The sequence below is a fragment of the Thermobia domestica genome, chromosome 8 (assembly GCF_964235325.1).
Source record: "Thermobia domestica chromosome 8, izTheDome1.hap1.1, whole genome shotgun sequence".
NCBI classification, from domain to species: domain Eukaryota; kingdom Metazoa; phylum Arthropoda; class Insecta; order Zygentoma; family Lepismatidae; genus Thermobia; species Thermobia domestica.
The window spans coordinates 241,005,955-241,150,133 of record NC_137461.1 but is presented as its reverse complement, the minus strand read 5'-3'; positions in this window follow the sequence as shown (position 1 = coordinate 241,150,133).

Below are 144,179 nucleotides of genomic sequence, written 5' to 3'. Positions count from 1 at the left end.
ATGTTCTAGATCTAGCATGTATTAATGCTTGGATTGTGTACAAGGATGCGTCCAAAAAGAAAATCAGCAAATGACGATTCTTGAAGGAACTTGCCCCGAAATTACGAGAGAGTTCTGTGAGACACCTTTGCACATGGTGAGTCTCAAGAAAGGAGGAAAGGAGGGAAAGCAATGTGAAGTTCAATTATGCAACAAGAATATAATTATTGATTACTGTCACAAATGCAAGAAGGCTGTGTGCGGAAAATGTGTTGGACAGGAGGGGAAACATCTGATATGTAAAAAGTAAACAAAGGAATAAATGCGTATGGTGTTCTTTTAAAATATGTTGTGATTCTAATATATTTTTTGGCTTAAAAGCAATTAAAATACAAATAATAGCATTAAAGGTAAGACAAACAATTGAATTAAAAAATTATCGTTAATATATAATGTAAAACTATAATATTTGCAATGCATATTTCGACAAGTTAAAAAAATAATTAATTTTCATGTAATAAAAAGTTTCAAGCAAAAATAATTAATTTAGGTATATTAGACAAAAAATAGCTCAGCCAATGTTTACAGGGGGGTAGCGTGACAATGTAACCCATAGAAAAAGGATTACATACCAAGTCATGTACATATTTCTCCTTTACTTTAATTTTCCATGTCACGGTTCTGTGCGTGTACATTTACATTTTCGGAGTTACATTTTCGTGGACTACTCTGCACTATATAAGAAGAACAATTAACATGAAACATAAACTAGTCAATGAAACATATTACATTAAAGCTAAAAGAACAAAAATATAAAGAAAAATATGTATCTCTTGCAAATAACAATCCCTCAAAATTACGGCTCGGTGCTCCTGAGGAGCTAATAATTCTGGTTATCCTAGTGTTAATAGTTTGAACATAACGTTCACAATATTGTTTCCATCTACTAATATTATAATCTGACGATAAGTAGAAGAAATTGTTATTTTGTAGACAATGTGAAATGGTGCTCCGGAATTGCTCTTATGACGGAGTTCCTTTTGATTGCTGTAGAGTTTTTGAGGCATCGACATATGGAGATTTTACATGTCATACAGCGAGATTTGGTCCTGGATGGTAAGTATAACTGTAGTCTTAACATGCTCGTTATTCTTAATACTCATGTTCTATAAAAGTGAATCAATCAGTTTGGCATATGAATAATATGTACTAAAGGGCCTAGCGGAATAAGCATGTGAAAACTGCTCCCAAGCATATCTGTACCAAATTTGCAGTATCGATTAACATTTATGAGAAACTCAATTTCCAAAAGTTTCAGCTCCCCAAGCGCTTTTGGAGGGGAGTTAGGAGGGGAAGGTAAATTGAAATTATTTGTTTTCTCATGAATGGCTCAACTGATTTGAGTGAAAAAAAAAAACATGTTAGGTGTTCTCAACAAGAGAAAAGTCGGAAAGTGTTTTTTTAATTTTTTATGGTTGAAAATTGAAGAAAAAAATCAAATTTTCAAAAAACATTTAGTGGAAGGCTAACTAGGACACCCACAATTTTTTGCCAGTTTTGTCTTGAGAAGGTCCCTCAACATATATTGTTTTCATTTTGTTTGCAAGTGCACCTCGTAATGAAGAAAAGGCAAATATACATAGGTCAGCATCTACGATACACACTGTACACCACTAGGATAACCAATACCTTTGAATGAGGGGATGAAGTTGTTATATCATTGCAATCTTATGATAACAAGTACTTTTTGTCTTAATGGTAATTGGTCTCTGAGGTTGAAGGGAGTTCTCGACCCTGTTCGCACCTCCCTTGGCTACGCCACTGCTGTACATCAACTGAAATTATACATTCCCGCATTTTGTGTTAATTTTGCAAATAATCAATGATCTGTGATATATGTCTCTTTTATATAAAACATAAAAGGTCATCATATCAACAGAGAATATCGTATAAAACCGTTTCAACGGAATTTTATTATGATAGCTTGTGTGATAGGAGGGAATTAATTGATCAAATGTTCTTGTACAAAATAGTTAATGGTTTTTTGTCGATAGTCAGTAACTAGTACATACATTAAATTTTAATATTAGGAAGCACAGTCTACGTGTTCGATTACCTTTTCACTGCTGTAAATCTAATAAACTCGTACATCAGAACTCGCCAATAGCAAGGATAACTAGGATGAGTATTGTATGATCATGAAAGAATACTATTTGTTCTATTACGGGAGATGCTGCAAATCTATTAGTGAAAAAATGTTGTGATGTCGACTTTTCAATGAATATTGAATATTATATTAGCATAATAAAAGAATACATTAATAAGTAAAACAGTACGTTTGTAGCTAATGAGGACCTACTGATTTGCAATGCGATTTGGACCATGTATATTTAGAAACTACAAAACAAATATCAAATGCATATGAAATTATATATAGGAATGTCTACGGTTTGCACTTCGTTCATGTATTCATTTATTACACATTTATAACAAAACAATGTATTTACTCTTTTGCTATGTAATGTATTGAATGTATGTATTATTTTCTTTCATTATTCTGTATGCGTATGTTACTTTTCTTTTCACTTTCTTTATTCTTTGCTTTTCTCTTCTTTATTTTTGTAATGTCCGTCTTTATTAGTTTTACTGTGTAATTTTATAAGAAAAATACCTGTAATACCTATTGTAAAGGGAGCAATAGCTCTGTAATAGGTAATAACGATAAATAAATAAATAAATATATAGATCGTTGTTTAGGAATTGTTATCATTTTGTAACAGTTGGTTTAATAATATGCCTGGTGTTAATAGGTATTTATGTATTTAGTTTGTTTCGATGGTATTAAAGTATATTTGTGTTTAATATGATCAAATCAGGAACGAATTAAAAGAAATTAATCCTCGTCACTGTTTTCGTCCACCACTGGAACAATTCCGGTTTTCGTGAACATTTTACTGAGTATTTCAGCTGGTCGAATGATTATCTCGCATATGATAAATAATACACAATAACAGAATTGTGAGAACAGCAGCCAACAGTCCTGTTCACGAAAACCGAAATTGTTCCAGTAGTGGACGAAAATAGTGACGAGGATTAATTTCTTTTAATTCATTCCTTATTTGATCATATTAAACACAAATATACAGTAATACCATCGAAACAAACTAAATACATAAATACCTATTAACAACAGGCATATTATTAACCAACTGTTAGAAAACAATAACAATTCCTAAACAACGATCTATATATATATCACAGATCATTGATTATTTTCAAGATTAACGCAAAATGCGGGAATGTATAATTTCAGTTGATGTACAGCAGTGCCGTAGCCAAGGGTTGTGCGAAAAGGGGTTGAGAACCCCCTTCATCCTCAGAGACCAATTACGATTAAGACAAAAAATACTTATCATAAGATTCCAATGTTATAACAACTTCTTTCCCCCATTCAAAGGTATTGGTTATTCTAGTGCTGTACAGTGTGTATCTTACATATACCACATAGATGCTGACCTATGTACATTTGCTTTTTTTTCATTATGAGGTACACTTGCAAACAAAATGAAAATAATATATGTTGTTAGGGACCCTCTCAAGACGAAACTGGCAAAAAATTGTGGGTGTCCTAGTTAATCTTCCACTAAATGTTTTTTTGAAAATTTGAAAAAACAATTGTCTTCAATTTCAACCCCAAAAATTTCAAAAAAAATATTTTCCGACTTTTCTCTTGTTGAGAACACCTAACATCTTTTTTTCGTGCAAATCGGTTGAGCCGTTCAGGAGGTAAAAAATAATTTCAATTTTCCTTCCCCTCCTAACACCCCTTCAAAAGCGCTTGAGGGGCTGAAACTTTTGGAAATTGAGTTTCTCATAAATGTTAATCGATACAGTAAATTTGGTGCAGATATGCTTGGGGACAGTTTTCACAAGCTTATTCCGCTAGGATTTTTGCAAAAAATTTAAGGATTGAAAACGTTTCTATTAATGAAATGTACAAACCTACAGAAATACTATTTGAGCGATAAATCTAAATATTTATCAAAGAGTGTGTGTCACATTACATTCGTAAATTGGATACAAGAAATTATGAGCGGAAGCTAATACCGAACTTCTGTTTGACGAACAAACTTCAATTAAACAGTTATATGTTGCATTGCCTGTATTGATTTAAAATAATTGATATTGTTAACTTTATATTCTGTACATAAAATTTATCTGATATTTTAAATTTAACATTGTTTCCTCTGGTACATATTAAACATCCCAAAGCATTACCTATTAAATACTTCAAAGTATTATCTTGAAAGGAAAAGGAAAAAAACAAAATAAAACGGTTTTAGCCTGTCAACTGAAAAAATAGTTTATCATATGGCTTGATGGTAGTTTGTTAATAGGGTTAACACTTTTTCTAGCGAGGTATTTTACTTTACCTTCAATATCCTAGAAATCCATGTTTGCAAGCTGCGTAAATTGTAACTTTATATAGAGAGTTTGTGGAAATATAACCCATCCAAAACAACGATACACACCAAAACCTAACCACGTTTTATTTTACCCCTATTTTGTTTTTTCATTTTATATTACATGAAGGATTTATATCCCAAAATACATAATTTAGTTTGTTTTGTTTCTATGCGGCTCCATTTATCATATTCTATTATGGGCATTGTTTCATTGCTTCTTAAAATGCTAATGCTCTCAAATGTATATCATTATTTATTTTTTTTATTTTTCACTTATTTCTCCCATATATATATATATATATATATATATATATATATATATATATATATATATATATACTAGTATATAGTAATATTACTAAATTCTCAATTGGATCTAATTATTGCTCTTAAACATTATCATCGGTTTATAGTATTTCTTCAGTATTTTTAGTAATTGTGTTCCTTTCTTGCTTTTAGTTCATATATTAAAACATTTTCTTGATATTTAAATATGAATCGACCCCTTTTATGAACATATATGTGGTAGTTTGGAGAGAATTGTTGTAATGTTGTTTTATACTTCTATTAACATGATTATCTGTACCCTTGCTATTGATTCTCTCAATTCAATATTGAGAAACCAATCTGTGATAAAATTTACTTTCACAATATTGTAGGATAATCATTAAGATTGACAAAAAACTTTTTCTTGGGTCAGAATATGTTTGGGCTATTTCCTGCATTATTGGAATATCTTATCTTTTTTTTAGGATCTATTATGTATTTCTAATAGATCCTAAAAAAAGATAAGATATTCCAATAATGCAGGAACTTGTTTGTCAGTCCAAAGTCCTGAATACTTAAACCAATTTACAATTTCATTTTTTGTGTTTTTAATTTTATTATAACGTGCCTTTTCAGTAATTTCTCACATCCTGCAATTTTTGTCTTATCCGCAGGTAGTATAAATTTGTGTTTTTCTCATATTGATTTTCAAAGTTAGAAAGTACATTCTTTCTATTTCTTTCGACATTGTTCCTTAGCTTTAGTAATAATACTATTGATACTTAATCACCACTTCCCAGTATTCCTATAGATTCTTGTATATTGTTTAAATATATAAAGTACGTTATATAGTTAAACCCAAGTTACATAGTTATATTTACTAATGTTGTACTATCCCAAAGACAGTCACAACATTTGTCTTTCATTTCAATTGTTGACCACTATTGTACAGAGTTTTCTGATTTTAATCTTTTAATTTCCTTAAGAATTAGGGACAGTACAAGATATCTCCGTGCATTACAACTCAGTTTTATGTTTCTATATTAAATTAGTTGCTTTTTATCGCTAAATCTTTGACTGTCCTTTCATGAAATATAACTGTCATTTAAAAAAAAAAGACACCTCCCATTTCATTCTTTCAAACAATTTTTCTATTATATTTATCAGACATATTTGTTTATACTATTCTAGATTGGCATTCATTTTGTCTTCTGTTCCCTTAAAGATTAAAAAATTATATTTGTCCTTTCTTCATCTTCCTTATTGCGATTTAATCATTCTTAAAAAAGTAAATTAAATTTCCGGAAAACGTGTTTATGTTCATTTTTAAGATCTTTGGTTTTATGCATCAGATCATGGGAATATATTTTTATAAAGATATATATAGTTTATTATCACTGACTATCAATAGCTTTATGTTCATCTGGAGTTTGATGGGATTTTTTTGTCAGAATCTTTCTTGTGCTTAATTATGTAATTGTGGATGAACCTGTGGTAGCAAAATGTCCATTATGCGTTATATTGTTTCTTGATATTTTGGTGTAATCTTCGGCGTAAAATGATACTTTGGCGTAAAATTTACACACGAATTATGGGACAGTCTGTATATTAAAACCATAATGTCGATTCGCTTCTTTTGTCTTCACTGGTAAAGGGTAAACAATTTCTCTCATCTGGAGAACAGGAATGCTATAATATTTTACTAGTATACCTGTAATGAAGTAAGTCTTTTCCAGTCTAAAAATAACAAACATAATAATAGTCAATAATAATAGTCGTCACGTAAGGCTACATTAAAAGAACAAACAAAGGTGAGTGAACATTACAAATTCGTTTGAAGTCGTATATTTATATACACGTATATCAGACTGTGTTCTAGAAGAAGCTTTTACAAGCCTTTCCATATAATAAAAGACTGCTGAGAAGAGAATTAATATTTTTTTTGTAATTAATAAAATATTTTGAAATTATGAGGATATCTTTTGCTTTTAAAACTGTTTATTATATGTCTACATAGCATTAGTTTAATCGTCCTATAGTATGAGGACTTCTTATGAGACTAAACCTCCTCAAATGTTAAATACATATTGAATATGTCTTGATATTTACACACAGATGTTAATTAATAAGCTCAACTGTGCCAAACGAAATAGAAACAATTCTTCTAGAGTATTATTCTATAAGAAATTATAAAGGTCTATTTACTAATGGGGATTTGCTGTTTTCGTGCAACAAGGAAGCATACTAATTTCTTTGATGTCCTTTTAAGATTAATGTTGTGTTCTAAATTTAATGCAGAATAGCGAATTTTGTTCTCATGTTTGAGAAAAGCACCAACTAAGTGATAGTTAAATAAATAATAACGCATTACTTTTATAGCAGGATATATGAGTCAGCCATGTACAGACTCAGACAAAAGTAATTTATACTCCATAAAATACGACTTTTCAAGACGCAGACAATTTATAATGGTGTAATAACAAATGTGGTTCAATATTTAGGTTTATTAATAAACAATAATTTATTACTTATATATTTTTTCATTTAAAAGGGAACATTATGTGAAATTGACGCCCTCGTTTGAGAATGAATTAAAAGTTTTCGCAAAATGGCTTTCTTTACGTAGTGGGGTATGTACAATCTGTTTTTACTACTTGATTTCATTTGTTAGTTTCCTTACTATTTATCACTCCTGTAACAGCTTTTGATATTTTTCAAATTATTAGCATATTGTGTTGTTCCGTACATGGTTCTATTTACAGCCAATTAATACGTGCTTGCATTTATAAACAACACAACATGCGTTTCTACTACAGCTACTGTAGAGGCAAAGGACAGGAAGATTAGCCACACCACTCACCAAGTGATATGGAGGAACGACAGTGTCACCGCTACACAAGACCATCTATAAAACCAAAAGATTTAAAGCAAATTGTATTGGTTATTATTTGTCTGGTCGAGTGCATGTCTTTAAGTTTCATTGGAGCTCTGGGAAAACCTAAAGTAACCAAAGCCTTGTAGCTTTCAGTGTAGTTGTAAGCATCCTTTCCCACTTTGCTTGCAACGGAGCTCTTTTGAGACTTCTAACCTCTCTCTCAGCTTGCAGCAGAGCTTTAAGAGGTTCCTTAGAACCACCCAGTTAGCATTAGAACTTCGTGCTTCTTCTTTCGCGCTTAGATTTTAGCCTAGGTCTGTCGAGATTCTAACTTCTCTCGCCTTGCAGTGGGTTATTGAGATCCATACTTAATGAGCTTGAAGCGATTGAACTGAACACTCCCCTACCGGACGCTATTTTTGTTAATAGGAAAGTGAATTCTGAATGTTTTAGGTACGTGAAATAAACTGTGCTATATTTTTGTTTCCTTCAAATATTAGCACGTATATGCCTCAAAATAAATCAGGCAAAACACTTACAAATAGAATAACAAATATCTAGAATCAAAGTTATATACCACCTTTTAAGATCCACACATAACTAGATACTCTGAATGTGTTGCTGAGAACCCCAATCGTTTTTGATGTTCGACTACTTAACTCTACTTGAGTTTGATCAGTAAAAAAAAGAAGGAGACTTAACTCTACTTCCTATAGATTGGCAGAATGTCACTTTAAACAGGGTATTCTAATGAAAGGCACAATATCTATTAGCTGCTGTTACAATTGAATATTTGCAGTGTAAATTAGTATATCCTAATCATCGTAGGCTAGCAGCTTGCAGGACGGAGTTAGAAAATGTTCAGATATAACAAGGAGAAAATGAAGTCATTCAAAGAGAGTTTTGAGGAAAATTGAAAGTAATCCGACAGTCAACACCCTAGGAATGTATCGCTAGAAACTTCACTACTTATGGCTATGACTAAAGTTAAATTTCATTAGAAATAAACAATAACATTAGAAACTTTCGAAAATTTGAACACTTACAAAAAAAACATATTTATGCATTGGAGACCTCAAAGATCTCATGAAGGAAGTATCTACATATAGTAATCTCAGGCTATTTATGACTTTGTATACATTCTCACAGCTCTTCAACAAAACCTATTCGTTATCCCCAAACACATAATGCGTCTAGTTCCACTTTACGTACATGTAGAGAGCAACCGAGCTATACCGCATATAATCAACCCCCAAATTGGCAAAAAATACCAACAAACACAATTTAAGCAAATACCTCCTTCCGCATAGAAGCTACACCATGTTCTTTAAACCCAAACACGCACCTGCCTCTTAACAAGAACATTCGTGCCACGGTTTTACGTGCCACGCTTATGCCGGTTAGACTAAAGGAGACGGTGATGATGAGTGAAATGGTGGAATGAAGAAAGTGGGAGAAAATGGGAGAACCCCGAGAAAACCCACGACCACGGTGTTTGTCCACCACAAAGTCCACACGGCGCAAGCTGGGATCAAACCAGGGACCCCAAGCAACGGAGGTGAACACTCTACCACTGAGCCACCGCGCCCCCACATGCTAACTAAGTGGCAGAAGTTTGCTAATTATTGGTACAAAATACTATGAAATGATATCGATTTAAAATAAACAGAGGAGGCTGAAGTAGTGGCTAACAAAGAAGAGAAAACAAAACTAGAAATAATAGAAATGGGAGGAACAATAACAATAATAGCAATTCAAAAATGACAATAGCAACAAAATTGTACACAAGAAATATATCTGTTAAATGGCCAGGATCTAGTACTTTTTGTTGAAATAGTAACCAGGGAAATATGTTATAAGTTCTCTAGACATATCTAATGTTCCTCGGACCAAGGCACAGAAAACCGATGAAAAATAATTAATCTAAGGCAGTAACCTTAGATACTAATAGAAGATTCTCAGTTGTTCACAAGTTACTTCTCACTGATGTACCTTTAAATGGCCTAACAAATGCGTAAATTTAAACACGCGGGAGCGTAATTTACCTGTTAACTTATCAATCACTGCAGACAATTTTTCAGTAATTATTGACGCACGCTCGTATCTTTCTAATAGGCCAAAATCACAATTTACAGCCAATTACTAAATTGATACCTTGTTATATTAATGTCATTGGAAGTGAGAATTCAATTGTAGAGATCACATATATAACCGTAAATTTGAATTGGGAATACAACCTTTCTGAATATTTCCAAATTTTGGAACATAGAGACTTCGTACTGTTAACAGGGGAGGATATCCTCAAACGTTTTCTTTCCACAAATGACTTAGAAACTTACAAACTATGTTTATATTGGAAATCTCGGAAACCAGTCATTTCTATCGAAGAGGCTAAACTAGACGAATTACCGGGAAAAGCTATGCATTTAATACATCAACATAGCCCGGAAAGCGTATTTACGACTCATGAAATCAACATTTCAGCAAGAACACATTTTTCTTCCTGTCAGTGTCAAGAAGGAAAATAAAGACCATCATCATTACAAAATTTGTGGACAGATATGTTTCCGAGGTCTTGACTATGAACATTCCGAAAACTAATCTCAATGTAATGGATTCAAATGCATCAACATTTCTTATAACATTAGCTGAAAGCACACCAGTAGTTTATGCAAAGAAAGATCTACAAGAAGTTAACGACCAACAGTTACAGTAACAAGAGAGAAAACGACAGCGCAAAGTAATTTATGACATACCAAAAAATCCATGATAGACTACAAAGACAGCCACGCTATTTGATATAAAGTTTTTTGTTATTAATTTGGATTCACCAGAATATCAGAAAACGGATGTACTAAAATTATTGTATAATATCGATAAGTATATATCTTTTCACTTAAGGACCTCGGATATTTTAGAAACCACACTCGTAAAATAAGTATTGATAAAGCGGCTAACTTTCATCCAACTTTACCGCCTATTTCACTCGTTCTCCTCCCGTAAATAGACATATCAAATAATTAATAAATGCTTCAGGAGACGAGTGACAGTTCACTTTCATCTTTTCATCTTATTCATTACAGGCCAAATAGATCAGAGCTTCTTTAGTTTTAAACCGTCAAATGAACAAATTTTTAACGAAATATCTTATCATTTTGCAGTCAACTGTAGAGTTTTGCACATGTTAAAGGGGTCATATTTTATCAGTTCTATATAAAACTAAGTTGTTTCCAAATTTTACTTGATCCTGAGATCCACAAATTCATTACATTTTAGGTAAATGATTCACAAATGTAATATTAATTTTTACGTTGTGTTACGGGCCATAAAATGTTGGCGTAATCCCGATCCATCGCGATTTTCATAATTCTAAAATGATTACTAGCACATTTCACTTAATTCACGGAGGAAATAATAACCAGAGTCAACAAATGGGAAGCAAGATCTCTCAGATTTGGAATTACTCTTAAGGAAACTAAGAAAATATGATTTGTTTGCGAGCCCAAAGAAAATGCACTAATATAGATCGAATTAGACACAGTCGTACTCAACGTTTCATTTAAAGATATAAAGCTTTCCCAAAGATGGCTAAGAAGACTAGACACTACATTTAACCTACTAGAATGCATAATCTGAAAAGCGTTCTGGGTTTATCTTAATATTTAAGATCCCATATAAAAAATTTCACAAACACTACAAAACCGTTTCAATTCCTTTCAGAAAAAAAAAATGCTAAATAGTTTTCAATACATAACGAACTCTTCGTGAAGCTCAAACTAGAGATTGATAACTCTCTCTTTTTACATAATTTCGAACCTACATCAGAAAATTCGAGTTTACAGTGATGTTTCGAGCATAGATGTGGCGGGAAGTTTATCTTTTTACAATTGTAAATTAAGTAAAAATAGTTTCCTGTTGCAGCAGTAGGCTACTTGGCAACGTGTGCTATATATATATATATATATATATATATATATATATATATATATATATATATTCCAAGTGCTAACAAAATTTGGCTGCCCTACTAAATTGGAAATATGTTCTTTATGGACGCAAAATGCCTTACATCATTAAATAACCTACCCAATAGGGTAGGAAAATTTACATGCTACACAGTACTCATAACCGATTATTATTTCAAAGTTTATCACATTAAAACCAAAATAATCCAGGTTATATTTTCTGTCGCCTTGAACAAAAGGAAGACACCAAGAAACATGAAAAACAGGAAGGTGATAGTTTCCACAAGAATTTTTTCTTTAAACACTTAAGAAATAATATCTTCTAATAGAGCAATTTGCTGCACTCAACAATGTGGCAGAGGAGCAGAGAAAGGCGAATTCTTTCAGATATTATTTTCGCCTTGGATGAGAAGGAATTCAAAAGTCATCTACATTATGTCAAGTGAAACGTTTCTGTTTTGAAAACAAATTACTGCATCGTATATACGACACTGAGAATTATGAGCACATATAAATAAAAAAAATACAGGACATCTCATTTGCGCGACCTAAATCATATCACGCAATATAAAATAAGAACGAAAAAAGAAAACAGCGGGCATAAATCAAAACTACTTCAACAAAAAACATCACATTTTGTTCCGACAAGTATACCCGCTCCAATCGATAACATCTCGGAAAAAGAAGAAAGACAGACAAACAAGAGAAAAAGTCGATACTAAATTTTGCCACTATATAAACAAGAAACCTGCATTTAAAAGTATTTTAAGATGAAATATTTTTTTCGAAAACAACAACTAAAAAAATGGAAGAACAGTAAGATTGAAGTTACTCAAACTACTACTTATGAACGCTTTATGAAATACAACATTTTTTACTATCTTCATCGTAAATATTGAAATTCTATAAATGCCAGGACTTAACATTATGAAAATGCAACACATTCAATGGAATAATTCACTTTATATAAACGCTTTCTTTCAAAATACAGTATTAGTGCGTTTATTTATAATGAAAATTTGCAATTCATTCACTGTATGAAATCGCAATCTTGAGTTTTTCATTTCCGCATAATGAGGTCCCCAACGACAAGTCTGCGCCTATGTCATTAGGTACTTTTCGCAACGACAGCGAAATTGATGTGCAAACTACACCGAAGATAACTTCACAACATCAGTGAATTAGTGTACTTATATTGATTAATACGCAAAAAGATGAAAAGAATCGTTATGTTGAGGGAAATGGGTTGCAAACCACGGATAATGTTCGGTTATATATATATATATATATATATATATATATATATATATATATATATATATATATATATATATATGTATATATATATATGTATATATATATATATATATATATATATATATATATATATATATATATATATATATATATATATATATATATATATATATATATATATATAAGCGTCGTTCTTATGTTCAAAAATAAAAATACTGTAAGTATTATGTTTAAAAACAGTTTATTAAAGATATTCTTAAAAAACTCGTAAAAATGTAACATCTTCAATATTTTGGCAAATTTTAGGCCCTATGTGCGACCGGAAGATATCAACTGATCTAAGCCAAATTAAAATACAATGCTTTTAGGCTCTATTTGAAGACGTTAAAAACTATTACATTACGAAAACATTTAATTCAAAAAATTTAAAAAAATAATCGCAAAAATGATTTTTTTTCATATTTTGTCAAACTTTAGGGTCTATGCGCGACGGGAAGATGTCTACCGATTTTCATAATTTCTTTTATTTTTCTTTGTCTATATAATTCGCAACTTTTCCGCGCTTATTACAACTTCGAAATAAAAAAATGAGTTTTTTCGGCCCACCCTATTATGCAAGTATGATACAAGATTCTCACTTGCACGTTTCGAAAAATTCAGACATGTTATTTAAGTAGCAAGACATCATGAGTAACGACGTCAAATGCCTTGCTAAAATCAATAAAAAACAGCATCTAATTGACCGCCTGTATCTAATTCTGTTGCTATAAGATTTGTTAAAATCGATATGTTGGTCGAAGTAGATCTATTACGTAAGAAACCGTGTTGATGAGTTGAAGGAACAGGTCTTACATGATTTAAAAGTCACGCATATAATACACTTTCAAGAAATTTGGCAAAAAGCGACAGAATAACTATTCGCCTGAAGTTTTCTATTTCGTTCTTGTTTCCAAATTTTAGCAATGGTCAAACTAAACTTTCTTTTATTTATTTGGGGAAGTGTTTGCCCTGGTATAAATATTAAATATAGTGCGAAGTGGGTATTTAAATGGATCACTGCGCACCTTTCACAACGTAAGGAGGGATGCTATCATGACCACAAGATTCTTCGATTTAGAATTTTCTATTTCTTTAAGTTTTATTTCATCTAATTGAAAGTTGTCTAATATATTACATTTGGTCTGATAAGCAAGCAAAGAGTCAACATTGAATATGGCGGGTACATTGTTGTAAACTGAATGAAAATAATGTCTTCATGCCTGTGCTATTTCATTGGCATGTTGGATATCACGGCCATTGTAAGTAATAGAGTATGATGACAAATGCGGAGTTTTGCGTTTAATTAAGCTCCAGATCTGGCTTGGGTTCTTCTCGATAGAGAAATCTGAATTTAAATTAAAGTTTTGTAGGCCAATTTTATATCAGAATTTTTTTCTTTACACAATCCCTTATAGTGATCGCGATGATAAAGTTAATTATTCCACTTTTGATTCATTATTGTTGATTTATTATTCCACTTTTTATAGAGGTATGTCTTTGATTTTATTTCCTTAATTATAAGTAAACCAAACGGAATAACTTTCGCTGATATGTCTTTAAAGTTGTTAATATGTTAGAATTCGCTGATATGTTGTTAATCATTTGTAAGAAGATTTTTAGGGGAACATTTACTTTTGTGAGTTGTATGTACATCTTTTGGAAGTCTGCTTTTTTAAAATTAAAACTGGATTTCTGGACTTCTTTTCTTTACGTTTCTGCAGATGTTCAAATGGGAAAGACATAACTAAAGCCGGGTGATGCCCGTCTTCATTAATAACAAGAGAACGCTAATTTATTACAGAAACGTCATTAAGATTTAAAAGTACTAACTCTAAAGGTCGACCATTACTATTTTGAATGTTATCTTTGGGACATTAAGGCATACAAGAACATGAAGTTAATTAAGTATTTACATGTATTTGTTAAGAAAAAGAAGATCAAAACATAACATTAGAACATGTTACTTGAAGTATATTAAAGTCCCCTATGCATTTCTACATAATATGTTAATGTCTGTGCCATTGAATAATAGAAATCCTTTTAGTGTGTTAGCTTGCATAAAATAATATCTCGTCTAGGCATTGATGAGAGACAAATTTCATAGTTGACGGAAATTTTCGAGCTAATGCTGATGCAGTAGCACCTTAACATCTTATGATATTTATTAATTCAAGATAGAATCCTTTCGTTGTACTGCGACACATAAAAAGTTTAAAACTGATTCTCCTTGAATTTGTTTTCTTTTGGAATGTTGTACGTAATAATACACCACATTAGAGCCACTTTCAAGTCTATCCTTACATCTCACATCTCGTTGACTTTTCTCAACTTCAAGTATACTACAATTCGGCCACTGGTATGTTACCTAGATTTGTCCTTTGCAATATACTGTACTTCTGGTGTAATTTCTTTGTGTCTAACCTATGATGTTTCTAACAATTTATTAGAAAGTTGGCCGTCCATATACCGTCCGTAAATGATTACTCATGCTTGTAGGCGACACAAGTGTCATTCACCTGTTTTGAAGTTGCGTTATGTTATTCGAAGGGAGAAATATGTATCCATTATTTTTGGATTTATTATGCCACAATATCTTAAGGTTCTAAAATTATATTCCCTAACTTCTGTATATGAGTGTAACCATGACTGATAATATATACTGATATTAGAATGTGTATATATATGGTCAGGTTGCTGTCCACGGACTATTTGACTTTCCATTGAGAGGAATGGAACAATCTACTGCGTACAGCCCTGTTTTTGCAGAAAACTTGACTATAACCAATTCTGCCATAATGGAGATATCAGATGAAGATGTCCGCTCTATTCCACTTGGATCAAGAAAATGTAAATTTCCTGATGAGAATGATGGTATCTGGATTTCTGATCATTATAGTTACTCTGCGTGCTTGTGGCAGTGCTTTGTGGAACGAAGTATGAATCTATGTAACTGCACTTCAATCATAGTAGGAAACAACAAAGGTAATAATGTATGTTAAAATATTCAAATAGTGTCAAGTGCCATATATTATTAAATTGAATTGCGAGTCTCTTTGATTTATTTCCATTTTCCAGAGTTTCTTAAGAGAATTATGGAATAATTAACTTTGCAAGTTTTTATATGTCCATCACTAACCCTTTTTAACCTGAATTATGTTTAGGAAATGGAGATTCTTTTATTTCAATGGATTATATGTTGATTTCTAAAGATGTAAGAAAATCCACTTTTCCTAAAAAAAATATCCTGTATATTGCCAGAGCGCTATACCCACAACGTATGAGACAACTTGCAATTATTCGGCACGATATTTACGCTATGAAAGCCAAGGAAGCTTGTGATTGCAAAGGGAATCACGTGGTCAGAAAGTTCTAATAAAAATCATGTTTCAATCATTGTCTACAGTGTAAAACTTCTATCTGCGATATTAAGTATAATATTAGGTAAGTGAAAGGTTGTCGATTTTGAAGTCCCATTAAAATGCGCTCAAAGAGAGTAAACGAAAATATGCACGTACCTGACAATCAGGATTGGAAGCCAGTATGACCATCGACTTTCACTAATACAATCACTTTGTGTGGATACAACACAGATACGCACAGTAACTCGCCCAGTGTCAAAGAGAATTAAAGGCATCTAAGCATCTTCTCTGCATGTGTATATTTTATGGCTTTATAATGGGTGTGTCAGCTGCAGCATAAAATCGCCGCATATACCAAGCATTAAGGGCGAATTCCGTGAACAAACTCACTGTCAGACATTGATTCAAGAATAAAGAACGTTTAGGAGGTATCAGCATTTGGACGAACCTAGCACTGGATGACCACATGCATTAAATGACGAAATCCTCAAAAATACGAAATCCTCAAAACAGCTATAGAAGAGGACCGTGATCTAACCTGTGATGAACGTGCAAAAAGGTAGCATCTTTCAGCTAAAACAGTCACATCGGACCTGTATGGAACAGAAAGGTCACACAAGTTACGCAAGTGGGTACATCACACATTGTCGCCAGCCAACAAGGTCCAACGATCATGCCCTGTTTGTCTCTGCTCACTCGGCAGCTGAAAACAACTAATTTTTTGACCGCTTGCTCACTGGTGACGAAAAGTGTACCCTCTATGACACTCCTGTAATACGCGTGACTTATTGCTACGTGACTTTGTTCCTCACCCTCAAGACCACATCGGCAACCACGAAACGTTATGTTTTTTTAATGGTGGAATTATCTGCAAGTTGTGAATTACGGACTCCTTTCATTTGATCAGAACATCACTGCTGACTTATACTCTGAGCAGTTACAAACAGTGCATCGTGCCTAGCCAGCATTGGTGAATGGCAAGGATGCGCTAGTTTTGCACGTCAATGCTACGTTACATGTGCTAAAGGGGGACCCGGATGACACTTTAGTAACTTGTCCATGCGCCATTTTTGACTGGCCTTGCGCCAATACATTATCACCTATTTCGTTTCCTGGACAACCACCTTGCAAATTAGGGAGAACTGCGGAACGCCTTTATGAACTTATTTGTATCTACGGCCGCCAAGTTTTAGCAGGGTATTGCGCAGCTGCAGGAGCGTTGGCAATAGAAATTGAACTCTGATGAAAATTACTTCGGGATCGTAAGGTACGTAGCATCGGCTGTATTACTCTTTCCTTATCTCTGCTCATCAACGGCACGAACTTTTATATTTTGTAGTTCAGTATCTATACTGTTTTCTAAATTATATATCAATTTTGTGTAGTTGAATTAAATAGTTAAAACATGCTAAAGTCCTAGTCATATATCCTAAATAGAATACTCTTATAGGTTTACGATAAAAAACTATTGATAAAATATAAAATTTGTATTTTTATACAGAAGCTTGTTCGCAGCATATCCGACCACTTTCGATCCGGTACTACCACCTGACGTATTACTTCCGAACTACTGGTTTGTTGGTGGGAACAGTGTTGAGACTTACCTTGTAGGTGTGTGGGTGTTGGTAGTGATTGTTATCAAATGGCTCCAAAAAACGGTAGGGGTGGGTTACTTATTGGCCATTTTCTATGTTGTTTTCGCACATATTCATTGCTAAACTGTGTCGAGACAGTGGGTTAGCACTCGGAATGAATACTGTGAAAACTATGTTTGCCTGTTACAAAAAACAGGCTACACTTTCAAACCATTAACCGACGAAAAAAATAGAAGGAGCGCTGTAAGCAAAGTGAAACCCGTTATGCTAAGGTAGATTTCTCCATTTGCGTGAAAAGAAAATCTCCGACGCAAAGTGATATGGGCCACAGTTTCCACCTCGCACTGTCAACTATGAACAAAACACTTTGCAAACGGCTCAGGTTGAAGTAGGTGCGAAACGTTCTTGTACACATGTACAACACCTGCTACCGCGTCACGTTCATGAACTTAAGACGAACTGCTGAAAACTGTTGAAGAAGTAGTTGACGAATTCCAAATGGAATAAAGTTGCCACAACGGATGAATCATATGTCTATCACACTGCTGGTGGCCACATACAGGCGATCACTTACTGGAACAAAGACGCAACTTTGTCGTCAGTTCAGGGAAAGTTTCTCTCGTGACTTTATGGTTGCTACAAGATACGGAAATGAGACAAATTTGTTGTAACGTAAAGTGGACAAAAACGCGAATGTGATTACATAATACATCCAAGAATCCATTCTGACACCTGTCTATCGGAGAGATATCTCACAATCGTATGGATTCGATGGAAACCATTCCATCATCCGTATGGACATGACTTCGAGTATTACCGCCAGAACACCAATAAACTTCATTAGGAAATATCAGAGGAGTTGGGTATTCTTGTCATTCCGTTCGAACATTTCTCCAAAAATTCAGGTGCCAGTCCAATGAATTTTTGTTCATTTGTACTGATGAAACCACGTCTTCAACATCGCCTCTCGCGCACATGGATGAGCACTGGAAAGCTTATAGGATACAGTAGAACACTGTTTCCATACCTATCGTGCGACGGAGCTTGCTGCAATGTAAACTGCTATTCCGTGCGATAGTCCAATATCATGACCAATTTGAACATGATCGGAGGTGGTGGAGGGAGATCTATGAAGCCGGCAAAATGGACAGATGTTAAGCTAACGTCATTATGTATATGAGTAGTACGATTTTCTTAATTTTTGAAAAATGGAGTAGTTCAATCTCATCCTTTACTAAATATGCTGAACAAAAATCTTACTATTTCTTCTATTTCTTTATGACTATATTTTATTTTCTTTCTCTCTGAGTTTTTAATATTTGTATTTTATTACTTTAATTCATTTTCTACATTTTATGCAGAGAGATAGTACGGAACAATTACTTAACATTGATAGTAAGACACAGATATTAACAAACCCACTGTTAAACAAATTTAGTTTAATTTAGATTTATTTCACATGCGCCTACAACACACACACACACACACAATTAACTCTATTTAACACAAGCAAAGTTAAGTGAGTAATAAACAATAAGGGTAATGAATGTATTTCTTTGCAGAACGGCAGACATTATGTGACAAGGAGGGAATGGCATGCTTAGAAAATTTCAAAGGTAAGCATAATTTTCAATATTTACTTCGTCTCATTTTAGAAATATCGAATATATTTGAAATTTTACATATAGATTGTTCACAAAAATGAAAGTCCCAAGAAGGTCTGAGACGTTGTTGCGGATGTCGAAATAATACCAAAAATATGTAATAGTCGTTTGTTTCAACGGTTTTAATAGCCGAAAAGTTTGTATAAATTCTGAAAATAGACTCAATGGAGAACAAAATTTCGAGCGACCATCGGGTGAGACATCTAGTTCGTTATCGTTTGTCATAAATGTCGTTAATTTATTGTGTATGATGCATATGTAACACCGTGTTAGCCTGAAAGAAAATGAGAAATTTCTTTTATATTCTACCAGAAGTCAAGGTAGCTATTGTGAGCTCGAATTGATGAATGTATAGAAATCTTGTAGCCTATAAGAATTAGGCACACACAGAAGAGGGTGTAATCAACATTCATCACCTATTACCTTTATCTCCTCATTTTCCCAGGTCCGCATTTTATAGATTCGTATAATCTCTGAGCCATATTGAAACAAGGGCAATAAGGAGAGGAGAATTCCTTCTTCCACTGGAGATGTAACCCGGGTAAGCAAACTCTGCAATCGTTGACGCAACTTCTGCAGCTAAAGAAGAATTTAAGTAAAGTGCTCCTGGCAACTTTGATTTCTTCTTTAGAATAAAATATTTCACGTACGTTAACGGTGAGGATTTTTCTAGTTCCACTCAAAAGTACTTCTCTGATACTATTCAATTGTATGCTTCACAGTTGGGTCCTATGTATTTTCATTAAAGAAGAGTTTAAAACATTTTTTCTCTGAGAAACGCCTTTAATATAGACAGTAAGTCCAGAATTTGAAGATAATATTAGATAATACTACATTTTGTCATCACAGATTGTTCGGCACACTACGCGCGATTGTTCTAGCGCAAGAAAAGATCACCTTCAGTGTCACTGACGTGCTTGGATATGTATTTGGAGAAATCCCTTTTGTCAGACTATTCACTTTTCCTTTTTATAGTCTTCATCGGTGTTACTATCTGCACGAAAATTCACGTTTTCGTCTTCTTGCTGGTTAATAATTACCTACGCTATAATTGAAATAATTTCCTTCATCAAACGTTCGTTTATTTGGTCATTAGTCATTGTCTTGTATTATTTTTAACTACCCAGTAGATAGCGATTATAATCCACACACACCGGCTCTCAGCACACACTGATTTGTGGCGCTAAATAAAGATAGAATAGCAATATTTACTATATATTTGGTACGTAAATAGACAACCGGTTCCATTATCGACCCCATTCGTTTTAAAGGTATTTTCGCTTAAAAAATATTACTTTTGTTTCTTCTATTTTTAGCTCCATCTGGTGTTACATTCATGTAGCCATACCTGGAATATGAAATTTTACGAATTTACGATTGAGAAACGCTATAGGAAAAATGCAATTGGGATCCGAAATTTATTCCGCTTGATAATCCAACAGTTAACCCATTTCAACTTTAAGATTAATGTATCACAAAATATTCCACTTTCGAATTTACATTCCAACCTCTAAACATTACACGATGGGAATTAAACTACACATAAATAAACTTTATGATAGTACCGAATAATGAAATACATTATATTGAAATGAAAATATAAATTTCATCCTCCATTCGAATAGATCATAGAAGTTCATGAGCGTAATGCGGGTTAAGGCATCACACATTGAGTATTTTCATACATGAAGGAAATGCTGAAATTAGCATCATAAATCTTTGCACAGTCCCGATACCTAACCATTTTGGATAATGTGAGTGAACGACTACTTCGTATCAGAACAATGTTAGGATGAGAAAATGTTAAAATTATCTGGGATAGATATCTGATTACCTAGTTGCTAAGTAGTTGCCTTAACGAATGTTCTACTGCTGACTTATGATTAGCATTTAGCTACAAGTTAGTTCAAAGTACCCGCATATATTTATATTATTTTTCATTTGAAAAAGTGTCTCTGCCGCAATTAATATCTGACTTTTGTTGGTATAATTGGAGTTTCGCGTTCCGTTTGGCATGAAGGTTATACAAGGAATTGATTGGAAGCTAAATATGTAGTAGAGGCAAACTAGTCTTTTCAGATTTTAATGCTCTTCCGCTAAAAATCTAACTCTGTGCGCAAATCTAGCAAATCTAGCTATTATAAGAGCACGGAGAGCTCTCAAGATTTGTTTATTCTGCTATATATAGTTAAATAATATTCTTCATTTTTCAGATGAGCTCAAACATAGCAAACCTACAGTGAAGAATGACAAGAGCCTAAAATGTAATTGTCCTCGAAATTGCCTGGAGATGAGCTACAACGTAATTGCTTCGTCAAGGTGAGTCTTAAAATAAAGATTGTTGAACATAATATCCAATTCTATTCATCAGAGAATATATCAAAGTAAAAGTGATGGAGAAACTAAATACATGACATAAATAAATTTATACGTTACGTTTGAAAGATAAGAATTTTCATGGAAAGCGCTGCAGAAAATTATGGAACTAAATCCAATAATGTTTGAGGCCATTACGTGCATGATAAAATCGAGAAAATCGTTTCAGAACAATGGCTTAGGAAGACATAGAATTCAATGTCCGACTTGAACACTTCCCAAATTAAGTTAGAGGAGTAGCATGATATTCTCACTTTAAGCGCATCCTCCCTTCCTCCCCATCACCGACCAACATTATTTACTACAATACTTTGACCAATACTATTTAGTACAGAAGGGTAGCGTAAAGTATTTACACAATTACAATAGTAGGTGGACGTCACTTGACGCCCGGTAGCTGAAAAATCGCCTTTTATCCATGGCCTACTGATAACCAGGACTCAATTTTCCAGTGTCGCACGATACGTGATAGTCCCCACCATCCAGTTATGCAAACGTTGAACACCCCGAAAACTCGTTCTCTTTTACGACCATTTTTAGAGGGTGTTCCCGATCCCTTTTACGAGCACTTTTTCAACCCTTATATAACATAGCAAAAATTACATAAGACTATGAACACAGAGACTACGAAAACATATTTTAACAGCACTCCTATGTAACAGAGCAAAGACGTTTAAGACAACAGAGAATAATGTGGGTGTATATCGTTCCCTTTTATGAGCACTTTTTAAGGGTGTACTCGTTCCCTTTTATGAGAACTTTTATTAACCCTTATATAACATAGCAGAAGTTACATAAGTGACTACGAACATCTATTTTTGCAATCCCTAAATAAGAAAGGTTACGACCATCTTTTTAACCCTTATGAAACATAGCGTAGGGATGTACTCGTTTTCTTTTACGACCACATCTTTCACCCTATATTTAACACAGCAGGTGTGTAGACGTTCCCTTTTATGAGCACATTTTCAAACCCCTAATTAACATAGCAGAGATTACATAAGACTATGGGCATACATTACAACCTTCATTTAACACAGCATAGAAAGAACCATTAGCAGGGGCGTATTTGTTTTATTTTCAACCCCCATTTTCACATAGCAAAACTACTTAAGACTACGAATACATAGCAGAGCTACTAAAAGAACATGGCACCTTTTTTAACTTTATGTAACATAGCAAAGGTACTAACATAATAGGGGTACACTCGCTCCCTTTTCACAGCCCTTACGTAACTTAGCAGAAATTACAGCAGTATTCATCAATTATTACATGTCCCAAAAGTACTGACCATCGAGGTCAAAAGTCAAATATTTAAACCCGAAAAACTCGCAAACGGAGCAACGTATTGATGTTGTGTTTCCACAGTTAGTAACAGGTCCTCAAGTACTACATGATAAAAAGTAATGACCATTGAGGTCAAAGGTCAAATATTTAAACACAAATAACTCGGAAACGGAAAAACATATTGGGGTTCTGATTCCACACTTAGTAACAGGAAATGTTTAAGCGCAAGTAACTCGTAAACAGAACCACATATTGAGGTACTGTTTACACATTTAGTAATAGACCATCTAGTACTATATATCCTGAATGTACTGACCATCGAAGTCAAAGGTCGAATATTTAAATCCTAACAACTCGTGAACCAAGCCACAAAATTAGGTGCTGTTTCCACATTTAGTAATAGGTCATCTAGTACTGCATTTCCTAAAAGTGCTGATTATCGAGGTCAAAGGTCAAATATTTAAACCCCAATAACTCGTAAACGGAGTCACATATTGAGGTGTTGTTTATACATTGGTAATAGCTCATCAACTACTACATGTCCTATACGGTAGAGATTGATTCGTAGCCCAGCAGTAGAGGTTATTGGCATCTAGGTACATAATGAAAGAGTCTGCTTTATTCTCATTGTAATCTTCCATATATTTACTGTTTGCTTTTACATATCTTCTTGAGCATATAATAATACCACTTCCTATACCTTTCTCTATCATCAAGACCATATTGTAATCTCTTAGTAACTCTACGTTTATAACTGTCATCTTAAACATTGCATCCCAAGCTAACCCTAGCGCTGTCATATACCAAGCTGGATCGAGACAATAAGCTTCAAAACATATCTGTCTAATCTTCTTAAACACATCTGCTAGTAATAACACATCAGTTTTAGATTAGATCATGTCCGAGATTATTAACCAAATGTTTCCCATACTTTCTTTGCATTCTCATAATGCCCATCACTTATATGTGAGTTGGTAAGCTTGTTGAAGAATGCTTCCTTTGGTGGTAATTGTCTCTGTCCAAACTTATCTAATTTATCAAAATAATCATACGGGTATACACATTTTCTTATTACAAATTTGAATTCTTTTTATCCAAAATTGAAGTGTTGTGTGTGAGTCATTTGTTCTCTCGTTAGGTTTGATGATAATTTGTCTAAACTATATGCCATAAATCTAAATGAATCTATAAACTTTAATTTGATAGTTCCAATCTTTTTACTGAGTGATATGTGTCGTTGTTCGTTATAAGGTATTAATTCTATTTGCTCTTTGTTACATTCTAACTCTTTTATAAACAAGCGGAAGTCATTTCCTAAGTTATGTATAATCACTGGTACAAACTTTGGTACTCTAACGTTTGGATTACAATTGTTATATAATGCAGCTAAAAATTCTGCAGTTATATGGTCGTGATGATTAAATTTATTGTTTTCTGGAGTATATTCTACTTTATAGTAAGAGCAGGATTCAGATTTGTTGAACTCTTCTATCTGTTTATGTGTTAAAGGTAACTCGTTATTTTCTCTATATAGGTTTTTGATATTTGTTTGGCTTCTTTCCTTAACATTCTTATGAACTTCTTAGCTGCATCTTTACCTCTATACACAACAGGATCTATCTTACTTCCATCACATTTTACAATATAGTAACATAACCGAGATGGGTTATGCTGTTGATATTTTTTGGTGTATCTTCTGGATAGCATTCTTTACAACCTATAACCTTATGCAATAGACATTCGAAATCACTGTAAATCAAAAATGGCATATTACTCGTATTTTGGTAGTTCTGAAATTCAAGTACGAATCTTCTGGTGGCATTTCTATCTTAACAGCTTCGTGAGTAGAACAATCTCTCTCGTGTTTATCTTGTATTTGCTTTTGGTACTTTTTCACTCTTTTTAGTTATTTTCTTATCATATACCACCCATAGTATTTCTTGTTCATTCTTTTTCCTATTCCGTAACCTCTGTAAATTTATGTGGTTATTTTTGTTTTGATAATTTTAAAGATTTTCTGATTTTAACATAACTCGTTTGAAGTAGTTGTTTAAATTTTGTAATGTACGTTTCCTCCACCGGTCTTTTGGTAATAGGAAATATCTTTAGTTTTATCGCAACCTTAAACAGTAAAAATATTTCAGTCAAGAACGAAAGAAAATAATACAATTATATATAAATGATCTGAAGTTAACACACTAAGTGGGAGAATGTTATCGTTAGGAGTTCAACAAAGTTCAGGATGTATAGGAACATTGATGGGATAGCACAATTGGAAGTTTGCACTACGGGAGATGCTTGTTGTGTGAAGATGTAGAAGTTAGCTGAGGATTATGGTGTCACAAAATTCTAAATATAAATGAAGTGTTAGTAATATGAACAGTGTCGTACTTTGAATTTTATTAATGGATGTACAAACACTCAAGTTAGTATGCTTTTTAACACGTGTACTTTCTGTACAGGTATGTTAACATGTTATGTGTTTCGTTTCCCTAAATATTTTGCTTAATTGAAAGTCAAAATTGCATATCCCACATATAATAAAATTACAATTATGACGGTCATTACATTTCATGATAGTTCAGGAGGATATTGTATAATAACGAAACAGATAAAAGTAAATCTAATATTACGAACATTACCTACAATAGAATACGAACCTACAATAGAAATATTTTTTGAATATAAACATTATTAAATGGAATCATCTCAGTTGCAATGTCCCATTTGAGTTTTAAAAGATTTTTATGTCCTGCAAACATTTCATTTTATATATTCATTTATCATCGGATCTCCACAATTTGATATCCTCTTTCTTACGATAATAGAACCATTTCATAAAGAAAAGAGAAGTTATGAAGTTAAACGTTCAAACATTTGACAATTGTTAAAATCCTACAAAAGTGGACAAGTCTTGAATGTGTGTGGTAGTCAAGTAATGAAAAAACGTCTCTATGATTCGTATTTCACATATAGAACTATTTTCATAGATAAGAACACACCTGCTTCAAATATAAAGAAAGGAGAAAGTGATAGGCTAACTAAATAGGATTACAAATAAAAAATGATTATTCTTGGTTTATAACAATGCGACTAAGAGTACGATTTTGGTCAATATTTCATATTAAACTCCATATATAGTTAACTACTGATAATTATTTAACTCACTGAAGCATTATTTACCAACTAAATCAATCACGACGCAATACGTGTCGCAGTAATCTAATTATTTTACAACGATGGAATATACGTCTGTATAACACGATGTCTACGCATATTATATCTTGTTAACCAACAGTAAACAAGTCAATTGACATGACAATCAATCAAGAAATCCGTTTGCATGACTACGATCAAACAATCAATTCTAATCTACATTTTCCATACATTCCATAGATTACGTTTGAAACCAAGGGACTTCATTAATTGTTGGCAATTAATTAAAGATCTACTGGCCCGTCATTTAATATACATATTGTATCCATGATGACTTTACTTTTTGAATTGTCAACATATATTAAAATTAAAAATCATTAATACAATATATTATATGTTTATATCTTATCTGAATATCATATTTTTATATTTCATTTCGTAATAATCAATTACATTTAATTAGTCATCGAAGAAAAGGAAAATTCAAAATGTAACAATTAATTACTTAATGAAGCCCAAATTTACATTATTTTTTATTAATAAATTATAGTTGTTATTGTCACAGCCAAAATAACTTAAAATATAACGTAATGTGCTATTCCATTTGAGCGCAATTAACATAAAATTTTAAATATTACATAAAATGTAATTTGTAATAACATAATACAGAAGAAAGACCATATTAAACTATAACAGTAACTAAAAGACAAGGAACAAACAATAATTAACATAAAATACATAACGAATATATTTCTCTTTTAAATATTATGGAGATAAATCAGTGGTATTTAGCTGGGAATAATACTTCTTAAGTAACTAAAGTATCAACAACTCATAACCATTTACTTTCGTATGCTGCAAAGGTCACCATTTACTTAGTTCTTTTATATTAAGCAGACCTAGAAGTTTATCAGTTCGTGTCATTAAATATACAAAATATGTCAGGTTATATTTCGAATAATTACTAATAAATATAAGAGTTTATTAATTGTCTTTAATTTCTACGCTTATAACTTTATAATTTTGTTTTTCTTTTGCTAACGTAATTTTAATCTGTCGCCATCAGTGGGCTTTACATGTAGTTTAAAGAATTTTTACATGTCCTATTAATATACTGAATGCAAAATCTTGTGTGAAAGAATTACGAGCATTTAATCCATACCTTGTCTCCTCTTGTAAAAAAAAAAAAAATCTGCCACCTATTTGATTTGGATTGTTACGGAATATACTGGTGTCAGTTAGATTACCTATGTTTTCTAATAGCTGTTACCATTAGAATTAGGTTCTGTTACATTACCGGTAAATATAGAATTACGCTTTTCATTCCCACGATCTCGTCTTATATTTATGTTACGTACATGTACTACATTGTTAACACTATTACGTACATTCGTATTTCAGCTGTATTGCATAGCCATTTGGAATTCAAAATTGTGTTCTATTAAGAAGAAATGATTAAAATCAATACAATTTGATGAGATTGGTGTTGCTTTTACTATAAGCGAAATATATATTGTCTTAAAAAAAATAAGTTGGAGATTCTGACTTGATGTCAAGTTTTAATCGTCATTTTAATAAAGTAAGTTCGTGGAAATAAAATATTACGTCAATTGGGACTGTGAAATGTTAGTGCTATAACGACAGTGGCCCTGCGCACAAGAATTTATAAACGAACTACAGTGGAGATTATGGCCTGAAGTGAGGCTAAAATCGATACTTATTCTAAATAACTTTGAGGAACTCAAAAATGCGTCAGCTGAAAGTATTATGTTACTGTTAGAGCACAACATCAAAGCTTAGAAAAACAGAAAAAGTATTAGCAAATAAAAGTGGTCATTGGTTTTATGGCAGACATGGAATCGCTGTTTTTACAAAATTAATTGCTGGATAACAACGAAAGTGTTAGTCGATATCATGTTAGTCACGGTAAGTACTAAAAATACATGGTTCATTCCACGTTTGTTACTTACAGAAAGCTATTAGTAACTTGATTATAACTCAAGCTTGCACTGAAGTTAGGATCACCACTTTCACAAAATAACTTTGTGAAGAACATGAGATTAGTCACTATTATTATGTTCTTGCTGGTTATTAACATGTTATATATATATCTACGTTAGTTCTTTTCTTATGGTAATTATTAACAAATTAAATTTGCAAATATGACTTGGTGTCAAACTAGAACCTTCATTTTCTTCAAAATAATTTTAGGAGAACAAGAGTGATATAAATCGTTAATGTTACGTTAGTATTGGTTAGTGGGAATAGCATAATGCTAATATTGCTATAAGGAAATTAAAATTATAATTCTAACGCGATGTCATGCTATATACCAACTTTCAAAAAATAACTTTCTAGACAACTAAGATAGTATTGATTGTTAGTGATGGTTTGTGATACAACCAAACATTAGTGTTTTTCCGTGGGAAGTATTAATATATTAAATTGATATTTATTTGCTATTTATGTAACAAATATTGATATTTATATAACTAAATACTGACATTTTGCTTTCTGTTATACCCTGCACTACAATAGCAATAAAGATTTACACATTGTATGATCTGCGACATTTATTTCATAAAAGAGTAAATTCTAACTTCACATCATAATCGTCACGAGAACATGTGAATAACTTCCCATACTTAGGAGAACTAACATGGTGAATCAGGCAGTATCATCTCATTGAGTTTGTTTTTATACTCCTAAAGTAGCGCTAGCAGTCAGCACCATTTTTTATTGTAAATGTAATCTTCTACAGTTGGCGGTTCTGTCTTGATGTCAAATCATAAACACCACTTTATATTTTTCATATCTCTCCATATATAAATTCCTGACGTGTGTACGTAGCACACGAAATAAACATGTATATTGTAAGCTTCAAGTTATTGTTTAGATAAAGGTGGTTGTTGCTTGACTTCAAGGCGAAATTGGTGGTAGAATTTATTAATAACTCTCCGTACATAGGGACAATAATGGCTCCTTGCAGTGCTAATCAGCAGTAATATAGCACGTACAAAAAACACTCATGTTGTTGTTATATCCAAACGTTGTCGTATCAATAATTATCACTGATGTAACACTATTGATTAATTAAATGTTATTTTGATTGTCAGATGTGACAATTTTCACAAATAAGAGAGAACATAAAGGTAGGAAATTCATTTGCATTATAGCATTGTCAAGAATAGGAAACGGCTTCTTGATTGTTATTACAGAAATATGATATAACGTGCGTAACTGGAATTAGCGAAAACCATACATATATTGCTCCTTAGAAATCAGAACACATTTATTATTATAGGCTGTATTTTGCATACTTTCTGTACTTTACATTGTACATTTTAATTACCTATCTCATGGAGAACGTAGTCAGATATTTTTTAGAACTACCAAAAATTAAAATCACAATTTCATGGCTTTTGTCATGTAATGGACACTTCACTATCTTTAGAGCATATACATAACTATATACAGAATTCTAATGCTCCCTATTGGTAGAAATATTATCATGCAAGATTATATAAACTTATATATGTATCAACAATAGAATTGTAATAATCTGTCTACATTATTATCTTACACGAATTGCTCATGACTAGCTCAAGTTTGTTTCCTTAGGAAGATACGAAAAATATCAGAAGTTTCAACCATGAGAGCAAACAAACCTAATTTTAAATTCTGGAGTAAAAAACCTTATTTTTCTACGAATATTTGACATTTCTAATGTACTGCTCCATGTGTACAAAACTATACCCGAAATATGTCTCACTTATATTTCTCTGTGGCTGATTCTTATCAGAAACAATATTGGCTTGCAGTGACTATTTGTAGCGTCACAATATCCTACCAAGTATACATTATTATTGATGATAAAAGTATAACCAATACAACCACATATCCAATATGTACATTTACAAGCGTCGCTGATAACGGACTAATTCAATAGATATATTGTCCAGGGTTGAAGTGTATTTTGTATGCTTTATCCGTTTACTAAAGTTGATCTCATGTGACATCATATATCATAATTCTTGTTTTTAACAAGGGTTGTGTGAAATAGTAATTATGTCCAGATATTCTTCTGTGTTATATTATACTTAATTGTCACTCTGATTTTGCGATATTTTTGTATATTTGACTATTACACTTCTAGATATACTTTACATTACTACAGAATAAATATTTTCGTTTCTCAAATGACAACTTTTTTTGTTACGGTTCCAGTGAAGAATAAATTAGCGAATGGACAGAAGTAATATAGAAACAACAAGATGACAGATACTTTACTTTTCGAATTCTGCTTCCATATTTCTTGTGGTTACTCAGCGCTCTCTCTAGAGAAGATAAATGTCATAAATGGACATATAATGAGTGGTTTAAAAGGAGAAGAAAGAGCTGACGAGTTACGTTTGGGGAAGATCAATATGAATCTGATGTTGCCCGTTGGGAGAACACGAACGTTCTTGGTTTCTAATTCATCTACCACCAACTGTGAGAAATAAACTGACGAAGACATTCCTGTTTCTATTTGCCTTGCAATCTATAAGCAAATCTCAATAGGGAAATGTTAAATTACCGTTAGCACATTTCCAAGGATAGTACTTAATGGTAGATGTATCGATTTAGGTGTCACTAGACGCGTGGCTATAATATTGTGAGAAATATTGTTGGCTCTGCTTTTAGTATTTCTTGTGACTACAGCGGAAAAAGTATTTGACATTGTCATTATCTGTGATCTATTTTTAACAAATTCGTTCTTGTATGTTCTTAAAGGAAGCGTATTGAATCAGATCAACAAATAGCTTCAAACGAAGTCGATGCGAACTTCAAGATCAGTTTCTTAACACTTTCGATACTGAGCCCGAGTCAGACTCGTTTTGTATGTTTGTAGAACGAGTCCAACTCGTTTTTGACCTAATAGCCTCTATGTAACTTTTTATTGTTTCCCGTCGGTTGCCGACCATAATAAATACTTACTAAGAATCAGTTCATGTAGAAATGCCATTCATATGACGTACAGCGAAGAGTAAACGAACATTTGCAGGTTGATTTTTGTGATCAAATTTCTGCGTTTGACTGCAGCACGTTCGATAATATAGTGGAATATTTTGTTTCGAGAAGTATAAAATTTTACAGAAGTTGTTTCGTTTGAAGTAAGTAAAATGCATATAGAAAAAACAGCAAAGATTTGAGAAGAGTACAGTTTAGATCTCGTTCGGAAGATGAAATTTATTATTCAGATTTAGAGCCTGATTTCGAAATTTTAAGAAAAGATGAGTGCATAAATAAATCTGTGCCGTGGAAAATCAGGGCCTGAGAGAAGAGTGTAAGACAGCTCCCTCCCCCTGTACATATGAGTCCCCCTTGCCCCCTCACTGACGGTAGTGTACATGAGAACACTTATATACAAATATTTGTATGAGGCCCATTCAGAAAGTAACTTTCCCAGGCGTCCCGTACCTAGGAAACCGGATGTGGCGCGGAGCGACTGCATTGACGTGAGAGAGGAAGGTCCTAGCTTGGCGCATGCCCCAGCGGAACTTTCCAAGTGCTCTCAGAAGCGTCGTGGCAGTGGTTTCCTGTTCCAACTCTCGCGGCGTGTGAAGTGCGAGGAGTTATATATATTTTTTTAAATGCACAGGGCATAGCGCCGATTGCAATTTATAGTCAGTTGTGACAGATTTATTTATTTATTTATTTATGCCTTCAACAGAGTAAATAACTCCACTTAAAGAATGCTTAAGATTACAAATACTGTTTAAACAAATTATATATATACCAGTAAGCAATACAATAAAATAATGTACATGTTAAATACACACATATATTAACCTCTTAACTGGGTGAACCGCGTTTAAGCGTCACGGAGCATCTAACCTTTGTTGGGGCAACCGCTTTTTGGCGTCTCGAAAAGATCTAATATTTTTCTAGCTGTTTGTGCCGCGTATGAGCGTTGCATTTTGGTGAAACTTCTTCCCATGCGTTGACCATATTCTCCTCTCGGTTTTCCTGTCATTTATTGAGCATATTTTCAGTGGGCAACTTGTTAGTCATTTATCGAGAACAATGGCTGCCTCTACAAGTTCTGCTACTGGTTCCTCTCGTAGAAAATGAGTTCGTGATGATGATATTGCACCTCTTCTAGACGAATTATCAATCACAAGTGAAAGTTCAAGTGATTCCGATAATATCAGTCTACTGACGAAGAGAGTAAAACAGAATTCAACAATGATGTGCCGGATAGTTATGAGCATGTACCAACACAGTGGTAGACTTCGGTAGTGCGAGGCCACCGTTTGTTTGCAACGATCGAGGACTTGTGGAAACCCGTTTTGATGAGAATATTTCACCTAAAATAGTTTTTGAGCACTTGTTTAGTGAAGAGCTTGCAGAAAGGATAGCAAGCGGTAAAACTGCTCGTTGGGCTCCTGATATTGCAAGTTATCATTCAAAAGCCAACTTCAGCAATGTTTTCTTTAGCAAGAAGAAAATATTAAGAACTTCTTTTTTCAATGATGTAATGACAGAGCAGTGTTTCCATCTTTTGTTGAAGTATTTGCATTTCACAAACAATGAAGCATATGATCCCGAGACGGAACCAAATCCTAAACTGTACAAGATAAGGCCAGTTCTTGCTGAGCTCATATCAAAATAGAAGAATACATATATACCTGAAAAAATGTCTGCGGAGATTAGAGTTTAGTTCTCTGGAAAGGAAGATTAGTTTGGAAGGTATATTCCCAAGAAGAGATCCCAATTTGCCATGAAAGCGCTTCAGTTATGTGAGTCTTCGACTGGTTACGTATATGATATGCTCGTATACACAGGTAAAGCAACAAATATACGTGACACAGTGCTTGGTTTCCAATGGAGGGTATTTGCCATCCATCTCAAGCGGTTCCTCCGCTAATGGAAGGTCTTCTAAAGAAGGGTTATATGGTATTCATGGATAACTACTACTCTTCGCCCAAGCTCTTCAATCTCTTGATCCAACACAGAACAGATGCAGCTGGAACTCTTCGCGTAAACAGGTGCGACTTACCAAAAGACATGGCATAGAAGAAGTTAGAAAAGGATGAATTCTGCACATGGGTTTTCGGTAAATTGATGGCTCTAAAGTGGCGAGATAAGAAGAATGTATTCATGCATTCGACAGTGCATGACAATGATGTCACTGATGTGAAGAAACGAGGTAATGAGAAGTGTAAACCTACGGTAGTTGTCGATTATGATAAAGGTATGGAAGGAATAGACCTTGCTGGTCAGTGTATTGCTACATACTCCATGGCACGAAAACGTCTGAAAAAGTACCACATGAAAATGTTTCGGCATTTGCTCAATATTTTGGTATTCAATTCGTATATCATTTTCAAGAAGAGTGGTAAAGACATGTCTCACCTGAACTTCAGATTGTGTCTTGTTAGTGCCCTCACAGAAAAATATGCAGGTAGTACTGTAGCCGGAAGAAAAGTTGGAGGTCCAAACTCTGAAACTCCTCTTCGACTTACAGCCAGACATTTCATTGAATACAAAACAGCAACAAACAAACAGTCACATTCCAGAATGCGTTGTGTAGTGTGCTCAAGCAGAACAGTGCGGAAAGAAACTGTGTATAGTTGCAAGGACTGTGATGTTCCTTTGTGTGCAATCCCGTGTTTCAAGATATATCACATGCAAATCAACTACTGGAAATTGGCAAACTGACATGTTTCTGATGATGATGATGGTGGTGGTGGTTATAACTGTGAAATCTCTATTGGTTCATGTGGTTGTATTAGAGTAAGTTATATTAAAATAATATATAGTTAAAATTTAGTACTATTATTTGTTTCAAAGACTTTAAAAAGCAATATTATAATGTAAATCTTCTATCTTAAATTAAGCTTAAAAAATTCCCCAACAGGCTATTGGACTCAGCTGACAAATTACTCGCTTAAGAGGTTAATTATACGTATAGTAAAAATATAAACAAAGAATACAAAAATTATACCAGGCAATGAAAAGAAGTATTCTAAATAAATCGCTACGTACATACAAAACTCTAAATTCCAGTATAAAAATAATGTAATGCTTAGAACTCCTATTTTGTTAATAACATATTAATAATGACGAGTGTCTAATAATGCTAAAATTGAAATTATATAAAGATACTTATATAATATTCATACTTAGCTATTTGAAATTTTAATTATACGAGTTTACAGTTTAGAATTTTTATAAATGTTACCAACGGAACTCATAATTCCAAAACTGGGTTTTTTGCTGATAGGTTATATTCTTTACACGAACGTACTAAAAGAATGTCCTTGAATTTTTCGGTTCTAGGAATATCATATTTAAATAAATTTATATTCCTGTTTCCAATTCCATCAACATTAAATGAGATGTTTTCCAAACATTTTGAAATATCTATCTTGTAATTTACAATTTTATACAACAAAATTTGCTAGTGTATTACACTTCTAAGCTCAAGGCTAGCATATTGAATTTCAGAAAATAAATTGGAGTACGAAATCCTTAATCTTAGTGCAGACATATGACAATTCTTAAAGTAAAGAAATTTTTTAAAAAAATTCTTTGAATCATTCCTAATCTACTTCAATTTAACTTACAAGATGTAAACCTTACAGATAAACCATGCTCCAAGTTACTTATAACTAATGTATTATACAGTAATTTGAAGCTTTTAATGTCATTTAAATCAAAAGCATTCCTAATTATGAAACCAAGCTTTCAATAAGCTTGATTTTTTACTTCATTTATATCAGCCTTGAAGGTCAAACAATCATCCATTACCACATCCAAATCATTACATATATTCACTCTATTTAGCTGTTGTCTGTTTATTGTGTAGCACGTATTATATGAGTGCCTTGTTGTTGAAAATAGTGTTGTATATACAAACGCGCTTCAATATTAAACCATAAATAATTTTCAACTGACCATGTATAAAGCGAATCTACGTCATTTTGCATAGTAATAATATCATCGTTACCTTTAATTTATCCAGATAATTTTATATCATCTGCATACATACTGCATTTCGCAAATTTGACACTCATGGTAAATCACTAACATAAATCAAAAACAATAATGGGCTTAGATTTGAACCTTGCGGTACTCCGGATGTTGCGACAAATTCAACAGATTCAAAATTATTGTAAACTAAGTATTGAGTACGATTTATTAAATAAGATTTTAATAGAGAGAGGAACTGATTTAGAAAGCCAATATTAGATAACTTCAAAAAAAAAAAATCGAATGACTGACTTTATGGAATGCTTTAGAAACATTAAAATATATGGAGTGTACAATTGATCTTGTATGTAATTCAGATAATATATATTGCGTATACGTCTTTAAGTTGGAAATAGTTGATCTTCTTGGGAAGACGCCATGCTGTTAATTATCAATACAAGATTTTAAATGATCAAGAATACGATTTTATAAAATATGTTCCAATAATTTAGATAGAGCACATAAAATTGCATCTGGTCCAAAATTTTCAATCTTACTAAATTCTCCTGATTTATAGAGAGGTGAAATACGAATTTTTTTTCCATCTGATTGGATAGATCATAGCCTTTATGATTAAATTGTAAATAATACATAGTGGTTACTCTAATATTTCGGCACAAGCTTTCAGTATGTAAGGTGGAAAACCATGCGGGTCATTAGCTTTTTTCGTTTTGAGTTTATTAACTGCTTTTCTAAACTCTTCAACAGTAATGAAATTCAATGCTAACGTGTGTGAAAGTAAGTTGTTTAACTGATTTAGATCATTAATTTTACAAAAAATCTGAATTTTCATAAACTGACTTAAAGAAGCCAGAAAAAGCCATTCGCAATTGAATTATTTGTGTCTAATACATTTTCCCCATATGTTATTATTCTATTATTATTATTTTTAGTAATTACGTTTTTACTACTTAACAAATTCCAAAAGCATTTTATATTTGATTTCAACCCTTGCTTTATATGATTTATGTATTTCTCATGTGCTTTATTCATCATTTTCTTGGATTGTTTTCTAAGTTATTTTATTATTATTATTATTTAGCAATGTGTTATAAGTTTTCTAAAAACTCGTAAAAACTACAGGATACTGGAATAAACAAGATCAGATTAGCACAGGGTTGAGAGTGTTAAATAAACGTTTACTTGCTGGCGTTCAAAAAATTTAAAGAACTAATTTCAGATGCTTGATCAAAAACCAGTATTTGGGTCCCGAAGTTTAAAAAACCATGCTCTGGAAATTAAATAATAAATTATTTTTTTATTTATTATTTTTAAGAAATTCAAAGCAATAAGATAGTAAATTCAGTTTCAGATTCTATCGTCTTTATAAGCAGTAAGTCTTGTACGCATGTAATTTGATCTATACATTATATGGTTAATACTATAAAATAATTTTTAGTAAATAATAATATATTAAAATAATATTTCATGCGCATTTCTATTAACCTTTACAAGGGTAATAAGTAACATGTTAATCATAGGCGTTAATCAGTTTTTTTCGGATCAGAGTATGTTTTTTTTGTTTATGAAATGCAACTTGTTTGATTTAAATATCCTTGCTACCAAAGGAGTTACAAACAATTGAAAAAACATTGCAATTGCAGCTTAAAGGGCTCCGACACGGAGAATTTAAAGCTCTCCGAGCCCGTTTTTAAAGGTTAATAAGATTATAATGATATAATATTATCGTTGGAATATTTTTTTACGTTTTTCAAAAGGAGATCTTATAAACCTGGTTTGAATTATATTGCATGCAGTTGTAATTTTACACTATACATTTCACCGAGTTAAAGTGATTCATAGTTTAGTTTGCGATTTAGATATTTCTATCTCCAATGGGAATCGAAACCGCTACTATTGAATATGCCAGAAGAACTAGCAGAATGTTATCACAAGTTCATTACAGAAGTCATTCCAAAAATTGCTGCTCACGCGCATATTTCCTAATTAAATATATGTTGTTCAAAATAACCCTAGGAGTGTTATAACAAGCGTTATAACTTCTGAACACTACTTGTTTAGACTAGTAAATGCTAAAAAGGATGAAGCATAAAAAGTTCCCTTGCTTCTGCATAGTCTCTTCTTCCAAGGGTGCTGACATCCAAACGAGATTGCAAGAAAACAATAGATGCAGGCATATCGAAGTCGGTCGCTGTATGCTGCTGCTGGGGCGGAGGTTGCTGCTGCTGCTGCTGCAAGCGGGCGACTGCTTCTGCCAAAGCCTTGACACCATTGACCAGCTTGACAGCAAGATCGAGGTCCTTGTGTGGATCATCCTCGCTATCACACATGGGCGCCGGAGCAATGATGGGCACGGAAAGTCCCGGAAAATGCGAGCGTCGCGCTATGGGAGGCGTTGATTGAACTGGACGCCGTAAGACGGAGAGTGCAGTTGCAGCTTCTAGAGTAGAAGGCGATGCTTGCACCGGAGTGGCCAACGGGCAAGTAGGACGATGGTCCTCTGAGCCACAGATACAACAGGCTGGTCCGTCACGGGCAGACGGAGTACCAGGACGACTATTCGGCTCCAGGACGAACGTTCTCGAGCGAAGAAATCAACAGATGCCGCGCGCAGGGTACCCGCTCTCCTCGAGTCCACACTACCAATGATCGGCCTAACCTCCGTCATCCAGTTTTAAGGGCTCTACATCCAGGTAGTGGCCGCTGATTGGCAGTGATCTATGCTATGTTTAGATCTAATACTATGTTTAGACTAGTAAATACTATTTGTTAATATTCAGTATGTCATACGGAAGTTTGTCATAAGCCATAAATTCAATGCGGTAAAGAAAGTATAAGTTATTGACGAAGATTGGTGAAGTTTTATAAGACACCTTTATATGAATATAAACTATGTACTCTAGAAGTAATATTGTAGAAGGAATAAATATTATTAATAACACCTGATATAATATTGCAGCCTTGGCACTGTAAATGAAGGAGACTACTGCCGATTTACAGGAAGGGTAATAGTTATCAAGGAAAGGCGCCGATTGAAAGTGATTCATGGGGCACTAGATATTGCAGGTAAGAAAGTAATTATAATAAAAGGACTAAGTGTTTTATCTATAATTTAAGATAATTATCAATCCTCCGTCCATCTCGGAATAATATAGTGTTATACTTGGGAATCCAATATTATTTTTATAGGTCAGTCCAAGCAGGTCTCTAGTTAAATACAATTTGGCCAGGACGTGCCTTCGAAACCCAATTAAATTGTGAAGAAATGTATAATGTCTAGAGATTTAAATATTGAACGTCTCATCCAAATCATTAATATGACAACAATGCTCCTCAAGTCAACGTGTTTGACTGCTTACTGAGGGAACTGAAATCAAATCCTTGTATTTACCACTGAATTATGCCGCCTCTCCGTGTTTAGTGAACAAGGATGGCAGGTAACTGATTTTACTTTTGAGAAGTGCTTAGTTTGAAGCATGTGGGTCCTTCAACAGAAGCTCACCAACTAAAATATGAAGGAATTCATAGATATGCTTTATGAACTATTTGGTAAGGAACCATTAAGTCCTCCAACTTTGATCACGAGGCAGAAAAAAACACTTTTTGCCTGGGATTTTTTGGATGTTCTCGTTCTAGTCGTCTATCAACGCGAAAGAAAACGCGAGCGGAAGTTATTACGTGAATGGTGATTTCATTGTGCAAGTTGACCAGAAATTATTCGGTAGAGTTTGGAATTGCAAGTGACACAATGCAGCTAGAGATGAAAATTGACAGAGATGGAAATTGATAATTATGATGCCTGCAGACATTCCGTTCAATGACCATGTAGCGCTCCCGCTATGTATAAACAAATATTAGAACTATGTATTTCTGAAAAGTATATTTGTTTATGTATTTTGAATATGTAATAGCCTCCAAGTTATTTCCCTGAACCTCATTATTACTGCTTACACAATTATTTTCAAATCTTTCAAAACAACACTGATCTTGAGGCAAAGACCTGCTAGTCCAGAACATGCCTACAGGCGTTCAAGATAGGCGCTGATAATTGTTTGCTCTGGCAATAGTTGGCAACCCTGAACTACCATCAGTAATTCGAAATCCAACTTGTCGGGGTGTAGTAGGACTAACATTATTATTCTTATTAATACCTGTAGTTATTCTGAACTATCTCCAGTAAACTGAGCGGTACCTATACGAATTAGGGTCGGAGATTGAGCAATGCAACTAAAGTTTCCAAAAGGTTCTTCCAAACTATATTGTCTAAAATTCTCAGCTGGCATCTCAAACTGCCTAAAATTATCTTCTTCAACTTGTTCTCCTGCATAAAACATTTACTTTGGGAAGGTGTCAAGATCATTGAAATCCTATCAAAACTATTATTAGCCAACTGCAAGTCTGATTAATCGTAACAAACTGTAAATCATCATCATGTTCTGAAAAGTTAATTCGAACAGTTTAATCGCCTGAATCCATTATCAATTCAATTTCAATACAGTAATTCAATTTGTTTAGTCACATTAACTTAGGAAAATGTAATAAACAATTTAAATTTAATAAATACAGAAGTCAAATAGCAAACATCTATAACATTTAAATAGCATTAAATTTAATAAATCTAATTATTAAATACTACACTAAATGGTTTGGGTACAAAACCTCGAGGCCAGAACCTCGGGGCGACAACATCGCGGACCAAAACCTCGCCTGGGCAAAACCTCGCCTCCCAAAACCTCGCGGCCCAAAATCTCGCCCTGCCAAAACCTCGCGCCCCAAAATATCGCCATACCCAAAATCTCGCCTGACCAAAACCTCGTTGTAATGATGTCGCGACACAGAATCCCGCCTGGTCTAAATTAAGCGAGACGTAGTGTCGCCTGGGAAGAAATGTCATCACGATTTCTTCAATGTAGAATGTTCTATCGCCATATTTACAAAACATATTAGGTTTTGAAACTTGACATTTTGTATAAATCGTCTTGCTCCACAAGGCCACAAGCTCCAGATAAGACAATATTTTGCGAAATGCATGCACTAAGGAGGAATGGAATCGAAGGCCTTGAATGAATTTTGCCCTTCTTCAGATCTAAAAAAAACTACTAAGCATAGAACCTTTACGTCTTGGTACAAATCTTCTCCTTGTACCATAAGAAGGTATGTTACAAAATGCTCCTCGTAAGGGAGTGTTGAAGTTTGGATAATTCTTGAGCGTTGGCTTGATCTCAGGACCCACGAGGTTTTGGCGGCGAGGTTTTGGCCACGCGATGTTTTGGGTTGGCGAGGTATTTGCCCGGCGAGATTTTGTCCCGCGAGATTTTGGGAGGCGAGTTTTTGGCCCCGCGAGGTTTTGGGCGGCGAGGTTTTGGCCACGCAAAGTTTTGGGCGTCGAGGTTTCGGCCGCGATATTTTGTCCGTATCCCACACTAACTACACTACGCTACTAATGAAAAAGAGAAAAGACCGACCCTCAAAGATAACTGCAATCGAGACTACACCCACTACTATATGTTCAAACTTTTGTTTAATCACAAAGTATGTTTAATATTTTTTAAAACCGACCTTTTAGCTTCTCTGTTATTATTATTGGTCTAAATTTAGTTACAACAATGTACAATAATTAATGACAGTGTGGACGGAATGACCAATACAAATCAATATCAGACTCCAAGTCTAAACAAGAATATTTAACAAAGCCAATTAAATATCAAATTACAATACATCCAATAGTTATTTTTAAGCCAATTACGACAGTGAGCTGTATAGGCAAGACGACAGTTATGACACGATGCCAACAATGGCAGCGAAGTTAAACTAAATAAAGATAGCTGAAATACAGTCAATAAAGACAAATCAGATACACCTAAAGAATTTGTAGCTCTCCCGCGCTTAACAGAGGATAACTGTCTCTTGACATTCAACTAAACCCCTCAAAAAATGCTAGGTATAGGATTGAATGGTTTGGTTAAACTCAATATAGTGGGGGGCTAGAAGCATTGATAGGAATCCAAAATCTCCTCAACCCAAATTCAGTGACCCACACCTGAACTTAATTACTAACGTCAAAAAATATATATATAAATACTTAAATACTCCAAAAATATGTTCAAAATTGCCTTAAATAGGACAGTAAGAATTTCCGTTTAAAGCTAAAGGCGTAAAACACAATTAACAAACTTTTATTTTGTTTTCAGCGATAAATATAACAATTGCAATTAATACTGAAAAATTATTTTAATTTAAAAAAAAACTACACTGAATAACCTTGTTTATTTTATTGTGAATATTCAGTTTTAATGTCTAACTACCAATCACTGAATTACTATATTCACAATGAAAGTTAAATCAAATCTCCTTCAAAAATTTTAAATTGTCTCAAAATAAAAATTATGTAATTTCTGACTGCTCTTATATTTCAATAATTAGTTAAAAATGTTTAATCAGAATTTAACTTAAATCTCTTTTCTCATCAATCAAACACTACTGATAAACAATTACCCACTTTTAATTTTTTTAAATAAAAGCTAAGTAGCTATTAGCTCCTATGGATGAATCCTCTCAAAACAACGCCAAATGTAAAATAACAAACTTCTGAGTACGAAAATGAATTGAATAGTAAATACCTATAGCAAAATTGTAGAAACAACTTCAAATAGCGGAAAAAATCTAAACTGAAAAAGTTAATTAATCAATAGATCAAATAACAAATAATTACCCAGAAGTTAAATGTCTACTAATCTTCAGTTTGATTAAAAAAACAAGGCTAGAAATAGAACTTCCACTCCCACCAAAAAATGCTGAGGAAAAATTAAAACAAAACTAAAAATAATTAGAATAGCCAAGTGAAACTCAACAACCACCAGTAGCAGAAATCAACAGCAAACCACGAAATATATTATCCTTGACTTACCGCAATATTACAAACAGCTGGGCCTAGCTCCAAATCAAACTCCATTCCACAATTTTCTCCAGGTTCAAGTAGCAAAATGGAATCGGCTTGAATCAGACAAATATCGAGCTGAATTCCAACTATTATTCATAAATTTTCCTTCCAAGCTTTAATGCGATTCAGTTTCAGGTACAAAACTAGGTCAACCAAAGAACTAAAGAAATCATTCATTCGAATTTTGCTGGTTAAACACAACCCTCCAATCAGATAGTCCAATTGTATCAGTTACTGCGATCACTGGTTCCTTCGCGTAAGGCAAACAGTTGGTTGCCACGTGAAAACACCAAAAAGTCATCGTCGTTCCTTTCGTGTATCTGATGAGAGAAGTGCTTCAAAACCAGTTACACAGAAACGCAAAAAAAAAAAAAAAAAAAAAAAAAGTTGGCTGTTGGCGTAATCACAAAAAAGAAAGTTCTGTGAAAAACACAATATTCTTATTGTATTTTTATTTACACAGTCTTTCAAGTTCGCAGTCTTTCATTTTTCTTCCTACTTTATTTAAAAAAAATAATTCAAATACAATTTTATTTAATATTTCAAAAAGAAATAATGATAAAAATAGTCCAACACATGCCAACAACTACGAATCTTAAACTTTTCCAATCAAAATTCGTTTTAGTAAAAAGGAAACAGCAGGATACCACCAAATACTGGTCACAATTTAAAAGAAATGTACAAATCCATATTAAATCACGGTTTCAACATTCGGACATCACAGCCATCAATTAACTAACTAAAAATGGAGGCGTGTCAAGTTTTGCAGCGATAGTAGAGATGCGTATACGATGGTTTCGGACAAGTAATTACAAATGTTATTGAGTATTATTAATTTAGGGATGAAATAATTGCAATCGTAACGAGATGTTCCTGCCACCCTGCATACGAAATTTATTTTAAATTTTTTTAGACAACAAACATATAATTACTATTATACACAGAACAATCAATTAAATTTGTTCTAATTTTTCCCAAGATAGTTCCCTCAGATAAAGTATTCTATATTCTTAATTGCAGTATATACGAACCAATTTTTATTTATCGTTATGGCAAATTGTATAAATAAACAAAATTAGCAAATAGTTGAAGAGAAGCATCTTGCATATAACATTTTTTATAAAAAGCGAAAGCTATCTTTTGGGTTTGAGAAGCCACTTCCTCAATTTTGGAGTTGTTAATAAAACTTCCCATTGAGTGCAAACTTACTTGACTTCATGAACAGTAGGAGAGGTAGTATGAATCACAGACTGGTTGCCATTGCCCATGAGGTTTCGTTAGATAATCACTTTAGAATGCAACAATATAAGAGTTTATCAATGGAAACATTTGTATTCACGTCGCATCAAATGGCACTGGATTCGGGAAGGGGGTAAAGTTCTAATTTTTCCTTACGTTTACACTATAATTACACACCATTTGCTCTAATTACGCATTATATGCATTACCTGCATTTACCACGTTCTACATTTTCCTCTTTATACTTATGTTTTGTTTGAAACGAATGAAAATTAAATGGTGTGGCATTTGTTCTTACTTCTTTAAATACAGTTAAATATATCTGTTTTGTAAAGAAAATAACTTTAATTATTTATAAAATTAACGCTATTTAAAATTAAAGTGGGATATTACGCACTAAACATAAATGCATTAAATTTACGTTTTCCGAACAAACAATATTTTAAAATGATTTTAACAAGAATTTGTTAAATTCAACTATTGAGACCTTATTTTATTGAAGAAAACCTGAAAATGAAGAAAGAAAGAGAATAGTTTTGTTTTCATATTAATCATAGAAAGAAAGTTAGTCCTAGTATTGAACGCTTTAAAATTTCACATTTCATGATGACTATTCACAATCATAAATAGTTGTTATATATATAAAATGACATCCTAAGATTGCTATATATACACAATGAAAGATCGTTTTACTAGAAATAGTAATACTGGCTTTTCAGTTTTATTTCATACAGCAAGAAGTTAAAATATTCAAAAAGTAGTTTGAGAAGATAAAATGATATTTTCAAATTTGGAAGATCCTCTACATTACTGGAACATCAAATACTTTCGATTAGTTCTTTTCGTGTAAGTAAAGAGTTACTTCGATGTTTCAAAGAGGAAGTTTAATCTTCAGCTTTAAATATAACATGAAGAATACTGCGTGATCAATGTCAAATAACATGTTCCCGTTTGCAGGCTCGTAGCTAGAATATGACTAAGAAATCCAGGATTGACAGCGACAATTTACATGTTATTATATGTCGTTCCATTAGGTAAATATATGTTAAGAATAGCAGAAATTCTTACATTTTCTAACGTCATTGCTGGAAGGAAGAAGAAACATTTCAAATTAGTTATGGAGCGGAAAAGGGTATCCAGATTAAAACTTTAATATTTCCACTACATACTTGCTCTGAGAGAAGCAGGAAGGGTTTTCTTTTTTCTTTAATTTTTCAATCTGTATCGTTTAAGTTTCTGTGTTTTCTTACTTGACAACTTTTCTTTCTACCGCTAAAGGACATGTGATATACTTATTAGTTCTTTTTTATATTTTGATTTCGCCCTCTTCAGCTTCAAATTTATTTTGATTATAGAGCTACCTGCGTGTTCTCTTTTTTCAATGGAATTTTCAGATAATTTTTCCTTCTTCATGTAGGCAGTATTTATGTATATGTCCCTTACATAAGGTAATTTCGTGTGACGTTACGCATACCGCGAAATGTACTCTATGTGAATGTAAACACGCATTCATGAACTAGCAAGTCCCCATGAGAACGTTAAACCGTGATGATGTGACGACAATGTCCTGAAATGACGTTTTTACACTATACTTTAACTTAGAAAGTCCAACTGTGATATAAGAGAAACAGCAAGAGACAGAGAAACGAAACTTTGCACGAAGTAACTAGAGGAAGGGGGACAGCTGCCACTGTATTGACAAACATAACTGGTTGACCAGTGTTGACAACTCAAGGGAAACTTATGTTTTTCTAAATCGAATGATTTATATTGGATATCATCATTGGAAGCAACAATAAAAAGAAAGGCAAATAATTGTAAACTCATATCAGTGCAGCAAACGTTTCAAGAAATAACTTGAAACATGTGTTAAATGAAAACCCCATTGGTGCACACAGAGAGTGGGGTACTAACGTTTCCTACACGTTAAATTAAATATTGAAAATAACTGTTTACGATGACTCCAAGTCTAGAAGGGTGCGTTCAACAAGGTTGCAAGCAACAGACAAGAAAGTTGAGTTTTGAAATAGTACAATAAGTCGAGAAATGTCACTAGTACAGTATGGTTTAAACCCTATAATTGAAGGCGGTAGGGCGAAGCAGTACCGTGGTTATGTGAGATCGATAAGTCAAGTACTCACCAAGATCTTTGGTATCTTGTTAAACCTGAGAATCATGGTTTGTAAACGATAGCATCGCTGTAAAGTGGGCTGGAATCCACACAACCTGGTCAAAATATGAAAACAGCGTGCAATTTGAATTTGTTTATGCAATTGTGGGTTAACATCACAGACAATACTTGGCGATTTGAAAATGAAATGAAATATTTGAATTTTATGTCCCACAGTTATGCCGGCTAGGCTAAATGAGACAGTGATGACGAAAAATGAAAAAAATATGGAATGAAGAAAGTGGGAGGAACAGGAGCACCCCGAGGAAACCCACGCACATGGTTTTTGTCCACCACAAAGCTTAATTGGCGAGAGCTGGGATCGAACCAGGAACCCCATGCACCAGAGGTGAACGCTCTACCGCTGATCCAACACGGCCCTTTTGATTTGATAGCAACTTGAAACCATATATTTGATGTTTTGCTTCACCCACTAGAAACACCTCTTTACACCGCTATGCTGCGAGCGTGATATGCTAAATCATTGCTAATACCGTACGTCACACAGCTGGGAACCACAAACATAAGTGCGCTGCTTGCAAACAAGATGAAAATGCCTCTAGTTGTAGCACCTTTAAACGACGAACTTGATACAAATTTGATTTCGGAAAATCACTGGCAGGTCGGCAGGTGTTAACTTTGCCGTAGGAAGCTGCTATTTTACTAATACGTGTTTACGCTCATATGGACTACATTCCGCTGGTATGCGAATAGTAACAAGAAATTATCTTATATAAGAGACTCCCTAGTACATACCTTATATAATTATGTACCGATTTTGTAAACAAATTTTAAACTTTCAGGACCTGTTAACATCACATTATACTATGTTCCTTGTTCCATAAGTTTTAAATACTTTTGTTTACTATCAAGCGCATTAGTCAAAATCCTAACAATATATCTTACGCTCTAAGGAACTATGGTGTAATATGAACTCAAATTAGCTTCTCCCTAAGAAATACCCCGCCTCCCCTTTGTTTGTATTCTCAGTGTGGATATACCTATTACGTGTATACAAGTTTTTCTTAACACTTTAAGCGCCAAGGGTCAATATCAGAATTTTCCTCTTGGGACCTACTACGTATTTTTATTTTCCTTTATTTGACCTTGTGCATAAATTGTATACACATTTTTTTTTTGCCTGTGGGCCATAGGCATATATTTTTTTTCTGCTTTGGAATACTGATTATAGCCCTGTGTAGAGAATTTCAATAGAATTATGGTTGAGAGAAATGTACAAATATTCAGTACTGGCCCTGGAAATAGCATACACCGATATTCTGTAGTTACTCAAAAGTTAATACCACTGCATTCAGTCAAATTGAATTTTTGTTAAAAGCTAAACTGTAGTGAATTTCAGTTAACATCATGCTCTTGTAAGAAATATCTGATGTTTGTAATTCTTTTTTTATCACCACAATGTGGCAAATCAGGAAGCAATAGAGGATATTTTACAAGGAACTGAAAGTGATATGAGTGATTTGAGCGATGATTTACTTAGAAACACTACTAATTCTAACGATCCTCCTTTTTCACCACCCAAGACTGTGAGTGATTCAACTACCAGTATGAACATGGAAACAAATATGAAGATACTCTTAAGCCATGTCGCAAAAGAAAGCATAGATGACAGAATAATGAATTATTTAGTGACCATCAGTTGCGTGATTCCAAAAGAAACCCAAAGAAGGACCGAATCTGGGACTAGGTCGAGAAAAGAAATTGTGTGGTATCCAGTTTCTGAAACTTGAATAAATTCGAATGTGATTTCAATGGTGGTGTGACACGTGAGGTTATTTATATTTTGCATAGTACAAAAGACGTGCTAAAGTACTATGAGCTACCTGTTGGTGGTTCAGTGTTGAACTTAATTGAAACTGAAACGAACAGACACACAAATCAATGTATTATTTCCTATATAGAAAAGGAAATTTGAGCTGATTATGCACGGTTGTCCATGTGGTATGATTCAATTAAGAATGAAATACTACAGTTTTTTTGGGTTTGATTTTATGAATGGAGTTGAACAGAAAACCAAATATCTGGAAATACTAGTCTAAAAGCCCACTACATGAAAACAATATCAGTAAGTTTATGACTCGAAACCTGTTTGAACTACTTCTTAGTATGTTTCATTTCTCTGATAACGAATCAATGGGAAACAAATCAAACCGAATGCCTAAGATCAATAACATTATTGCCATGCCCTATGAAAAATTCGAGAGTGTACATAGCCGAACAAAATATCTGTATTGATGAGACAATGGTATCGTTTCGAAGAAGACTTAGTTTCGTGTAGTACATAGTAGGTGAAGGACACAAATAGTCTAAAATTATTCAAGCTTTGAATCAAGGGTGAATACGCTTGGTACGTTAATCCTTATCCGGGCAACCGGGGCCTCCCAGGCCCAGTAGCTTCATTTTTCTAAAATTTCTCAATAACCATACATATTTCGAAGACATAAAATACTGAATTCTTCTATCTTTCGTCGAAGTTAAAATCATGAACATACCGAGTTGGTAAAGTTTTTTTTTAAATTTGAAAATCTTTTCCTGACGTAACCGGGCAACCGGGGCCTAGGAGGCCCCGTATAACTTTAGTGAAATTCCTGTCAAATATTAGATCAAATTGTCACATAATTTGAACACGTGACTATTGTAACCTTTAGTCGGAACAGTATGCGGCAACAGGCATTGAATTTTGAGTGTTCTGCACTTAAAATATATACTGGGCCTGACAGGCCCCGGTTGCCCGTTTACGTTACAAAAATGTCTTGCCTGGATAAGGGTTATCTTGTACGGAGGAAAGGAGGCCAAATCAGCAAAACAAAGTGTGTCAACGAAGCACTAAATATTACTTTACCCGTTAATACCAAACAAGATGGATAAGAGGTAAAACAATAAATCGCCCGGGAATCGAACCAAAGGTTGCCTCCACCATGCAAATTCTTTTTTGGTGCTTTTTATAGTAATAGCGTAGCTTGAAAATGAGGTTGATTGTTTTTTGAACATTTTTAAAATGTTTGGGAAATATTTAATAAATTTATTTTAAAGAATACAAATATAATAATAATGCTAAGTTTTATTATTAAAAATTGGTAGTTTTGTTATATTAATTGTTATTGATGTGTGCGTGTGTGGTGTGTAAGGGATAAACAGAACATTACCAGATTATAATTTATAAAGCTTGACTTTTTTATTTGATAGTGATTAGATAGTAAACACATACTTTTTAAGTTGTAGATGATGGTTGCTTTTTTGAAAATGAGGTGCAGCTTAATTAAACTTTTTATGATTATGATTAATGTAATTACTTGAAGTTGGAACTTAAATGATTATAAAGTTTATTATTGATAATAGTTTACTATGATTTTGTTGTTGTAAATTATTTGTTTTTTTTTGTTTTTTTGATTGATTTGGTTTGATTGATTATTTTTTTGTTTGATTTGAGTTTTTGATTTAATTGTTTATTTTTATTTTATTTTATTTTTATTTTTGGTAGGGTATTTATTTGGAAAATCTGGTTTTTAATTTGTTACTTTGATTTACGTTACTTTACGTGTTTGCTTATTTCATTGCCGAAATTTATATTTCTGCAATGATTATTAAATAGACAAAATTTTTAGATGTTAATTTTTGTAATTTGACAGTCTTGTTATATTCCAAAAATGTGCTGATGTTAACAAACAAATTTTACAATAACTTTTATACTGCAATTTGATTATTTGTTGTCCTTCGTCATCATAATATTACAATGCTTTTTTTTTGCCTAATTTGTATTATGTAATTTTTTGTTTTTAATTTTATAATATCTTTTGTTTTTATTTTAATTAATTTTAATAAATTTTGAAATATAATTTTATTTAAACCTAACTCTTCATCAATAGTGATGGAAATGGTGAGTCCATTATGAGTGCTGTTACAACATTTTCTAATAACAATTTTTATACCAGGGTTGCTTTGGCTCACGAACTCAGCGACAATCAAACACATTTGATAGGACCCTTTAGGAGGAAATGGAAAGGTAATAAAAACCTGTTGTTTTTGATAACTCAAAAAAAGTGAAATGATCGCTCTGCAAAGCAATACCAATGTGATCGTTGGGAAGTAGAGTGACATGCGTGATTTTTTATTCCTTTCCTGGAAAGACGTACCATCAATGACACATGTTACATGTAAGCACAACGAAAACATAACAATAAGAAAACCATCCTCGGGTTTGGAATACAATTAAGGAAAATAATATATTGCTGTATCCGATCAGATGTCTTTTTACGCGCAAAAAAACAAAAAAAATGGAAGGAGTTGAAATGGTACAGGAAAGGGGAATAGAAATACTTTCTAACACGACTGTAGTTAATGCACACGCAATTTTCAGGCAGGCGAAACTGACCAAATTACAGACTTTTGTGAAAAGCGTTCGCTTGTTTTGATATTTCTTAAAAAGAAAAAAGGCACAGTTCATTCCGACGGACAACATTTTGCAAGAAAGCACATTATCCGAACATCCGATAAGAAAAGGCTTTGTTGTACAGAGTGCAATACCAAGTTGTCTCCGCGCTTTGGAAGATCAATGCAGCGAAAAAATCTAAAAAGTTTTAACCACATGTCGCGGATGTTCAGAAGGTAAAGCGATTTTCCAAGATTTAAAAATACACGTTATAAGTTTGAAAAATTGAAAACACTATGGGGATATTTTTGCTAAATCTGGCATAAACTGTGACTTGTTCTTATAGGTATTTTCTTATAAGAAAATCTCTGTTATCTCTTGGTTTACAAAAACTAAGAATGAACATTTAAAACAATTACAAATGAATGTACATCATTGAAAGGTCATTTCCAAATAGTTTGTTCTTTCGAGCAATGTAAGAATTTATTTAGACAAATTTTGAAACAAATTGCAAATTTATTGTAAATTTCAACAACAGTAACATACTTCCCAATTTTATCCCAGAGCCCATGTATATATAATATACCCACAGTCCTATTTTAGTAAACATAACCATGCAACGTAACCAAATATATAGAACATCAACAAAATTAATATATTTTTAAGAAACAGTAAAGGAAAAACTGACCTGGAACAGGAAAATCAAATTTATGCCTTGGCTTCCTGGAGAAAACCGAAATATGCATTTTTCCTCAGGAAAAGTCCAAGTGTGCTTAAAGTATATGCACATTTTGTTTGATTGAAGGCCTGCTCCAGCATTCTCCATTGGTCATTTTTTCTCGATTCTGTTGGATTGGTGTAGAGAAGGTATGACTTCTGAGTTTAAAATAATCTCTTTCAACCTATTTTTACGGACAAATTAACATTCACAATAATAAAATATGTATAAAAAATACCTCTTGTGTCGAACGGCGATATGAGTGTGGGTGATTTAACCTCCCCCTCTTTATGATATTCTTTGTATGTTAATAGTTGACGTCAGTCGTACAACTTCCATCTACTTCAGTCGCTCAAAGTCATTACTATAATTTGTATCACAGAGTCACAATCAAGACTACTATGAGTACACTGTTCCACCTCTAGTTACTTTTCTTATATCTCACAACTTATACATGACTAAAATATCTTACTAAATATTCTCTTGTTTTGCAGTGTCCCTTGGTGGTGTTTTCTCCTTTTTCCTTGGAACAAGTTTTTTGAGTGCTATGGAGATTGTATACTATTCATTATTGAGGCCATTTTACATATTGTGTACGGCAAACACGCAATAATTATAACTCATTTGGGGCCAAAACTTCTCTTTCAGATAACATAATGATATAACGAGAATGAAGTTCGCAAGGTTTGATCAAACAACATGATATCGTGCAATTATTTTATTTACTTATTTATTATTATTATTATTATTATTATTATTATTATTATTATTATTATTATTTTCTGATAAGTGATAATGTTGAATATTTTAATGGCAACATAAGACAAGTGAATATAATTTTAAAATTGTACTCTATAATGCAATTAGCAGGAGGAAAAAATACAATAGATAAAAAATTTGCAATACCTGGGTAGTATTATTAGTGATCCGAAAAGTGCGAATATTTAATAATAGGAACGGCGAAAGAAGCCTTTAGGAGGAAGGAACGTCTATTTTGTAGAACAATGAATAAAGTGTTGTGAAAAAGACTAATAAAATGCTTCGTGTGGAGTACTGTACTGTATGGGATGGAAACACAGACGTTACAAAAAGATAATAAAAAACGACTCGAAGCTTTCAAAATGTGGGTATGCAGAAGAATTAAGAGAAATAGTTGTGTTAAGCGTAAATAGAATGGGGTGGTATTAGAGATGGTGGGGGAGAAATGAACAATTTTTGATGTTATTAACAAGAAGAGAATCTATTTTGGGGTTTTGGCTAACAAGGGCGTGGTAGAAGATATAGTAGTAGAAGAGGGATGTGCCGTAGAAAGCTACAATTAATCGACGATATTAAAAGATAGAAGTCGTGCGTGACGACGAAGAGATTATTGTAAGGCCTTAAAGCATGGACGATTCGAAGTTGCAGCAAGTGACCTGCCAAAAATGGGAGAATACCTATGACCTTGCAAATGGAACAAAAGGATATTCTTCTTTCCATCCTGGGTAACGGGTACTTTGTAATGCTGCATATTTTATTAGTTTTGTATAATTTACGCAAGTATGGGAATATATATAAGAGAGAATTTCGTGAATATTTTTTTTTCTCCGACAATTAAATTTGCTATACGATACCCTGATGGCCTTCATTTTCGAATAATTTCATCGACTACGAAAGTAATTTATCAGCAATCCGACATTGCTTTACGTCTTATTTGTTGTTCTTAATTGCAGTGTTGTGTATAACATATGAAACAAAAACTAAGAGGTTTCTGGAAAGAAAGTATAAATGTGAATGTGGAGGAGAAAGTGAAACCAATAAATTAATTATAATAATGTACGTTCGATTGTGTTATTATTATTATTATTATTATTATTATTATTATTATTATTATTATTATTATTATTATTATTATTATTATTATTATAAATCCCTCCATTTTACCACAAAACCTCTTATTTCTTTATATACTTTAATTATGTTATTAGATGATACACATATGATTGACTGTTACATCAATTCAGAAATACCATTTAAGCATATGCATTTATTAATATTTGAGAAAACTTAACTTTGGATTTTAAGATCATTCACAGGATATTTCACCATACAAAGTTTGCAATATTTAAAATGAAACTACTATATTTGTCTAAGTTGCAATAACAGAATCTAACATGTTAGTTTTGCTATCACATACCAGTATTTTGTGCTTGATCTACCCACAATTTGCTCTTTGCCTAAAATGAATATTACTGTAAGAACAGAGAGTTGTGTACATGAAAATTCAGTATAGGTCTGTAGAGTTCTACGTCATAATACGTAATTTTACTATCCTGAATGAATCATACTATCGAGTGATAAGAGAAATATGAATATTGTTTAAGCATATTTAGAAATTTGCTCCAGCAAACTTACAAACACATTAACTTATACCAGATGAAATGTAAAAAATGATATGCCAATCTAACTTCCAAATGAGCGAATAGTTAAAGGGCGGAGGAAAAGGCGAAGGTGCTTATATCGTAAGAGCGAGAACTTACAAAACTTCTTTAAAATTTTACAAAACAATATATAGATTCACATTGACGTTGATAGATAGGAATATCTACGTTTTCTCGAGGTCGGGCGTGTATTCCTGCTTACGTTACTAGGTAGTTCATTCGTATGTGAGACTAGCGGAATAATCTCCTCTCAAAAATTGCTTCCATTTCTGACTTTATAAATCATTCGCATTGGAAATCAATGAATTTTTGTCAAAGTAATATTTCATATTTAGAAATTATGGAGGTAAATTTATGTAGCTTAATATACTATTTCCCTAAAATCGTTGAAAGGAACTGAACAATTATCTGATGCATGTACTTCGTTAAAGCCCGGCTCCAGGATCTCCCTTCAGTACGTAATGTCTAGGAATATTCATCCAATATCGAAAGAAATTATATTGAAATCTGTTCCAAATCAGATCACCAAATTGATTACTTCAACTATTTCTACATATAAGTTATAGGTACGCTTTGTATTGCGGAGTAATCAAATATTTAGTGTTACTACTTCCTGTGAAACTCTACTATCGTTTGACGTTTTTATTATTTTAGTTTCGTTCGTATATTATCTTAATTATTTCTCCTAAAGTAACAAAATTTCTGTGCGATTTCAAATTACCTCATTGCGTAGCAGTTAGAGTTTCATTAATTGACCTAATGTGTCTGATGAAATACCTAGACGTATCCCGGAAAAGTAATCCTCGATGAGGAAACATTACAAGTAGCATAGAGTGATATTAAATAATGAGTAAAGATGTAGAATATTAGATGTAACGTAGTTTAATGTACACTATTGAATTTATAGTTCAGGATCCATTACATTTGTTTATACTTTATACACCAAACTAAAATTGATCACTATCACTTAAGATGTGTATATAGTTCGAGTATCTCTACATCGATAATATTATAGATTAGCAACGTATATCCCGTAAGCACGTTCGTAATAAAGTAATGGTGGTCCAAGGGATCTGAAACGTTATAATGTAATACTTAATGAACTTTGAAATTATCTTTGAGCATCAAGAAGAAAATCCTTGACTAAATTCCCTCAAATCTAAATAACTTTATTCCAATTTTTGTCTACAGGGAAAAGAACGTGAACTCCTGCTGTCAATATAGGTAATATTATCTCCGAAATGTGATACAAAGTGACGGAATGTCATTAGGCAGTAAGAAAGGAACCTCACACTCATAGAACAGTATGGAACTCTCAAACGAAAGGTTATATTATATATTAACTACTGTGACTCTCATTAATAATCAAGTTCAAGTGTTCACCCGGAAAGTACTCCCTAGATGTGACAAAAGGGAAAAATTCACCTAAATTAATGTAAACGTAAAATTATATAATGTTTTTATATTAATTATTATAGTCAATAATTAATATATATATATATATATATGGTAATAAGTAAGTTTATAAACATGCTTTACACGTTCCTTTTTACACTTTAATTCGAGTGCAAGTATGTAAGTATTGTGTAAATATTGTAAAAAAACAAATTGTCAAAGTGCACTTGGTAACATTTATGTACAATGTAAAAAATAGTTTATAATATTATATTGTTCAATCTTACTACTTTAATATGAATATACAAATAATTATCAAAATAATAGAAAATGTGGATAATTAGTACAACTGGTCGTAATACTAAGAATTTACTTAGACAATTTTTAGAATATAGCTATAATTTTATTCAGAATGGTAGATTATATCTAATAAATTTGGAAACAACTGAAAGGCATTCACAATTGTTTTGAAAGAAGGCACTGTAATAAGGTTGAAAACGAGTGTTACCTACATAACTATGACTAGTTACCTTCAATTGTTGTTTGACAAAGGAAATTTATTGATATCTTGTAATGAAGCGGTGTTGTATAATAATCATATTAGCGGATATTATTAAAATATATGTACAAAAACACCAGATTATAACCAAATAATTCAAGTACTATTACAGGCATGAATTTAAAACGATTAACAATAACAAGGGTTATAAAACCTTTTCATTTAAATTCAACGTATCTGCAACAAATCAATGATCGCCTACAATGTATAAATATTTCAAAATCTTCAAATGTTTTGATTTTCGATTGGAGATTTAAATATATAACTTGGATTTGATTGTTGATCTTCAGTTAGCTTTAAGGAAGTCATTATTTTCAAACATGAAAACAAAAGTTTAGAACTATTTAATATATTAGCATCAAAGATAGGATAATTATTTTTAAGTGAAACGTTAGCTACATTATTCTAAAAACAAGAGTTTATGAACCTATGTGTTTTAATTTGAACTGTGTATTTGTAAATGACAGAGTTTTAATGTCGAAAATTATGATAGCTTATAACTGTGAAAATGAATTTAACATAGTTAAGAATTGTCTTGCATACAATTTCATTATATATATACAGTTCGGGCGGAAAGTATTGACGCGCCACAAGTGAAAGCTACAACCAGAAAAAAAGCACACTGAACATACTACAAAATGAAAGTTAGAATATTTACCGAATAGTCAGTATTTTGTTGAACCTCCTTTCCTCCTCTCGCATACTTTCAGCAGTTGTTCCACAACCAAGGCGAGATATTTGAGGGTAACGAGTGAAAAATTGTCCCAAGCCTGCCTGATGGCAGCTTTCAGCAGAGGCGATGTAGAGATGTCCCTACCCTGTAAACGTCTTGTCATGATAGACCAGAGGTTTTTTTGGAGTTTAAGTCTGGACCTTGTCCTGGACAATCTTTAAAAAATGGGACAAGCATCTTTAAGCCAAGATACCACACTTTTGGCTGTACGACAAGGAGCTCCATCTTGCATAAAAAATACGCTCCACTTTTGGCAAATGAAGATTCCAATACATCGTGTAATAGCTCGAAATAGGCACACTGTTTCATGGTCTGATTTCTAGGGAGAATACCTAACTCCCCTACACCACCATAACTAGAATAACCCCAGACCGTGATGCTGGCAGAGTGTTTTACAGATGGACAGGTGAACTGAGGAAGGGTGAGATCAGCACGAGGAGGACGGTGCATACGCTGGTAAGCATTGCCGCTGCCAAGAAAGTGGCTTCATCAGTCCGCAACCCTTTTTTCCAGTCAATAACAATCTAGGTACCACATTGTTTACAAAAACCCAGACTTTTTTAACGATGATTCTTTGTAAGAAGGGGCTTCCGGCGAGCTCTGTAATTTCGTAACCCTAAATCGTCATGAATTTTCTCCTGCATCGTCCGAAGGGACACATTACCAAGCAATGTAGGATTGTTTTCTTTTAATTCTCTAGCTGATAAAGAAGGTTCGTTCTGGAGCTGGCTTTTCATGATCTTTAGCGTCCTTTGAGTCTCTTTCCTAGGCATACAAAACTTTGGTCTTGGGCGGGATATTTTGACTTCTCCTTCGCCCTTAAAGCTTTTCACCAAACATTTTACTGTCCTCAGCTTCAGAAAAGTTTACCTAGAGATATCTTTCGATTTTTTACTAGCTTCACACAGGGTGAGCACCGCCTCAGTTTCACCAGGCTTCAGCACGTAGTAAGGCATTTTGTCACAAAGAAATTAGACAACAAAAAACTCAGAGTAGAAAAAGAATTAAGCGAAATACCAAGAGTACGTGCACAACTCAAGTAATCTTGTCGATCAACCGAAACAAATAGAAACTTGTTACTCCACAGTAAGCAACATAACAAGTGAGTGTTTCTTGCCAGCGAGTGACAACAGTTTACGCGGCGACAATAAGGAAACACAAGGGTGATGTGTAAAAGTCCGAAGAATATTGACTCTAAACTTTAGGCGTCAATACTTTCCGCGCGATATATATTTATAATAATAATAATAATTATTATTATTATTTTCTAATGCTTGTTCTATTAGAAGAATGAATTTTTATTTTAGTGGAACCATTTTCATATTATTTGTCCAATAATGTAAATATTTAAAATTAAAATAATAAACTTATTGTCATTACTAATATTATCTGGTAAGTTATTAAATTACAATTGCTTATGAATCTGTTTTCTAATTAGAAGTATCTTAGAGAGCAAATTATTGAATAGATTTAATTACAAATGTAATGTTTACTTTCAAAGTGTGTACCTAAAGATAAAAAATAAAGGATTTAAATTAACTTCTTGGACTTTTTCTTTACATTTCTTCACAAATATACCAGAGCCGAAATATATGGGGAGTTATTGACAATGATTTCAGGAAACTTATTTAGTAATGGCTTAGGAAACACTTTTACATTATTTTTAATTAACAAAAACTTTTAAAATATGCTATCTATAAGTTTCATAAATCTTGCGGAACAACTATATACGTCCATACATCTGTCGACTGGTATAAGAGAAAAAAACAGAAAGATATATCGACAGACGCTTATCACAATCAGTTCCACGTCTCAAGTATAGGTTTAAGTTCATCCGTTAATCATAAATTATAACGGTATTATGTCAGAAGGGCCAGGACAAAAGGACGGGGACAGAAAGGCCCGAGTCAAAAGGATCCCGCGACGAAAGGACCCGAGTCAAGATTTCCCGGTTCAAAAGGAACCTGTGCAAAAGACCCCGTGTCACAAGGCCCTAGGTTCAAAAAGCCTGAGAAAGCCTGGAAAGCTTTGTAAGTATAAATACGATTATTAGATGAAAAATATTCTGTGGGCAGTACCTGATTTATTTGTGTTGAAAGAACATACAAGCGGAGCAAATATAGGATTAGTAATAAAAAAAAAAAAAATACGACAGACCAGTATTAACGATACGCGTGTACGGAAGAAAAGGAAATGCTGCAGATGGGTATAGATGCGAAAACAGCATTCAATGGGATATGGATCTTATTTATTTATTTATTTATTTATTTATTTATTTATTTAACGGCAGTGTTAAGGCTTTGCCTTTTCTTACACTCAACCAACTCAAATGTATACAAGATATACACACTACAATTGATGTCAAATCCATAAAAAATACAATTACTACATTAATGCATATATACCTACACACACATATACCCCTACACACGAATCTGCTCCCTTACATACACCCTCCCCCCATACCCTCATACTATTTATCATAAAAACAAGAAAACTATACACACAGCATACACAGAACGATATATGTATTCTTAAAAGTATACTACCTTACATCCCCCCCTTCCCCATACCTCCCCACTAACCTAGTATTATAGATACATACCTCAAGTTTCTGTTTACAATTGGTTGCTACTGCTCAGCTTTATGGGAAAAAAAATATCATTCCCGAGATTGGTGTACATTGGCTAAGGCTATCAGATATTGCTTCAAATTTCTTTTGAATGTCGCAATTGAAGGTGAATTCCTTACATCTGGTGGAAGTCTGTTCCATTCTCTAATACCAGAGATTGTGAATGAATTAGCCATTTGATTCGTATTATGACGAGGTATCGTCAGCAGTGTTGATCTGCTAGAGCGAGTATCACGATTGTGGCTATCTCTAACATACTCTAGTTTATTGTGAAGATATATAGGCACACCAAATGTCAAAACTTTAAATAAAATTGTCATTGATTGATATATGTAGCGAGCTTGGATATCTAGCCAGCCCAATTCATTAAAAAATGGCGTCAAGTGATCTGAACGTTTAAGATTAAAAACATACCGAACGCATGCATTCTGAACCCTCTGTAACTTTCTTAGCGCTTCTTTATTTACGTTGCCATAAGCTCCAATGCAATAATCAACATGTGATAGTACAAGGCTTTGTACTATAGATGCCTTAATTGGATAAGGCAACGTATTTTTCAAACGGTATAGAGAGTGCAATGCACCAAACGCCTTTTTGCATACATGATTTATATGATCCGCCCATAGAAGATTCTGATCAAATATGAGCCCCAGATTTTTCACTTTTTCATCAAAAGCTATATGTGTGCCATTTAATGTAATTTTAGGAAGTGGGGTGCTCTGCAGTCTGGAGAGGATATTTCTCGAACCTATTATGATACATATAGATTTATTGGGATTTAGATATAAAATATTAGATTGGGCCCAGGCACTTATGCGCTCAAGGTCTAAATTTATGAGTGAGATAGTGTCGTTTATGTCTCCAAAATCTGTCGAAGTATATACTTGAACATCATCTGCATATAAGTGATATTTAAGGTGGCGAATTTGTTGAGACAAGTCATTTATGTACATAGAGAACAGAATCGGTGCTAAGACCGTTCCTTGACTAACTCCACAGTGCACAGTTGTCCATGAACTTTGATTGTCCAGCACAGAAACACGCTGATATCTATTCTGAATGTACGAACGAAACAATTTAACCGACGTATCTGTGAAATGAAAGAGTGACTTAAGTTTTGTTAGAAGAATTTCGTGATCGACCGACTGGAATGCTTTAGTGAAATCTAAAAGTAACAGTATTGTGAGTTGTTTCTTATCTATGCTTTCTCTAATGTCATCTATAATTTTTATAAGAGCCGTATGTGTGGAGTGTCCTTTTTTAAAGCCAGATTGATATGGACATAAGAGATCATGGGAAGTTATAAAATCAGACATTTGATTTAATACAATATGCTCCAAAACTTTTGAAATACACGGCGTCACGTTTATTGGTCTATAATCGTTCGCCGTTAGTGGTTGTTCTATTTTCTTGAGGGGATGAATGAGAGAAAATTTCCACTGGCTAGGAAAACAACCCGAAAGTAGAGAGGAATTACATATGTCCATTAAAGGGAACAGAATATATCTCCTGATCTTCTTAAGGAATTTTAGTGGGATGTCATCCGCCCCTATTGAATTGGATGTAATTTTTTTCAGAGCTACCTCTATTTCTAGGACAGAAACCGTTCTAAATTTAAATTTTTCGTGGATGCTTGGGTTTTCGCGTATGTTTTTCATAGTAGATTCTTTTGTAACATCGTCTATAGTAGGGACCTGAGCAAAGTGATTGTTTAGTTTGTTAAGCGGAATGTGTATAGATTGTACGTCAGTCTGACGGTTTCCTATACCGAACATGCGCAACTTATTCCAAAGATATTTGGGGTTATTACTTTGAGTGCATAGATCAGCCGCAAATCTAATTTTAGCAGTTCGAACTTTTTGTGTACATTTATTTCTGAGGATTCTATATTCTTCAAAAGTATTGGCAGAATCACTAGGATTAATTTTCCTGGACCATTTAAATTTCTGATATGCCAAATCCCGTTCTTTCATGAGCTGCAAAATGTCTGGTGTGATCCATGGATTAGCAGTTTTTTTAAATCTTTTTGGTTTTTTTATGTGCATGTTTATTGAGGAGAGTGTGAATAAAGCTATTGAATAATTCTAGCTTGCCTTCAGTGGAAGGTATAATTAGAATGTCATTCCAGGGTATTTGCGCTGCGTCCCTTTCTAATGCTTCATCATTTATGTGTTTTAAATTTCTAAAAGTGGAGATTTTAGGTCTATATTTAGGAACTTTTAGTGAATAGCTAGCGTATATTAAATCATGACGTGAAAAGCCGGGGGCAGGAAATTGCCCATAACTGACAATTCTAGAGGGGTCTGCAGTTATAATATGATCTAGGAGGCTTTCACTATTTATTGTATGGTGCGTTGCCTTCAACGCACACAGTGAAAGGTTGAGTGAGAGAAGGGATTCTTTGTGCTTTTTACACTCATCTTTCATCGAAAGTAAGTCATAATTCGTATCCCCCAAAAAACCATGATATGTTGGTATACAGGAATATATTTAGATATCTCGTTTAGAAAGTTGTCAAATTTTGCTTTAGGTGGTCTATACACCACTGCTAAAAGCACCTTCTCGTAGTTTAAATTCACTTCTAATATAAGGGATTCACTCTCGCATTATAAATATTTGGCGATTGACTCACCACTTACACTTTTAGGTCGTTTCTAGATACGCATATACTCCTCCCGCCCCCTTCCCCGTGCGATCGACTCTCAAAAGTTGATAATTTGGGAGTTCGATCAAAGTGTTACTCAATGATGGTTTCATCCAGCTTTCCGATGTTAAGATGGCATGCATGTTTAAGGAGTTAAAAGTAGCTTTGAATTCGTCTATTTTTTTCAAAAGAGACTGTGCATTGAGGTGACAAATGTGCATAGCTTGTGGATGTTTACCAACCACCCCCTGCAGCTGGAGAGAGAGGCTCAGAGCGGGTGGGTTTACGGTACAGCCATTGTCTCGCGAGGGAGATTCTTCTAGGTCATTCGGGGAATAGTGTTTCTAACTCAATATCAATATCACCATTTACCATACTACTTAGAAATCACGATGTAAAAAAGAAAGAAAGAAAGAAAGAGAGAGAGAGAGAGGGAGAGATAGAGATTAAATGAGTAAACAGAACATCAACACTTACCAATCTCGGGACATTGCGGACTTTATAAGTTATCATCAGTAACACTTCAAACTTCACGTTAGACGTAAGCACATAAACTCTTACGAGGCTATTATAAACTTTGCGAATAACACTTGATAATAATAATAATGTTAGTACTATATCTAGTTCACACTGAGAACCTAGCACACTAATGGGTAAAAACATTGAGGTATCAAGAAACTCATATAAAAGAATATACATAAACACCCAAAGAACACACATTGACAAAGACACAAACAAACAATGACACATAGTACATCCATCTTCCCACTTCATTGTACGCAATTTATACTACACCCTCTGTCCTCCTCACTACCATCGTCTCTAGATTTTTAAAATTTTTTTTTATGAAAAAGGTTTGGCTCAAACTTTGTGCTTAAAGTCTACTAAGACATATGCACTCCACACTGCTTAAGTTTGTTCCTCTTCCATCTAAATCATGGAAAGTTCATCTGCATTGCTAACTGTGTATTTCTGCCGTCCACATAAAATTACAATTCGTCCATCGGAAGTCCAACAATTCCGTATCCCAAACGTTTCCTTCACACACCTAAGCAGTTTCTGTCTATTCTTGGTGAGGGACTCCGTTACAAGTATTTTCGAACCCTTTAGTTTTTCTTGCTTTTCAATACAAGGTCCCTGTAGCGATAGGAGATAAACTTCACTATGAGAGGTCGATGACCTTCTTTCACCACCGTAGCAGTATTTCTTCTACGGGGAGTTCCCACCCTATGACAACGATCTATTACTGCGACATCTAACTCAACATTCAATTTGTTTTTGAAAACATCTAAGATCATGGTGGTCGAATCTTCATTAGGAGTCTCCGGTAGCCCATGGATTAGCAGACAGTTACGGCGACTATATTGCTCCAATTCATCAATTTGCTCCTGGTTCTAAGAAAGGGACGACTTTATGCTGTCAATATCTTTGCGCAGTATCGTGATTTCAGTTTTAATCTTTTGTATCTCATTTAATACAGACACCAAGTCCGCATCCTTCTTGTCTTCGTCGCTCAACAGTCCACTGCCCTGTACACTTGCTGATGATTTCGGAGATTCTAGTGCCTTTGAGACAGTTTCTTCTAATTTACTAATTGTTTTCTCCAGGGAATCACATCTATTTTCGAGAGACTTCTCCACAGACTTTTCCACCTTTTTACCCTTTGGATTCACCATTGCTAACGAAGTTTGCAACACTGTATGAAGACACCAACAGAAGACAAATGCAGCAAAACACTGTTTTTTTCTTTTCAGATCTTTGTCACATATATCTGTTAATAAATACCCGGCTATCAGTTCATATGAAAGCACGGACACTATTTATATACTGAGCCATCACTGTTGGTCAGACGTTGAACTAATAAAATTGTGAGTAGCAGCATTTACCACAAGAAACTGACAATAGTAGAGAGAGCGAAATTACACACCAACCACCACCTCCGCCATGTTGACTATATCTCAAGGCAGATTGTTTCGATTCTGCGATATTTGATATTATACCATATTTTTTGAATGGAAAGAGGTTTGACACAATAAAATTTTCTCACAAGAAGAATAAGAGCTCATTTTTTAAAAACAATCTTCATTCACTTGCGGGATGGGTGCTACGTTCGACATTTTGTATCTAATATACCGCAGTATGTGAACAGGTAATGAAACACGTAGACGCAGAAAAGTAAAAGGTTGCAAATGTGTGTTGATGCGGAAATTGCATTGAGTGAGGCTGTGGACCTATTGCAGCCATCTTGAATTCCGCAATATTGGATATAAAAAAATTAAATGGAAAGCAGTACGTTTGGCACATCAATTTAGGCTTGAATCTTCCCACAATCGAGAATCTGAATTTATTTTTAATTATGCCAATTTTTTTACGAGACAGGTGTGCTATGTTCTCAACTAGTCCAAAACTACTATAATATGTCCTCAAAAGTTATATTATCCCTCTACGTTAATGCAGTTAGTATTTAACAGCAAACATACAATGATTTATAAGTCTTTTTTTTTACATTTCGGCATTGTTATTACAATATTCCTGGTATAGTATGGGGAAATATTGTTCCACGATGTACGTAATGCTTTAATCAAACCTTCTTTCGCCGTAACTCGTACGTATTTTGCAATTCGTTCCAAAGATTCTCAATGAGTTTAAAGTCGCCACTTTGGGGTAGGGTTTCTGGCACTTTTGGGCAGTTTTAAAACAATCATTTCCTTAGAACATATACTTTTTCGGGGTCAATATCTTGATAAAATTAGAAGTTCTCCTCATTCTCAATTTTTCGTACCTGGGTGAAGATGTGTTCTAAGAACGTTGATATATATTTCTTCAGAATCTCAGCAACACACACTAACCCTCCAACGTCTGATGAGGATATATAACCCAAACAATTACCGAAAAAACTATTATTAAAACATCATACCCATGCAGGTTTAATTTACATTTGTCGATATACACCACATATTCCTACCAATCGTTCGGGGTTATCTTCGAAAGTTTTAGAAAATGTAATATCTTATATTTCTTAATTCTTCTCTTCAAGAATATATGGTTTCTTTCTAGCTATTCTACCATTATATATTTCCCGCATTAAATCCACAGGTACAATACACTGAATAGAAAAAGACATTGTTACCACCAGCTACTACTTGAACGAAGTCGTTGAGCTGTACTGAATATTCTCGTAAACGAATGGCGGTGAGTCAAAAATCAGTTCAGATGATTGTTTCTAGGAGGATCTAGCCTAAATTTGTGTGATACAAATACTTCTTTCTATTTTAAAATATAGTATGGTGTATAATATGCGTAGTTGAAGAAGCTCGCCATGATGTACATGCAATCATGCAGTTTCAACACTAATACCAACTTGTAACGTTTGCTTCTCCTCTGTTCACTAGTCTCTTTTTTACTGGGCAGTCATGGTACTTTTTTTCTATTAGATACATAAGTCAAACATAACACAACCTGTTTCATAAAAAGACGACAATGTGTCAAGAATGAGTTCACTTTCTCATTTGTGGGAATATTCAACCCTAAGTGGTAGTTTAGTGTTTTTGTGACGAGACTGGTGGTTAGAGCTTCCTTCCTCACATGCATTATAGCAAGTCATGTCTCGAGGTGTGATAGTTCGATGTGTATTTGTGCGTCTTTTTTCTATGGTTGGGTATAGATTTTTGATTTGTGTTGGGTGTATGGGAGGTCTATGGAACTTAATTTTCTGATCTGTGTAATTCTTTGAGGAAGGTTCCTTGTGTCTTCTTCTGCTATTTGGTAAAATTTGTTTAGTTTCAGTGTCAGTTTCCTCAGATTCCTTTTCAGGACCATCGGATTTATTTAGTATGTTGCGAAGAGATATATTACTTTTCCCAGTACTTCCAGTTGGTCGGGATGTTATTTTAATGCTAAAACCTATGAAAATTGTTTCCTTCTGCTTTAGTCAACCAAACCTAGTTGAGAGTTTGCTGGATTGCATTTATGTCAAAGTTACTTCGAAAGAACGAACTCATCAAAAATTAAGATGCAAAACTGCTGCTAAGTTCATTACCATTAACTGGGTAAGATAGAGGAGGGAACAGCCGCGTCTTTTGGCGACATCATGTAATGGCAACTGGAATTAACTTTTATATTTTTTGTGCATAAATATTAATGCTAAGAAGCTTATGTAAAGAACATTAAAACTGAACCGTTCGAGCTACAGAAAGAAATTTGGCACCAGCATCTATCACCAAGATAAAACAAATGCTAAATTTGAAGAAAGTTATAACTTAAACCAATATAACTTCCAAATGTACTTTCATAATAATGAAGGTCTCTACTAGAACTAAAGAAACACAATTTGGTACAAAGGTTTATCAAGAAACCTATGTAACAATAAACCCACAAATCTTCATTTCTAAACAAATAAGTAGACATATCCAATACGACCACCAAAATATTTATGTGATAAAAATGTCTGAACCTTGAATCACTGAAGAAGAAAAATGAAATCTGAAATGAAGACGCATTGTCTCTCAAACAAATAAATGCTTGTTTCTGCGGGATAGTATCTTGCCCCTTGCTGCTATAAAAACAAAATACTACGCATTACCCTATATCATTTCATTATTAGCTTCCTATTTGCTGATCAGCTAAGACAGTATTCCTGGACATCGTGCCGAAAAATGTATTTGCTTTTTCGAGCAACGTACGAAAAACACAGAGTGAACGTAATAAAAACGAAACTAGGAAATAATACAATGCGATGTAAAGTGCTTGCACTTTTTCGTCAAATCACTCAATGTAGCGTTTTCCTTGTAGGTAAGCCTTGATTGTGTAATCGGTAACACCGTGTGATCAAGTTCACAAGGTCCTTAACTCGATTTCTCGTGAATACATATGTTTTTCCTTAAAAACGATAGAATTTTTTAAAAAAATATCCATTCATCCCAGACAAGGAAATTCTGTAGAAACACATTTCACTTTTGTAGTCACATTATCATTATGAAATATGATCATTTCTTTCAGTTCAAACCGCAGACAATATGTTAGTGAATAATGTTTATCGGTCTTTCATGAAGTATGTTATAGTCGGCAGACCCCTACACTGTAAACCTTAAAGTCGCTAGTTTCTGAGGAAAAAAGTGTCCATTTATTATTATTATTATTTTTGTGGTAGATACATTAATAATTGGCAGGTCAGAAGTATCAGTGTTGGCAGGCAGGCAAGTTACTCAACAACATCTCCGAACGTTGTTGGCGTATCCCAAGATTGTGCAAGGAAGAAACGCGAGTGCGTACCAAAACCCACTATGCGATAAGAACATGCATTCGTAGCTCGTACCAACAGAACTGAACTTTTTCTCGACGACACTAATACATGTGAACAAATATGTCTGGATTTGCGTATGGTTTAAATGAAAATAGGTCGTGAACAACATTCAGAAAAGTTTTAATGGAAAAGAAAGCACATATTAGTACATATCATGAGACAAATAATGGTAATTAAACTAGTTAATGTTTATTGTAAATATGTTATAACCGAAATTTGAATTTGTAGTGCAAGGGTACAAGAGTAAATTACACAATGCACAGTGTATTTTACACTTTCAAATTCGTACAATATTATCCATATATTTAATAGATGTAGAGTTTATATTAATAAATATTATAGTCTTGAATGTATTGATTGTTATTTTCCCAATGATATTTCAAATTATTAAAGTTGAAGCTAGTAATCATGGTTTTGCCTATGACATTTCAAGATAGATTACTTACACTGTAATTGTATATCTACATTTTTTGATTGTGTTAATGACTCCGAACGACTCTTATTTTCTACATATGAACTGCCGTTATATTAACTATTCGGATATAAACATTTAAGTTAAATAAGTGTATTTCAAGTGCCTATTCTACAGTGGTTGTTAATAGCTTACAACGTCTCATTAACGGAACACAACGCCATCTTGAAATATTTATGTAGAGTGGACAACAAATGAACGTCGTATCTACCTGTCGACCTAACACTTAGTCATTATTTTCTAAATATTTGGATTAAATATTATATTTTATGACGACGCAGAACAAACTTATGCTAAACTACACCACCTATAATGTTAAACCATACTAATATAATGTGTGCAAAATAATTATTTTCGAAAAAAAATCACAATAATTTAACTCATGCTTTACTACCACATATCACTACATCAAACACACTCAACTTTCGATTCTGACTAGGGTTGACAGTACCATGCAAATTGAAAAACATAGTTGAATAAACAATTTAAACGATGTAAATACACAACTCTACAGAACAATGTAAATATGCAATCTATACCTATTGTATACAATTAAAAAACATCAAACTAGTGACTTTACAGAAATAATAATGGAACATTAATGACATTTATCACCCGATGATATAATCCTACCATTTTAGTTTTGGATATTCGTTTCCCATGACGAAGGCACAGCTTTATTTTCCCATTCCAGAAGCAGCAGCATTGGCATTTGCAAATTGTGATGTCCATCTCTTAACCAATCAAAATTGCCTAACCACCTTTTGAACACCTCAACACGGCAACAGGATCCAGACTATCTGCCTGGAGTTCCATCAACCATTCTATCATCACCTCAAGGAACTTAATCAGATACAAAAAAAAAAAAACATATCCATTCTTTTTGAGATTGCATTCAAGGGGGGTCAACGAGGTAGGACCACCCCTCCTTATGCTTTAAGATGCAAAGTTCAGAACACATGCTGTCATCAAACTATGAGAAGAGATCTTCCAGTGTTACGACTTCAAGTTCGTGTTTTAGTGCTGATTCAGTGTTTCATTTGTTTCTCAACTGTTCAATTACGGATGCATACATCGTCAGAGATTCTAAATATCAAGTTGTCGCTGCGAAAGCAATGAAAAGTGAACCCGATGAAATGCACAAATTTTATTTGATATTCTAATAAATTTTATATATCTTGATATCTACTCGCTACAAGAGTTCTCAGTATTCATTGAATATGCAAACGTATGCAGTTCACACTAGTGACCGACATCCGTTGAAACGTAATACTGCTTCGTCTAGATTTTTTTCTTCTTTGTGTTTTTACTAACACACATTTCAGACAGCCTTCATGGATAACTTGTATTATTATGATTTCAATGGTAACTTTTCCATTAAAAAGAGAAAAAGCCTAAGAAATAGAAACATTTTTTAATAAAGAAGTGAAAACTCTATTAACGACCAAAATCAACTTCACTATTACGTTTCCGTACACAGGTCGTATTTGTATTTCTTTTGTATATTTTACTATGTTGTAATAAATTATTTTTTTGCTATAGGGTAATCCATAATAACCATAGTACTATGTTTTGTAAATAGACCGGATTACCATCCCATTTATTTTTTTAAGGGCAGGTTTTTTTATACATTAATAATTTTCAGGTCAGACAGTATAAGTGTATATGGAAATTAACTTAAGATACTCTTGCATTGTCTAAAGCGCGACTTCCTTGGAGAAAATCTATATATGTACATTACTGCATAGATTTCACAATCAAGGAAATATGTAGAAAAAAAGCATTGGTAATAATCTAAATTCAGGTATAAGGAAGTCTTGCTACAAGGGAGACAATACAGTCATCTGGGAAATAATTGTAACGGTAGGAATTTAAAATATTGCAAGATACCCGGAAGGTTGTTTTCAACCTGCATGTAGAACTTAAGACGATCAGTCTCAATGAAATTTTCGTTTAGGAAAGATATCGCGATTCGGCACCTAAATTTTTATATCTCTAGTGATTATAATTTAAACACTCCTATACCAGAACTGGAATACATCAAGAGCAACCAGGTTAGTGATTTCTCTTGAGATGTCTAAGTTGAGCATTTATTAACCAAACCAAACGATCATTAGCTTCAACTAAAACAAATTAAATTAACTTGAGTACAAACTGTAAATTCAAGACTTTATGAAAGAAATAGGAAAATAGCTAGTAGAGACATGCCCATGCAAGGCCCTAAGCAATTATTAATTTAATTGTTATAAGAATTAAAAATAAACTATTTAATGACATACGTTAAGTGTAATAATTTAGTTGCTTGTTTGGTTCGCTATTATCAAACCCAGATTGGCCAGTTTATGATATTATTAGCACCCAACGGTAAACCTTGATTTTAAATCACCAAAACCGAACCAGACATCACATTATTATTATTATTATTATTATTATTATTATTATTATTATTATTATTATTATTATTATTATTATTATTATTATTATTATTATTATTATTATTAGAATGATAAAAGAAGGAAAGAAAAAGAAACATAGTCGAAACTATTGATAGGAACAGAAGTGATATTCTTAGATCAGATTCTTTTTAGGTTTGCAAACAAACGTAATAATATTATTGCATTTATAGATTAACAGATAGTATTATTATTTTACGAAAACAAGAAATGGAATACAAATATTTGTTAGCTTGTAACAGTAATGAATTTTGTTTCGCCATTCCTCTAAATAGGTTGAGTTGACTTTGAGTTTAACGTCCATTTCAGCAGCAAGGCTATATGAGACAGGATCAACTGATTAACGTGGAATCCGAACCACATGATCTCCTGCTTGGAATCGAACCCGGAGATTTTAGGTAGCAAGGTGAGGTGACACCTTCAATAGGATCGTTCTTGTGACAAAAGTTCGATCAGTATTTGTTATCTGTGTCATTCCTTTCATGCTTTACCAACGTTGTATGTAGCGTTAAAGCTAATAATAACTTATTGGTGAAATCACGTGTAAAATTTGAAGACGAGTTGGTTGTGTAAATTCGCATACAGATCGAGGTAACGAAGCTAGAGTAATGTGTGTATGTCTTTGCACCGGCCATCCTCCCTCGTAGAGCATTCGATAGCTAGGTATTCTCATGATTTTGCAATAGAAGAATCGATTCCCACTCACACAGAACTAATTTTATTTCTTAAGAATACGTAGAAAAGGCAAAAAAGAATAGAGACGTTTTAAGTATAGAGCTAACAAGTAAGACCGAAAGAGAGGTATGGGTTATTACGTGATTTATTTAAAGAAACAATAAAGTGGAGGAAAGTTGTTTTGTCTGTGTCTAGGAATGGAGTATACATAAATTAGGAAACTACATTTCTGTCCAGCATTTCTGTCGCATGTATTTCAAAATTACATAAATAGAAACAATTCTCTTTTTTATAATAGTAAATGTTAAATGTCTTCTTAGAAATATGCAGAAAAAGGGAAGCAATATTTCCTGAAAAGAAAATTTCTTTAAAATATTAAGAAATAAAGAAGTTTAATTAATAAAAGAAATCTCTGAAACTCATCGCCAAATTCTAAGTTTCTTTTTTGTAAGCGTAACAAACGCGGCAAAAATTACAGAGAGAGGCAGAGACAGTAAACTTTATCCTTTATTAGAAATACACCTTAAATCTTTCATAATCTTTGTTAATATACATATTGCAGAGCTCTAATAATAATAGGTATTAAACATTTTATAAGTAAACAAACAAATAAAAATAAATAAGACACAAAATATGCGAAGGAATCAAGAAATGTGGGGTAATGATTTTCTGATATGCATCTACTAAGAGAGTGAACATTAACATGACTTCGTAGAGTATATGGTTAACGCGTGCATCTTCAGTGTTTTGTTTTTAACCACGACCATGAGTTCGAATCGCATAAACTACCTTTTTTCTTTTAAGAAAGGTTGATGATGTCAATTTCTTAAACAGCAATGTTTTGTTATAATAATGTTATAGTATTATCGTCTTCATTCTACTTTATTTGAATATTTACAAATAATCCAGAATTACGTCCTTTAAATAAAGTATTATAATTATCAAGAATTTTATATAAAAAGAATTCATTTCTAATCATTATCCTAAACGGAAGGGGAAACTTATAAATATTTGAAGTGGTAATTAACGTATGACTAAACTCTAGTGAAGTATTACTAAAATAAAACATTTACTCTGAATAGTCTCTGGAAGTAATTTGTAGAAAATGGATAGAAATAATAAACTATCAGTTATCAATTAAAAATGTAGTAACGATAGTTGTAAACACAAGTAGAATATTCACGTTATGCTTCATGAAAATAATAGATATTTCAAAAAATTATGATCTTTTGGCTGTATCGTAAATATTTTATCAAATAAATAAAATACATATCATGTATAATTTATTCATCGTGACTTGATAGCTGATTTCGAGTGTGAAGGTAATGAATATTACTACAAACTATTACAAAGCTAGGGGCAGCAGTGGCCCACTGGAAGCCGGTGGGAGTAGCTGAGCAGCCTGGCGTGTTAGACTGAACAATCGTGAGGTTTTCCAGTCCCTCTGCAAGAGAGGAGATTTTACTGTTCTCGATGTTTCTGTTTTCATGTCCTTGTCGATTCTAATAGTCGTGAAATATGATTTCAATAGAGAATAAGTCAGAAGTTAAAAACAAGTGGTAGAGCGTTCACCTCTAGTGCGTGGGGTCAATGGTTCGATCCCAGCTCACTCCAAGTGAACGTTGTGTTGAACACAGAGTGTGTGGTCGGGTTTCTCTATGTTCTGTTTTCCCCACTTTCTTTATTCCACCATTTCATTCATTTCTCATAACCACCTCCTCCTTTACCTTAGTCAGCATAACTATGGAACGTAAAACAGATTGCTTTTTTTGTTTGAGATAAATTACTGTAAGTAAAGTACTGTAAATAATTGTGAATAGAATTTTGTATCCTCAGATAAAATATTAGTTTTCAACCCTTCCCGTTGGTCTAGCGAGTTGCACATGCGCCTTTGGTGTATGTGATTCCGGGTTCTATTCCTGCTAGATCACATTAATTGTCTATCATTTTTAATTGATAAATGTGAAACATTAACCTAAATAATTCCGTTTCAGTTTTGTTCAGTGATTTCATTTTCTCAATCACCAATTATTGATGATCGTGCCATATACTACTACCATATGCATACTCGGGATTGTTGTAGATGATCAGAATTTGAATGTGGTCTTTTTGTGGTTGTTCAAAGATTCAATGATTGTTTGTGTTAATTCTTAGGCTATCACCACTGCTGTGGCAAGGCCTCTTTCCTTTAGGCAGTTACCTAGTTACCATCTAACCACTAGCTTATAACACGTACCTACGTGTTCTGTGTTGTGCTTAGCACAATAGTCTTAATACGAATAAAGCAATCTTTTCCTTTCTATTAAAGTCTATCACAGAAATCAAGTATAGGTGAATGTATTTCTAGTATATGTGAAACTACAAAGTTTTCACACGTCTTTCACTACAGACAAACTTCTATTATCCAGTTTTGTTTGCTGGCAGAAGCTACTATTTTATAATGAAAATTGGCTTTCAATGTACAAAGGATTAAGGTTCACTTTTGATATGAGACTTTCAAATTGTGCTATACATAAGTATCTAAAGACTCATAGAACAAATATTGTCCGTCCGTTTGTCGGCACAGATGAGAAGAAAAACGGCAAAAGATAAAGAAATAATGGATCTTTCAATAGATTCACCGTCCCAAGGATAGCTTTCATCTCCTCTGTTTAGTCTCTGTTCAAATCAGAGTTAATCATTTCCGTTTTCAATGTTATAGAACAAAATGGTTATTAGATAACAACAAGGGGTTTTCTGCAATTGTATACATATAGAAGTATATAGCACGATCGCAGCAATTGATGATTAAGAAAATGAAATCACTGTTCAATATTGAAACGGAATTATTTAGTTTAATGTTTCACGTTTATGCTCTTCAAGTTAAAAATGATAAACAATTAACAAGAGTAAATGAAAAAGTAATTATTTTTTGTGCTGTAGCAAAACAGAACCCAGAACAGCATACACCAACGGCGCACGCGTAACTCGCTAGACCAACGGAAACGTTGATAGTTAATATTTTTATCTCAGGATACAGAATTCTATTCACAATTATTAACAGTACTTTACTTACAGTAATTTTCCTCTAACAAACAAACGCAACCTGTTTTAAGTTCCATAGTTATGCTGACTAGGGTAAAGGAGGCGGTGGTTATGATAAATGAATGAAATGGGGGAATAAAGAAAGCGGGGAAAACAGAACACAGAGAAACCGCACGACACACTCTGTGTCACCACTACGTTCATTTGGCGCGAGCTGGGATCGAACCATTCGCCCTATGCACCAGAGGTGAACGCTCAACCACTTGGTTTTAACTTCTGACTTATTCTCTATTTAAGTCACATTTCAGGACTACTGGAATCGACAAGGACATGAACACAGAAACATCGAGAACAGTTAAAACTCCTCCCTTTCAGAGGGAGTGGAAAACCTCACGATCGTTCAGTCTAACACGTCAGGCTGCTCAGCTACTCCCACCGGCTTCCAGTGGGCCATTGCAGTCCCTAGCTTTGTAATAGTTAGGGTAATATTCATTATCTTCATCCTCGGAGTCAGCTATCGAGTCATGGTGATTAAATTATACATAATATGTATTTTATTTATTTGCTATAATATTTACGATACAGCCAAACGAATATTAGTTTTGTAAAATCTTTATTATTTTCATGAAGCAAAGATTGACTATTCTACTTGGGTTTAGAACTGTCGTTACTACATTTTTAATTGACAACTAATAGTATATTATTTCTATCTATTTTCTATAACTAACTTGCTAAGACTATTCGGAGTAAGTATTTTATTTTTAGTAATATTTCATTAAAGTTTAGTCATATGTTAATTACCACTTCAAATATTTATAAGCTTTCCCTTCCGTTTAGGATAATGATTAGAAATGAAGTTTTCTCTTTTTATAAAATTCTTGATAATTGTAATACTTATTTAAAGGACGTAATTCTGGATTATTTGCAAATATTCATGTAAACTAGATTGAAGACGATAATACTAAGTAACATTATTAGAACAAAACATTTCTGTTTAAGATATTGACTTAACCTCCTCAGACCTGAGGCTGTGATAGTAGGTAAAAATTTACACGACTGTAATTAAATTGCTCATTCTTGAACAAAAAGTAAGAAAATGTGGTCATTTGGTATATCAATACTGTGGTGCATCACACATATTTGATACCTTAGGTCTTAACCAAGCAAATACATGAATTCTTTGCCTCCAAGTTAGATGGGCAGTTGTGCATGTAAATGGTGAAAATAGTAAGAAACAATGCTATAGTTAGACGTCTATACAATTTTTAAATTTCTATTACATTCTAAATAAATAAAATAAGCAGGCTACATATTACAATATGCATTTATTGTAATAGTATTCCAATAAAAAATCCAGAAAATTAAGCAGTTTTCTTGTTTCTAAAACGTTACACTGAATATTATTAACTGTTCTCTTAGTTATAATTTCAAATTGTCTTCGTATGTTTTATATTCTGTGAAATACAACAAAGCAATTTCCTCCACTGGTAAAACAAAGGTATATGTGACAAGATGAGCATTGTAAAAATTTTAACCTCTTGCAATTTTCCATCCTGCATTTTGACCTACTAGCCTGTGTTTCGGGATTATATTCTGGCATATGTTCTGCATGGCTTATTCTTGCTTTCTGAGGAGGCAGAAAAAGAATTTGCCTGTTTTCCCTCTAACGTCTTTTTCACCACTTGAATCCTCTGTTGAACTTGCTTCAACGGCAGAATCCGTATCAAATATCAGATATTGTGCAATTGATAGCTTGAACACATAGACATTTGGTGGTGTTTAGCCTCTTCACGGTATTCAATCCACGCTGCTGCTGCCACAAAATCGAAGTGAAAATACATCCCACAGTCCATTTTGTGTTCTTGATTTGATGGGATACGTGGATATTACACGATCTAACATATCAGCACTGGCCAAATAAAGGTTGTACTTCCTGATAATTGCTGGTCTTGTAACCTGCGCGTACTCTTTCTTCTTTTTACATCAACGGCGACATCCACCTACAGGATTCACCCCAATATTCGAAGAAACAAAAAGCGTACAGATGGAATTTCGAACCATTTTACTATTACTACCTTATCATTGTTTCGAAACACCTGATCGAAGCTGCCTCTATCGCGGATTTTAGTTGCAAGTCAGTCTTCAAATTAACATATTTTATAATGGGAGTTTCATTATTCTTCCTATTGCCAGAATATTTCTGTCAGTTAACATGTCCAATAAAAGGGTGGATGTAAAGTATCGGTCGGTGGATAATTCTATGTTATATGATAAACTGTCTCCTAATTTAGGAACAGCACGTCCACCAACATGAAGTGTCTCCGGATTTTGTAAAATATTAGAAACAATATTGTTTTTTTTCCCTCATACAATACAGATCGAAGACCAAACCATTGTGAACAGACGACAAATACCTTTAGTCTAACTGGATTTGGCTTTCTTCTTATGTATTGTTTCATAGGTACATTCGCATGAAAAGGAATCATGTAATCGTCAATCGAAACCTATTTAGATCATGTGTTTTCTCTACACGCACTCGCAATTTGGGACACCATTGAGCGTATTTTCCATAACCCGTTCTCTTCAAGTTAGTGAGGTGTAACGAAATCATCGTCAACAGATTTAAGATTTCTTCTGAGCTGGGGAAAACTGTCTCTGCTGATATTATCGGACACAAGCGGTACCTTAGTTAATCTGTCCCAGAATGTTCTGATGCTTGGTATTCCGAATAGGTTTATTGCAATAGAACATCAAATTAGAGTTTGATCTCTTGTAGCCTTATATTGAAAGATTTCCCAAACCCCCGGACACGACGTATGTCCAATACTTCGTTACATCTTCAAAGAAGTAATCTTCGAAGTATCTACTGAAATACTCAGTTGGATTCTGTAACTACATTTGTAACCGCAAAACACCCTTCTGTAACTACATTTGTATCTGTTGTGACCTAAGGTATCATATTCTATACTATAGCATCGTACAAATTTCGTCTATGTATTCGTTACTATTATGATGAAATAACTTATATGTCCTTTCATAAAAACACATGCCATTTGATGTAAGACAATGTAACGTAATTGTTATTCAGTAATATGAACTACAAATAATGGAATAAGTGAAACGTACCACGGGAACTCTTCACATGAGTTCGTCCTGAGATTCCTGCCATTCTTATGCCTCTTGCAGGATTCACAACCACACAAAACGAACAGAACAATTAACGATCACAGAGCGCACGCCGTATAGTTGATGATACCATAGGCACAGCTTTCTTCGTTGAGAACGTTTCAAAACACGACGAAAATCCAAGGTATCACATATGATACCCCTGGTAAGAGGAGGTTATTCAAGATTTCCTACAAGAAAAAAAGTTGTTTATGGGATTCGAACTGATGGTCGTGGATAGAAAAAAACACTAGAGAAGCGCGCGCTAATCGTATACTCTACGAAAGCATGTTAAGGTTCACACTCTTAGTAGACGCATATCAGCAAAATCACTACCACAAACTGCCCGATTGCTTCGCATATTTTGTGGATTATTTATTTTCCTTTGTTTGCTTACTTATAAAATGTTTAATAAATATTGTCATTAGATCAGTGCAATATGTATACTAACTAAGACTATGAAAGATTCGTGTTGAAATTCTAATAAAGCATAAAGTTTACTCTCTCTCTCTCTGTAAATTTCGTCGCGCGTTTGTCACGCTTACGAAAATGAAACTTAGAATTTGGCGATGAGTTTCGGAGATTTCTTTTAATTAATTCTTTAAATGATTAATTAATTAATTCTTTTATTACTTTTGTTAAGTCATGCGACAGAAATGTAGTTTCTTATTTTATTTATAGTCCATTCCTAGACACTGACAAAACAACTTTCCTCCATTTTATTGTCTCTCTAAATAAATCACATAGTGACCCATACATTTGGTCCGGCCTTACTTTTTAGCTCTATACTTAAAACGTATCTATTCTTTTATTTGCCTTTTTTACGTGTGCTCAACATATACAAATAATTCTGTGTATGCCGGAATCGATTCTTGTACTGCAAAATCATGAGATAACCTTGCTATCGAATACCCTACAAGGAAGGATGGCCGGAGCAAAGACATGCACATCTTACTTTAGCTTCGCTATCTCGATCTATGTGCGAATTTACACAACTAACTCGGTCTTCAAATTTTACATGAGATTTTGCCAAGTTATTTTAAGTTATTATTAGCTTTAACGCTACATACAACAGTGGTAAAGCATGATAGGAATCACACAGATTACAAATAGTGATCGAACTTACAACTCTAGTCACAAGAACGATTCAATTCAAGATGTCGCCTCACTTTCCTCCCTAGAAAAATCCAGGTTCGATTCCCAGCAGATCGTGTGGTTCGGATTCCACGTTAATTAGTACGTCCTGTCTCATATAGCCTTGCTGCTGAAAGGGACGTTAAACTCAAAGTAAACTCCACCTATCTTGAAGAACGGCGAAACAAAATTCATTACTGCTACCAGCTAACAAATATTTATACTCCATTTCTTGTTTTCGTAAAATAATAATACTATCTGTCAATCCATAAATGCAATAATATTATTACGTTTATGTGTAAACGTAAAAAGAATCTGATATAAAGTATATTACTTCTGTTCCTATCAATAGCTTCGACTGTGTGTCTTTTTCTTTCCTTCTTTGTCATTGTAATAATAATAATAATAATAATAATAATAATAATAATAATAATAATAATAATAATAATAATAATAATAATAATAATAATGCGGTGTCTGGTTCGGTTTTGGTGATTTATAAAGAAGGTTTGTCGTTGGATGTTAATAATATCATAATCCGGTCAATCTAAGTTCAAAAATAGCGAACCAGACAACCAACTGAAAAACTACACTTAACGTATGTCATTAAATAGTTTATTCTTAATTCTTATAAATTTTAAATTAATAATAGGTTAGGGCCTTGCATGGGCAGTGTGGCTACTGGCTACTAGCTATTTTCCTATTTCTTCCATAAAGTCTTGAATTTACAGTTTGAACTCAAGTTAATTTAATTGGTTTTAGCTGAAGCTAATGATCGTTTGGTTTTGTTAATAATTGCTTAGCTTAGACATCTAAAGAGAAACCAATAACCTGGTTGCTGTTGATGTATTCCAGTTTTGGTATAGCAGGGTTTAAGTTACGATCACTAGAGATATTAAAACGCAGGAACATTCCGAAACGAGAATTTAATTCAGACTGCTCTCCTTAAGTTCTATTTGTAGGTTGAAAACTACCTTCCGTGTTTCTTGCAATACTTTAGATTCCTGCCATTACAATTACTTCGCAGGTGACTCAATTGTCTCCCTTGTAGCAAGATTTCCTTATACGTGAATCTAAATTTTACCAATGCTTTTTTTTATACATATTTCCTTGATTGTGAAGTCTATGGAGTAATGTGCATGTACAGATTTTCTTTCAAGGAAGTCTGGCTTTAAACAGTGCAAGATATTCTTATGTTAATTTCCGTATACACTTATACAGTCTGACCTAAAAATGATTAATGTATCCAAAACACTGCCTGCCCTTCAGAAAATAAGACGGATGGTAATTCGGTTTATTTACAAAACATAGTACTATGGTTATTACGGATTACCCTATAACAAAAAAATAATTAATTACAACTTAATAAAATATACAAAAGAAATACAAATACGATGTGTGTACGGAAACGTAATAGTGAAGTTGATTTTGATCGTTGATAGAGTTTTCACTTCCTTATTAAAAATGATAGTATTTCTTAAGCTGTTTCTTTTTTTAAAAAATAGAAACGTTACCATTGAAACCATAATAATACAAGTTATCCATGAAGGCTGTCTGAAATTTGTGTTAGTAAAAACGAAAAAAGAAAAAAAATCTAGACGAGAGCAGTATTAGGTTTAACGGATGTCGGTCGGAACTGTGAACTTCATACGTTTGCATATTCAATGAATACTGAGAACTCTTGTAGCGAGTGTATATCAAAATATATCAAATTTCTTAGAACACCAAATAAAATTTGTGCACTTCATCGGGTTCACTTTTCACTGCTTATACAACGATAACTTGATATTTAGAATCACTGAGATTGTGTGCATCCCAAATTGAACAGTTGAGAAAAAAATACTGAATTAACACTAAAACACAAACTTGAAGTCGTAACTGAAAGATGTTCTCACATTTTAATGATAGCATGTATTCTGAACTTTGCATCTGAAAGCATGAGAAGGGGTGGTTCCACCTCCTTGAGCCACCCCTTGATTGGAATCGCAAAAAGAATGAATATGTTTTGTTTTTGTATCTGATTAAATAATAATAATAATAATAAGGTGATGATAGGTTCCATGAGGTGATGATAGAATGGTTGATGGAACTCCAGGCAGATAGTCTATATCCTGTAGCCGTGTTGAGGTGTTCAAAAGGTGGTTAGGCAATTTTGATTGGTTAAGAGATGGACATCACAATTTGCAAATGCCAATGCTGCTTCTTCTGGAAGGTGAAAATAAAACTGTGCCTTCGTCATGGGAAACGAATATCCAAAACTAAAATGGTAGGTTTATATCATCGGGTGATAAATGTCATTAATGTCCCTTTATTATTTCTGTAAAGTCACTGGTTTGATGTTTTTTAATTGTATTCAATAGGTATAGATTGCGTATTTACATTGTTCTGTAAAGTTGCGTAATTACGTTGTTTAAATTATTTATGGAACTTTGATTTTGAATTTGCATGGCACTTGCAACCTTACTCAAGATCGAAAGTTGAGTGTGTTTGATATAGTGATATGTGGTAGTAAAGCATGAGTTAAATTATTGTGATTTTTTTCGAAAATGTTTTTTGTACACATTATATTAGTGTGGTTTAACATTATAAGTGGTGTAGTTTAGCATAAGTTTGTTGTGCGTCGTCACAAAATATAATCTTTAATCCAAATATATAGAAAATAATGGCTCAGTGTTAGGTCGACACATAGATACGACGTTCATTTGTTGTCCACTGTGCATAAATATTTCAAGATGGTCTTGTGTTTCGTTAATGCGACGTTGTAAGCTATTAACAACCACTGTAGAATACGCACTTGAAATAGATTTATTTAACTTAAATGTTTATATCCAAATAGTTAATATAACGGCAGTTCATTTGTAGAAAATAAGTGTCGTTCGGAGTCATTACCACAAAAGCAAAATGTCGACACACAATTACGGTGTAAGTAGTCTATCCTGAAATGTCATAGGCAAAAACATGAATACTAGCTTCAACTTTAATAATTTGAAATACCATTAGAAAAGTAACAATCAATACACTAAAGACTATAATACTTATTAAATGTAAACTCTAAATCTATTAAATATATGAATAATATTGTACGAATTTGAAAGTATAGAACCGGCATAACAGTGGGACGTTAAACTTGTAAATTTCATTTCATTTTAGAAAGTATAAAATACACAATGCATTGTTTGGTTTACCCTTGTACACTTGCACTACAAATTCAAATTTCGGTTATATCTTATTTAAAATAAACGATAACCAGTTTAATTAACATTATTAGTCTCATGATAGGTACTAATATTTGCTTTCTTTTCCATTAAAACGTTTTAGAAGGTGGTTTTCCACCTATTTTAATTTGAAGTATACGCAAATCAAGACATATTTGATCACATGTATTAGTGTCGTAAAGAAAATGTTCAGTTCTATTGGTACGAGCTTCGAATGGATGTTTTTCTCGCATAGTAGATTTTGGTACGCACTCGCGTTTCTTCCTTGCACCTTATTGGGATACTCCAATAATGTTCGTAGATGTTGTTGAGTAACTTGCCACTTGTGTAATTGAGGTATTTTTTTAAAACAGTTCGTGTACGTTTGTGAATTTTTTGCTATTAGTAGTTATTACTACGGCAGGCAGTTGATATTCAGGTGTTTCACCTGTGTCTCGTTGATTATTATTGGACCTATTTTTCTGACGTTTCTTGCATGCCTTATAAATAATGTAAGAGAACGTGTTAAGGAAAATAAAAAATAACGTAGTTATACAAATGATCAGTGCCTTTTCGAAGTTGTTCATGATATCTGAAGAATAAATAAATCGCGTTTTACTATCTTCGCTTGATACGTAAATATGTAAATAAATTTACAATGCCGTAACATCTTAGTTAGCAACTAGTTTATCATAACATCATATAAGCTTCAAATATATTTTGAATATTACAAGGTCTGCTCATAAATGGTCAATATGTATATAAAAATTTTAAACACTTACGGTACTCTCACACTACTATGCTTAAAGCTTAAATGTGCTGTATGAGTTATAGTTTCATTACAGTAACCCGCTTTCAACAGGTAAGTCTGCAAGGGAATGCACCCTGTATTGAACACGTATTGATATTAGTAGTATATATTTTATTAGGTAGTATATATTGGGTAGTATATATTTTATTAGGTAGTATATATTGGGTAGTATATTTTTTATTAAGGCTGGTTCCAAGGCCAGATTGAGATTTGAACTAAAGAAAAATTGTGTACAATTGTTTTCACTTTTAATCTCAGAATGCAGAGGACATTGCGCCTCTCCTGATTATTCGTCTTCCATCTATCTTTATTTGTTTCTTGTCTATCAGGTAAATAGTTCATTTTGGCTTATATTTTTATTTTCATAATTCGTAGTTCTTTAAATTAAATCTTAAAATTTGTTATACGTTTATTTATTTATTTCTAGACAAAACAGGCTACATAACGCAATTACAGTTTCCGTTACATGTATTAAGCGACTATAACAAATTCATACATTCATATTATACACTTATAGTTATAATGTAATTGCAATATCATTGATGTTCTTTCATTTACAATTATTTCTTATTACATTACAAAGAACTTCCTTGAATTCAATTACGCTGTTACTATTAATATCCAAATTCATTGTTTATTTTGTTAACCTATTGTAGTTTTTTTTTAAAATTACATTTGTATATGCATTATAGGTATAAAGATACAATTTCCCCTTAATAAGAATATTACAATAACAGTACGGACATTATTTCTTCCTTATAAGCACATCTAAGAACACATAGATTATCTGTAGCCATCATATTTGTTCCAAAATAAACATCGGACAGCTTCACAATAATATCTTTCGGGTTTTTAACGATTTTGTAAACATGTATAAATATAAAATCTTTGAAATAGCTTAATGTATAAAGCTTTGTAGGTATCTTTAAGATTTTTTATGTTATTAAATAGTGTATTCTTAATTCCTATAACAATTAAATGAAAAATGGCTTAGGGCCTTGCAAGGGGAGTGCGTCTAGTAGCTAGTTTCCAATTTCTTTCATAAACCTTGAAATACAGTTTGAACTCAACTTAATTTAATTGGTTTAGTTGAAGCTAATGATCGTTTGGTTTTGTTAATAATTGCTGAACTGAAATTTCATTTGTTTTAGTTGAAGCCAGTGATCGTTTGGTTTTGTTAATAATTGCTTATTTTAGACATATCAAGAGAAACCAATAACCTGGTTGCTGTTGATGTATTCCAGTCCTGGTACAGAAGTGCTGAAATTACAATCACTAGAGATTTAAAAATTTAGGTGCAGAATCGCGGTATCTTTCCGAAAGGAAAATTTAATTGAGACTGCTCCCCTTAGGTTGTACATGCAGGTTGAAAACTAACTTCCGTGTTTCTTGCAATACTTTAAATTCCTACCGTTACAATTACCTCTCATGTGACTGAATTGTCTTCCTTGTAGTAAGACTTCCTTATACTTGACTAAATTTTACCAATGCTTTTCTGCGTATTTCCTTGACTGTGAAATCTACGTAGTAATGTGTATATACAGATTTCTTTCCACGGAAGTCTGGCTTTAAACTGTTCAAGACATTCCTAAGTTAATTTCCGTATGCATTTTTACTGTTTGACCTGCCAATTATTAATGTACCCACCACTATAATAGTAATAATAATAAATGAACACTGTTTTTTTTCTCAGAAACATGCGACTTTAAGGTCTACAGTGTAGAGCTCTGCCGATGACAACACAGTGGACACTGTTTATAAAAGACTAAAATGAAAATGAAATCTTTGAGTTTTACGTCCCACGATTATGCTGGTTAGTCTAAGGGAGACGGTGATAATGAGTAATGAATGAAATGGTGGAATAAAGAAAGTGAGAGGAAACGAGAGAACCCCGAGGAAACCCAGGCACACGGTGTTTGTCTACTACAAAGTTCACTTGGGGTCCCTGGTTCCATCCCAGCTCGCGTCGTGTGGGCTTTGTGGTGGACAAACACCGTGCTCGTGGGTTTTCTCGGGGTTCTCCCGTTTCCTCCCACTTTCTTCATTCCACCATTTCACTTATGTCTCATCACCATCTCCCTTAGCCTAACCAGCATAAAGTGGGACGTACAACCTAAAGATTTCATTTAATTTTCTATTTATTTTAAGTTTTAATAAATCATTGTCGTTTACTAGTGTGGAAACTTAATTACACAAACCTTTTGCGAACAAAGAAATACAATCAATGTTTATACACAAAATATTTTTAAACTAAAAAAATGGTATATAAAACTACCGAATCGGAGAAATATAGTTGGCTACCTTTCCGTACAACTTAAATATTCAAAAAAAAAATGCAAATAGAAGAGAAACAGGTCAGAAATACGAGTGAAGAAGACCTGTAGACGAACTTGAGTTACTCATTATCCTATAAAATATGTTTTCCATTAACTTATCAATAAAATATTAAATTACACACTTTACAATTTAGAATTTTCGGGAGGACGTATGATCAGTGACCTTGATGGAGAAGCAAAAGTGATTGTAAACTTTAAAATTATAAACATTTAATGAAGCAATGAATCAACAAGCAGACTTGATTGGTTATAATATTTATCACAATATTTTAACAGAGAGAGAGAGAGAAAGAAGAGAGTGAGAATATAAGTCAACTTTTGGTAATATTCCGGAATTACACATGAGCTTCTTAGCGTATTGTTATAGTTATATCGTTAGCGTCAATGTTCGGGAAATATGATGCAGCCAGGGAACACCCACGAAGGGGTCCACCGGACGCGGGTCCTGAAAAAATATTATTATTTTTTAAATGGTTGTGTTTTGTCTACCAGGGAGCACTCATAGAAACTTCATCCGATTGGGACTACATGAAAACTTAGTAACTTGACAGACATGTGTGCACTTCCTTAATGAAACTATAATACTTGATTTAACAGTGAAATTATTATAGGTTTATTTCTGAAGAAGAAAAAAGTTTAAGTATTTATATTGGCCAATCAGTAAGCGCGAGAATGTCCCTTTAATTTCACATTATATTGAAACACTCGCTAACGCTCGCCGGGGTCTCCTCTCTCAGATCCCCTGTCATGATTTTTGCCATGAACTGTGATGACTTCCAAAAGAAGTAGTGTAGACGAATTTACTTCCTTTTTCTGCAGGGACCTCTCACCAAGCACACTTCAATTCAAACGGCATTATTTCCTGCAAATCATCTTCAACTGTATGTAAACTATGTAGGCTATTCATAAACCTTTACAACCATTAACAGTGATTTAGCGCAGGTGAGCGACTCAGAAATAGGACATGCTGAAGAAACCTCGTATATAGAGAATAAGTAGGTGGAAAACTTTAATTTGTTTATATATTATTGAAGTATCCTCCTTGTTATTTTCATTTTTAGTTGTTATTGTTTAAACGTATTTATAATATTTAATTAGATATTTTTAAAGAAACGCACACATAAAATTATGTAATAACGAAAATACTTGGCTCGCGCAATACAAACAAGAACTACTTTCCTAATACAAAACAATCATGATAGGAAAAGGAGAGAAAAACAAGTTTTTTTCCGAGATCGAAACCGGAAGTCCTCCTATATATATAATCTTTCATTTGAAGAAAGAAACAATAATTAAGCTGAAATACTCATATATATAACCTAAGGAAACAAAACGACAGAAAAAACACTCATTGAAACACTATGATATCCAACAGACACACTCTTGGAAACAATAAAAAAGGTACAAACATATTCACATATTTAAAAAAAACATGAATTAAACAGTGCAGCGATTCTCCCTACTACTAAATTATATATAAAGAAAAATAATAAAATAACCAATTTCTCAATATTCCATTGTTAATATAAAGAATTAAAAAGAAATTTTACTCATTACAATATTCCTTAAGAGAGCACATTATAAGGTCATTAGTACTTCGACATCAGAGGTGTAATTCCATCAACACCGGCCCCATAACTACTGTGTGAGAAGTAAGTAGAAAAAAGTTTTAAAAAAATAAGAAATTGATTAATCCAGCGGAAAGATATGAGGTTACGAACTAGGAGAACCGGGTTAAATTCCTATCTTTCTTTCTTGGAACGTTTACTTTTATATTGATTACTTAAAAGCTTGAGTCTATTATGCATGGAATTTCATTTCCACCTTTCCCAACAGACAAACTATGGAAACGAAAGGGGCACTTTCCCACGTATCTCATATGTTATAACTATGTAAGCTGCCGACGAGACAATTGACAAAAGGCGTTTGTGTGTGTGTGTCTGAGTTTACTTAAATTTCATAATCATGCTTTTTCAGCATCTATTATTACTATTTGCCAAACCGTTGTTCAGATATTGACATACGTTCGGTTTGGAGGCTAGAGTTGTGCTATAGACTTCAAAATTTGTATACGCATGCATTTTAAGGAGAATCCACAAGGGACATAGAAGGGAGATTTTTTTCCGATTTCACGAATCTTTTTGGGTTTGAGGCACACACTTTTGCCGATAGACAAACTGTATTGTTCTCTGGTGTGGACACTATATCGCGAAATTAATGCCCAGTGTTTCTTTCAGACCTGTATATTTTGGGGGGCACTGCCTCCAGCATCTGTGAGTGCCCCGGGAGAAGACCAAAATAATACGTCTATAATACCATAATAAATTGAATATTGTTAGCTGTGGCCCCCCGGAATAACAAATGTGCTCAACGGAACATTGTTTCTGAAAGAAACACTGGTGATGCTCCATTTCCAAAGCTACATATGGTTGTATTTAAAGACTTTTATGTCGTCTCTAAGCTTCACACGAACATAGTAACTCCTCTGCAGACCATCTGAGCAGTTGCCGTATAAGTACATCATTTCGCTCTACGTATGTAATAACGAAAATGTTTTGTTTGCGCAATCGAACAAAAACTATTTTGCTAATATGAAGCAATGGTGGTAAGAGAAAAACGCAAGTGAAAACAAGGTTTAGCTGGGATCCGAACCCACACCTGCTACTTAGAAAGCAGACGCGAAATCTCTGAGAAAAGTTACTACGTTGATTTTAGTTTGTTCTATTACCCTAAACATAGCACATAACAAGGCAGATCAAGCCAATTCAACAACATGGCAACTTTGCATTCAAGATGGAGACTTCTCCAATGATTTTCTTCTTCACATAATTACACTACATCCTTAATAATAGAGCACAACCTGACCTATATACCATGAGCACAACTTAGAATTTTCATGGTTACAAATTTTTATGGTTACCATACAACTGTACAATGTTAATACAAAGTTATTATATCAACGCCTATAAATATCTCTCTAATAATAATACCTAATCCCAAGTTGCAGTAAGTTCCAATAAATATCAATAATATGCTATATAGTCATGTAAATAAGAAACTGAAGGCGAAGGATGAATAGTAGTTCTATTGCTTTCACTAGTAGTTGGTGGAGGGGGTGGAGGCAGGCTAGCGCTTCTAAAAACTTTAGGATTTCGACGTAACATGGGGCGTCGCTTATAAATTTTAAATAACAGAAAAACTGCTAACAACAGTAATATATTTCCACAATATGAACAATGATCCACAACACATCTTGATCCAAAGACATAGATTCTGCTCTAGCGCCTTTCATACAAAGAGCACACAAGAAAAAAAAACTTGTTTATATAATAAGTAACCTATGGCTAATGTCAAAATAATATTCCAAACCACGAGAAAAATAGGAATAAAATTGTCTCTATAATAAATTGGAGTATAGGGAACCACCGAAGCGACAGAATAGCTAGAAAGATTTAGATGAGGTACAGAATAGTGCCAATTGAGATTTAATAAATTTGAGGAATTGAAAACTTCATGAGTTTTAAATTTCTGATTAAGGTGAACAAAACTATTGGCAGACAAGAAAGCCGGAAATAAATGCACTACAGTACGCGTAACTAATTCCGTTTGAAAACAAGGAAAGACGGCTTTCGCAAATAAATGGCTATTAACTCTTAATGTCGTACCACAAGGCAATTTAATCATAATCGAACCATACTTAGCTTTATCTGTAATGTCTATAAGTTTAGTGTTAGTACCAGTCACTAATTGAACCGTAGCAGGCGGATGAGTTAACACATAAGTATGTGGTTGTAATTCCAGCAATTGGCTTTGAGAATTCTCATGACAAATATAAGATCAAGATGAAATTATATCATGGACAGTTATACTAAAATTCCTTTATATAAACATTGCGCTAAATGAGAGGACACAGAAACATGCTATGGGATTTTACATAAGGGTGAAACTTGCAAATTAGATGACAAAAGGTCTGATCCAGTAATTGGTAGGGCTAAAATATTACCCTGAAAGATAACATAACTGGGTGAAATACTAATTGAACATGTTTGGTTATGATAACCAAATGGAATGGCCTTAACTGAAAATAATTTAAATTGCACATCTTGTTCTCTAAGTGGCTCTTTAAAATGCACAAAAATGTAATTATCAGTAATAGTGCACGAAAGTAATATCAAAGTATAGTATATATCAATATCTTCAGCTGGAATAGCTAAAATCTCACGTTGTTTAGTTATAGATTCCTGTAAAATGTGAAGCTGAGCTTGCAAAACTTCATAAGGCACCAATACGGGATCTAACTTCCCTGCTCGACAGCTTTGAATGGACGTTTGATAACGCTGAAATTCTAATACTTTCAAAATGTGCATCGATAACTGATATAATTCACCCAAAATAGCAAAAACTTCCAATTGGTCCTTATTTGATAAATTTTCTAAGGTCCTGGCCAAAAATTTCGATTGATCCAACAATGTCTTAGAAAAATCTTCCATCTTTTGAAAATTTTTACCCAATTTCGCCTGGAAATTCGTTAATTCAACAGACGCATTCTGAATATACACAGAATTCCTCAGTAACTGCGGTCTTAGTTCCATAACTGTAGATTCTAATTTATCTTGTTTCTTCTGAAAAGACGATAACTGTCCTTGGGTAGCCACGTTAGAGCAAAATGAAAAAAGGTTCCCTATAATAGCAATACCTCTCTTAGAACGCGAATGTTCTCGGTATCTATAAGGTTCATTAATTTTCAAAAAGAATTACTCGCTATATGTGAATGTAATGCGTCAAGACTTTGAGCTAAAGAGCATGTCTGAATAGAATACGAAGAATTATCGGCACAGTGTAATGATTTAAATAAAGAAGACGCAGGCAGGGATTGCGGAAAAGTGAAACTTACGTTAAACATGATGGGAATAGCATATTGGTATAATATGTGGCCATGTAACTCATTAAAAAAAATCCACTTGAAATCGACACATCAAAATTGGCAGAAGTACCAAAGGCAATGGATAAAACCAGGATCATCTGTAAAAAATACAGAAGAACACACATATAAAACCCAAAATAACTAAATAAAATTAAACTAGAACAAAACTCAAATAAAATTCAAGTGCTTTAACATATGCTATGCATATATATGCATCTTAACTACCATAGTGTAACTTGATTCATTAAATAATAAAGGAAATAGATGCATCCAAACAAATTAACTCAGCTTAGTACCATTAAATTAAACTGCTATACTTCTCATAAAATGTTAAAATTACTTAAAGAGCATAACGTAGCAGTCATAAAGACATAACTGTAATAAAAATAACACTAAAATCGATAGTCAAACAGCTATATATTGTAATTAATATCACAACTAAGCAAAACTTATATCATAGAATGCGCATATAGACTAAATTAGGATGAAGAAAAATATTCGTCATAATCAGGAAATTAATATCAAAATAGAGATAACTAATGTCAAAAATAGGAAAACTGCAGTTTCAAAGTCTTAATTCGGTGAAATTCAAACGTCACAGACCAGGGTAAGATACACAATTAGGTAAATATGTAATATATATATATATATATATATATATTCATCCTCACGGCATTGTCAAGGCTCTATATTTGTATTTTACATTTATTATTGCAACCGGGTGTTACTGACTTCCGTATACGGTAGCCCGATCATCACCCTTGTTCTTCGCGCGCACAGTCATTCGAAGAACTGAAAACGTACTCTGTACACAAACAGTTTATGGTTGTGAACTCGGAAAGCCTGGTACTTCTGCTTGTCAAGGTCAAAAAGTGGGAGAAAAAAGGATGTGTAGAATGTAAAGAGGGTGCAACAGTGACTGATGCTTGTAAGGGAACATATTCATTTGTAGTTCGTGCACATTCCGCCTGTAGCGCTACTGTGGCACGACGTATATTGTAACTGTATAACTCTTGTACACCGCTAGTAGGTCTATTCGCGTTAGTAACGACCGAAACTATGTTGTCAGCTCTGACTGCGATAAGGCACTGCCGTGCTGCTTTTTCTTCTCTTTTTTCCCCCTTTTCCATTTGTGAGACGCCAAACATGTTGTTTTTGCTTGTTGCACGCGCTGAACGTGTTTCGGCGAGCGAAGTATTTAAGAAGTTGACTACATATTCTTGTTTGCGATAGTTTTAAATTGGTTAACTGTTGAAAAATATACGAAAATAAAGCTGTACTTGTTAAGGTATATTAGTCGAGGACGTAGCTATTGACAGTGTTGATTACGGATTTTCTCGAGGAAGAATTTAATCACAGTAGAGGTGAAAAGGAGACGTCCATTTAGACAGCCCCCCCCCCTTATCAGACTCAATCGGAAATGGTCTCAATCGTTTGTACAAAAATGTGCAGGAGAAATTTTCGTTTGTACACAATTAAGGGCGCCGTCAGAACGAAAACAAAGTGGGGGCTGTCTAAATGGTAGTTCCCAAACAACATGTCCTATTCAAGCACAAATTGTCGCAATCATTTGTACATCGTTTCTACAGAAATGTGAAGGCGAAATTTTCGTTTGTACACAATTAGGGTCGCCGTCAGAACGAAACCAAAGTGGGGGCTGTCCAAATGGTAGCCCCCCCCACCATGTCCACTTCAATCACAAATTGTCGCAATCGTTTTGTACATCGTTTGTACAGAAATGTGCAGGCGAAATTTTTGTTTTACACAATTAGGGGCGCCGCCAGAACGAAAACAAAGTGGGGCTGTCTAAGTGATACCCCCCACCATGTCCAATTCAATGACAAATTGTCGCAATCGTTCCTACATCGTTTCTACAGAAATGTGAAGGCTAAATTTTCGTTTGTACACAATTAGGGGCGCCGCCAGAACGAAAACAAAGTCGGGGATGCCTAAGTGGTACCCCTCCCACCATGTCCAGTTGAATCACAAATTGTCGCAATCGTGTGTACTTCGTTTGTACAGAAATGTGCAGGCGAAATTTTCGTTTGTACACAATTAGGGGCGCCGCCAGAACAGAAAAAAATGGGGGCTGTTTAAGTGGTAGCCCCCCACCATGTCCAATTGAATCACAAATTGCCGCAATTGTTTGTACTTCGTTTGTACAGAAATTTGCAGGCGAAATGTATGTTCGCACGCAATTAGGGGCTCCGCCAGAACGAAAAAAATTGGGGGCTGTCTAAGTGGTAGCCCCCGACCATGTCCTATTCAATCACAAATTGTCACAATCGTTTGTACTTCGTTTGTACAGAAATGTGCACCCGAAATTTTCGTTTGTACATAATTAAGGGCGCCGCCAGAACAGAAAAAAATGGGGGCTGTCTAAGTGGTAGCCCCCCACCATGTCCAATTCAATCACAAGTTGTCGCATTCGTTTGTGCATCGTTTGTACAGAAATGTGCAGGCGAAATGTTTGTTTGAACAAACTTAGGGGCGCAGTCAGAACGAAAACAAAGTGGGGAGCTGTCTGAGTGGTAGCTCCCCCCACGATGTCCAATTGAATCACAAAGTATCGCAATCGTTTGTACATTGTTTGTACAGAAATGTGCAGGCCAAATTTTCGTTTGTACACTATTAGGGGCGCTGCCAGAACGAAAACAATGTGAGGGCTGTCTCAATGATAGCCCTCCCCATTTCCAATTCAATCACAAATTGTCACAATCGTTTCTATATCGTTTGTACAGAAATGTGCAGGCTAAATTATTGTTTGTACATAATTAAGGGCGTTGCCAGAACGAAAACAAGTGGGGGCTGTTTAAGTGATAGCCCCCCACCATGTCCAATTCAATCACAAATTGTCGCAATCGTTTCTACATCGTTTGTACAGAAATGTGCATGCAAAATTTTCGTTTGTACATAATTAGGGGCGACCTCAGAACGAAAACAAAGGGGGGGGGGCTGTCTAAATGGTAGCCCTCCCACCATGTGCAATTGAATCACAAATTGTCGCAATCGTTTGAATATAGTTATAAAGAAATGTGCAGGCGAGATTTTCGTTTGTACACAATTAGGGGCGCCGACAGAACGAAAACAAAGTGGGGGGCTGTCTAAATGTTAGCCCTCCCACCATGTTCAATTCAACCACAAACTGTCGCACTTGTTTGTACGCCTTTGTACATAAATGTGCAGCTGAAATTTTCGTTTGCAGATAAATGTGGCCCCGCCAAAACGATAACAAACTATGGGCTCTCTAATTGATAGGCCTCCCATCATGTCGAATTCAACCACAAACTGTCGCACTTGTTTGATACGGTTTTGTACAGAAATTTGCAGGCGAAATTTTCGTTTGTACACAACTACGGGCGCGCCAAAACGATAACAAAGTATAGGCTACCTAATTGGTAGCACCCGCTACGTCCGATTCAAAAGAAAATCATCTCAATTGTTTGCACATCGTTTGAGCAGTAATGCGCCGGCGAATTTTTTTTCTAAGCTATCAGATGCGTGGACAGAACGAAAAAAAAGAAGAGTTGTCTAAGTGCTAGCCCCACCATGTTCGATTGAACCACAAATTGTCGCGATCGTTTATACATCGTTTGTGCAGAAATGTGCAGGTAAAATTTTCGTTTGTATTAAATAATATACGGATGTGAGTATTTTTAATATCTGCGATCAACATTAACCGGTTTGAATAACGGTTGATGAGTTTGAAAATGGTTCCTATTGCACTAGTTGAAAAAAAATTCTTTTTCTCTGGCACACGGAAGAAAATGCCTGATTCTAATAGAACTTTTCACGTAGAATTCGAATCTGCAATCAGTTTTTCTCCATCACCCTCAGTTTTCCCGTGACAGAGGTGTTTTCGGAAAATTTCCCCTCAAATTTCTGTTCTTTTTCTTTTTTTCTTTCTTTTAAACCATTTTCATACTTGTAGCTTGGGTACCTTAGGTATATAAACGCACGCCTGATTTATACTTAGTAAGCCCTCTAAGTTTCATAAGAATAGCATTATTCTATCTAGAGAAATAAACATATTTATATAAAAAATATGCTATGTGTACTGTTCATTTTACAATATTCATTAGTGCAGATAAAATCACATATAACTTCCACGAAAATTACAATATAACACGGTTTATATCTTATTGGATTTGAAATAAAACATATTTTCAATGATGTATACACCGTGTCACCATTTTATATCTACTTAATAAATAATACAAAAGAAGTGAGTGGTATCTTCTTAATAAATGGACACTTACTTACCTCAACTAATATGTTTTAGTTGTCGACTTTCTTCTGTGTCTGGTTTCTGGAACATCTCTTTTAAGTGTCCAACAGTAATCAGCTAGCATTTTTGAACTACACTGTCACTGGTACCTCTTCTCCATGGAGGAAATGTCCTGATGAAAATGTTCCCCATACTCATCACTAACAGCACCAAGCTTTTCAGGAAAGAAATGCAGGTGAGATTCTAGAAAGTGAAATTTAAGGGACATGTTGCAACCCATTTCATTGAATGATTGCCGGAAATCACTCACAATTTCACGGTAATTTGGGGCTTTCTTGTTTCCTAAAAAATTCTCTGTTAAACATTTAAATGGACACCAAGCTGCTTTCTCAACCAGAGTTAAGAGATCCTCAAATTTTTGGTCACGAATCAAACATCTTATTTGGGGGTCTACAAAAATCCCTAGCGTCACTAACCCGAGGAATTTTTTTCCTTGAGGTAACAAGATCCTGCCTTACTTTTGTCCATTGTCCTAACAAAGTTTTTTGAAGAGCCCCAACTTTATGTGAAGAGGAGGTAGAATTATCTAATCAGGGCTCACCAGTGAGGAATAAACAGAATTCTTCTCTCCAGGAGTTAATACATGCGTTGGCCATTCCTTCTTGATGTAATGTTCCGCTTTGTTCCTGCTGTCCCATTCGCAGAGGAAACAACAATATTTCGTATAACCAAGCTGCAAACCCATTAACAAAGAAATGACTTGTAAATCACAGCAAACGGTCCACTTGTATTTCTCATACTGAATTTTTTCTAACACTATTTCGATGTTTTCATAGGTTTCCTTCATATTAGTTGCATAAGCCAAAGGCACTGAAGGAAATTTGTTGCTATTGTGCAAAAGGACAGCCTTAAAACTAGTTTTCAAAGAGTCAATAAGCAATCTCCACTCTGTACTTATATGTGCATGTCCAAGTCTATCCATCACAGCACAGACATTATTACAATACACTAAATCATTTTCTTGAGAATAGTAGTTTTGAAACTCTGTATGAAGGTTTCGAAAAATACACACTTTAGTGTCATGATGGAGCAGATTCCAGCCTTAAGTTTAGAATCAAGAAGTTCTGTCTGTGTATTGGAGAGTTTTAAATCCCGTATGAGGTCATTTAGTTCACCCGGAGTTATCAGATGGGAATCCAATGTAGATGTGCTTCCTACATAAGTAGGATCATCATCTTCATTTGGAACTTCAATAGTTGCCTCAAGTACGTAATCCTCATTTACCGTAAGATGAGGAGGAGGTACCGGTACAGGTAATTCTGCACTGTGTGGAACTGGCCTAATTGCTGATGCAAATTAGGGTACTGTACTGTGTGGTTAGATTTACTGCTTATTTCTTTTATCTATGTCATACAAAAGTAGCAGTCTGAAGAATGATCTTTTGGTTCCCTCCAGATCATCGGTACTGCGAAGTTCATGTTTCGTCCACCATTTGCCCACCCAGTCAGACGTTTCACGCAAGTACAACAAATGTAGTGAGGAACCCAGTTCTTATCCTGGTCTCCTACACAGCAACCAAAATATAACTGATAACACTTCCTCACAAGTGGAGTAAAACATCGACGTTGTGATTTAAATATCAGCTCCCCACATACATAACAGAAATTGTCCGGTTTATTTACACACTTCCTCGACATCTTGTATCATGTAAGGTATCACACACATACATACACACACACACACACACACACACACACACACACACAGGAATCTACACTCCATCAAATTCCCACAAAATCCCTCTAGACATTCCCTCATACAAAAATGATGACATGGTGTACACATCATTGAAAACGTTTTATTGGAAGTCCAATGAGGTATAAACCGTGATATATTGTAATTTTCGTGGAAATTATATGTGTTGAAGACCGACCCGACCCCACCCGTGATCCAAATTGACTGACCCGACCCGACAACCCGACCCGAGCTGACCCGATTGGCCCGACCCAAAGTGACCCGAGTGAACCAACCCAAGGTGACTTAACCCGACAACCGACCCGAGTAACTTGACCTTACAATCTAACCAGTTTGAGAGAGCTAGAACTTTACAAAACTGCCACCAGAAAAAAAATGCTGACCAATTCTTATGCATAAACCATTGTTTCGGCTTTTTTTACTTGTAGTATAATTATCCTCCTCCTCCTCCTCAGTGTTCTCCCATTAATAAACAGGCCAGTTTCCGTGAATTAGGTAAGAAGCTTCCATTTTTGCGATTTTCCGCTAATATCTGCCTCGCAACCCAACATAATGTACCACCCTCCTTATTACAATCTATCAATTCCAACCTTCTTACACACTCTCGCTCTCCTGATATCACCCCCTTTACTACATCCCTCAGAATGCAATCCCTTAGCAAGATCAAAACTTGTGATCCGTCCATTTTTCGCTTCCTTATATCGTCTAATATTGCTCTCGTCTCTTGCATTTTTTCAGCATTTCCTAATTCGTTTTCCTCTCTACCCTGCTAACCTTCTTTATTTTACTCCACATCCAAATTTCCAAGGTTAAAATTTAAGCAATCAAGTTCAAAAGTCAAAATAAAATTTGACTGAGTTCTGAAGACAAGTTCTGAAGGCTAAAAGAATAAAAGTTCTGAAGACAACATTATTTTCTAGTAAGGAATGTATATAGAACTTCTTTTAATATTTTTTGCTGTGTAACAAACAACAATTTCATCACGTTAACATTCCGATTTTTCTATTTAAAAACAGCGTTGCTGTCTGATAGAATCATAAGGAACTAATTGCACTGAAATATCATTCTGTAGGGAATTACCTTTTATTTTTTCTTGATTAATTTATCTAGAAGATATTTGCAACGTTATATAAAATTAGCAAGTATTTTATTGCGGAGAAAGTCAAATCACTACCCCAGCAATAATAATAATAATAATAATAATAATAATCTGAAGGTGACCAAGAAAGTTCTGTCTCTTTGTGGAGGTCTGTGTTCAATTGGCCCTCACACCGTGAGTTGAATGCGAATGGATATAAGGTGAAGGTCAGTTGTTGGACGAGACGAGACGAGACAGAATTTTCATGAAAGGGTACGAGATGAGACAGAGCTCTTTCAATACAAACATATGCACTTTTCCAGACGAGACTACCTTCACGACACATTTTCGAAACGAGAATGCCCCAAACCAGGTCTCGTGAGCAACACTAGTAAGTATATCCAACATACTACTTGGTTGTGGCTGTTCAGATACACCGTGAACGTGCGTAAGGACTGAGTGAACATGGGGCCTTCACAGAGCGTCATAAGAGCTTGTTTGCTGTACGAGTTCAAATTGCTACTCCGCGGAGCGGAAGATATGACAGGCCTTTGGTGAGGGTGTCGTGACTACGCGGAGAGTGCAGTGGTATGACGGTTTAAGGACGGTGACGAAACACGCGAAGACGCACCACGTGCCGGAAGACAAACAGATGTTCAAAATAAAGATCTTCGGGCAGCAATTGAGGCGAAGACAGACATGTGAGGAACTGGTACTACCTTTCAGTGTAAGTGGAGAAACCATTCGGCACCACCACCATCAACTTGGGAAGCACTGCAAGTTGGGTTGATAGGTCCTACATGATTTGACTTGGAGCCAGAAAGCAACGCGAGCAGACACCTGTGTTTCTTTGGTGTCTCGTCTGAGGAAGGAGCAAGTTCTGAACAGGGTGTTGACATGTGATGGGAAGTGGGTCCTGTACGAAGCTCCACGGCGCCGTCATTGTTGGTTAGCATCCCATGAACCGGTTCAAAAACAGCCCAAGCCAGCACTACGCCAGAATAAGGTTCTCCTGTGCATTTTGTGGACTGCTCGAGGCATCGTCCATCGGGAACTGCTACCAGCTGGTCATATCATCAATGCAACTGTGTACTGTCACTGTGTACTGTCTGGATCCAGCAGTTCTGAATCCCAAAGGGGTCCTCTTGTTACAAGGCAACGCTAAGCCCCACGTGGCTAAAATGACCCAGTACATCATTCTACGCCTTGGATGGAAAACACTATTGGATCCGCCATACTCCACGGACATTGTACCGTCCGATAATCACCTGTTCCATTCCTTGGACAATCACCTTAGAGAACGCCAATTCAAACAGCTAGTAGAGGTTCAATATGCACTTGATGGCTTCTTCACTTCACGTCCCACCAAGTTCGACTGCGATGGAATCCATGGCCTTCCAGAACGTTTTCAGAAGGTCGACGAGGCTGATGGAGACGATTTTTGATATTCCAGGTACGTCTTAGGTTACATACCAATGTTCGAAGGTGTTGGTGAAAAGGCGGCGGAACTTTCTTGGGCACTCTTAAAGTTATAATAATAAAAATAATAATAATAATAATAATAATAATAATAATAATAATAATAATAATAATAATAATAATAATAATAATAATAATAATAATGATGTGTCCTGCCCAAAGGCAGATGTTTGACCCGAAGGTCCATGGGTATTGATTCCAGCTCGTACCAAGTAAGTTTTCTGGTGGACAAACCCCATGTGCATGGGTTTTCTCGGTGTTCTTCCATTTCCTCCCACTTTCTTCATTCAACCACTTCAATTATTTCTCATCATCACTGTCTCTCTTAGCGTTGGTGCATAACGTGGGACGTTAACTAGATATTTCCTTTCAATTTCACTTAATGTGACATTTAACTTGACATAGAAACGCAGAAAGGAAAAAAGTCAGTAGTAATATTAATTACAATTACAATACCAATTAGATAATATAGGGTAAAATTAAAATTTTATTACTATTTCACCTTCAATTAGTCACATTTATCATTCATTCACCAACTTCGAATTGAATTCCACAACAAAGCTCTTTATAGTATTCCGTATAGAAAATAAGTGAAGAATGTGACGACCCGACCCGAGTGACCCGACACGAGCTAACCCGACTGACCCGACCCGACAACCCGACCCGTAACCCGACCCGTTTGAGAGCACTATCAGAGGGGTACTATTTACAGTACAATTTATTTTGTATGGTTTAGCATACTTTAAGGCTACCATACTTTTTGAAAACAGAAAAAACGGGACATCTTACAAATTAGTAGTAAATATTGCATTTTGTATTAATTTTATCTTTCGAATTTTACTACAGTATCGCACTAGTTATACAACTTAAAATAATGTATTAATATAGTCCATACTCAGTGGCGTATTTAGGGGGAGGGCTTCCGGGCTCAAACCCCCCACCGAAATCTTACTTACTATAGTAAAGTATATGAAATATCTTGCAGAATTTTCATATTTTAGGCAAAGCACCCCCGGAAGTTAGCAAAGCCCCTCCCGAAACAAAATCGTAAATACGCCACTGTCCATACTTAATCAACAGTGCTAAAAATTATTATAGAAGCTAGAAGCTGTTATACAATATAAACGCAATCAGTGAACATACAATATTTAGGCAAAAATTATATTTTCAATATTATTACGCATACCACCTTTACATGCTCTACATGTCTATAAAGAAAAATATCCAGATTTATGAAGTTGTTTCAAAATTTCAATAGGCTGATTTATTTTTGTTAACCTAAAATGCGAACTAAAAGAAAGCAATTTGCATAATTGTTTTTCTGAAGCCGAAAAAAATGTGTTTTCGGGGCTGGTCTGCAAGGTCACAAGAATTTGTTGCCACCTCGGGGTATACATTCTTACTTTTAGTGATAAGAGTGCTACTTAGGAGGATTTAAACATTGCATGTTATATCCGGGGAAGCAGCGATTGCAATAATAATAAAGATTAGAATGAAATTGTTCCTATAGTATTGTCGGAATTGAAAGCAAAAGGAATAAGTCGATTTTATTATCTTTTCAGAAATTTTGATATGTAATTAATAATAATAATAAAGAAAAAAACAGGACAAGAAGGAAAATTTCTGCACACCGGGACAAATTTTAAGAAACCGGGGCGTATGGTAGCCTTACATACTTATTTGCATGCGGAGTGTCAGTACGGAGCCACTACGTAGCAGAGTTGAAACAAAACCTCGTAAATAGGTTGCCAACTCAGGAAAACAAAATTACCTTCACACCCTCAAAATTCTCTGTACAAATGAGAAACTGAAGACTGTATTGATCGTTATTGTATTTACCAGCAATTGCCACTTGTTTAAAATTATCGAAACAGATGAATAATACTGGATATTAATTTTTATGTAACAATAGTTGATTCATAAAATGAAATTTATTCTATAAACTTCACTTCAAACAAAGGAAATTGCTTTAAAAAGTCATTTTCTACTCTCAATAAATGAATAAAATTCTTTTACAATAAAATATAAGTGTTATCAAATTTGTTATGTTAAATAAATAAAAAAAACTGCCATACGTTAAAAAAATATCGATAATGTATAATACAACGGAAATTTGTGTTTGTAAAGGCACTGTTGACAAATTTCGATGTTCAATGTTATATTCTGGATTGCAGATTCCAAAATACCGGTTAGAAGGGGGTCTAATAACAAGTTTGTACCGGTCACCGGCCTTAATCAAAATTACAGCAAATACCGGCCAGTTAGCAACTCTACTCGTAAATAAGAATGCTGAATGCACCAAAATACTTCACCATGCATTCTATAGTTTCTGCAAAATGAGTTTAATGAAGATGATCAAATAAAACAAAATACTGTGTTATAATTTTCCCTTTAACAGTCTACTTTGTGAATTTGTTATATCTTCCACTTATCAATTTCCTGTACGAGATGAGAATAACGGTTTCTGCGCAAGATAGAAAGAAAAAAAATACATTTTTCTCATAAGGATTCAGTTCACGTAAGAAATAATGAATAAGTTTAATAATAAGAGCCGAGGAGTGAAAAACTAACTCAGCAATAATGATTGTAAGTATAAATATAAATATAAAAAAGAAAAACCAAAAAAAACATTTAATTCCATCATCGTTAGGATAAGATCAATATAGTGAATCACACGATAGTGAGAACAAACCAAACCACACAATAGTGTGAACAAAATCCTGTTAGAAAAATACTCCATAAATGTGACACATTTTTTTAATGCTTCTACCATTTATACAAACCCTCACATTGTTTTCGTTCTGGCGGCGCCCCTAATAGAGTACAAACGAAAATTTCGCCTGCACATTTCTGTGCAAATGATGTACAAGCGATTGATATAATTTGTGATTGAATTGGATATGGTGGGGGCTACCATTTAGACAGCCCCACTTTGTTTTCGTTCTGGCGGCGCCATTAATTGTGTACAAACGAAAATTACGCATGCCTATTTCTGTACAAACGATGTACAAACGATTACGAAAATTTGTGATTCAATTGGACAGGTTGGTGGGAAGCTACCACTTAGAGAGCCCCCAGTTTGTTTTCGTTCTGGCGGCGCCCCTAATTGTGTACAAACGAAAATTTTGCCTGAACATTTCTGTAAAAACGACGTACAAACGATTGCAACAATTTTTGATTTTATTGGACATGGTCAGGGGCTACCACTTAGACAGCCCCATTTAGTTTTCGTTCTGGCGGCGCCAATAATTGTGTACAAACAAACATTTCGCCTGCTCGTTTCTGTACAAACAAAGTACAAACGATTCCGACAATTTGTGATTCAATTGGACATGGTGGGGAGGTATTACTTAGAATGCACCCTACTTTGTTTTCGTTCTGGCGGCGTCCCTAATTGTGTACAAACAAACATTTCGCCTGCACATTTATGTACAAACGACGTACAAACGAATGCGACTATTTCTGATTGAATTGGACATGGTCGGGGGCTACCACTTAGACAGCCACCACTTTGTTTTCGTTCTGGCGGCGCCCCTAATTGGGAACAAACAAACATTTCGCCTGCCCGTTTCTGTACAAACGAAGTACAAACGATTGCGATAATTTGTGATTGAATTGGACATGGTGGGGGGCTACCACTTAGACAGCCCCCTTTTTTCTGTTCTGGCGGCGACCCTAATTGTGTACAAACGAAACTTTTGCCTGCATATTTCTGTACACACGAAGTAGAAACGATTGCGATAATTTGTGATAGAATAGAACATGTTGGTGGGGGCTACCAGTTAGACAGTCCCCTACTTTGTTTCCGTTCTAGCGGCGCCCCTTATTGTGTACGAACATACATTTCGCCTGCCAGTTTCTGTACAAACGAAGTACAAACGATTGCGATAATTTGTGATTGAATTGGACATGGTGGGGGCTACCACTTAGACAGCCCCCTTTTTTCTGTTCTGGCGGCGCCCCTAATTGTGTACAAACGAAACTTTTGCCTGCACATTTCTGTACACACGAAGTAGAAACGATTGCGATAATTTGTGATAGAATAGAACATGTTGGTGGGGGCTACCAGTTAGACAGTCCCCCACTTTGTTTTCGTTCTAGCGGCGCCCCTAATTGTGTACGAACATACATTTCGCCTGCCAGTTTCTGTACAAACGAAGTACAAACGATTGCGATAATTTGTGATTGAATTGGACATTTTGGGGGGCTACCACTTAGACAGCCCCCTTTTTTCTGTTCTGGCGGCGCCCCTAATTGTGTACAAACGAAACTTTTGCCTGCACATTTCTGTACACACGAAGTAGAAACGATTGCGATAATTTGTGATAGAATAGAACATGTTGGTGGGGGCTACCAGTTAGACAGTCCCCCACTTTGTTTTCGTTCTAGCGGCGCCCCTAATTGTGTACGAACATACATTTTGCCTGCGCATTTCTGTACAAACGATGCACAAACGAAAGCGACGACTTGTGATTGAATTGGACATGGTGGGGGGGCTACCACTTACACAGCCCCCATTTTTTTCTGTTCTGGCGGCGCCCTTAATTATGTACAAACGAAAATTTCGCGTGCACATTTCTGTACAAACGAAGTACAAACGATTGCGACAATTTGTGATTGAATAGGACATGGTCGGGGGCTACCACTTAGACAGCCCCCAATTTTTTTCGTTCTGGCGGCGCCCCTAATTGCGTGCGAACATACATTTCGCCTGCACATTTCTGTACAAATGAAGTACAAACAATTGCGACAATTTGTGATTCAATTGGACATGGTGGGGCGGCTACCACTTAGACAGCCCCCATTTTTTCTGTTCTGGCGGCGCCTTTAATTGTGTACAAACAAAAATTTCGCCTGCACGTTTCTGTACAAACGAAGTACAAACGAGTGCTATAATTTGTGATTGAATAAGTCATGTTGGTGGGGGGCTACCAGATAGACAGCCCCCAATTTGTTTACGTTCTGGCGTCGCCACTAATAGTGTACAAACGAAAATTTGGCCTGCACATTTCTGTACAAACAATGTACAAACGATTGCGATACTTAGTGATTCAATTGGACATCGTGGGGGGAGCTACCACTCAGACAGCTCCCCACTTTGTTTTCGTTCTGGCGGCGCCCCTAAATTTGTTCAAACAAACATTTCGCCTGCACATTTCTGTACAAACGATGCACAAACGAATGCGACAACTTGTGATTGAATTGGACATGGTGGGGGGGGCTACAACTTAGACAGCCCCCATTTTTTCTGTTCTGGCGGCGCCCTTAATTATGTACAAACGAAAATTTCGGGTGCACATTTCTGTACAAACGAAGTACAAACGATTGCGACAATTTGTGATTGAATAGGACATGGTCGGGGGCTACCAATTAGACAGCCCCCAATTTTTTTCGTTCTGGCGGCGCCCCTAATTGCGTGCGAACATACATTTCGCCTGCACATTTCTGTACAAACGAAGTACAAACAATTGTGGCAATTTGTGATTCAATTGGACATGGTGGGGGGATATCACTTAGACAGCCCTCATTTTTTTCTGTTCTGGCGGCGCCCCTAATTGTGTACAAACGAAAATTTCGCCTGCACATTTCTGTACAAACGAAGTACAAACGATTGCGATAATTAGTGGTTGAATAGAACATGCTGGTGGGGGGGGGTACCAGTTAAACAGCCCCAATTTGTTTTTGTTCTGGCGGCGCCCCTAATAGTGTACAAACAAAAATTTGGCCTGTACATTTCTGTACAAACAATGTACAAACGATTGCGGCAATTTGTGATTTAATTGGACATGGTAGGGGCTACCATTTAGGGGAACTCCCTCGAGAGGAATCACTCTACTTATTTATTGCAAAAAGCAGAATTTAAAAATTCGCATTCGTCCAAAGTTATCGTGTGAAGTAACAGCCGTTTGTATGTACGTACTAATATTGATAAGTTCCACTACGCGATCCCAATTAATAGTTCATATACCCGCGCCACACACACACACACACTAGCATTTGTACACACGAAAGTATACCTGGTAGTATCCACACGCTTACGCCGGAAACTAGAAACAAACAAACACACACACACACACACACACACACACAGGGACAGAGAGAGAGAGAAAGAGAATATCTTCTTGTACCTTTATACTGATTGCACCATTACTCACAAAATCAGTTAAAAAAGAAAAGAAGAAAAAAGTTGTAAATGAAACTTTCAAAGATTGGTACCACTGGTGCGTGTCACACATGAGATTGTTCCATAATGATTGATTCGTAATATGATGTATATGGGTTTCTTAATGGTAGTATAACAAAATGCCTTCAAATTGACCACTAAATAAAAAGTGAAATTTATTTCTCAAATTTTGTAAAATCGAAGTCGGTGGGCATTATGGGAACAGTCTACAATAACAATATATGCTAATAAATATTAATATACTTCTCGTTTTCCAGTGGGTGCAAGAAAGCTTCGAATAGTATTTGTTGCCAGAAGCATTAGCTGATGTAAATATATATATATATATATATATATATATATATATATATATATATATATATATATATATATATATATATATATATATAGATCATGATCTACGCAATTATACTCGAGTAAAATAGTCATAATGAAAATTGCAAAATAAATAAATAAATAAAATAAGTACTAGACCAGCTAGTATAAAAATGTCATAATTGGTATTTTTTTAGCTTATGATCTGAATAGAAAATAAACTAACGTCAAATCAAAGTATAATAAATATCCAAATTGAATTTCTTTTTTTTCCTTTGCAGGTAAGTGAACGGAAAACTTCTCGTCCAGGATCTATATAACCAAAGACTAGTGATCAGTGAGAGTGTGTGCGTGATACAGTGCCGTGCATGCGTGATACTGTAATATGTGAAACATTGGTGATTTTTTTTAACTCATTAGTAATACATGTAGGTAAGAATATCTGTAAGAACTCTACTAACCTTCATATATGCGCTACTAACCACTGTCTTTTTTATTAAATCCGCACTGGGAAATAAGCAAACATATTATTTTCATATAATTTATGGTTCTCTTTATCAAAAATACATAGCACAATACGATCGAAATCTTGCAAATTAGCTTCCAGAACGTTTCGAATCGTGGATAAAGCAATCTTCATTGCTTGAGACTTATGAAAATTGAATTTCCCAGTTCCCAAATTAGGGAAGGCTATCGTCCGACAATTATTCTCCAAAGCGCGTTGTAGACAATTCGTGTAACATTGTCGTAAAATTTTCTTATTATTATCTCTAGGCGCGCAAGTGAATAACACATATTCCGTTTTAACGAACCTAGCTTTTTACAAACTTCAGCTAGTTCCTTCCCTGCCCCTCTGTGAATTGCTCCGTCGACTCCAGACAAAGGAGTAAGGGTCTCATTCGCTGCATTAACCACGATGTCACACTTCAGATCTGCAATATTACCATAATATACACTCAGTTTCTTGTTAATGTCCTCATTATAACTATATAATGGCTTCTTGTTGCGAATTTCTAAGACGAATCCATTAAAGTTGGAAGCTCCAACACATCCACAACTCGCTGAATTTCCACGGGATCACTGAGTGCAGTGGTGAATGTTAGCTGGTTAAACTCTATATTATGATCAGCACAATCTTTGGCAACATTTATCACTTGCATGTCACGTATTTCTTCTTCTTCCTAGCCTGTCATCGGTTCTGGGGTTACATACGGGTAATACGGTTTAAGTCTAGTAATGGCAATTGACTCAATTTTTTCTCTTCACTTTGAAGTTTTGTACTTCACAAAATACGCATTTTCATAATCTTTTCGTACAATAACAGCAGGTCCAAAAAATAATCCTGAAAATGCTTTGGCATTACCTCTCCTTCTTGAAGGGTCAAAAATTCATACACGCAGTCCTTCCGTGAACTGTACGGATCTATGATGTTTATTGTAAGATCTCTCTGAAGTACGAAATCGATTAAAATGTTTATCCTGAGCCTGTTCTCTAATGTCAACAAGAGTGGCTAGACGCTCTTGATTCACACTGTGTACACACGGTCCATTAATGATAGCCTGGTGTTCTAAATAAGGTTCCATTCCGTGTAACAGTTTAAATGGGCTAAATGACGTGGAATGGTTCACAGTGATATTATGGGCAAAAGTGACGGCTGGCACGTAATCCACCCAACTACCATGATTGTTAGGATCCACTTTCCTTTTCAATAGTGCTTCAATATGGCGGACAGAAGTCTCAACAAGACCATTGGTCTGGTGAAAGTAAGGATTAACAAAGTTCATTCTAATATCTAAAATATTACATAGTTCTTGAAACAAAGAACTAGTAAACGCCGTAGATCTATCTAAAATCACTTCTTTGAACAGACCAAAGCGTAAAATTACATGATTGTACAAAAAATCTGCCAAAGCAGCGGCTGTCTGTTCACCCAACGTGGCCGTTACTACGTAACGAGTATTGTAGTCTATTGCGATTGCTAAATATTTGTGCCGCAGAATATTGGCATCAGAATACCTCCCAGCTACATCAATACCAATACGAAGGAAAGGAGGCACGCTAGGCATAGTTTGTAAAACACCAGGAGGCGAACCCGGTACCTTTTTGAAACGTTGGCAGACCTGTCAGCTTCTACATCGCTCGATGACGAACTTTTTCATGTATGGAAAATATACTGAATTTAACAACAAATTATATGTTTTTGTAAATCCTGAATGTGAACTACCCAATGAAGAACTATGAGCTGACTGAAACACTTTCTCTCGTAAGGAAGCAGGAATAGCTACCAACAACTGTGTACCAGTTGGACGTCTATGTTTTCGGTACAACAAACCATCCTTCATCTCATATCGCAGTGCCTGTCGTTGAATATCATAATTTTGCGGTATTTTCCCTTCTAAAAAGAGAATGATATCTTTGTAACGGGAATCCTTCCGCTGTTCTTCTTTTAACTTATCATCTTCTTCTATAGTAAAGACCCGGGGATCTTCTAGATTCTTTTGTTCATCTTCTTCATCTCTTGTGCAATCTACATGGCGACTAATACTGTCTACAAGACTATTGGAAGCACCCGAAATATGAGAAATAGTGTAATTATAGGTCTCGAACTCCGCAAGAATTCGAGAAAATTTAGCCACATTCTTAGTTTGACGTAAAAAAACCAGTGACCTACAATCGGTACGCAAATAAAAGTGACGTCCTAATAAAAAATATCTAAAGCGTCTTAGCTTAAAAATCAAAGCTGCTAATTCTAAATGAAATAGGTGATATGATTTCTCGTGTGGCCCTACAGCACGAGAACAGTAGGCTATTGGAACCAAAGGAGCATCTTTTTCATCACTTTCAGGTTGCAGGACTGCCCCAGCTAAACCTCGTTGTGAGGCGTCCGTGACGACGTACACGTCTCTTTAAGGATGACCCACGCGGTGACCCAATATTTCCAATGAAAAATGGCCTAGTTTGTTTTTTTCAGGAGATATTTTCAAACCTCTGCGTCTTAATCGTTCAAATAGTTCACGTGTTGTATTAATAATGCCATCTATCGTATTGTCTGACCACAAAATATCATCGAGATAATAAAATACTTTATTTTCGTTTAATCCTTCTAATGTTAGTTTCATTAAATCATTTAACGCCGCTGGAGAAGTAACTCCTCCCATAGGAATGGAAGTGAAACAGTATTGCTTAAGTCCAGGAACTGAAAAAGCAGTTACTAATTGGCTTTTTTCAAACAAAGGCACTTGGAAAAATCCTTGCGAGAGATCTGTCGAACAAATCAGGTTTTTACCACTAGAACGCACTAATATGTCCTGAATTGGTGGTACAGGAAAATTAATAGGCCTTATCTTAGCATTCGTAAAACTCATATCTGCCACGAACCTCCAAGATCCATTTTTTTCTTAACTAATATGATGGGATTATTGTCACTACTATGACAAGGACGAATGACGTTCTGTTTAAGTAACTGTCCAACTTGCTCGTGAACAGCATCCCGAAGATGGAACGGGATGGGAAACTGGCGGATGTATACTGGGTCTTCATCCTTTAACTGAAATTCGTGAACATACTCCCGTGCCTTTGAAAAATCGTCCGGGGACCAACTAAACACATCTCTGTACTCCGTAACTAAATCATAAAATCGTTGTCTGTCATGTTCAGAGAGTTCAGGGTTCACATCCACCCTGGTACAATCAAATTTATCAGATTGAGTCTTTTGAAGACCAGTATCTTCTGTAGCATTACTACAAAACTGTTCTTCCCTATTCAGAACAGCATGCCCTAAAACTTTATTCTTCCGTAGCAAAAATTGCTTGTCAGTAGGATTCGAAACCCAAATATGTGAATTTACGCTGTCAACCGCAGTATCTCTTAATAAAACATGTACAGCACCCACTACGAACTTATTAGGTACCAAATCTCTATTTCCCAATAAATCAAAACATTTCTTCACTTTAACACATGTTCGCGAACGTGGGGGCAACCAAACAGACGAAAAAACCTTATACACAGGAGATACGAGCGTTGCAAATTCGTTAGACACAGAATTAACTGTACTGTCCGTGGGCAGAGTAAATTTAGTAATCCTACCAAACCGCGTAACTTCCAAACATAAATCATGTAAATTTAAATTTGCCTTATGGGCTAATAAAAAATCCTGCCCCAATAGGGGTGGGTGGGAATACGCTGGGATAACCCGGAAAGGATGGCAAAAAACTTGAGATCCAAGCTTGAATCGAACCAAAGCTATCTTGTTAACAGACAAAGTATTCCCTGTCACGCCTTTCAAAAAACTACGTGTTGCTTGAACTTTAGCAAAACGCGGGACCATGGCCTGACCAATACAAGACACCTGTGATCCAGAATCCAATAATAAAGGACTCTCTTTCCCATTGATAGTAACATTAACATGAGGAAGCGCACGATCAATCTGAATAGGGACTTTAAGACGTTGAAGAGCTGATGGCCCTGCGTCATCAACTCTATTGATCAGTTTAAATTACTTCTACAGTGGGTGGCAATATGGTTTTCTTTACCACATTTATGACAAATAATAGGACCAATCTGCTGTGTCCTATTCCCTGCATTGTTATTCTGACCACCCCGGGAACGATTTTGCTGAAACCGTTGACCATTGCCCCGTCTATTATAATTACGTCCATAATTGTTATTGATATTGTTATTATTAGTATTACGTCTCGAAAACGAACGTTGCTCATCTGTCCTCTTATTTTCTGTTTGCAAAGACAATTGCGTTAATTGCTTTTGTATAGCAGCCAGACCAATAGGCTGCTGACCAATTTAAAAGCGAACCCAGAATCCATTGTTTCTTTACGTCTGTCCAATTATTTACCTGAGCCAATACTTCAAATTGATCGATATAGCGAACAATATCATCGCCCATACGTCCAAAAAATGGTTCTGGCCGAAGGATATGACTCAAAATGCTAATATTATCCTGATTTCCCCCAACAGCCATGTCTGCAGTAAACTCAAACCTGTCAGAATCTAATGAAGAAACAGTGTCAATACTCGAAAGCGAATGCGTAAACTGTAATTGGTTTTTAATCTTATCAAAACATTGTCGCGTAAAATGTATGCGACCGGGAGATGATGTAATAATCGGCTCAAAAAATTCAGTAGCATCTAAATAATCAAAAAAATCAGATAAAAACACATTGTCCTCAGCAAAGTAACGCAACATATAAAAATAATCTCCAAATAAATGTAGTCAGAACAAAAAAGTGAAAACGCCATTTTTTTAACCCAGCTGCACAGGTACTACAGAGATCAAACCTAAAGCATCTCCATCATGAAACAAGACTAAATAGTAGTTATGTTTAGCTTGATATCATCTTTCGCTTTGGTCATTATGAGACCGATGGATGACTAGATTTTGGGGTATCTTCTCCACCACCAGCAACTAGCGCTGGAATATAAAAATAAATCTCATCTGAAAGATAATTCTACAGCTAAAGCATGTGGGAAATGTAGCTCATGGTATTTAGAAATCATAACTCATACTCAAATTTGCTTTTAAAAGTGCAGCAGATAGGGTAAGGATAATTAAGTAAAAGAGTAATTAGTCTGGCGTAGTCACTTATTGTTTCGAAGAAGTAAACAGTACCTTCGTCAAAGTTAGTAACTCCATTCTTCTCCTCCCTCTCTCGCTGGCTCGTTCTGTTCTTCCAACTCCAAACGAAGTGCCCCGAGAAACACTCACCATCCAGTTTTGTTTCCCGGACTGAGGCCTCAAACCACATCTCCTGATTTCCTCAATACCAAATATGGTCACTCCATAACTCACCTTCTCCTAACACCGTGTTCGTGACGTCACATGAGTCAAAACGTTTGAGAGTCGAAGACCTCACACGCTGGGGACTTCACCTCCTGATCCTGAATTGTACTTTCTGAGGAATTTCAAGTGCAAAGCTAAACCTCAGCGAAAAGTAGAAAATACAAAATACACACTTAATAATCGTTGACGTAGTTACCAGACTATAACTTTTAGTTGAGGCAATCGAATGAGTCAGCTAGAGAAAAGCTAACTGGGCGCTCGAAATATTTACAAATAAGTTGAATGTGAGCAATGTCCTCAAACGCAGACTAGTGACACTGCCAAGAAATGGAAACGTAGCCAGACACAAGTAGAAAGTTGATAAGTTGCACAAAGGTAGGAAAACAAACAATCGTAGTTACTTTATATGAGGTTAAAGGAATCTGCTATTGCACTTATCTTTTAATAAAACACAAAGGTATACAAATATGCTTCTAGGAAGCTTGAGACTACATAATTGAACTTTCCGAGGAAAGAAAAAAATAAAAAAATAATCCAGCGAAGTAGATGACGTAAATCCAAAAGTCTGTCGTTGGAATCGAACCAGGGACCTCCGACGTATAGTATCGTAACACTAGTCACCACCAGGAATCAAACTCCGTACCCCTTGATTACAAACCGACAAGCTTAACCACTCATCCCTATTAGCAACCACCACAACAACAAAACCACTCATCCCTGGTTTTCCTAGCTTCAGAATTTTGGAATGTCTATCCCTTCGATATAGGTTTTAAATGACCATCTTGGATTCAAGGTGGCCATAGATTTTCAATTAAACTTTTGTTTAATATTTGAATGCCCGCCATTTTGCACAGGTTTGCCGTAGAAAGTCGAGACTTCTTCCATCTTTTTCTCATTTAACAACAGCTTTCAAACAATGTGCTAGCTAACCCGTCTTGCCAATTGAAACATTTTAGTTGCAACCCATCTGGGACTCTCTGGGGGCCCTGGGACAAGACGTTTTAACTTCAATCGCTTTACTTTGAAAATAATTCTACACTTCCTTTCCTGTTTCCCATTAGTGTCATCGTTTCCTATTTATAGGGGTGGACATAGGCTTTTCAAGTAAGTTTTTGTTTACATTTTGACCCGCCGCCATTTTACACAAGAATGTCGTAGAGAGTCGAGACTTGCTCCATTTTCTTTCATTTTACAACAGCTTTCAAACGGTGTACTACCTAACTCCACCTTGCTGTTTCAAAATTTCGAGTTGGAGCCCGTCTGGGACTGACGGAGAACCGTGGGACAAATTTTGTACCACCAAAAAGTGTGTCCTTGAAAATGATGGAATATGTTTTCGTCGATGTTTCTACTTACCCAACCATTTTCGAAGAAATGACTCGATTCAAAATATTCTGCCAGGTATTTTTTTTTTTGTAGTTTTTGCATTACAAAATATGTTGTAACTCACGATATCCCGCCCGTGGCACTTATAATTTTGGGATAAGTATAGTTATAATATATTAGATTAAAACACAATTGTCTCGTTCGGATCACAGCGGAGCAAGTTCGTGACCCTCTCTTGCAAGAATCGTCATTTATAAGAATTAATCTCAAGCGGCATCTTTAGAAATGCAGTGAGGTACACTTTAGTTTCATTATACGTTTTAAATTTATGCTGACCCGTCTCAAATCCAATGAAATGAAAGTGGTTTATTAATTTTGAACTTGTATATATACTTACCAAGCAAGTTCAATTTCTGCTGATGAAGCGCTTATTATTTGTTTGAAGTTGAAAAGAAATATAGGGTGGTATTGATTCTATGCAGTGCTCCTCGTGATAATGATTCAGGCAATAGATCTGGTATCATAAATCTTATTTATTGATGTTGTTATTAAAATACTACACACATGAACACACACACACACACACACACACACATACATATATCACATCTAATGCACGACATACAAATATAACAAGCTTCACAAAGAACAATATCATATAAAATGTACATTGACTTCGATTCTTGAACACGTTTATTAAATATCTCTTACCGTAATGCCCCCACCTTCCAAGTACTCAATGTTACGAAACGATTCATGATCAACATATAGGTCATTGCCTACAGCTCTATATAATAACCTCGATAAATTAACACGTAAGTTAACTAATTAACATTTTATTAAAGTCTTTTCCACATTAGATACTTTACGGTTCAGAGAGAAATATATTTTCTATTGTACGTATTAGCGAGTTTAATCTTATTGTGATAATAATTTCATGTTCTTTTCGACAAATGCTATTTGTTCATACTTACTAACACTTACTTGTCAAAATAATAGCCTCGGATATATAACACATTTTCTGTTCTATTCGTCCAGACACGTAACCTTGAATTTTGAGAGGGGAAAATATCCCAGAATTTATAAAACATAACATATATGTAGTATCGGTCGAAAATCAGTTTAATTCATAAGGCGAAGATGTACTGCCAGCGAATCTGAGATTGGAGGCGAAACTTACTAGATGTAGGAATATTTTACTTTCTCGTTATTTTCCTGTTGATATTCTTATTAGTAGTAAAAGTAGTAGTACTATTAATAATTCTAGTGGTAGTAGTCGTCTTAGTAGCAGTAGTAGAACTATTGCTCAAATATGTGATTATAGGTTGAATTTATCTTTCCATCCTTATAAGTAGTAGCTGCAATTTAACGAAACTTTTATAAAAGGGACTATATTCCGTTGCCTAAATTTATTTCTCTCTTTATTTGTTTCAGGTAATTAACTCTGAAACTCTTATAGTGGTGAAAAGTGAAAGCATTTTAAAAGAGAAATTTCGAAAAAAATATTATGAACTCCTGCGAGTTTTATAGATACTAGTGTGTGTGTGATGCAATTAAAATTTGCAAGACACACGAGTTCCTTTAGCGACACTTACGTATTCTATTAACAGGCGAGAAGTATTTCATATTTTACTCTAACTAAAAGTTTGGTTTACCAAATTCCCTTTATATATTTTCAATGTGCATTAGGGTGGGTTGAATAGAAAAACATTTTATTTCCTTCGAAATGTTCTAGTGCAGAAAATGTGTCTATTGTAAGAAGACAATCGGCATAAAGACAATTAAAATAAGTTTCCTAATATAACAATGTTCATATTCCCAATATCATCTGATCGTGCCCTTACGTTCAATTCGAACATTTTTCTAGATTGGGAGCACTGCTTTTTCATTTAACATAGGATATCATATTTAACAAAATAAAATAATACATTTATACTGAATACATATGTTAGATGTAAGCGATAAATTCTCTCAATTCACAATGATGTTAAATATGGTTTAGCGGACAGACCTCTTGGAAGGAAAAGATAGTATCTAAAACTGCTAAAGAGTATTTGGTTACACAAAATCTCTAGCTTGGAAACTACTAATAGATTGTCAGTGAAGCTCAGGAATATTTTCTAAGATTATTTTATTTTAATTTATATTTTTGGATAGGTACTGAACCATACAAACTCTCCTGAGGGCACCCAAATTTTGTACAAATTCTTTTCAGATATATTAGGAAGCTTATCTGAAATTTTCTCTAACTTTCCTTATGTCTGTGATGCGCATGGGTCAATCAAAATAAATGTTAGTTTGAAAAGCAATGTAGTATCAATTGTAAATCAGAGCAAGTGGAGGAGTTTTCTACAGATCATTTGTGTATTTTCAATAGTTTCGCAGTATATATATTGACCGAAATCTACATATATTTAAATAATCATAAATCTTTTCCGTTTCTCTATAATTTGAAACACGTTTTGTTGCAAGACAGTGCGTTATTTTATTACAATTCTTTTCTTACTATTAGGACACTGAGTCCTAAGCAATTTTGTAAAAACTTTCTGGAAAATATGTGATATTTGTATTAACTTCTAGTTATTTCACATGTGTATGCTGTTATTAATACATATACTTAATGCAATATATACCAAAAAATGATATACGAGTCACGAAACGAAGGTAGTAAAGATAAGGTCAGAAAAACCTACAAGTATCCCTTTTTAATGCAATTAAGACTCTAAGTGCAATATAGTCCATAATAGTAATATTCTTTTCTGGTACGTTAAATTCTAGGTCGCTGTAGGACATTTGATTTTAATACCGGAGATTACGCGACATTTGAATCTATATACGTATAGAGTTATATACTAGGGTAGGTCGAAAAAACTTTTTTTCAAATTAGAAAATGGATAGTGCACAAGAGTTACTACACCTGGCAGAGACTTAGCATAAAAAATTGAGATTTTCCGGACCACTCTTTAAAATGCCGCATCCACTTTAAAAATTGAAGATGTCTGTGAAGCGAGAACCCGCTTAACTCCACAGAAACGTCGACTGAGGCAGTTTCTGGATGTCTATAATAGAAGGCAAGAAACATTCCGAACATAAACTTAGTTTTATTAACATTAGGAAATGTTTTAGAATTTCCTAAATGTATTTAGTTCATTCAATAATGATTGACACGCCCCTTATAACTGGTGCACAATTTACAGTTTGAAATGTTTGTTGATGTATGCACTAAAATAGAGTATAGTACTATCAAACCCCACTAGTTTTTTTCCGTAGGTAACACATTGTAGCAGCAGTTGTTCCACCGTGCCATCACGCTGGTGGGCAGCGAAAAGACAGCATGGAAGCAGACACACATAGACAACGGTGGACAGTGTGGTTTCTCTGGAGCGAAGAAGTGAATACTTCAAACATCCACAACAGATTATTAGCCGTATGTGGGAACACAGCACCAAGTTGCAGATCCGTGTTTCGTTGGGTATCCGAATTCAATGAAGGCAAAGAGAGTGCTGAAGAAAAACAAAAGCACTGGGCGTCCTGCATCTCCACGCAGACCAAGCAATGCTATGCGAGTGAACGATTTGATAATTGAGCACAGGAGAATCACGTTTGATGAACTGAAGAAAGAAGCAAGTCTATCACGGAGCTTTCTCAACACTATCATTCATGAGGATTTGAAGCTGCACAAGGTGTGTGCGGAATGGGTGCCCCATGACCTAACCGCTGCACAGAAACAAATGCGTGTGGAGATTTGCCAGCAGTTGATGCAACAGTACAATGAAAATCCGACCGATTTCTTTGATCATCTGGTCAACGTTGGCAAAACTTGATTCCTCTACGAGACACCAGGAAAGAAAAACACCAGTCCATGGAATTGAGACATACTGGAAGCCCTCGCCGCAAAAAGGCACGGATGGGACTATTCTTGCGCAAACTAATGGCGACCGATTTCTGGAATCAGGAAAGGATGCTGCTGGTGGAATGGATCCCTCCCAATACGTCCATCGACAGTGACAGCTACTGCAAGGCCAACAAAGCCAACAATGAAAATGGGGCGGTGATGTTCTTCTTCAACACGACAAAGCACGGCCATATGTCAGTTGCCAGAAAATTGCTACAATGCATGAACTAATGTAGTCCACAACCTCCATATCCGCGGATCTAGCTCCTGCCTACTATTATTTATTCGACAGAATGAAAGAGGGCATGAGAGGTAAAAACTTCAACACAATTGAACTTCAGGCATTTGTCCCCCAGTGGCAGAGAGACTCTCACAAAGAATGGTTGGGTACACAAATAAGGAAGCTTCCAGAACGGTTGCAAAGGAGCATTGACATTGCCAGGGAATACCTCAAAAATAAACTGCAATCGTTTGTTCAATAATTGGTTTCTGTGAAAACAAGTTAATTGTAGTGCCAATCATTTCTGATCGCACCAATATAAATAGTGAGTTAGAAAAGACATTCGGAATGATGTCAATGAACAACGAAGCAATGGTTGAACTCACACTTCCTGCAGTTCAGCACAGGAATTTTTGTCGCAACTATATGTCATAAGTACCAAGGAGGTCTGTACTGTTACAGACAAATGCAAAGTTATTGGAGAAAGAAAAAATAAACTAGACTTATCTTTCCAAGAAGATAGTCTTAAAGGATTAGAAATTAATAACGTATATTTTGATGGACGAAAGAACAAAACATTGTATCAGGAGAAGAAATGTGTAAAACATTCTCGAAGCAAAAATTTGAAGAGCATGTAACAAGTTTGGAGGAACCGGGATTACGTTATTTAGGATACGTTACCCATGAGTAAGGAGATGGAAGTGAAGTAGCCAAATCACTTCTGAAGTTTTTAGAAAACAGTAAAGTAGATGTCTCAATTGGTGGTTTTGGGTGCGACGGCACATCAGTAAATACTAAAAGAATAAATGTCACTATAGTGTGTCTCAAAAGATCTTAAATAAAGAATTTCAGCACACTACGTTACACATTTTCTTATTGGCTAGATCTGAGGAACATATTCCTGATGACACAGCATGGTATATTTCGAATACATACTTCTGATCAGTACTGATATTGGGTGTTTTCTACATCTCCATTACCCATGCTGTTGTAACTGGGTGAAACTTCACAGCTTTTTTCTTTTCCCAGTCTCCTAATTGGGCACCGAGACAGAGCCAAATACAGTAGTCTCCTGAGATGTTTGGTCCTATTGTTATACCATCCTAGATATTCATAAGATATTTTAACGGTAATTCGTACGTATGCAGCAGGCAAAAAAGTGCTGAACTTCTTTATTTAAGATCTTTCGAGACACACTACAGTGACATTCATTCTTTTAGTATTTACTCATGCCCCGTCCCACCCAAAACCACCAATTGAAATATATCGATTTTACTCTTTTCTAAAAACTTCAGAAGTGATTTGGCTACTTCAAGTAACATAAAATGAAATACCTGTTCTTAAAGGAACGTTTTGCGCTGAATTCGAATATGCACTCGGTTTTTCTCCATCACGTACGATTTTCCCGTAACAGAGGGATTTTCGGGAAAATCCCTCAAATATTTCCCTTTTCGTTTATTTTACACCCCAAGATATTGTCCCCTTGCATATAATAACATAGAAATTATACCTAAGTATACTTTGATTCATATTTAACAAACCCTCCAAGTTTCGTAATAATCGCTTTATTTTTTTAGAGAAATACATATGTTTGTATGTATACTGTGTGTACTGTTTATTGCACCTTATAGTAATGCTTTCAGATCTCTTGAGTTAAAACGTTTTGCTTTATTACCACAAACACATATATAAAATATAATACAATATAATTTACAAGTGTGACAATTTACAATAAAACAATAATACAAATGTACCAAAAGGTCATGAAAAGACAATCAAAACTATCACAATATATGAAACTTCCATTGGGTTAAAAAAAACGTACACTACTTCCTTCTTTTGTAAGAAATGTTGCATTCTCTAACAAGACCCCAACAATAGTCCCCCATCATTGAAGGATCCCATCATCCCTGGTACCTTTTCTCCATTGCCATTATATCTTGGTGGAATGTTTCCCCCTGTTCGTCGCAGAGAGCACCTAGGTTAGCAGGAAAAAAGCTGAGGTGGGAGTGCAAAAAGTGGATTTTTAAAGACATCCTACAACCCAACTCTTTGTATTTCTGTATCATGTCCTGTACGATTTCTGTGTAACTCTCAGCTTTGTTATTGCCCAGAAAGTTGCGCACAACACACTTAAATGCTGTCCAGGCAGCTAGCTCAGCACTGTTTAACTTGCTGTCAAAGCTATCATCAAGCATTAATTTCCTAAATTGGGGACCAATAAACACTCCCGCTGAAATCTTAGCATCACTCAGGTTAGGGAACTTATCTCGCAAATACTTGAAACCTTCACCAGATGTGTCCATGGCTTTGACAAAGTTTTTCATATGTCCTAACTTGATGTGAAGTGGCGGTAGTAATATCTTATTAGGATCTACCAAAAGAGCGTATTTGACGTTGCATTCTCCAGGTACGTAATTCACTCTAGGTTCCCATTCCTTCACTTCATAATGTTTGTCATCAGCTCGGCTATCCCATAAACATAAAAAACATTGGTACTTCGTGTAACCGCACTGCAGTCCTAATAAAATACCAACTACCTTGAGATCACAACATATTTGCCAACAATGGTCCTTGTAATTTATAAGATTTAGCAAAGTTGACATGGTGTCATAGGATTCCTTAATCTTCACTGAGTGCGCAAATGGTATAGAAGGTTTTTTATTTCCATTATGTAAAAGGACAGCTTTAAGGCTGACCTTTGACGAGTCGATAAATAACCTCCATTCTTCTGGAACGTAAGGAACTCCTAGCTCCGCCATCAACCCATTTGTATCCGTACATACGCACACATTATCTTGCATTGAGAAATAGCTTGAAAATTAAACATGGCTTTCCTGTACACTGATATGTTCGTTTCTGCATCCAATAAGTTCCACTGCTGGAGCCTTGATCCCAGAAGTTCCGCCTCTTGTTTTTTCAGGTGCAAATCACTTACTAGGTCATTAAGTTCACATTGCCGGATGAAATGTGGCTCGCGAACACAGTCAGGGGTGAACGTTGGATCCTTGGATGTACATGTTGATGTCGATGGTTCATCAAGGTCATGATCATCATCAGAGTCTTTTGGCCATATCTCTTCCCAGTTGGTAGGGGGCTCGGGAAGTGGAAGTTCATCCCCGTGCGGAATAGGTCTAATTGCGGATTTAACGTTGGGATAACTTATTGTGTATTTGCTTTTTTTAGAATGTCCCTTGACTACTGTGAGACAAAAATAACAATCATCCAGATGGTTGGTGGGTTCTCTTCACACCATTGGTACAGCAAATTTCATGAACCTCCGTTTCCCTTTGGTCGATGCAAGTAAAGTGACGTAGCACGACGCACAAATTATGTTGGGTGCCCAAGTTTTGTCCTGATCTCCCACACGACATCCGAAATATATATAATATGCTAGTTTCACCGATGACGTAATGGATCTACACTGTCCTTTAACTACAAACTGGCCACACACATAACAAAAACTATTTGGTGAGTTAAGACACGAACGCCGTCCTCTTGAAGCCATTGTACTGATCACAAACTAAACTTCTGGTCTTAGTTGGGTATAATGCCGTTAAGATCAAACATGAAAGCACTCTTAGCAGCAAAGACAACTTTGAAAGTGAAGTAGTGTTAAACCACACGTCAATATAAAAATGTATAAAACTCCCTCACCAGGTGTCAAGAACACAAGAAAGAAAGAAATGCGCGGGGGGAGGGGGGAAACGATACCGTAGTGGAAAATTCAGACTGCATTAGTTCATTGTTGTCAACAATGAGTCTGTATTCCATTCTTTCTTTCTTTTGCATTCTTTTACATTTGATAACAAATATTGATAACCATTTCATGAACAAAACGAAAAAACTTGGAGAATTGTATATATATGTATTAAGATGTACATATACTGTATGTTTAAAAAAGATACGTTCGAAGTACATTCTATTTTTATACACGATTCTAATTTACAGAGAGCAATACAAGTGTGTTGTTGACTATTGTAAATATTCATTTTTATGTCTGTGTTTGTAGTAATAAAGCAAATCGTTTCTACCCCAACTCAGGAGATCTGAAAGCATTACTATCAGGTGCAATAAACAGTGCACACAGTATACATACAAATATATTTATTTCTCTGGAAAGAACAAAGCGATTTTTACGAAACTTTTAGGGTTTATTAAATATAAATCAAGGTATACTTAGGTATAATTTCTATGTTATTATATGTAAGAGGACAGGAGCTAGGGGAATAAAATATCTGAAAAAGGGAAAATTTTGAGAGAATTTCCCGAAAATCCCTCTGTTAGGGAAAACTGTACGTGATGGAGAGAAACCCAGTGCATATTCGAATTCAGCGCGAAAAGTTCCTTTAAGATCAGGTGATTTTTCTCATGTAACAAACAAAAAGTTTAAATTTGTTAACTAGTGTCATCGGTAATGTATTCTAAATAACGTAATCCCGGTTCCTCCAAACTTGTTACATGCTCTTCAAATTTTCACTTCGACAATGTTTTACATATTTCTTCTCCTGATAGAATGTTTTGTTCTTTCGGCCATCAAAATATACGTTATTAATTTTTAATCCTTTAAGATTATCTTCTTGGAAAGATAAGTCTAATTTATTTTTTCTTTCTCCAATAACTTTGCATTTGTCTGTAACAGTACATACCTCCTTGGTACTTATGACATATAGTTGCGACAAAAATTCCTGTGCTGAACTGCAGGAAGTGTGAGTTCAACCATTGCTTCGTTGTTCATTGACATCATTCCGAATGTCTTTTCTAACTCACTACTTATACTTGGTGCGATCAGAAATGATTGGCACTACAATTAACTTGTTTTCACAGGAACCAATCATTGAACAAACGATTGCAGTTTATTTTTGAGGTATTCCCTGGCAATGTCAATGTTCCTTTGCAACCTTTCTGGAAGCTTCCTTATTTGTGTACCCAACCATTCTTTGTGAGAGTCTCTCTGCCACTGGCGGACAAATGCCTGAAGTTCAATTGTGTTGAAGTTTTTACCTCTCATGCCCTCTTTCATTGTGTCGAATAAAGCATAGTACGCAGGAGCTAGATCAGGCGAATATGGAGGTTCTGGCACTGCACTAGTTCATGCATTGTGGCAATTGTCTGGTGACTGACATATGGCCGTGCTTTGTCGTGTTGAAGAAGAACATCACCGCCCCATTTTCATTGTTGGCTTTGTTGGCCTTGCAGTAGCTGTCACTGTCGATGGACGTATTGGGAGGGATCCATTCCACCAGCAGCATCCTTTCCTGATTCCAGAAATCGGTCGCCATTAGTTTGCGCAAGAATAGTCCCATCCGTGCCTTTTTGCGGCGAGGGCTTCCAGTATGTCTCAATTCCATGGACTGGTGTTTTTCTTTCCTGGAGTCTCGTAGAGGGATCAAGTTTTGCCATCGGTGACTTCACGCTCAAGGAAATCGGTCGGATATTCATTGTACTGTTACATCAACTGCTGGTAAATCTCCACACGCATTTGTTTCTGTGAAGCGGTTAGGTCATGGTTCACCCATTGCGCACACACCTTGTGGAGTTTCAAATCCTCATGAATGATAGTGTAGAGGAAGCCCCGTGATAGACTTGCTTCTTTCTTCAGTTCATCAAACGTGATTCTCCTGTGCTCAATTATCAAATCGTTCACTCGCATAGCATTGCTTGGTCTACGTGGAGTTGCAGGACGCCCAGTGCTTTTGTTTTTCTTCAGCACTCTCTTTGCTTTCATTGAATTCGGATACACAACGAAGCACGGATCTGCAACTTGGTGCTGTGTTCCCACATACGGCTAATAATCTGTTGTGGATGTTTGAAGTATTCACGTCTTCGCTCCAAAGAAATCACACTGTCCACCGTTGCCCATGTGTGTCTGCTTCCATGCTGTCTTTTCGCTGCCCACCAGCGTCCTGGCACGGTGGAGCAACTGCTGCTACAATGTGTTAGCTACGGAAAGAAACTATGATGTTTGGAGGAGGTTTTGCGGAGGTTTTATAGTCTTAGGTACTTTGACTGTATCAGTCATACTGCAAAAATGTTTATTTAGAGCATTGAGACATCGACACTGTTAAGAAATGATGTAATTTTGACATTTCCTTGTTTACTTGAAATGTCCCAATAATTGAGTTCATTCCAGGTTTTCCCTAGTGTTCAATTTCAGGGCGATAAGCAGTAAAGAAAAATATGCCTTCCGCTCTTGTCTAAGAACTGATATCGTGAAGTTTCGTAGCTGCCTAAAATAGGACATGTTTTCGGGGATGCCAGCACGTTTATTTGCGGAGGGTATAGTCTCTGAGATGCTTTAACAGTTTTGTGTTCTAATTCACCAAAGAAGCTCTTTTCTTCATAGTTTTATAGTCTTAACCGGGTCAGGTTTGTCATATAGAGAAAGAAGGTTAGACGAGAGAAAATAAACTATTTGATGAATGTTTCCGATATCCTGTATAAATACCTAGCAAGAAGCGGTCCTTTTCGACTTTGGTTTGGTCTAACATGAAACAATTTCACTACATGTGATGTATTGAACTATATCGCGAGTTTTTACTAAGTTAATTCGTGCAAATATAATTCAGTGGTCTGATTTACCTATTGGAAATATGACATGAGATGTATGAATTAGGTTCGTATCATCAATAGGTATAATACCAAGGAAAGATCGCGAGTTTCAGTGATTCGAGTAGGTTCAGTTATTACCTGAGATAAGACGATAGTACCAAATATCGATTTTAAGAGTACTCTGTCAGATTTTGTTGGGACTAAGATGTCACAATTGCTTTCACCAACAACTAAGAGATTGTGGAGAAGAGGATATAACTTAGAAGGGATGTACTTTAACCTGAAGCCACAAATGGGGTGAAGTACATATTTCCTGAGGTTTAGATCAAGGTAAGATCAATACCTGTTACCAAAATTGGAGAGGTGTCATACATTTAGCTTGGGGCAACACTATACTCATTGACAATAAAATCTTTAAGTGTGTCCATAAAGTCCGTTGCAATCCCGAAAAATCGGAAAAGATGAGACAGATAGGTCTTCCATCATTTCAAAAGTACAACGAATCAAAGTAAAATAAATTTGCCCAGAGTCCCATATAGGGTTCCAGACGGTGTCCAACTCAAAATTTTTAAATAGAAAGGGTTATCAACTTGAATATCGTATAAAAGTTGGTGTTAAATGAAAAACAAATATAAACCAAGACTCTATAGATAAGCCTGTAGAGAATAGTGGTTGTTTAAAGTATCAACACAATCTTCGTTGCAAAATCAATGACCCATGTAAATCTGGAACGGTGGGTAGCTGTAAGAACAAAAGCACTTATATGTCATTATTTCAGAAGTATAATGATTCAAAGTAACAATATGTTCCACGATCTCTCACAGTGTCACGGACGGGTTACAAATCAAAATGATGAAATGGGAAAGGGGTTCAAATTGAGTAATGTATGAAAGCTGATGTTAAGTGAAAGAAGATGAAACAAGTTTCAAACGTCCTTTGATGCTATGCTGATTGGGTTTTGACTTGGATTACCAGTAGAAACACAATGTATCGCAATCTGACTACTATTATCTTTCTTGACGCTACGAAGTAAAACAAATTATTAATGTACCAAATGCGTCCCTAAGAAAGATTCCCATCCCAGGAAAGAAAAAGGGATATAAAATTCGCTTGGTTCTTGTCACAGAGCTGGCTTCGGAGTACCCGTAACATTGAAGGAGGTAAAAAATCTATGCACATACGATTATTATACATATCATAATAGAAAACAAATTTTATATGTGTTTTACTTTTCATTATTGCTTTCCAACTTTCGTAACAACATAACGCAGTAATATACAGTCCTGAAGACAAACAGCCACCAGATACAATAAAGAGGAATGAACAGATGTAAACAGTCTCCGTAGAGGGATACATGTAAATAGCGTTGTGCCGTGCTATTATTTTTAATTATTTCCTATTCCTAGCATTATGACTTCTCTTTAGTTCATAAAAGATGAACGACATGACAAACACAATTTCATTTCTTCCACTTTGTCGAGTACTGACGAAATTGTAAAGATAAGTCATGATTACTTGCACTAACAGACAAATTAATTAAACCGTTGTTGCACATCATATAGGGCACGCACTAGGCCAATAACCAGACGGACAGCAACCAGTATAGTTTTACCAAACATGCAATGATTGTGCAGTACTTTACAAAATATAATATACTAAAGAAGAGAGATGATGGAAACAAATCATGGCTAGATCTCCTTCTTCTAGTTGAATATTTTTTCCTTTAGTTTCAAAACCTTCCTCTTTTTCTTACTAACTACAGGATAAATAGTAACTTTAACGACCTTGATCTTGTGTCTTCTCTAGGACACTGGACCAAGACAAATTTATCTTGAATGCTTCAATAGTATTATAACATAAGAATAGTTAGTCAGTTGTACAATTGGACATACTGCAGAATGAATAGTTAAGGAGTTCCTGACAACGTTTTTGTATAGCACTCCATTTAGAATGATCACTGCTACATTCTAAACGAACGATTCTGTTGATTTAGTTACTGTTTCATTCCGTTAAACCATTAGAATTTGGCGAATAACTGGACGTTAATATCGAGTCGATACCATGAGTCTTGCAATAATCTTGCCAATGGTTAGATAGAAACTGTGAAACTTTATCTAAGATGATAACTTTTGGATAAGGAAATACACAGAAATATTTCATTTCTAACCTTAATTTTACCCCTTTAAATGAGCAGTCTTTAAAGAAAAGAGACCAATGTATATGGGAACTTACCAATGAGATCGATTGAAAATCGCTGATGGGGTTCATGGCTTCTATATGAATTTCTTCTTTAGGATTATCTCGTTTCCGAATTTCGTTTGAGCACATTCCAGAAAATCGCTGACATACTGTCGAATTGACAATATTTGCTTTTTCCAATAGAATAAGGAACGACACACAGTCCAGTATTTCCTTACTCCAAAGTGACCACACGAATGGACTAATCCAACAATTTGCTTTACCAGCTCCTGAGGAACGACAAAAAGCCATTTACTCGAGTTCTTATGTTTGAAATATAGTAAACCTTGGTGACACGTGTCACATTCTGAAGAAGTGTCAGCTAATGATCTTAATTTGATAAAAAGATAATCAGGTTGCTCCTTTTCTTTAATTTCATCTATATTGAAGAAGGAAGAATCTTGTACAGATAAGAAATTCACTTGATATTCTCCTAATTTCGAAATCACTTCTGGCGGATTCCTAGTAAGAGTATCGGCAATAAAATTTAGACTTCCTGGACAATGTTCGAAAATGAGATCAAACTTTTTTATTTGAGAAGAATACATGTAGTTCGAGGATCTACTTGCTTTATAGAAAAAGCATGAGTAACTGCATCGTATTACGTTGGAATGTGAGTTGTCCTACCAAGCATATACTGTGAGAAACGTTCACGTAGGAATAGGACACAAAGTAGTTCCAATTAAAAGAGAGATAATGAAAGTTAATAAGGTTTAACTCTACGACTAGCGTAAGCAATGACATTTGGATTGTCAGGACGTCCAGGATATTATTCCAGAAATCTAGCTAAGTTGCCTTTGGACGTGTCCGATTGGACGTGGAACGGTAAATTAAAGCGGGGCTGCCCTAACGCAAGTGGGTTAATAGCTATTTCCTTTAACTTGTAAAAGAGATCCAAAATTTCAGGACTAACTTGGTACTTTACATTCTTCTTGGTTAAATCAAATAATGTGAGACGAGATTTGCTTCTCGAATATACAATCTACGTATTATCTTCTATATTTGTTCTAACTTTCAGCTATCTCCCAGTTATCTGCAGCTATCTCCCCAGGTTTCGATCCAATATGCCACGTGCTGTTTCGTTCTTGACACTTCAGGTATATTGAACACTTCTTAACCCATTAGTGCCCATAATTCCACAGTGCTATTTTAAAAAGATTTCTTTGTTAACCTAATCGTATTTGTACTCTAAAAGAGGATATTACAATAATTTTGTATTTTTAATTTTTTTCTTTGTTTTCTGAGCTGGCAAATTAAGTTGTTAAAGGGGACATACGTAGTCAAAAATGGGAACATTTTCTGTAATCTTAAAATTACTTAGAAAGAAATGTATTAAACATTCTGGTAACACACTATTATTACATGTCATGTAAAAAGTAATTTGTATTTTAAATTGTAGGTTTCATTGTTCAATGTTCAGGACACAGAGCTAAGTTTTAGTTCACTAGATTTAGTGGAAAACATTGAAGCATTCATCCGGATGCAAAGGCGAGTCAGACTTTATATATATCTTCTTGGTGCGATGGCCACACACTATACAGCCATTGTATTTAGATGTTCCTGCTTTTATCTTGTAATCAATTCTATTCAATCTTATGTGATCTAGGGCGGGGGGAAATTCAAAAGCAGGGCGAACACCTGGGCGTGCTGGCGGTGTGCCAAATGATTTTAATATGAACACTGCACATTGACGTTGAAAATCTAGCAGTGGTACGTCGTGGCCAAACTTTCTGTAAAGTAACCAACTATCAACACATGATACCTCAACAGCCCAAGCAAAAAATGGCCAATACCATTTCTTTGTACAAATTATACATGATAGTTTGACAGGAACTTATCTGAGAAACCACTTCACCCATCCATATTTGAATTATATTGAACAATAGATTCTGGAATCTGAACACTGATGTTTTTTTCTTTTCGAACGCGAGTATCGTGTTGGTGTCTTTCTAGGTACAATGGGATCACAGTTTGTGAGAACCGGAACCAAGTTGTTGCCGTTCCACACACAAAAGATCACCTGATGAGCTTGTAGCTACCTCAAAACATTGTTTCATTTTCATCACCTTTCTTTCTGGTAAACTCATGTTTCGGGAACACCTGTTTTCCGTTAATGTTCCAGTTCCACATAAACCTCTTGAACGAAGTTCCTGGAGTAACGGGACTGAGGTGAAGAAGTTGTCAAGATAGAGTTTTGTACCAGGTGAAAGTTAGAATGATCTAGTAATCTAAGCAAACATCATCTCCAAGTCCAAAACCTGTTTCTCGGATTCTTGTGGATTTTCCAGCAAAGGTGACAGTGAAATAGTATAGAAAACCCGTTCCGGCCTGTGACAGTTCCAGTTACAAGTAAACTGCAAACAGCGAACTATACATAAGGAGTATTGACAGTCAGACCAATGTGCTGTGAAAAGTTCTGACTTCTTATAACGCTTTATGTAGACCGAAGTACGAAAATACATATAAGGTTCCCGATTATGACTTCGCAACTCCCCCTTGGCAACTAAAGATGCCACAATTATTTATGTGTACCTCTAATAGAACAGATTGAACGAAAATTTCCAGAAAGTGTACTGTATAATAAAGTAAACCTTCCAAAACCATAAACCCGAAAAATTATTCCTCTGCCCTACATGCAGTAGGCTTCATACTTACATTTTACGCTTCAATCTGCTGTCGTCTTGCTACACATCATACATTACATCCAATTCTGCCTTCTAACAACGGACGAAATAAACAAACGGAGCAAAGGCCATCAGATTATGACGAAACAAATTCCCAGCGTGCTTCTAACAAGGGACATCACTCAATTGTCCGGCTCCGATTTCAATATTTTTTTCTAGCTGATAGACGGCATATAAGTATTATTTGCGATGACATAAATTTTTGCCATGGTGCATGGTTTCTATTTCTTTCTATAAATTTTAAAAGTTGTGATGTGGTTATTAGAGATTATTGCAGAAGTCCTTTAGTAACCTTTGTAAACGGAACGTTAATGAAAGGAATACCATGTAGATACATATAAGACATAGGGAGAAGTTGTATGGTAGCTATGTGATTGACGGAAGCCATGTTGAAATCCGCCACTTTGAATTAAGGTTAAGTATTTTAAATAGGAATACGGTAATATGATACATAATTTCGAGCTAGAACTTAATCAGGAAGACGATGGTGAAACTAGTTTTGAGACACGCCCATTTGGGGAAAAGTTACAGGCATTTAATTGTTCAATTACTACGTGCGAAAGTACATTACCTCCCTTCTCACCCGCGTATTAATGATAATAAGTTGATAAAAGCTTCGGTAATACATATTATGCCTCCAGTGAAGTGATAAGGTAAAGGTAACCTTGACGGCAGCCATCTTGAAATCCGCCATTTTGAATTAAAGTGAAGTATGAAAAATCAAAAACCATAGCATCTGACGCCCCATTTTAATAGCAAATTTTCCCAAAAAGCCAATAATATGCTTATTTCTGTTCTATAGTTAACCAGTATGAATTTCGATCCATTGTTTGACCCTTCAAATTGGCAACCAGTAACTTCCATTATTTGATCCTTCAAATTGGCAACATTCCTAATTTTCACCGCATCTTTTAAGATTCCAACTGGCACTTAGCAATTGTTGTCATGGCTCATGTTTTCTAAAATTTATTACATTTTTAAGAGTTGTGATTTGTCAGTTGGTGAATACTGTTGGGATAAGCATCCAGCAATCTTTCTGAATTTTGAAGACATGCAATGAAATTATTTATTTTAAACGAGAACACATGAAGAACCTATGGACCTATGTGACATAAAGAAATACAAATGAAATTATAACAAATTGGTGTTATACGAATACAACATTATCAGGAAATATATCATACAGATTGCGCAAACGACAAACATAAAATATTTTAATAAATACAACTTTAAAGGAACAGTAGCAATGATAGAAAATATCAAAGGGGCATACATGACTGTTCCCAAAACATTGTTTGTACCATGACCATGAAAACAGGTAACTTGTTTATAAAGGCGTGCAACTTAATTGAGTTCCCGATCAATACTGATTATAAATCTTACAAACATGAATCATCGACAACAATCGTTAGAAAACAAATGACTTTTTTGTCTGACTAGCTAAAAAAAATGTCCATAGAAAATACATAAATAAATATACAATAAAGAAATAAATATAAACAAAAGACCCTAGATTTACACAACAATCATATTTCGTTTTCCTCTTTGAAGTGAAATATCATTTGATTTTTCGTCTCATCTACTATACAAGCTATGTATTCGGCATTACCTGAATGCAAAGTTGGAGTTCTTTTGTTGTGCGATGATTCATCTCAGTAAACGAGTTTTTGAAGGGCAGGTATAGGAAATAAATAATTACATGGCAAGTCTTCAAAATTCAGAAAGATTGCTGGATGCGTATTCCAACACTATTCATGAACTGACAAATCACAACTCTTAAAAATGTAATAAATTTTAGAAAACATGAACCATGACAACAATTGCAAAGTGCCAGTTGGAATATTAAAACATGCGGTGAAAATTAGGAACGTTCCCAATTTGAAGGATCGAATATTGGACGTTACTGATTGCCAATTTGAAGGGTTAAATAATGGATCGAAATTCATACTGGTTAACTATAGAACAGAAATAAGCATACCATTGGCTTTTTAGGAAGATTTGCTATTAAAATGAGGTGTCATATGCGATGGTTTTAATTTTTTTATACTTCACTTTAATTCAAAATGCCGGATTTCAAGATGACTGCCGTCAAGGTTACCTTTACCTTATCACTTCACTGGAGGCATAATATGTATTACCGAAGCTTTTATCCACTTGTTATCATTAACACGCGGATTAGAAGCGGAGTTAAGGGACTTTCGCACGTAGTAATTGAACAATTAAATGCCTGTAACTTTTCTCCAAATTGGTGTATCTCAAAACTAGTTTCACTACTGTCTGCCTGATTGATTTCTTGCCCGAAATTATGGATCATATTACTCTATTCCTATTTAAAAAATTAACCTTAATTCAAAATGGCGGATTTCAAGATGGCTTCCGTCAAGGTCATAACTGCCATACAACTTCCCGCTATACCTTATTTGTAAGTACATGGTTGTTCATTCATTAACGTTCCGTTTACAAAGGTTAGTAAGGGACGTTGAAATAATCTCTAATAACCACATCACAACTTCTAAAAATTATAGAAAAGTAGAAACCATGCACCATGGCAAAAAATTCCTGTCATCACAAATAATACATATATGCCCTCTATCAGCTAGAAAAGTTTCATTGAAATCGTGTAACTGTACCAAAATTCTGCGTAAAATATTTTTCGTATAAACGCAAATTCTGCGTTAGAGCATTATGTGACGTTCATCTGAATTCGTACACTTTGTGTGGTGAATGTTTTTGTTGATTGTGCTGCCGCCTAGTGGTGCTAAGAGACAGGATAGAAGAAGAAGAGGAAAGTAATGAGAGACAACAGCTAGTTTTTCGTTGTAAGTGTTGGTGTGTGTTGATGTTAATGACTCAGCAATTTTTTGTTGATCACGTCATTATCTTGTTCCCAGACGTTATTTTAAGAAAAATATTAGTTACCATGTGATTTGGAAATCCGTCATTATCTTCGAATATGTATAAACTATTAGTGAAAACGGTAATACTAATCTGAACATTCTAGCGATTCTTACGTAACTAGTTATTAAAGTAAATTGACCCCAACTAATATTTTATAATAACGAGGTTGCGTAATCGAGATTAAGGGTGAAACGAAGAACTTGGCGGGTGGTACCCGAAGGCAGTGGACATATAGTCAGGGACTAACACAAAATTTGGTCAAAATAAGTCAATTCTTTATCAGAAACAAGAACATAATGCTGTCACTGCGTTCACTTGGAATGACTGTCTGTTAAATTCTCAATATCAGAAGGAAGGACGATTTTTGTGAGTGTATTCGACGTATATATAGTGTCTCAACTAAAAATGTGATCACACCAATCTATAAGCCATGGCGGACAGAAAATATTGAAGTGAGTGATAAAAAGTATACTTACGAATTCGTTACGTAAATGGGGCGACAAATGTAAAGAAAAGTTTGTTTATCTCAGGTACGTTTGTTTATTTCCAATAAATGGCACAATAAGATGTAATTTTGTCAGTTTTTCTTTCACAGATTGCATGACGTAACGAGAACGTGATTGTTGGATAACTTGTGTTCGATTCATGAAAGTAGGTGATGCTCTTGTCTATTTTCGTAATACGCCTTAGGTCTTCACCCAGGTGATCCGTCCGAATCTGGACCGTAACGGTGAGGTGTACCACGTCTTCCTCAAACAATCGTCGCGGGAACAAACTTTCCGAACCCACAAATAAAATGGTGCAAAGCTGTATTATTTGAGGGCGAGGAATAGGGAGTTCTCCGCGGAGGCCGGTTGAGGACGGTGTGCACCATGCAGCACTAAGCTGCTTGAACCCGGACACCGTAATAATCGGAGCCGGAAAATTGGGTGATGTCCCTTGCAAATAAAAATCAGTAGTACCAGATGATGATTTTCAACGCTATGACGAAATACTCCCGTGGCCAATTTAGTTGCCAAGGGGCACTAATGGGTTAAGATATGGAAAGCTGATGTTTATAGTGTAAACATCCACATTGAAGAAGGTACAGAATCTTCATTTTCCCTCCATTATGTCAAAAGTATCGTTAAAACTTAATACTATGCACATATACAGTATGAATTGCAATTGAAAGATAGATCCTTTCTACTTAAATTTCACTTCCAGATAGTTTGACCATCTTCCGAGCATTTCAATCTACTTCAGATCTACTATCGATACATTTCTTATTCAATTCGGGTCAACTTTCACGAGGAAGTTCATTCATACGTACTAACCACTTTATACCCAAAACTTAAAAAACAATTAAATGCAGTAGTTTAGGCCAGCTGAGTTCTTTGCATGGGTGGCGATTAGGGGGACAAAGGGGGGAGTTCCCCTAATTTTTAAATGATCCATTAATGTATTAGTTTCATTTAGAAATGTAACGTTTCATTGTTAGTGATGCGTAGAAAAAAAACTATTCCATATAATATTTGCCATTGCGCGAGTGGTCTTCCCGTGGAGTTAAGAAATGTAAAGGAATCGCGTTTAATTGCCACGAAAAATGGCCCAAAAGTGTACACCTTGTCTCAAAAAGGTTGAGCGCATTCTTTATTGGTGTTTTGAGGCAAACATTTTGTAAGTCCAGCTTCGGTTATCTTCGGAAAAAAGTAAACCAGGTTCGAACCTCCAAGCCAGCCTTTGCGATCGGGAAAAAGTTTGCAGATGTGTTTTTCTTCTTTTAAATATAATAAGACTTGTTACCAAGTGTAGAAAAAAAGCAACATTGATTGAAAAACTTAATGATACAATATTTCGAAACCTTGTATTAATGTCAGCACATTCTTGTTGGCCATTTAGCTATCCATACGTAATTGAACATTTAGATACGTTAAAGAATCTTTCCATATGTAGAAGAATGCTCAAAGTTAAGACATAGAACGTATTTATCGCCTCAAAAACAACGTTTGTATTGGACATGAATGTCATAATTTTCTTGAAAACAGTTATACATGTTTCGCTAGAAGCATGTTTCCGTAAATCCTTGTGTTAGATCACTGGTAAGCAGTCGGATTTCAAATCGTAAGGTTGTGAGTACGATTCTCATCTCGGTTAACATTCTTTTTAAATTATATTTTCCGCAATGCTTGAAAAATTATATAAAATAATTACATTAAAATACTTCAGTTATATATATATATAACATAATCATTGCAGAACATAGTAATTATTATGTTAAAAATATAACATCTGAGATAGGTAGGTGTTCACAGCAGGTCGGTATTATATATGAGAATGTTAAATACAAGTTAGGAAAATCGTTCAATAGCAATAAATAAATTATGTAGTGTATTTATTTGGAGTTATTTGTCATATAGAGGGTACTTCTCAATATTCATATTAAAGCATATCATTTATGTTCTTGAAAAATTATTCGATGCATAAAGAAAGGGTATAAACAGAGAATCCAACGTCGGAACGCTCTCAAGAAATTCATGAACCCAAAAGGTCACGTGAGCAGACTGGAATTGTCCTTATGAAGCATACCACAGCAGAAAGTCTTTACTTAGATTTTCAATTCAATTCTCATTTGGCGTAACTAGGATATTTTACTAAGGGGGGCATGGTCCATTCGTTCTGAAAAATTGGAAGAATCTTTTAGAAGACCTTGTTATGATGTTATATATAGTCTCCCTTACCCCGCACTCATTATCAACTGCAAGATTTTTAGTTCTAACACGACACTATCATGTAACATTTCAGTGAATTTTTTTTTTGAAATTTACTTAAAATTGTATATTCCCTATAATCTGATGCTACTAAATAACTACCTAAAATCTACTCTAATTATGAAAACTTATAATGTTCTATTACTGTTCTAATCGAGCAATTCTGAGCGAAAATGCATTATTCGTAAACGTTAACTGTCATGCTCTCAGTTTACTCTTACACAAGGTAAAAGTGGGTCTGAAAAGTTAGGGAGACGGTTGACGTCAAGCCGTCTTCCGTGCCTATCTTTGCCCATTGCATTTTTTAGGAATTGGAGGGGCACCGTAGATAGTTTTGGAAGGGGGAGTAGGGTGTCCTCCTGTGTTACCCTTTACTTTTACTCGTGCTCTTACATCTTTTAGAAACACAAATAAATATACAAGAAGTGGCATAATTTAAAGTTATAACTTTTCAAAAATCAGTCATGGGCTATTCATTGTCGTTTACTGATGTTGCAGTTTAATTACATAAATCTTTGCGAACAAAGAAATGGAATATATTTTTATACACAAAACATTTTTAACTAAAAAACAGAAACAATGGTATACAAAACAGTGGTAGAAATATAGTTGGCTAACTCCCAAACAACTTAAATATTAAAAAAAAATACAATTAGAGTGAAGCAGATCAACAATAAGAGAGGAGAAGACATGTAGACGGACTTGAGGGACCCGTTTTCCTAAAAAAGATGTTTCCCATTATCTTTTTAATTAACTATTAAATTACGCACCTTAAAATTTTCGGGAGGACGTATGATAAGTGGCCCTGATGGACAAGCAGATGTGATTGTAAAAATTAAAACGACAAACATTTAATGAAACAAAGATTCAACCAGCAGAATTGATTAATAATAATGTTGATCACAATATTTTAATAGAGAGAGAAAATATATCAACACTTATAATATTCCTGAATTACATAATGATCTTTTAAGCGTATTGTTGTAGTTACACCGTTAGCCAGGGGACACCCACAAAGAGGTCCACCGGACCCAAACAATCAATATATATATATATATATATATATATATATATATATATATATTTAATGATTGTGTTGTGTCTGTCCAGGGAGCACTCATGGAAAATCCATCCAATTTGGATCGCATGAAATCTTAGTGACTTGACATACATATGTTCACTTCGTTAATAAAATTATACTTGACTTAACAGTGAAATTATTATTGGTTTATTTCCGACGAACAAAGAAAAACTTAAATATTTATATTGGCTAATCAGTAAGCGCAAGAATGTCTCTAGATTTAGGAAATTTCCCTCAAACTACGAACACTGCTTGTTATTGCTGCGATACCCATTTAACTTTTACAGCATGAAACTACAATATCAGGTTATCAGGAACATATTTTTTTCTTTAGCATAGAACAAATACACTCCCTTTGCGAAAGCAAAATATAAACATTGTTCATGTGGTGCACAACTTACGCTACTTGGAAATTATTTATGGTTTACTCGGACGTAGAATAACGTCATGTCTGTGTCTTGCAATATTGTACCCCTCCCAACTTTCGACACTGAACAAAAATTTCTGGGTGCGCACCTGATTACAGTTTATACCTGAAGAATGTAACTACAAACTTCAGTTCATAAATAATACTAATACTAAGAAGAAGGAGGAAAAGCAACAAACGATATTGAATAGTGACTTTTGAATGGGTATTATATGCGTAATTGCTTCAGTTTAGCAGTTCAAGAGTTCGGCCATTTTCTTCTTTCCTTTCTGTTTTTTTTAGTGTACCTTAATAATTTGTTCTGAGAATCGTAACTGTTCAAACATTACTACAGTATGCTATAAATAAAATAATAACAATAAGACTGATTTATCACACATATATAAACAAGAAAAAATTACTACGTCAATAAGTGAATTACTTGAAAGAATACAAAAATAATTTACATTAATGAAGCTATCAAATAAAAAAAAGTCGCATACAGTTCAAGTCGAGAGGTCACTATACTGCCCACTATCACATTAGTCCAGGTATTTTATTACATTCAGGCACAAGACCATAGACCCATATTAAAAAAAAGTCGATAGACGGACGAATATAGACACTATTAAACAGGCCGAATGCAAGCATCATTAAAATTGTTATGCGTAAATTGAGGTAAATTAATAACATTATTTTCATCCAGTATAAAAATTCTGGGGAGGGACAGCTTTGCTTCTAGGGGAACCGGCACCCCCTGGACCCGTTCTAGTTCCGCCTATGTCAATTCCTGATATATGCTTTGGCAATGTGGAAGTGGTGATGCCTTGAATCGCTCTCGCTCGCTCGCTCGCTCACTCTCCATTTATACAGAATATAAAAGTGGATGTATGTGTGTGTTTCAACATAATTCTGATATATCTAGAGCAATTTTAAGTATATTTCTTACAGTCTGGAAAAGCGTACTGTCGGGATACATATAAAAAATGCTAGAAACGGGTCGAAATTAGTATCGAATCCATAGTATCGTGGTCGCTTAGATGAATAGTTCAACTTTCAATTCAAGTCCAATTAAGCTCCCATTATCACCCAGGATGGTTACGTAGCGACATAAAAATATCGATGTCAACCGATATTAGAATCGAATCGTAAGTTTTCAGCGCCGCTAACAGTGCCGCATTTCCCATTAGTCCACATTAGTCCACATTTCGCATTAGTCCCATTGCCTAGAGGGCAACATATTTGCAGCGTACGAAGTTTAAAACTTGAATAATATCTTATTTTTTTCCTTATGAAAAAAGTTAAAAATCAAGAGCAAACATACTATTTCGTGAACAATCCTCGTTTACTATTGTAATATGTTTAATATTAGCGTTAGAAATCTAAAAATAATTCAGAACATGTTTCACATTTGTTATTTTTTGTTACGTAGTTGTAGCTGTAGCATCTAGTGAGTAGTATTTAATTGTAATAAATTCACTAATTAAGCATATTCGAATTAAGTTTTATTTTTAGTTTAGTTATGAAGGGGCGGAGAAATATGTAGTTATTGGGGACGACGAGAGCAAAAGTGGGTATGTTTAGCCGTGAATTAGAGATCATCTTTTGTTGAGTTATGTAGACCTTGAATTCATTTGCTGTTTTATTTCGGTAATCCCCGGGAGAATATTGGGATGAGACTGTGCTTTTGACAATTTGTTTTTGGCAATACACGGGCGAGTACTGGAGTACGTTAGTTAGCCGGACATGGTGTTGATTTTGAATAATCGGACAAAGTGTTGGAAAATAAAAACAACAAATGAAGGATGTTACTATGTAGAAATAAATAATGTGTAATCGTGTTGATGTAGAAATGGAGCCATATAAGTGGCTGAAGTCTTTTTTATGTTAAGGAAAGTTAGAGCCAGTGTGGCAATTGATATTTTAGGGTTTATGAGCCAAGCGTAACTGTTGATAATAAGGTCGAAGAGCCGAGAGTGGACACTGTTATGGTAGGTTGATGAGCCAAGAATGGCTTTTGATATTTTAGTGGCTAATGGTAACGCCAAGTGGGATCATTGTTATAGTTTTTAGGATTCAGAAAGGCTCCTGTTTAATTGAGTGTATTGGTGTAAGTCAAAGGTTGACAGTGAAAAGAAAATGGTATAATTCATTTGTAAACTAGTAGATTTGAGAAGTTAATTAAAGTAATACTTTGCTTCACTGAAGGTACCAAAAACAAACAAACCTAACAATTATAATACATATCCTTAGGGGGAGTAGAAGTCCGAATTTTTGCGGAAAAATGAGTACCTCACAAGTCGTTGAACTAAGAGCTGAAATTCAGCATATAACTCCTTATTAAAAATAAACAGCATATGTCCTGACATTTTTTATATTTTATGAGCGGGGGGAGGGTGCATTTTCTATATATTGGAAATTGGTAGTGGGTTGATTTGTAAAAATTATCGAAAACGTTTGATATTAGTTGAGAAAGAAATTGAGTAATGAAAACTACAGTTCTTCGAATTTTATACCCACTCTTTCTATTTATAATTGCAGAAGCTGGTGTTTAATATATGGAGCGTTCAGAACGTAAGGCAATCATGCCATAAAGTTTAGGAAAAATGGCAATAAAATTGGTATTCTGAACTTAATTACATGGACATTTTCAATTAGTACGGCATGCTTAATTTTAAAGAAAATTATTTTTTCTTTCTTTTTTACGTTCGTCTACTTTTCCTTGATTTGAGAATTTTAAATTTCATCCTATTTTCTACTGAAATGTGTACGTAAGGCAACAAAGAAATAGTTATATATGATAAATTTAAATTCATTTTAATTCGGAAGATGAGAAACACTTTACCATTGTATATCTTAAAGGTCAGATCCACCAATATTTTAATAGAGAGGTGCAATGAGCCATTGGCGGTAGAAATTCAAACTCCGATAAGTGATAATTTCATAGTCTTGTTTTATTACAAGTGTAACCTCTTTAGTCAATGGAGAGAAGGACGTGGATCATGGGTCAGAGTTTATGACGATGGGCTTTGGTCGGTCGGAGTTGGTCGCAATGGTTCAGAGTAGTTCATAGTTGGTGGTAGGTCAGAGTGGATCACGATGGATGATGGGTCAGAGTGGGTCAATTAGTCATTTGGGTGTTGGGTGATAGTAGGTGTTGGTGGGTCGTGGATCAAATTTTCATTGACACACACCATCTCTGGTTAAAATTGTACTAAATAGAAGAGGCACCGAAGATGTATGTCGGTTATTATGCTGAAATTTTGCAGATAGATAGTACGCCACCAGAAAGCAATAAATCTGAAATGGTTCACGGTACCACCTCCTAGAACTCGAGATGTAGGGGTTTGTCTGATTGGCTAAATTAAGACCTCAATGATTTATTCTTCAACAAGCAAGCTTTCTATGATCGTTTCCGTGGGGAAGTCAGAAGACCACGTGCCTAGTAATCGTAATATTGATAGTTCGGGTCCACCCCGGGGAATTTGTTTATGTTTTTTTGACTCACCTAAGTATAAATAACTCACAGATATAGGCAATTTAACATATTTTGGGAGAGTAACTTTGTGGTTCGTTGGCGTTTCATCGCGTTTCTGCCAATGGTAGTAAAGTTTTCAAAATGGAACTGGTGCCACAGCTGATCGTCACTGCGGGACCACCAATTTTTGGCGAGAGGTCAATAGTTGACCATCTGTAGTCCACCGACGCTTACAGCTTAGAGTAATGAACGATGACTTTGCCTTGTAGACTTCATAACTAGCGAGATATTATTATTATTATTAATAATAATAATAATAATAATAATAATAATAATAATAATAATAATAATATCATTTGTAGTATAATTGATAATAGAATAATTATATCGTCTATGTATTGTCTCGGTAGGGCTACACACAGGATTTGGCTCGTTTTGGTTCGACTCGACTCTAATCCGAGTCGAGTTGGAGGAAATTTTTCGCGCCGAGTCCTGGAGTAGACCTCAAAGATGTCTGTTTCGAGTCGAATCGAGTTTCAAAGAAAAGTCGCTCATGCCCATTCCAACTAATGAGAGCTAATCGGAGTTAAGCGAAATCGAAAATCACACTATTTCTCTAAGCGACCCCGAAAAGTATGAATTCGACACTAATATCATTTTCTATCATTTTTATATGTATCCCCCTCCCATTCACCATAGGTAACCCAACAGCACTCTTTTTCAGACTATAAGAAATGTGGTTAACATTTCTCTAGGCCAGTGGTTCTCAATCTAATTCCTATCACGATCCCCTTTTATCACATCCTCTTGCCAGCGACCCTTTTATAATTTGTGTTTTATAATAAGCTTGTATGGGATTTTTAACATACCTATTTCTATAATAGTAGAATCCATTTCTTGTTTATAGTGAACAGAGCCGTGGCATGGAAAATCAGCGCCCGGGGCGAGAGTATATGACGATGTCTCCGTACATATGAGTGAGGACGACAGACTAACTGCGAAGCGCCACCATGGTTGGCACGAAGCTCAATACAATTTTCAAAAGTAAACCCTGCATTTCCTTGATTTTGAGCACATTTTATTACTTTTCCCTTCTATTTTGTACATGTGAACATGCACCTTCCTAACATGAGTAACACACTTCCTTAGCAATGTGTGCCCCCTTTTTTCGGCGCCCGGCACTGACAGTGGATTCAGTAACTGTAATATCTATATTCCCAACGACGAAGGTGTTGGTTCAAGATGGATGTTAAACTCCTTCATTGAAGAGGTCATTAATGCATCTGATCTAAGCCCACAACTTCTTGAATAAATAATCTAATGATCATGCGACAAGTCTTTGCAACTGGTTTTCTGTAACGAAGACTTGGACAAGTTCTGCCTGATGAGGAGAAAAGAATATCATGGTCTGGTATCTGCTGCTTTAAAAGTAATAATACCATTTTCTTTTTCGTACCTGTGCGAAAGTGGGTGTGTGTGTTTTATTTCATGGTAAACATTAAAACAAATACAAGAAATCGCTTATCAGTTGAAAATGGCTTGATAATGTTAGTCACGAAGATTGAACCGAGCATTGTTGTACTAGTGAAATTACACCATGCTTAGGTATCTCAGTAGGTTTCAATTTTAATTGTATTTCAATGTGCAGGTTTTGTTCCTTGTGCATTTTGCTAGCATTTCTCTATACAATTCTCATTAGTTTCATATCATACCCCTTTCATTTAAATTCATTTCTAAACAACTCTGCACCCTTTTAAAATGTTCAGTAGACTTATTTTTTATTGTGCTTTACAGTAGGCATATGTATAAAAATAAAAGTATGCCTATCAGAACAATATTCAAAATAATATTTAAAAATAATTTCCGGTATTAGATTCTAACTATATTTATCTCTTCCGCTTATCTTCGCGACTCCCTAGGGGCCGCGACTCCCAGGTAGAGAATCCCTGCTCTAGGCATACATGAGTTATGTTGGAACATACATACATACACTTTTATATGTATAAATACAGATAAGAGAGGGTTGAGAGAGAGCGATTAAGGTATTACCGCTCTCAATCTCTTCACTTTACTTTTGCAATTCGTAAATTTCTTACGTGACAGTTTGGGGCTAGCTAGTTATTTGTCTTGAACCACGATCCGATTTTTGATATGCTCTACCTAAATGCTGTAATGCGAATATTGATCCGGTCCTCCCAAGATAAGGTGCGTCCACTAACCACATAGCCACGAAGGAGCTCAGTAAGGAATATTAACTAGAAAGATAATAATAAGAAATAACTTCTGCCTTCTCCATTATTTTGTAGTGTAATATAAGAGCGAAGTGTAAATTGTATATGAAATTAACTTTAGTGAATTCAACACATTTCTACGTTTTAGGATTACATTCCGTAACTTGAGCGTGGAATGATTTTAAGGATGGTTGTGTTTTGATGTGTTCCAAAAAGACTGAAAACTGTACTTAATGGCAAAAACACGTTTCAAGAAGCAGCAAAAGTAAGTATGTCTTTAAATGTCGTAGCATATGCGTGTAGTATTTATTGTCTTTCTAAGAGTAACAACATACATATAATAGCATGCACGAATTAAAAATTTAAGTTGTTCATTAACCCCAGTTTCAATATAACTTTTGCAAAACAAGCCTGATTATTCATTACTATCATTAATAATATCCTCTCTATTTATTTGTCCTGCAAATTTGTTATTACATAATCTGATCACACAATTTTCCAGGCAGAATTTTAAGATATTCGTGATCAAGAGATGACATTTTTTCTTACACCTTCGTTTTTTAAGAGTATAAAGGGCAACTATCTACTTGAGTTGCTCTTGGAAACTTACTTAATAAAATAGGAAATACGTTATACTGTATGTCGAAGTGTTAGAAGCAAACAAGGAAACTAACATTGGTATAAAGATACTCAGATCACAACTTGCCCCCTCCCTCCACTTTTGACTTCCAATTACGGCAACTGGTGGTCTGAAATAGTATACATATTTTTAGAAACTAAAGACTTGGTTATAGAGAGATTGAACAATCCTATACATCTAATACCTATTTATGTTTGAATTTAACATTTAATATAGCAATTTGAAGCACTTAATAATAGGTATATGTACTGTTTCTAAATATATATTTTACCGGTAATTTTGTGAGTTCATAGATACGAAGAAAATTTATTAAATATTATTTCACAAACCAAAAGTAATCAAATGGTATATACTACTATTTTATTATGTATTCTTTAATATATAATATTCTTTAGTAGTCATTTCTAACATGTTACAAAAATAATCATTCACATACTACGTTAAACACATCTAAATTAAATTATTAGCTATTATGTTTTACATCACCTGATTGTTGCTAGAATAACATCGTCTACCGAGTTCCACACTGTTAACCGTAACTGGGATGTAGACTAGTCTTTGAGAAATACAGTTCTATACTTTGAAGTAAATATAAAAATTCTGAAAATACTATGATTTAATCGCTTATATTCAAATTATAACATAAAGAGAGACTTAAATCCAAAGTTACGATTTATTATACTGTCTTGTGTAGCTCTCTACTCAAATAACCCGAGTTGCTGTCACAAATATCGAATTAGAAAGACCGACATTACCAAGATTCTTGTCTTATATAACTATCTTTGGTATTTGGCCTCAGATAATTTGTTCACCAACTGATACCGGATGAGTGAAATTCCAATAGTGCCTGGTATACAGCCTGGTCCACAAGGGGGCGTACCCTTAATTGGTGTTTTCTGCCGGTTTTAGGTTTAACCACATTTGTTTGGTAACATTGATATCCATGTTCATTTGTTTTCTGCGTGGTGATAATTATTGGCAGTGACGTTACCTGAACCACACGTTTCCTGCATCTCGATTGAAAGAGATATTGCATTTTCAACAGCTCCCTTTTGCTCGCCTCCAAGAAGTTCCGATCTGACGTCACCAGACAATGCTCCCTGGAGTTTCATAAAGCAAGAAGAAAGAACACTCTATACCACACAACGCAGGAATTAATAACAGATGCGGAATACGCCTTCGCCTTCGTGATTCCGAAGTATCTCTCCGTGAACTGCATCTGCGAGAACTTGGCACAAAATTCAGTTGTGTTACGACTTGGGTGGTTATCATACCAATGTTTATGACTCTTAGGACTTCAAGTTTACTGTGTACAGACATTCTACTATAATTAGCACTATACTGTCAAAAAAGGGGGAACGACCACTTCCGAACAAACATACTGCAAATACTAATACTAACGTAGTTCATGCTATCCTCTCCATGCAAAAAAATTAAACATCGTATCAAGAAAACAACAAAGACTATACACCATATCGAACTGTAATAGAATAAGTTTTACCAAAGTTAACGTAAAACTTATTTCTGTTTGTGGTAGGAGTAGGAGTAAATGTAGGTTCCTATTCTTCACTGATTTGTATCCCAAAAAGTAATGATGTTTGGGAAAACCACAAAAAGATCGAATAAAACAGATTTTATTACGATTGTTCTCGTGCATCGTAATTTCAAATCGTGAAATAACAGGTTAATATTCCCACTCATTTAAGGAAAATTCAACCATAATTGATGACGGAACTTAAGCACAAACAACTCAAATAAAATATACTCCTCAAACGCAGTTTTCTGTATATTTTAAGATAGTTGTTGGTTAAAATGTTGTTATAATAGAAGTGATAAAAAAGAGTTTCTGCTATCCTACTAAATCGATATTTGTATGCCTCTGTTCCACATTAACTTTAAAGTAATTTATCCAAGTTCATTGAAATTATATGTTTTCGTACCACTCCTTGGTGATAGGGAAAAAGCGTGATTTTTAAATTGAATTTAACATAATGTGATTTAACAAATCTAGTGCAAACTACATGAAAGGTAAGAGTAAAAATAAATATTTTCTTTATATCTACCCAGTCATGTCCTGCTAGACTTTTGGTAGGTATGCCCTCCAACGTTGAAAAATATATATTCTACAATCTCCCTTTTTATACACTTTAAGATTGCTATATACTTTTCGATATAAAATATGAGGCGGGAGATCGCCGCATACAACCGTAAACGTCTCATTACATCCTTGTATCTACCGTATTATACTTATTGCTTATGTTTGAATTACGTCAAGCTTAAGTATGTAGTAAGTAGGAAGATCCCCAAGTTCTTATTTACGTAAGAGTAGTCCCGAAAGTCATGTTAAAATTACACGATTTTCAGGCAAGAGAGTCTTATTTAATTTTAGCTTTATATACGGGTGAGTTCTTAAACTGGATATTACAAAACATCTGAATAAACAAGTATCGAACGAAAAATTTGTTCTAAATAAAAGATATTATTCTGAACGGGTAAATTGGCTTGTTATAAAATCAGTCCATTTGCCCCCAGTGAATGGGGTAGGGTATGTATTCAACAATTAATTAAAGAAAAAATCATATTAAAGATTCAGGTGTGTTAGGGGAAAGCATCTTTATTATATTATTCTTTCAAATAACACGTTTCACAAGTTACTTCACCTTCAATGTGTAACTTCATATCCTAACTAACAATCATCTTGTTCCGATAGGAGAATTCCCACCCTCCTGCCAAAGAAAATGCCTGACCGTGGCGAAAGGACGTGATCCTTCTTTAGGTGATTAATAGGGTCTAATATTACAATAACAGGGAATAAGTCCCTGTACACAAATATTTCAGTAAAATAGGAAATGTTACTCAAACTTTGTGATTACCCGTTTATGGGCGAAATTAGGTTCCCTTGAAATTTTTTAAGGGTTTGAAGGGCCGCCATTTTGAACATTTTCATCTGATTATTCTGGTTAACTCAGTCAAGATATTTCAACAATTAATATTTGTGCCAAGTTTCGTCTCAATCCGATGGAAATTATGGCGTATACAAATAGCGTTATGGCATTCACAAATAGCGCTATATATAGAGAGACAGATACATAGAGAGACACACAGAGCTAGAGAGAAAAAGTGTCTTGCACCCTTCTCCCTGCTCGCATCTGTGCTGCGTCAGAGCTAAACCGGGCCTATTTGCAAAACGTATTGACCAGCCTAACCTAAACACAAGCCTCTTAGTAGTTAACGTAGAAACAGGGTTGAGAAGTTTGAGGCGTATACTGATTGTATTTTTAATAACCATGATTGTGGGATTCGAACCCACAACTTCCATGTTTTTTAAAATTTTTTTTTCAGCTACGTCGGAATATTCAATTTTTATTCTTTACTAATTGCAAATGGCGTTTACATTCAAAATAAGAGGAATTTTAGTAGCATTTGTTCGGATATTCTTCTCTTTCGAAATGGAGACAAGAATAAAATTAATACGAAAAGACAAAAAGTATTATCAGTACTAAACATTACCAATAATAATTGCTACGAAAGACTAAATACGACCCCTTTTACAATCTCCCATGAGCTTTATGTATTATTAACAAAACAATAAAAAATTTCCTTGCCGGGGATACGAACTGGCGACCTTTGTATTTGTAAGACAGCACCTTAACCACTACTCCAAGATCATGGTTTGGTGAACGTTGAATTGTCGGTGTGTTTGTTCTATTTGAGTTTTATGTTCCCACTTCGACAATTTTTACTCTTTTTAGTCCTTTTAGCAGGTGTTTCTGTCGTTCTTTATTTATACTATGCACTATTCGTATTCACATCTTGTGCCCCTTTGCAATGTCTTACTCAGATTAGACTTCTCTTCTTGCTCCTGAGTAAACATTTGATTCATTTAATTCTCATACTCTCCATGGATGGAGCGGAGGAATGCCGGACTCGAAGAACAGGCGTACATTTACTTTCCCGACAGATAATACCAAAGTAGCCTATACACACAATATACAAGTGAGAAGATACAAAATTGATTTTCAACCATACAGTGACCTTTGTATCATGGTATACTTCTAAATATTTCATGCGTTCTATTTTCAGTGAGACACTCGTCAAAGAGAACGTTTTCAGACTGACCATCCTGAATGAGTTTTTTTCTTGGTTTCACACATTCACACCAGGTAATTGCCGGGGTGGTACCTCAATATATGTCCCAGACAACTTCTTTCCTTCCCCAATTACTTTATCCTTTCCTTTCCTTGGATAGTGTACTCGCTCACGGACGTCATCATTCAAATCTATAGGGCTAAGGTGACCATAGATGCCGGAAGACCAGAAATATAAATCCTAAAATATAAATATTCAATG